Source organism: Vulpes vulpes, chromosome 12 (assembly GCF_048418805.1).
Source record: "Vulpes vulpes isolate BD-2025 chromosome 12, VulVul3, whole genome shotgun sequence".
Lineage (NCBI taxonomy): Eukaryota > Metazoa > Chordata > Mammalia > Carnivora > Canidae > Vulpes > Vulpes vulpes.
Window position 1 is genome coordinate 175,473 of NC_132791.1, and position 120,290 is coordinate 295,762.

The 120,290-nt window shown below is 56.7% G+C and overlaps 2 protein-coding genes across 11 annotated transcripts; one reads left to right on the forward strand and one right to left on the reverse strand.

Moving 5' to 3' along the window:
- The first annotated feature begins 8,377 nt into the window (after positions 1-8,377).
- On the forward strand, positions 8,378-34,333 carry STOM (stomatin). The gene is made up of 7 exons (XM_072727474.1): positions 8,378-8,554; positions 20,305-20,408; positions 21,481-21,553; positions 22,547-22,629; positions 26,320-26,523; positions 27,792-27,926; positions 32,349-34,333. The coding sequence occupies exons 1-7, from the start codon at positions 8,494-8,496 to the stop codon at positions 32,541-32,543; spliced, it is 855 nt and encodes a 284-aa protein (XP_072583575.1). The 5' UTR covers positions 8,378-8,493; the 3' UTR covers positions 32,544-34,333.
- A 2,308-nt stretch (positions 34,334-36,641) lies between these two features.
- GSN (gelsolin) lies at positions 36,642-90,267 on the reverse strand. 10 transcript variants are annotated; one of them, XM_072727481.1, is made up of 19 exons: positions 89,931-90,267; positions 89,340-89,481; positions 66,717-66,792; positions 54,942-55,146; positions 54,522-54,676; positions 49,572-49,733; positions 48,664-48,813; positions 47,759-47,848; positions 45,046-45,178; positions 44,274-44,362; positions 43,965-44,180; positions 42,526-42,659; positions 40,234-40,324; positions 39,176-39,346; positions 38,498-38,672; positions 37,793-37,917; positions 37,633-37,710; positions 37,213-37,273; positions 36,642-36,918 (listed from the first exon to the last, which is right to left on the reverse strand). In XM_072727481.1, exons 4-19 carry the CDS (start codon positions 55,135-55,137, stop codon positions 36,749-36,751), a joined length of 2,196 nt encoding a protein of 731 aa, XP_072583582.1. In that variant the 5' UTR covers positions 55,138-55,146; positions 66,717-66,792; positions 89,340-89,481; positions 89,931-90,267; the 3' UTR covers positions 36,642-36,748. The 10 variants fall into 10 exon arrangements, with proteins under 10 accessions (XP_072583582.1, XP_072583578.1, XP_072583577.1 ...); XM_072727477.1 differs by lacking the exons at positions 89,340-89,481; positions 89,931-90,267 and adding exons at positions 56,166-56,225; positions 76,194-76,279; XM_072727476.1 differs by lacking the exons at positions 89,340-89,481; positions 89,931-90,267 and adding exons at positions 56,166-56,234; positions 76,194-76,279.
- Between the last annotated feature and the right edge of the window lie 30,023 nt (positions 90,268-120,290).

The following is a 120,290-nucleotide window of genomic DNA, read 5'->3' on the forward strand; positions in this document are numbered from 1 at the left end:
TGCCCCCCTCAGTGCCCGTCACCCATTCCCCCCCACCCCCTCCCTCCTCCCCTTCCACCACCCCTAGTTCCTTTCCCAGAGTTAGGAGTCTTCATGTTCTGTCTCCCTCTCTGATATTTCCCACACATTTCTTCTCCCTTCCCTTCTATTCCCTTTCACTATTATTTATATTCCCCAAATGAATGAGAACATACAATGTTTGTCCTTCGATTGACTTATTTCACTCAGCATAATCCCCTCCAGTTCCATCCACGTCGAAGCAAATATTGGGTATTTGTCGTTTCTAATGGCTGAGTAATATCCCATTGTATACATAGACCACATCTTCTTTATCCATCATCTTTCGATGGACATCGAGGCTCCTTCCACAGTTTGGCTATTGTGGACATTGCTGCTAGAAACATCGGGGTGCAGGTGTCCTGGCGTTTCATTCCATCTGTATCTTTGGGGTAAATCCCCAGCAGTGCAATTGCTGGGTCGTAGGGCAGGTCTAATTTTAACTCTTTGAGGAGCCTCCACACAGTTTTCCAGAGTGGCTGCACCAGGTCACATTCCCACCAACAGTGCAGGAGGGCTCCCTTTTCTCCGCATCCTCTCCAGCATTTGTGGTTTCCTGCCTTGTTAATTTTCCCCATTCTCACTGGTATGAGGTGGGATCTCATTGTGTCCAGTACAGACTAAAGGAAACCTTACATTTAGACCATTTTAATTTTTCAGGGGATGTAAATTATATCAGGAATAAAATGTTGATTTATCTTTACTTGAATTTCTGTGTTTACCATAAAAAGAAAAGTCACCAGGCACTGCTTAGAAAAAGACTTGAAGAAATGGAGAGATGCATCGCATCTGCGATGAGAAAACTGGCCGTGCGATCACTGTGGTTCTCCTAGCCAATTAGTATCTCTGAATTTCTGAGTCACCTGCCATCATCTCTATACATCACCTACAGAGTCCAGACATCACGTTCTCTTTGGAGTTTCCTTTGCCTAAAAAAGACCCTTTCTTTGACATTTTCTGTTCTTGGTAAGATACAGCACCTTTCCTCAGATCACACCAGACCAAGGGGAAAGTCGGATCGCCGTAAGTCTCTGACACAGATTCTTGCCTCCGCGTGCACCTGAACAGCTCTGGGTGCCCCAGTGACTGCTTCATGGATGCTCTACAGAAAAATCCACTTGTTACCCATTAGCTGGAATCATTTCACTCCTCCTGCTGATGAATAAAACAGTGGACAGGCCGCCATGCCCACTGATGGCGCTACAGCTATTGGGACCCACCCACAGGTCCCAGCGCTGAGGGACCTGCCAGTGTCTGTGCCATGGCTCCTATCCTTTACACTTCCAAAGCCTTGTCACTAATGCTGCTGACTCCTCTCTGTTTTCAGGGACAGCCACCATAATTTCTGCACCATTTTTCTCGGCAGCTACCGTATTTTATCATTCTGAGTCGGACAGCGGGGCTGTAGAACTATACGCCTAGGCCTCTGCTATACTCAAACCGTCTGTCTACCACACCACTAGCTGACTGTCCTTAAATCAAATATAGGCTCCTGAAAAGTCTTCTTTATTTTAAAGAATTATGCATTTGCTCTGCCTTTTAGGAAGAAATTCATCTTCAGTTGATAAAGAAAAGCTCTTCCTTATTGAAGAGTGCTACATAATGATAATAAACATAGTGGGGATAATAAAATCAGAAAATCACTGTTTGGCAACCCCTGCCCCCCCCCAGTAAAATAATTGATTCAGGCAACAATTACCAGGGGATATTAAAAAAAATAGCAAATAAAACAAATATGGCAAAATCCTAGCATGTAGTGAATTAAGTAGCAGGTAAATTCTTTCAACTTTCCATACAATTGAAATTTTTTCAGTAAAAAGTTGGGGCAGGGGTAAAATCTCCCCTGATTTACAGTGAAGTGAGTCTCTTCCAGAGGAATTGGTATTCCCTTATGTACAAAACCCTGGAGTCAGCTAGGCATGCCCAAGATATACGGATTTCTGCGGAGAACACAGTTTAAGCCTGAGCTGAGAACCTTGCGAGACTGACTCATAATTTTTGCCGATGCCTTCCTTTTCCCCATCCTTTCAGTTCTGCTTTAGAATTGTTCTCCCCTCCCATCTGTTTTAAGAGCAAACCTTGAAAACAAATATGAATTTACAACTACATTGTCAAAACAGGGAGCAAGCCAGAACCATCCGGGAAGCTTTCTTAAAATACACGCATCCAGAGCCTAACCCTTTGATATTTCAATTCACTAGTTCTTGGGTGGGGCCTGGAAATATGATTTTTTTTAAAAGATTTTATTTATGGGACGTCTAGGTGGCTCCGCAGGTGATTGTCTGCCTTTGGCCCAGGGGTGATCCCGGGTCCTGGGATCGAGTCCCACATCGGGCTCCCTGCATGGAGCCTGCTTCTCCCTCTGCCTATGTCGTCTCTCTCGGGGTCTGTCATGAATAAGTAAATAAAATCTTTAAAAAATATATATATATATATATACACACACACACACATCAGGCTCTCTGCTCAGTGGGGAGCCTACTTCATCGACTGAGCCACCCAGGTGCCCTGTAGGAATATAGAATCTGTTAGACCTTGAGCAAGTGATTAAGCCATCTCAGTTTTCCCATGGATAAAAATAAATAGTAACTAGTGGTGATGGTAAATGATGGTAATGATATCACTTGAATTATTGAAAATAATGTCATTAAATAGACCTCTCCTTCACCATGAATCCTACATCATCCAACATCATCTCTCTTTATTCTCTTTTAAAACTTTGCCAAAACAGTAGAATATGGGCTGGATGGAGCCACATTTCAAGTAGAATAATCTTTCTGAACCCAAAACTTTCCTTTTAGTAGTCATTAAAAATAAATCATGCCTAGAAAAATAATTGGCTCAGAATTATAGGTTCCCCCAGACATATTTTGCAGGGAAACATAATGGTTTTGAGTATCTCAGAGATGTGGATACGAGAAAACAGGCAAGACAAAGATTTGGATCATCTAGTCATATGTGATATTAAGGGTTGAAATACGTCCCATATTCCTATGTGGAGGTCCTAACCTCCAGAACCTTACAATGTGAAGAGCCTTTTTTTTTTTTTTTTTTTTTGAGACAGGGTCTTTAAGGAGGTAATTAAGGTAACATGACATCATTATGGTGGACCCTAATCCAATATAACTGGTGTCCTTGTAAGAAGGGGAAATGTGGACACAGATGCAGACAGAGAGAAGACAATGTGAAAACACAGGAAGAAGACGGCCACCCAGAAGCCAAGGAGCAAGGCCCGCACAGAGTCTTCCTTCAGGCTCCTTAGAAGAAGCCAACTCGGCTGACTCTGGATCTTGGACTTCTTGCCTCTAGAACTAAGAAAAATAAACTCCCGTTATTTACGCCATCCAGCCCGTGGTACCTTGCCGTATAAGCCCTAGCAAGCTAACACATGTAGAAGGGAATACTGGAATCTAAGCTCCACAAGTCTTTTTTTGTTGTTGTTGATTGATGTATCCCAACTGCCTAGAGCAACGCCTGGCACATAACAGGTGCGCAACAAATATTTGTTCAGTGAACTTCTTAATAAATAAAGCAGATTAATAAAATCCTTCCTATAGATGCTCTATTAAATACCATCAGTGTTTCAGTAATGCTTTTTATTCTCAGAAGACCTGAGAACCCGGACTCCCAGTGCTCTAACGCTGTGGTTTAAATGGTCGGTTGCCACACCCAAGTATACAAAATCCTCTGGTGAAACTCTTGGTATGACTCAATTCCAGGAGTAATTTCTTAAAGACAAGAGCTAATAAGATAAAAATGCTGCTGTAATACAATAAATCTGAATCAGTCGACATTGAGAAACAGATCAGACTTGTTAGTCCCATCCTGGGGAAAATATCACAAACAGATGTAACCTGCTCATATTTGCTGTTCCCTCAAAAGTATATGACTAGCTGATTTCACTAAAGACACTGAGAACAGCCTGGATTCACAAATTAAAGGAAAAAAAAATAAGGATCCTCCTGTTGTTCTTATTAAAGCATGTCTTGTGTGGACACAGGAAAAAGACAGATTAAATTTCCTCTGACTTATTCAATTACAGGGCTTCGTGGTGCATGTATGTCTTTAAACCAAATCTATGTCTCACTCTTACCACTATCACCATCAATCAATACTTAATTTCGTTCCCTGAATATGATAGGAAAATAGCAGCAAAATAAAACATAAAAGAAATATGGAATCTATATTCTGATTCTAACTTATTTGCAAACATCATTTATTAACAGCCAGAACAAAAAATTCACCAATTGTAATAGTTATTGATGTAAAGAACAAATTAAAAGAAAAAAATTTAATTTCCTTACAACTTACAGCCCATTGACCGGTCCTTGAGACTCATAGAGTGACCTTCCTCTAGAAACTCAATTGCTTCCATGTTTATACTCTGCTAAGGACAAAAGGCAATTTTAGCTGAATATTATCCCAAACTCTAGGATCCTGTAAGTCTACTTTAATATTTAAAAATTCCTTTGGAAACTTGCTTTATCTCTACTCACCCAAGCTATATGTTAGCAATCATCATCCAAGCAGATGGCCCATGACTGAAGGGTTTCATGACTAAAGTTTTACTAGACAGTAATAAATGACTTTTTCCTAACAATAGCTAGTGCCCTTCGAGGCCCAGAAACCTTGCTTCCAAAATTCCTTAGAGATTTACACTATCCCCGACCCATTCCCAAATTGAAAGTATATAATCAATCACCCATCACAACCCTAGTGCAGCTCTTTCTGCCCATGGGTATTGTTCCCATGCTTTAACAAAACCATCTTTTTGCACCAAAGATGTCTGAAGAATTCTTTCTTGGCCATTCTTTCTTTTTTACTCCAAACCCAAACATTTCCACATCAGTTCTGGTAGAGGCGATAAGATTGTAAGTAATTCTTTCCTTGAATTATTTGTAATTTTATGTAAGTCTTCATTTTTAAAACAGGTTTCAAAAACCTTTCTAACTTCTAATCATCACTGGAAGAAAATCTAGGATTAGAAACTCGCCTAAAGGAAGAGGATGATATGCTAATATTTATTTTTAAACTGAATTTAATTCATTTGATGTGGACAACAAAGGTAGGACAAAAATTATGAAATTTCCTTACTACTTACAGCCCACTGGCAAGTCCTTGAAACACTCAGAGTGACCTTCCTGTAGGAACTCAGCTGCCTCAACGTTACTACTTTGCTAAGGGCAAAAGGCAATCTTAGGCTAACCCCCAGCATCCTGTAAGTCTACTTCAACACATAGAAATTCCTCTGGAAGCTTCCTTTATTGTACCTGCCAAGACACGTGTTGGCAATCATCCTCTAAGCATTTGACACACTGATAGACATTTGAAGAGTCTCCCGACTTTTTACAAAACAGTAATAAATGACGTCTTCCTAACAATAGGCAGCCCCCTCAGGATCCTGGAAAGCTTGTTTCCAAAATACCTTGGGAGGCGGACACCATCCCTAACCCCCTCCCAACCTGACAGTATATACTGGGCCACTCCTTAGGACCCCAGCGTAGCTCTTTCTGCTCACAGGTCCAGTCTCCCTGCTTTAATATAATCATCTTTTTGCACCAAAGACATCTCAGGAATTCTTTCTTGGCTGTCAGCTTAGAACCCTAACATCTTCCCTAATCATATTTATACAGAATACGCGTGAAAAGGCCAGAATATACCAGTTTCCATGGGCAGGCAAAATTCAGCATCTTAAAATCAAAATCTGGAAACATCCATCCTGAAAGTAACTTAAAGATCAAGTCAAAGCTTGTTGTTAGTTTTGGGCCTGGATTTAGCTCCTGGACTGATGCAATCTGAAACCAGAGCCAACGAGTGTTTACCAAAGTCTTTGTCCCAAAGGGAGAGAAGCCTCTTGTAAGTCTCCCGGAGTGATGCTGTTGGGATTGCTTTGAGACCTGGGCAAAGGTGGCGAGCAGGAGCACAAACATCAAAATCACTTTGAAACATTTTTCCTTTCCAGCAGAATGAAAGCCAAGTAGTTTTTCATGATATGCAATTTGCAATCAAGCCCTCCTCTACTGAAGGATTTAATTAGCTGCTGGTGCATTTGCTCCTTTTTCCTGGGAACCACAGCATAAACAGGAAGCACATGCCTCTGGGGCTCATTGGTTGCAGAACGGAAAAAATGAAGCTGTGGATTTTCTCAAGGATGATTTAGAGAGGAAAGATCATTAAACTACTGGACTCCCCCCCCCCCCTTATCTTCTCCACGAGGCTTATAAACCAAATGAGCGCACAGCTGTGCTCCACAGGCAGGAAAACAGTTCTTGGCCCGCACTGACAGTCAGCTAGGCCGGGCGTCGGGCGTTAGCACATGGGGCGTTAGCACGTCAGGCGTTAGCGCACCGCGTTAGTGCATCGGGGGTTAGCGCACCAGGTTAGCGCATTGGGCGTTAGCGCACCGGGAGTTAGCGCACCAGGTTAGTGCATCGGGCGTTAGCGCACCAGGTTAGTGCAACGGGCGTTAGCGCACCGGGAGTTAGCGCACCGGGAGTTAGCGCACCAGGTTAGTGCATCGGGCGTTAGCGCACCAGGCGTTAGCGCACCAGGTTAGTGCAACAGGCGTTAGCGCACCAGGCGTTAGCGCACCAGGTTAGTGCAACGGGCGTTAGCGCACCGGGAGTTAGCGCACCAGGTTAGTGCATCGGGCGTTAGCGCACCAGGCGTTAGCGCACCAGGCGTTAGCGCACCAGGTTAGTGCAACGGGCGTTAGCGCACCAGGCGTTAGCGCACCAGGTTAGTGCAACGGGCGTTAGCGCACCAGGCGTTAGCGCACCAGGCGTTAGCGCACCAGGCGTTAGTGCACCAGGTTAGCGCATCCGGCGTTAGCGCACCAGGTTAGCGCCCCGGGCGTTAGCGCCCCCGTCTGCCGCCGAGCAGGGCAGTCACGCCCCAAGCCCTGTGGAACTGCGCGCTCCTTTCCGTGCTCAGCCCCAGGCTCGTCGCTGAAATCAGAGCGCCCACGCTCTCACGCTAACCACTCGGCACAAGCGCTGGGTATTCAACGAGCAAACACCGAAGCGCATTAAAAAGAAGAAAAATGTTCTCCTCACAGGCGAATCTCTGCGACGGTGACGAGGAACTGGCCGCCTCGCCTGCAGTGGAGGCCGCGCCCCCTGCACGGAGGCTGGTGGGTGGGGGACAGGGCCTTCCCGGCACACTCCCTGCGGCTTCCGGAGCCCACGACACTCGCAACCTGGTGCCTTCGACGGGAGCCTTCTCGCCACACCCACACCCCTGCCCGGGCGGCCCCACGGGAGCCGGAGGCCAGGACGCGCTGCGGGGCCGGAGCCGGGGCTCCCCTCCGCCCTCTGCCTCCCCCCACCCCCGCCCTCTGCCTCCCCCCCCCCCGCCCCAGGCTCACACCTGCCCTCCCCGCGGGGGCCTCCCGGTGCCCCTACTGACGTGCCCGGCCCGCGGGGAGGGTCCTGGGGGGGCCCTAGAGGGGGTCCTGGGGGGGTCCTCGGGGAGGGTCTTGGAGGGTCCTGGGGGGAGGGTCCTGGGGAGTGTCCTTGGGGGGGCCCTAGAGGGGGTCCTGGGGGAGGGTCCTGGGGGGAGGGTCCTCTGGGAGGGTCCTGGGGGGGTCCTCGGGGAGGGCCTTGGGGGGAGGGTTCCGGGGGGAGGGTCCTTGGGGGGCCCTAGAGGGGGTCCTGGGGGGGTCCTCGGGGGGACCCTGGGGGGGTACTGGGGGGTGCTCGGGGGAGGGTCCTGGGAGAGGGTCCGGGGTGGGGTAAGGTCCTGGGGCGGATCCGGCCAGTCCGCCCGCCGCTGTCTCGCCCTGTCCCCGGCGGGCGCGTCGAGGTGCCCCCAGGGGTCGCGGGGCGGGGGCGAGACGGCGGCGGGCGGACTGGCCGGATCCGCCCCCCGAAGACCCCGCCCCGAGGACCGGGAGGCGCGGGGCGGACGCACCGCCCTCTCGGGGATTCTCCCGCTGCGGCTCCACCGCGTCGCGCCCCTTCCTCCCCCCGCGCCCCCCGCGCCCCCGGCCCGCAGCCATGCGCTCGCCGCCTGCTCGCCCCCGCCCCGCCCCGCGCCCCCCTACCCCCTACCCCCCGCGCCCTCCCGCGCCCGCACATTCCCCTCCGACACTCGCCCCCCGGCTCGCTCCCAGGGTCCTCAGGCTCCGCCCCCGCCCCCCGCCGCCCTCCCCGCCCTTCCGGCGCCGCCCCGGGGCCCCGCCCAGCCTGGGGCCGCGCCCCCTCAGGCCCCGCCCCCGGCACGCGGGCCCCGCCCACCCCACCGCCGCTCTGGAGGGACGGGCGGGGGCGGGGCCTGAGGGGGCGGGGCCTCCTCCGTCCTGGGCGCCTATTGGCCGGGCCGCGCGGGGGGCGGGGCCGCAGCCTGGGTCTGGGCCCCGGGTCTCCGCCGAGCATTCCTCGCGGCAGCGGCTCTTGCTTCGGGCCGGGGCGGGAGAGCGGCGCCTGCGGCTCGGACATGGCTGAGAAGCGGCACCCGGGGGACGTCGAGGCCCGGCGGCTCCCCGACTCCTTCAAGGGTGAGCCCCGCGCCGCCGCCGCCGCCCCCGCCCCCACCCATCCCCCCGCGGATCCCAGGCTCGTCGCCGCTCCTTGGAGCTCCGGGGACGCGGAGGAGCGGGGAGGGGGGCGGGGGCGCTCCGAGGGGCGCGGGGGGGACCGACGCCCTGGCGGCCGCTCGTTGCTCCCGCGGGGCCGGCGCCGTTATCCCGGGGCTCGCGTGCGGCCGGAGATGCTTCGGGGCCGCGGCCCTCCCCGCCCCACCCCTCCTGCACCGGCGCCCCCTGAGACCCCCATCTCCGGGACTGAGAACCCCCCGCCCCACCCCTGCAGGCCGCACGTCCCGGGCAGGGCTGGCCCCTGAGGCTTTGCCCCCAGCCCTCCCCGCCCCACCCCTCCTGCACCCGCGCCCCCCCAGACCCCCATCTCCGGGACTGAGAACCCCCCAGCCCCACCCCTGCCGGCCGCACGTCCCGGGCAGGGCTGGCCTCGCGCGCAGCAGCCTGTGTTCGTGGGAGAAGAGAGGCTCTTTCAGGCAAGCTCCACGTCCCCCTCATCCTGTCCTCCCTCCACTCCCTTGTCCTAGGGACCTGCCTCCGGGCTTTTGTTTCTCACTAGGAATTCTTTGAAGTGCTCCCTCCCTACTGGGGCCTTCCCTGGCCTGAAGGCAGAAACCTTGAGTGGCTCAGGAGCGGGACCCTTGAGAGGGCTACCCCCTGAACCTCCGTGGCTACCTCCGTGGGGGGGGGGGGGGTCGGGTTCCAATGGGGAGGTGAGAAGCCTCCCAGGGGTGCTGCTTCCCGCCCAGGGGCTCCGAGCGATCCAAAGGAGTTCTGTCCAAGGATGCAATTTCAGACTGGATGACCTTTTAGAGGGGCTGGGGAGCATTTCCAGGGCCCCACAGAGAACACTGTATTGGACTTAACTATTCTGATTAGTTGTAAAGCCAGCCTCTAATAGAAGTCCCATTTCCTTTGCCCAGCCGTCCTTCCCAGGAGCATCAAAAGAATTAGCCCTCAAAATTATCCCTGCTAAGCACATTGGAGAGTAAACAAAGTTCCCAAGTCAGTAGTGAATCAGGAAGGACAGATTTGAAGAAATTGCTACTCCCAAGAGGTTGACGTACTTCAGCATCACACAGTTTATAAGTAATGGAGCCGTATTTTATTTTATTTTTTAAGATTTTATTTATTTATTCATGAGAGACAGAGAGAGAGAGAGAAAGGGGCTGAGACAGGCAGAGGCAGAAGCAGGCTCCACGCAGGGAGGCCCACGTGGGACTCCATCCCGGGTCTCCAGGGTCACGCCCCAGGCTGAAGGGAGACACTAAACTGCTGGGCCACCCGGGCGTCCCTGGAGCCGTATTTTAAATCTGCCTTTGACTGACTGTAAAACTTGTCCACCTCTGTCATAGTTGGTTCTTAGCCTAGACAGGAAGGTGCGTGAGCTACTTCCCTCTGTGCCCTGACCTGGCAGGAGACTAGGACCTTGAGGACAGTATTGGCAGTTTGGTGAAAGCAGTGGGAAATCTGTTTGCAGAAGTTTGTTGGGAATACACATGATCTATTATTTATACTTAATATCCCTTTAGTTGTTTTTTCATGGTCACAGACCAGTTGTCACTTCTAAGTTCTTTTTCTTGGTTCTATGATTAATTTTTTAGACAGTTTTTTTTTCAGAATCTAATGAAAACTATGTGCTCCTCAGAAAATTAAACATACAAATCTTTGCTTAGTCTAGGTCACTTTTTTTTTTTTAAATATCAATCTTTGAGATGCAACACTAGTAGGAAAGCCATTACTAGAATTTATTAAATAGAATTTATTGAGTGCTTGCCCTGGGTCAAACACAGCCTAAGTGCTTTACAAACATTATCTAATTGCAGCCCTGTAGCAGCTCCACAAGGAAAACATTATCCACCATTTTACAGCAAGGGGACTGGGTCTCAGTAGAAAAATCACACGTGTGTGTGCTCCAGAGCTGGGTTTCAAACCTGGGCTATGTGATTTTCCACGTTCCCTATCTTAGAGCTACCTCCAAACAAGGAACCTATCAGACATGGATGGTGAGAGACAACAGAGAAAGCCCGAAGGAACCTAGCTTCTATCCAGACCTCTTGAATAAGGCGGCTTCTGCAGGAAACAGTGGAATATAAAAGCCCAAACTGTCTTTTTATGATTTTGCTGACAATTAGTCTCAGGAATGTAAATATGACCAAACCAAGGGCAAGACTACTTTTTCTTAAAGCCAGTACATTCCCTTTGTAATGAAATGATGGAGGTGGATTGCAAAGAAATGTATTATAATTAAGAGACACGTCAACAGAATATATCCCTTTGGGAGAATGCCTGAAAATAAGCAGAATCAAGGGACTGATTTGTTTATTACAGTTGTTACAGCTGATCGGACTGGGGAGAACTTTGTAACTTCTTTAATAATTAATCTGAGTCAAACCATCAATGGTCATAAATTAACTCAAACCAGTGACCAAGTCTAGTGAAGCTGGCGTGTGTGTGTGTGTACGCACTTGAGTATATATACTTGATTAAGTAGGTTCCTTGTTATGTGTGTTTTTATTACAGATAGACTAATTGGGTTAATATTATCTTGATAAAGGAATTACAGTTGTCACAATAATACATTTTGAAGTGTGGAAAGGAAAAAAGTTAGAGGTTACAGTCTATTGAGAAAAGGAAGTATGTGCCAATTCTCCTTCCTCCACTCTTTTTGAATCTTTATTCTCTGCGACTGGTGAAGAAACTTAAACCCCAGGCATTTAGCCTGACATTTCGGTAGATGCAAGCAATCAAGTTATCTGTTGTAAAGTCTCAGACAATAAAAATTACACCAACTTTGTTCAGTTGTGAGCGCACTAATGGTAAGATGGTACCGTGTAGTGAAATGAGAGTGGAATTCACAATTCAAGGATCTGAACTGAGCTCCCCGTTCCACCCCCTACTACCTGGGTCACTTTGGGCACGTCTCCGCCTTCCGCGTCCATGTCCCCGTCACCGTCGTGGGGGTCCTCTTACTGCCATAACTGCCTCCCAAGGCTTCAAGAATCAGAGAAAATTTATGTGAATGTACTTTTGAAACATTAAAATGTCAACTATTAAGAAATTTGTGAATGGGGAAAACAAAGAATGAAGTTAACAGTGACTGTTCAGAAAACCTAGTAATTCTGCAGGGAATTTAAATTTATGGACAAAACAGTTGTATGCAAGACAGTCCAAGAAGGTTTAGAACTTTTTTGTCCTGCTCAAATGTAGTCTGTTTCTCCTCCAGAGATGGAGTCCCCAGGCAGGTTGTTAGTCTTGATATTTTCTCTGCGGTGTTTAGGTCCCAGAGGGCAAGTCACTTTACTAAAAAGTTTATGCCTGTAAATTGTATCAATATGATCTTTAGGCTGTGATAAAAAAAAAAAACAACAGCTACTATTTTTTGAATGCTTCCTGAGGGCTTTTGTATGAGAGAAGTATTGTTCTTTTCTCTCATTTTACTCCTGAGAAATGTTAGTGGTAGAGTTGGAATCAGATCCCGGAACCCTGAGCTCTTAGCCACCGCCTAGCTTCTTAACCTCAATTAAAAACTGAGCGTCTTACGATCTATTTTTCATATGCTTCTGTCGGCGCCCACCTCCACCTTTTTTTAAAGTAAGCTCTATGCCTAGTGTGGAGCTTGAATCCATGACTCCGAGATCAAGAGTTGCATGTTTTACTGACCAAGCCAGCCAGGCGCCCCCGATTTTTAGTTAAAATGATGTTGCCCTCCAAAGACTTTAATGAGAAAAACCTAATTATAGATATTTAAGATGTCCAAATAAACGAGCGGGGGGGGGGGGGGGGGAACAATGGAAGAAGTAGGAGGGTTTTGTTCTCAATATATTTCAGGTCTAATCTAAATTTAATTAATATAATTTTTTTAAATTTATTTATTTATGATAGTCACAGAGAGAGAGAGAGGCAGAGACACAGGCAGAGGGAGAAGCAGGCTCCATGCACCGGGAGCCCAATGTGGGATTCGATTCCGGGTCTCCAGGATCGCACCCTGGGCCAAAGGCAGGCGCTAAACCGCTGCGCCACCCAGGGATCCCCAATTTAATTAATATAATTACATGAAATTGCTTTTCTCCAGTTTTTCAGACTATAACTGTTTCTATCTTTCCATCATGGGCGATACTCCGTCCATACATATTCATTCTGACCGCTGCTTTGGGACAGGATGATTCTAAAGTGTATTCAACAATTATTTACTTGGCAGATGTTTTTTGAGTACCTGTTATGCTCTAGCCGTCTACAGTATTCGCTCTTCACACTTACCCTCTGAGGAGCAACTCCTGTTAGTCCTATTTTTAAGTGAGTAGCCTAAAGCACAGAAGGTTAAGATATTTTCTCAAGATCATACAGATAATAAGTGGCAGAGCCAGCTTTGAAGTCATGATGCTACATTGTTTTAAGAAGACCAAAACCTATGGGGTAGATGGACCTTGAATAAGGTAATTACAAGAATGATAAATATGTTTTTAGAGAGGGAAGGTGTTTTAGGCAATTAGGAGAGGGGGACCTATTTAAGACTCAGGGAGTTTAAATTTAAAATTACTCATGACACCCTCACCCCTTTTTCCTCCTGCTTTGTGGCTAAAACAGTTGAGTGAAGGAGAGCTACAGAAAGTTCCCCAAGATGCTTAGGAAACAAAATAATAACACTTATTTAATTTCCTTGCTCTTTTTGAGCTAGGCAAAGGACTCCCTTTGTTTCAACTTGTATTGGAAATCTTTCTTAAAAGGGTTTGTCCCTTCCCTTTTTCTAGTATCTCATGGCAAACACATTTTATGATTCAGACCCCATAATGCTTGACCAAGGTTGTTTCTTTTGATCCAATATTTGAGCCCTCAATGTATGTTTATTATACGGAGGAAAAGGTACCGTCCCCAGCCATGGCTCTTAACGTGATACCTTCTGGCCTGCAGCCACTCCAGCCCAGAGAATTTCTTCCCTAGAGGTTTAAGGGCAAGAGCATTCGAAAAACTATAACCCACGCCTAGTTAAAATAATCATTTAAAAGATGGGTTATAGTGTGTGCTTGTCTGCTTTGAAAGCCTCTGCCCCAATGAACTGCAAGTTGTGATCTTCAATAACCAACATTTTTTTCAACATACATTTATTGAGCTCCTACTGTGTGCTGAGCTCTGCCCCTCTCACTCCACCTGGTATCATTTCTCTCTGAAGTGTGCTACTGCATTTTTGTTTCTCTCTTGACATTTTTTCTCCATTTCTTTTTTTTTAAGATTCTATTTATTTATTTATTTATTTTTTTAAAAGGCAACTTTATTTATTTATTTATTTATTTATTTATTTATTTATTTATTTATTTTATGATAGTCACAGAGAGGGAGAGAGAGAGGCAGAGACACAGGCAGAGGGAGAAGCAGGCTCCATGCAGGGAGCCTGACGTGGGATTCGATCCCGGGTCTCCAGGATCACGCCCTGGGCCAAAGGCAGGCGCCAAACCACTGCGCCACCCAGGGATCCCCAAGATTCTATTTATTTATTCCTGAGAGACCCAGATAGAGAGATAGAGACACAGGCAGAGGGAGAAGCAGGCTCCTTGGGGGGAGCCCGATGTGGGACTCGATCCCAGGACCCCAGGATCATGCCCTGAGCTGAAGGCAGACGCTCAACCACTGAGCCACCCTGGCTGCCCCTCCATTTATTTCTTTTCTTTTCTTTTCTTCTCTTTTCTTTTCTTTTCTTTTCTTTTCTTTTCTTTCTTTTCTTTTCTTTTTCTTTTCTTTTTCTCTTCTTTTATTGTTTCTTTCCATCCTTTGTCTCGCTTTTAAAATTCCAATCATTTGAAAAACTCATAGTAAAGTTTTGATTTATTGGAATAGGTCATTATTAATGAAATACGTCTTCCATCCTTTTGCCTGTTTCCACCTTCAATGTTTACTCAATCAGGTCTTTTAAAGCTCTGTTTCACTAAAGAGAGAAACTGAGGATCTGAAAACTGTAGCCTTACTTGAAACACTGAAACCTCAACTGTATTCTATAACTCAATAAAGCCCTCCTCAAACAGGTTAATGTATGGGGGGAAAAAAAGAGATAGCTGGGTGCAGGGATGAGGCAAAGGGCCTGTGGACCAGATCTGGCTTACCGCCTGTTTTTCTATGGCCCAGAAGCCACAAATAGTTTTTATATTTATAAGGTTTTGGGTTTTTTTTTTTCAAAATACAATATTTTGTTATGCATGAAATTCAGATGTCAGTATCCATAAGTTTTGCTGGGACCCAGCCGCCCACCCGTGTGTGTACAGTCTGTGGCTGCTTCTGCAATACAACAGCAGTTGCAACAGACTCTATGGCCTACACAGCTAAAATTTTTTCTGACCCTTTACAGGAAAAATGTGGAAATCCTGAAACGGAATCTCTGAGGAAGGGTAGTAGTGACCCAAAAGAACATTTATATCCTTAATATTTATACCGTCCAGAAAAATTCAACCATTGCCAAGGCTTTTTATTTCACCCTACTGTTGCCCCGTAAGCAGGGCTGTTAGGACCATACTGTTAGAATGTTTTTGAGACCAAATTCCTAGGCCTCTTATCTCTCCCCACCAAACAGCAGTGTTCTTGGCAATGCACGAAAATATGAAGTGCTTCACTTGCATTCTGGGAAAGGAGAAGGAAAAGACTGTCCTTAAATGTTGCTATTCAGGTATTGCAATAATCTTGGGCTCATCTTTTTTCTTTTTATGTGTAATATGCACACGACTCTGAGTTAGACGTTGTGTAAGACCTTTCTGGCCTTTCCCTGAAGAGGAAATCTAATCTTTTGAACTTTGGAATAAAATCTCAATGATAAATGGAATTTATTATTGCACATGATTTCCAGTAGTGCCAAGTTCAGTAGACTTTTTAGTTAATCAGCTGATACTGTATCAGTAACGACATGTAGTGCTCTGAAATTATGCCTGTTATCCTCTTGAAAAGATTATTTTATTGCGTTTTTGGATCCCAACCCAACAAAAATTACTGTACAACTTTTTTTTTTCATTTCTTTCATGATTTTGTCTGTTTTCTTCTGTCTCATCTCAGAAAGTCTTTTGCTTTATTACTTTGGGACTCAAGAGGGATATTTCATACCTACTTTGCAGATTTTTTGTGAATATTAGGAAGAAGTTATATAAGGAATCCGCTTGTGATAGACGTTCAATAAACGGTTATTATTAATAATATTAAAAGACACCTCCAGAATGAGAGAAATTTAAGAATTGTACAATTTCACCTTTTCAGCAAAATTAGTTTACACAATAAAGATGCATGGAAATTTTGCTAAGCATATATGCAATACAGCAGAGTTTCTATTTCAGAAAACTCGACACAACCTAAATGTTCATTAGGTTCATGGAACAATGAAATATTATTCAACTTTTAATAGTAAAGAATATGTACAGACCTGAAAAGATGTTCACAATATAGGGGGGAAAGCAGATTTAAAATTATTATGTATATCATTATTTCATTTAAAAAATAAAAGCAGGATAGGAAAGGTTTAAAGGACATGTAGCAAGGCAGAAAATAATTGCCTTCTAGAGATAATGAAAGCATAGATAATTTTTCTTTTTTAATTTATTTAGCTGTAATGTCTAATTTTCATAGGGACGATATTTTGCTTTTTTTTTTCTCTCTTAAAATAAGAGAAAAAAGCAATGTCTTTTAAAATTTATATCAGTTCCCTGGAGATAAGTCTAATTTGAATATTCGGTTAAACAGTGTTGATATATAAACGGCCATTTTCAAAACCTTGCTTTTGGTTAGTTAAAAATTTAATGCAATTTTCAGAAGAGTTGGTGGTAGAAAACAAAACAAAACATGGACAAGTCGTATTTACAAGCAAGTATCATAGGATCACTAAGCTTTAGGAGTGTTCCCACCCAGCAAAGTGCCAAGATTATCAACCAGAATATCTCAGGAATGCTGATTGCTCAGTATTTGTCCTTCACCTCATAGAGCTGGTAGGGAGGATTCAATCTTCAAGGTAATGACCGAGAAACGAAGGAAATGAATTTCGTGAGATTTGGGGGAGTAACTGGGAATTTCTCTCTGGCCTGTTAGTGGTAGATGACTCAGTGTCCTAAGCGTAAGCCTCACCTCTCTGCGGAATGTGCTTTGTACACCTTTATGAGCTATAACCAGGTGAGGAAGCACTTCAAGGGCCTAGAAGTGGAGAGAATTACATGGAATGGTGCCATCCCCAGTGTATACATTGATTATTTCTAGTGGAACATTTGAGAAGGGAAAGACGGAGCCCAGTTTTCAGGATATCCACCTCATTTCTTGTTGCTCTTCATTTGTAATCCCATGTATTCATTCGGGGCTTTCAAAAAACACCGCATCACCATGGGAACTGAGCACATGCACACATGTGCACACACACAGGAAACAATACCGGCTGGGATAGGAGAAGAGTAAGGAACATCGCTGCCCTCAGAGAGCGTATAGTCTGATGCGTTCAGGACACAGCTATGTGCGTTGCCTGGAGGTAGGGGGCTGGGGGCAGGACTTCAGAAAGTGCCAGGTGCTGTCAGGGAAGTATCTGGCCGCTCTGCGCCTTGTTTGGAACCCATTTCACTTTGGAAGCCTAGACCTGAGCCTGGCCACCAGCCTTGAGACTATTTTTGCTAAAAATAGGCACAGCTGGAATTAAGAGGCCTTCCTCTGCAGGAACATCAGATTTCATTCTCAGAACGCCTACCATGCTTTCCCAGTTTGGATACTGTCATGAGAAAATGCTCCAAAAATGAAAACTTCTTTCATGAGGATTTTTTAATTCAGAGGCAAAGGACTGAAGAAATAAATTGACTTAGAATGTGGGCTCATAGGATGACCTATGTTTGAATCTCCGGTCCTCCTCCGTTATGTGGTCTTGGGAAAGCTTCCTTGCTTCACTTAACCTCATTTGTAAAATAGAATTAAAAATACTTGGGGCAGGGACCCCAAATGGGTGGCTCAGTTGGTTAGGTGTCTGCTTTTGGCTGAGGTCATAACCTTGGGGTCCTGGATCGAGTCCCGCAGCAGGCTCTCAGCTCAGGGGGGAGCCTACTTCTCCCTCTCCTTCTGTAGCTCGCCCTGCTTGTGTTTTTTTTCTCTCTCAAATAAAATCTTTAAAAAAAAACAAACAATACTTCACAAGACTTTGCAAAGAGTAAGAGAGATATACACCTAAAGCAGTTGGATAACAAACCATCTACAAGTGGCTGCTGTGATGTCATCAGTCGCGATGATGCCTGGTGGAGCCTTCTGCACAAGCAGCATGGTGGCCTTGCTTAGTGTATCCTCTTGGTAAATATGTCAATGACCCCACAGCTCCAGGAGATCAACTTAGAGCACTTTTTTTAAAAAAAGAGATTTTATTTATTTATTCATGAGAGAGAGAGGTAGAGAGACCCAGGCAGAGGGAGAAGCAGGCTCCATGCAGGGAGGCCGATGTGGGACTCGATCCCGGGACTCCAGGGGTCTGCTCTGGGCCGAAGGCAGCGCTAAACCGCTGAGCCCCCCGGGCTGCCCACTTAGAGCACTTTTATTCAAGTGTGTGTACAACGTTTACCTCGCACGATGACACAGGATCAGAAACCACAGTCATTTGTAGCATTTCTGGTCTTTGTCCTGTAGTTTCTGAGCACTTGACCTGGATGCCAGCTTGTGTTCCCTTTGCTCCCATGCTCTCAGCCTGAATTCTGCTCATTTCTTGGCATGCCGTGGATTCCAGGGCCCGCCTCCCTGCCATCTTTGCCTTTCCGAGCCATAACAACTGCCCAGCCTACCTCCTCCCCTCTTGCAGTCTCCCTCTCATTATTAAAACAGCTCCTAGAAATATTCCAGAAGCTTTATTGGTTGGTAAGAAAAGTGATCGTATCCCTTGGCCTTTTCAGCGCCTCTGCCCTCCACAGAGAGGAAAAACAAACCAAAAATGAGGAAGACCCTGGATGCAAAAGGTGGAAAATGCAACCCAGGAAATGATGGTTTCCCAGGATGGGAAAGGCAGTCCCTGGCCACCTGCTCACCACCTGAGAGCAAGTCCAGACGCTGCTCCCAGAGACTCTCTTAGGAAAGGAAATTGGTAGAATTTCTGGCCCTTGAGAAGAGGTTTGAGGTTGAATCAATACATACATTAAAAACAAAGGGAAAAGGCAAGACCATGAAGAAAAAAGTTGTATGGGACAGGAAAAATGAATTTGACATCCCTGCACAGCTTAGCTTGGAGTCCATTTGCATATTCATGAGATGTAAATTTGATGGTGACCTAACCAAAATTATGTAATTAGAAGGATGGATATATTTATGGGGTGGGGGCGAAGCTAAATCCGCTTCCATAGCAGAAAGTAAGTTATGTTCAAAATGGAGAAGGCAACAAGTAGCAGCAGCAGCGTGTTTCTTCATGCAAGTATAGCTGATAAAACATTAAAACACACCAAGCACAGGTGCAGGGCGCCTGGGTGGCTCAGTCGGTTAAGCAGCTGCCTTGGGCTCAGGTCATGATCCCGGGGTCCTGGGATCGAGTCCGAGGTCGGGCTCCCTGCTCGGCGGGGAGTCTGCTTCTCCCTCTGCCCTCCCTTTTGCTTTCTCCTTCTCAGATCTTTAAACACACACACGCACACACGCACATGGGCATAGCAAGCAAGGCAAAAAAGGGAGGTGCGAGTAATGGGAGAAAAATAGGTCACAGATCTTATTCATAAAAATGTGTGTGGTTTGGAAGAATATTCATCACCTCTGGATTGAATAATTTCCCCCTCTTTATAACTTTTCTGAATTTCTCGCATCAGGAAGGTGTTCCCTTCCTAAAAAGACAAAGAGCTATGTCATGTTGCAGGAAAGGAAGCAGCTAGGAAAGGGAGAGGAGAACTAGGTACGAAGATGATTAGGACGCCTTGTTCACGATTGTGAGAAATCCGAGACAATGTGTCTAATCATCAGGAAAAGGATAATAAACTGGTGCACGTGCCCAGGTAAACAGGCCAGTCATCTTTAGCTAAGCCGCGCTCTCAGTGGAAATGCTCTCGGCCTCCCTTCCCCACCCTTTGGCGGCCTTCCCTGACAGGTCTGTCGCCCAGAAGCCCCTGACACCCACCGCCGTCACCTACCTGCCCTGCCCCCCGTCCCGCTGTCCCCGCTGTGAGTGACCCCTACTCCGTCTTTTCAAAATGCTCTGAACAGGTCTACCTGTACGTTTGCCACCTAATAGGATAATTACCTGTCCCGCCCGCTGACCTTTATCCTTCCTTCCAGCCGGGACTGCGTCTACTTCTATTACTTCAGTGCAGAGCACAAGGCATAGTAAACATTAGGTGCCTAATAAATGTTTGCCAGATAAAAATAATGGGGACGGGGTGCCCAGGTGGCTCTGGGTGAAGCATCTGCCCTCGGCTCAGGTCATGATCTCGGGGTCCCGGGACCCAGCCCCGCATCGACCTCTGCTGGGTGGGGGTGGGGGGTCTGCTTCTCCCTCTGCCCTCCGCCTGCTGTGCCAGCTCGCTCGCTCACTCACTCTCATAAATAAACTATTTTTTAAAAAGTCCTGGGGGAAATCTTTGTCCTGTTAAGTAGGTTAGAAAAAGTAGCACCTGCACTTCAGGTTTATCTCAAGAATTAGGTGGGAAAATCCACGTAAAACAGCTAGTAGGATGCCAAGCACAGGGGCGTCCGTGACAGAGGATGGGGGGACGGCAGGACTGCGAACGGGGACAGGAGCTGTGTATCTTCTGTTTCCACAGATAGCCCCAGTACAGGCCTTGGACCTTGTGGCTGGATTTTGGTGGCTGTGTCGTTCCTGTTCACGGTCATAACCTTCCCAGTGTCAGTATGGATGTGCATAAAGGTAAAGAATAGTCGCTTGCATCTGCGAGTTAGGTCGGCCGCTAACCTCACAAACCCACGTAGCGCGTGTGGAAAAGAGACCTCCTGGCCTGTGATGCTTTCTCCTTCATCTCTCCCTTGGAAAATTCACTCTAGTCGCCTGCAGTGGTGGAATTCTAGGACTTCCTTTCAGCCACTCTCCAGGCAGTCCTCCTGGGTTAAAGCAAGGGTCACCGTCTGGAATCTGAGGCCAGGCCTGTGGGGTGGCCCTGTGCAGAGTCAGGACGCAGAGGTTTGCGACCGGCTCCATTGTTCACCATGTGACCTTTGCCATGTTTCCTCCCTGTAAAATGGGAGGAAGTAACAACACCCACTTTATGGGGCCGTTGTGAGGATTAAATGATCTCTCTAATCATACTTATCCCGATGCCTGGCATATGGTTAAGTGCCCCCCCCCTTGCTGGTTATTTTCTCCATAAAGTTATTAATACTTTGATAAATGACTATTATTTACATATTCCTCACATATGCTGCCAAGAATATTCAGATCCGTTTATTATTACTATTATTTAAGGAATCAGGAAGCAAAACTATATAGAAAATTTAGTTGTTCCATTTTGGAGTTTTTTTCTGTATTAACAACACATGAGTAACTGAATGTTAGCAGCTGAGGAGTAAAGTTAGGGATTTGCTCCTCTGTACTACCCTATACTTCCACAAGTTTTATACAGTGAAGAGCAATTGCTTTTATAATCAATTTTAAAAACTAGTAAATACATACTATGTTTGGTAATTAAACATTGGACATGTTATTGGTACATACTGTCTAGATTTTACTTTATTTTTTTTTCACGTTTTTTGTGTTTAAGTGATCCCTGTGCCTAGCATGGGGCTTGAACTCACAACCCCGAGATCAAGAGTCGTGTGGCCTAAAAGATGGAGGCAGCTGGGTGCCCTGATACTGTTTGGATCTTAGAGAAAAAAAAAGTAGAGGAATATAACCCGTTTAGAGCAAAATATATGTTTAAGAAGCCATAGATGTATGTGAATATGTGTACTCTTCGTGTTATGTTATTATTTGTGTTTTAATCTAGATCATAAAGGAATATGAAAGAGCCATCATCTTTAGACTGGGTCGCATTTTACAAGGAGGAGCCAAAGGACCTGGTCAGTACTAGGATTCTGGGTGCTTGGCCTGGGGACCGGATTCTTCGTCTAGTTGATGCGAATTCCCTTATGAGGGTCCCTTATCTGTTGACTTAGAAAAGACTAACAATAGCGGTGGTGCGGGCCAGGGCCAGCCGTGCCGCAGTCACCCTTTCCTTCCCGTGGCTCCCCTCCCCTTCCCAGCCAGCTGATAAGATTATTTTAGGCCAAGAATAGCTGCAGCCCTGGAAGTCTGAGCATGAGAATGCTACTCGCGGAAGGCTTTCTAGATTTGGTTCTTTCTGCCTTATATTTGGCAAATGTCCCTTAAGCGCCTGCTGTATTCCAGGCTCTGGAAATCCAAGGGAGCCTAGAGTAGCGCTCCTGCCCTCAGGGATCTTGCCGTCTAGTGGATACCAACAGGGCGCGGTTGCATCCCACGGGACAGGTACTATGATCGAGTAATTGCAAGTAGCTGTGGACGCCAGGGACAAGGGCCAGACCCCAACTAGTAGGATGAGACCAGGCTTTGGAGGTGTCCCCTTGGCTGAATCTTGAGGCATGGAGCGGTGTTCCCCGCAGAAGGGGCGCCTCGTGCAGGGCGGGTCCCTCGTCCAGGGACCTGCAGCCAGCCCAGCCCAGCGAGAGCGTGGAGCTCGAGGAGGGGCGCCGGGGCAGGCCACGCAGGACCTCGAGCCACGGTCGGGCTCATAGTTCAGAAAAGGCTCCTGTGCTTGTGGCCGAGAACAGGCGCCCTGGGAGGGACGCCGGAGGACGTAGGACGACTTGGGAAGGATCGCACTGGCCCAGGTGACCAGACGGCCAGGGGCGGCGGGGCAAGGAAGCGTCCCGGCACACCCCCCCCCCCCCCCGGCGGCCGCAGGTTGGGGGAGAGTAACGGCGAGGGCAGCGAGGCCAACGGGCTCCTTTCAGCTGGTCACGTCGATTCTGGGGGAGTGGACGGGTGCCGGGGTGCCGCTGTCTCTCCATAATGCCCGTGTTTCTTCGTCGCAGGCTTGTTTTTTATTCTCCCGTGCACCGACAGCTTCATCAAGGTGGACATGAGAACGATTTCATTTGACATCCCTCCTCAGGAGGTAAGGCGGTCTTGGCAGACCAGACAGGTCAGCGTCGTGCGTGAGAGGAGCTGGCGGAGAGAGGAGCGGGGCGCGGTGCTGCGCGCAGGCTCGGAGCTGTGTGCGGTCAGTCACTGTTTTCTAGCTCTGGGACTTGAAGCAAGTTCCTTAACCTCTCTCTGCCTCAGTTTCCTCATCTGCAAAATAGAGGTTTTATGTATATATTTTAAATATTTTATTTATTTATTTGAGAGAGACAAAGCACAGAGGAGGGGAGGGAGGGAGAAGCAGGCTCCCTGCTGAGCAGGAGCTGGAGGCGGGACTTGATCCCAGGACCCCGGGATCATGACCCGAGCCAAAGGTAGATACTTAACCAACTGAGCCACCCAGACGCCCCTAAAATAGAGGTTGTAATAGCAGGACCTGCTTCATGAGGTTCTGGTGAGGACTGCCTGAGACATCAGGTGGCCAGTGCCTAGAACAGGGGCTGATAAATCTTAAGTGACACGTAAGTGCTTATGATTATCAGGTGTAGCGTAATGTTACCCTAAGTGTGACGTCGGCATGATCATATTTGTCGTCATTTTTGCGGCCACATTTCTCTACGATGGGTTTCTGATAGGAAATCTAGCTCCATATAATACTCTTCTTCGGGTTCTTGATTTTATTCTAGATGAACTGGTTAGAAGCCAAAGACTTGGGAGCTTCTCATTTGGCACTTTAGATAAAGCATATAATGTTTTATAATCATAATTAGTCCGTGCTCTTAATAATGCAGTTGGAACTCACAGCAAGGGACCCCTGGGGGTTCAGCAGGTGGGCGTCTGCCTTGGGCCCAGGGCGTGACCCCAGGGTCCTGGGATCGAGTCCCACGTTGGGCTCCCTGCATGGAGCCTGCCCCTCCCTCCGCCTGTGTCTCGGCCTCTCTCTCTGGGTCTCTCATGAATAAAAAAATAAAATCTTTAAAAACAAAACAAAACAAAACAAAACAAAGCTCACAGTAGGATCCCTGATCCCTGAGAAGCTTTGGCTGCCGTGGGGCACAGGGAAGGCACCAGGCCCCGTGGCCACAGTGGCAGAGCCGGGCCCCGCGTTGGGCTCCATACTAACCGCGGTCCGTGTTTGCTCCTCGTGGCTCGCGCTGGAGCCACAGCCCTGCTGGGCCGCGTGTCCAGGGCCATCATGACCATTGCAGATGGGAAGCCTGACGACAGGGGGACGGGAGGGACGGGAGAGGTCTGTCAAGTGTGTGTTGGCCAAGGGCTAGCTCTTGTCCCCGGATCCAGGAGCGGCGCGGGCACGTCCCTGCAGGCCCAGGGCTGGTGGGTGGCCGTCGCACCCTATGACACGCACAGACGCGGGACGCCGGGGATGGCTCTCCCACGAGAACAAAGCTAAGCTGGCCCATGTTCTCTGCGTGTCTTCCCGTGTTTCGGAGATGACGGCCTCCGAGGAGCCCCGCAGGGGGGCTGGGGACCCTGGCGCCCTCCCCTGTCGCCGCCTTCCCACGGCTCCCTTGTCCCCTGAGCCGAGCGGGGCAGGCAGGCCTTTTCCCGATGCCCCGTGAACTTTATGAAGGGAGAGAAACGCTCCGCCCACCATAGACGGGCAGGGAGGCCACAGCTTTGGAAAGCTCTGGCTGTGACGGTCCCAGGGCGAGAAATTGTTTACAAATGATACACATTTTCTAAAAAAAAAAGATACACATTTTCTTATCACATCCTGGGAAATAATGAATTTTCACACAAGATGGTAACACAGTAGAAGTATTTTTTAAATATCAGAAAAAAAGACAAGTGCTGCCCTGCCGGGCGGGCACAGCAGCCGTGCAGCCCCGCTGCCCTCCCCGCTGCCCTCCCCGCTGCCCTCCCCGCTGCCGACCCCGCTGCCGTCCCCGCTGCCCTCCCTGCTGCCGACCCCGCTGCCCTCCCCGCTGCCCTCCCCGCTGCCCTCTCCGCTGCCGACCCCGCTGCCCTCCCCGCTGCCGTCCCCGCTGCCCTCCCCGCTGCCCAACCCGCTGCCCTCCCCGCTGCCGACCCCGCTGCCCTCCCCGCTGCCCTCCCCGCTGCCCTCCCCGCTGCCGACCCCGCTGCCGTCCCCGCTGCCCTCCCCGCTGCCGTCCCCGCTGCCGTCCCCGCTGCCGTCCCCGCTGCCGTCCCCGCTGCCCTCCCTGCTGCCCTCCCCGCTGCCCTCCCCGCTGCCCTCCCCGCTGCCGTCCCCACTGCCGTCCCCACCGTCCCCACAGCTCTGCGCCTCACAGGAGCCGCGGCATCCACAGGACCTTCGCCGTCACAGCAGCTCGCGTAGGCTTGGCCGCTGTCGTTAGCCTCGTCTCACGATGAGGGCCCCCGGGCAAGCACTCTGAGAGCCCCTCCGCGATCACCAGGGGAGGAGGTTCGTGGGACAGCTCAGGTTCCTGACCCTCCCTGCACGCTCTGCATCAATCCCTGCGTCCCTAGGTCGCCTCTCAGTTGGTCTCGTCTCACTGCAGGCGGTCTCGCCAGGACAGAAGGCCCTCCGGACGCGCAGGGCAGAGGGGCAGGTGGCGGTGGGCAGCGCGGCACACGGGACAGTGCACAGGGCAGAGCGTCAAGCCTGCTCCTTAGGGAAGCTCCCCGGGGGAGACGCCCCTGCAGCGGGGCGTGTGGGGCACAGACCCGGGGACACTGGGGAAAGCGCGGGACGGGACCGTGGTGGGAGCTTGTGGGCCCTACACCTGGTCCCGCATGGAGCATGGCCTTGGCCCGGCTGGTGCCCCGTGAGCCACACTGCCCGCTGCCCTGGGCCGGGTACGAGAGGCACGGACGCGCTCGTCCCCGAAGCGTTCTTACGCAGCGCGCTGTAAAACACACTTTTTCCCCGATGGCACCCTATAACCGCGTCCCCGTCCACTCTCCGTTCCACTTTGCTGGGCCCCTTAGGCAGAGTCCGCCCCCCGAGGCTCGGCTGCGTGCCACGCCGTCCTCCCTGCCTTGGATACTCGCGCCCCCCTCAACATTGCTTCTTCCTTCGGGCGTAGCTCAGGTGTCCCCCTGCCACCCACTGCTGTCCCTCCTTTGTCCATAAAGGCTCCCTTGATGCCCCACCCCCTGCCTGCTGCTGAATGGTGTCTCAATGTTTGTTGAATGATTGAATTACCAGCATCGATGAACAAGTGAATGGGCCTTGTTAAAATTCTAAAGGCATCGTTAGCTTTCTGAGTCCATTTGGGCTGCTGTAGCCAAATTCCGTACGCGGGGTGGGTCACAAATAACTAAAATTTACAGCTCCCGGTCCTGGAGGCTGGAATCCAAGGTCACATGCCAGCGGGCTCAGCGGCTGTGGGGGGCCTGCGTCCTGGGTCATAGAGGACCCGGGATCAAGCCTCATGAGCCAGTCACATCCCAAAGGCCCCACCTCCTCACGCCGTCACATTAGGGGTCAGGTTTCCGCCTCTGAATTTCGAGAGAACACAACATTCAGCCAGTGGCACTTACTAAAGAAAATCAGCCGCTGTTTTAAGATGTTCTGCAGAAGAACATTCCTTACAGTTCGATCAGAGGAGGATTTGGGGCACTGGGGCGGCTCAGTCGGTTGGGCGTCCTGGGACGGAGTCCTGCCTCGGCCTCCCCGCGCCTCCTCCTGTCTCATGAATAAATAAATAAAATATTTAAAAAAAAATTAAAGAAGGGGCTGGTTGGCAGACGTAGCATCGCGTTCTTTCCGCCGCAGATCCTCACCAAGGATTCGGTGACCATTAGCGTGGACGGCGTGGTCTACTACCGCGTGCAGAACGCGACCCTGGCCGTGGCCAACATCACCAATGCCGACTCCGCGACCCGTCTCTTGGCACAGACGACTCTGAGGAACGTCCTGGGCACCAAGAACCTTTCTCAGATCCTCTCGGACAGAGAAGAAATCGCACACAACATGCAGGTGAGCCCCGCCCCCCCGCCCCCGGGCTGTCAGTCGCAGGAAATTCAAGACGAAGCCCAAGGGTTAGTGATTGTTTGACGACTTTTGACAAATGCCAGTTGAGGGCTCGCAGGCCAGGCTCTTCTCTTCGCAGGGAGGTTTTCTCAAACTTGATGGAAGGGAATATTTTCTGCGCAAACAGCTCGTGGGTTAACAGCTCGGCTGCATGCATGATTTTTTTTTTTTTTTAATTCCCCTTCAGTGTGGTTTTTTTTTTTCCCCAGAATTAGTACTGATTTTTGTCTTTAGCACGATAGTTCCAGGGTCGTCCCGTAGGACAAGACCGTGCGGGTGTGGTTAACGCTGTATTCTCCGCACAAGGCCCAGGACTTCCCTTGCCACTCGTCTGCTTACCGGTCTTTTTTGAGTAATAGATCATGAATCAAGCCTGACTTGTCCCAAAAAGATAAAGTACGAAAATCCAAGGTCTTTGTTATTTGTGTAAATGTCATCGTGTGAAATCTATCACCTGGTGCCCGCAACGACCACGGAACGGAAGCTGCAGTTTTGTTCCTCCCACCGTAGAGGAACGCGGTTGAGCGGGAGGAAGTAGGACAGTAGGACGGGGACGCAGGGCCCTGGGGGCCGGTGGCGGGCGGCCCGCTGTTCTGGTCGCGGACCTCGGGATGCGGCCGTGCCGTCCACTCGTGATGCGCTGCACGGTTAAGGAGTTGCAGGAGACGTGAAAACAAGCCATCACGGTCCGGCCCTTTTAGGAAATAAAAGTTGGCCGACCCCTGCTTGAGCTCGTAGCAGTAGAGTCAGGATCAGCTTCCCGACCGCCACCCGCCCTCCTGCGGCCTTGCTTCCCGCAGAGGACGCCTACCCGCTGCCCCTCTGCACCCCCCGCCCCCCTGGCCCCTCTGCCCCCCTCTGCCCCCCTCTGCCCCCCTCCGCCCCCTCCACTCCCCTCTGCCCCCCTCTACTTCCCTCTGCCCCCCTCTGCCCCCCTCTCCCCCCCCCGTCCCCCTCCGCCCCCTCCACCCCTTCCACTCCCCTCTACTCCCCTCTGCCCCCCTCCGCCCCCCTCTGCCCCCCTCTGCCCCCTCCACCCCTTCCACTCCCCTCTGCCCCCCTCTACTCCCCTCTACCCCTCTCCGCCCCCCTCTGCCCCCCTCTGCCCCCCTCTGCCCCCCTCTGTCCCAGCGCCCCGCCCCGCCCCAGCCCGGGACCCACCCGGCCGCCGGTGCGCTCGGCCCCGCATCATCACCGGCCTTGTCTCCTACCAGTGCACCCTGGACGACGCCACTGACGACTGGGGAATCAAGGTGGAGCGCGTGGAGATCAAGGACGTGAAGCTGCCCGTGCAGCTGCAGAGAGCCATGGCCGCGGAGGCAGAGGCGTCCCGGGAGGCCCGCGCCAAGGTAGGCTCGCTCGCCTTTCCCTTTCTTTCCTTTCTTCCTTCTTTTCTTTTGTTCTTTGCCCTTTCTTTCTTTCTCTCTGTAGTGTTTCTTATTGAGTTTTCTTTTTAATTGCAAAACAGTGAAAGGTTGTTACAAAAGTGGAAGTAGCCCTGGCGCGTTGGGCCAGGCTAACAGCCTCCAGGTAGCTTCGAGCCGCCTCCCCCTGGGGCCGCCCCGTGACCCTGCGAGGTGGGCTCGTCTGACCGAGGGGCAGGGCGGCCGCTGCGGTTACCCAAGTGGGTGCGCCCACGGCTCCTGTCGCCCCACGACTTCCTGGGAGCGCAGCGTGCGGCAGAGCAGCCCACCCGTCTGCGGCTCGGGGCCCCATATTTTGCGTTCCCAGGCCCCTGCCAAGCACAAACTAACAGTTCTGACTTCAGAGCCACTGGGCGATCCCATCAGTGTGCTTACCATTCACTCTTCCCCCCTTTTTAAAAAAGATTTTATTTATTTATTCATGAGAGACACACACAGAGAGAGAGGCAGAGACCCAGGCAGAGGGAGAAGCAGGCTCCATGCCGGGAGCCCGATGCGGGACTCGATCCCGGGTCTCCAGGATCGCACCCTGGGCCAAAGGCAGTGTTAAGCCCTGAGCCACCAGGGCTGCCCTGATTTTTCTTTTTTTTAAGTGATCTCTACACCCAGTGGGTGGCTTGAACATCACAACCCCACCATCAAGAGTCACACGCTCTACTGACCCAGCCAGCCACGTGTCCCGCCTTCCCTATTTTTGTCTCCTCTTTCTCTTTTCTCAGGATCTTCTTCCTTCTTACTGTTCCCTCTTCCTTTCTGTCCTCATAACTTTTTTTCTTCCCTCTCCTCTTTCTCTGATGTCTACTTTTTCCCCTCTTTCTTGTCATTACCACCTCTGGAGCCCGCATGGGTGCATGCCCCCAGTGAGAGGTATCGAGGAAATATCGATCAACCTAACCCAGGAAAGAGGCTCTCTGGAGCTACGGGGATATCTCACCAAACCCAAGGTTGGGAAGTAATGTTGTCTCCCCACAACGGTCGGGGGCCACAGTGCCGTCCAGCCCGAAGGAAACTAACCATTCCGTTTCCTGGGCCCCACCTCACTGCTGACAGCTTGAGGGCGGAGGGCCTGACTCCAGTTCAGCAGGCCTTCCCCGTGGAACACTAACCGGGACCAACCAGCCTTGATCCCACATTCGCAGTGGGGAGATTTTCTTTAGCAAACGTTTGGTTAAAAGGTCAAAGTCAGGGCAGCCCTGGTGACTCAGTGGTTTAGCGCCTCCCTTCAGCCCAGGGCATGACCCTGGGGTCCCAGGATCGAGTCCTGCGATGGGCTCCCTGCACGGAGCCTGCTTCTCCCTCTGCCTGTGTCTCTGCCTCTCTCTCTCTCTCTCTCTCTCTCTGGGTCTCTTATAAGTGAATAAATAAAATCTTTAAAAAAAAAAGTCAAAGTCAGATATTAATAAGGTCCCACAGCTCCTTGCTTGTGAATAGGTGGAGGAAGAGGGTCAGTTCTCAGAGGAGGAGTTGCTGTGGGCTTGGCTGATCTACCGAGATGCAAGGAGCAAACCAGTCTGTTGTTCTGCTGGAAAATAGTAGTAGCCAGAGAGGACTGAGGCAGAACCGGGCCCTCTAGGAGGATGCCCTTTAAGCCACGGGGTGGGCACTGTAATTTCTTAGCCAGCACTGAATAGAATAGTAGCTCATTCGACACACTATACCCAGAATCTTCTACCAGCCAGAATGGTTAGGTTTTCCTAATGTGATAATTGAGCTCCTGAGGACAACGTGGTGATCCCGCAGAGCCCTCGGGTGCTCTCTCTCAAAGTCATCACGTTTCGAAGACCAAGGGGGATTTTTGGTGACGCTAAATATCCCCGACTCTAATCTAGTTAGTATTTGGAAGGTCGGGAATTGCTTTTCCCTACAACGTAGCGTTAACCTCCAGCGCCATCGCTAAGCCGTGTTGACTAGAACTTAGGATACACAGATGACCTCGAATGTCAGAGCCCAAGTGGTCCTCAGAGACTATCCTCTGAAGGTGACAAATAACCTGGCCCAGATGCTGCCCCCCCAGCCTCCTATTCCCCTGCCAGTAATTAACTGCACCATTGTTTTCCACTGAGCTTAGACTTGACCTCAGAAACCTTCTGCTGTGTTCCAGGTAACAAGCCTCAACTGCTTGGAATGGCCCTAAAAATAAAACTTGTTTGCCATCCCCCTGTTCAGATGAAAAATTGAAGCCCAGAAAACTTATGTGATTTCCTCAAGGTCACACAGTTGATTATTGGTGGTAGAAACTAAAATTCCCCTCTGCTCCTCACTATCCCTTCTGGGCTCTGTGATAGACTCAGCCTCCGTGCAAGTGTCCGCACCAGCTAGGAAAGAGAATTTCTTACAACAGCGGGAAGACGTAGAGGAAGCCTGTTGGAATGTTGAATTATTGCGCCTCCATTTGGATGAGACCGTAGGGACCTTCTAGAATAGTCTTGTGGACCTGGGCAGTGACTACGGCAAACGGGATCCCTGGGTAAGTCAGCAGTTTAGCGTCTGCCTTCAGCCCAGGGCGTGACCCCGGGGTCCTGGGATCGAGTCCTGCGACGGGCTCCCTGCGTGGAGCCTGCTTCTCCCTCTGCCTGGGTCTCTGCCTCTTTCTCTCTCTGTGTGTGTCTCTCATGAATAAATAAATAAATAAATAAAATCTTAAAAAAAAAAAAAGAAAGAAAGATTAGGGCAAACACATAGAATCACAAGGAGTCTCTCTCCTCTGTAAAATACGGTAAGTAACCCTGCACCGACCATAAGGCCATCTGCTCAAAATCCTGTGTTCAGGTTCTCGTGGAAAATAGGGAGTCTGTTTCTTCAACATACGAGCTGTGAAGGAAAAGGGTAGGAGAGCCTGTGGATTAAGAGACTTCAGAGAGAAATTCCTCAAGCTAATTAGCCATCGGGGAGATGCAGAGTCAGATCGCAAGCAGATGCCGCGATAGGCGTCCACCAGAATGGCTTCAAAAAAAAAAAAAAAAGGAGGAGAAAGATAAGTACCGAGTGTGGGTGAGAGAGGAACTGTGCTCTGTGCTCATATTCTGCTGGTGAGACCGTAAGTTTGGTGCCTCCGCTTTGGCAAAGCGCCTGGCAGTGTGTGCACTCGTGTGTTTACCAAAAGGCCCCACTGGAAGGCTCACAGCAGTACCGTGTATCGCCCCAAACTGGAAACTGCCTACGTGTCCCAGGTGGTTGCAAGGATAAAATATGCTTTATTCACGTGAAGGAAAAACCATACAAGGAAGAGAATGAACGTACGAGTCCTCGCAGACGTGCTTTGGGGGAAAGGAGCCAGGCACAGAGGAGGGCGGCGCCCGCCGCAAGCTGGGCAGTGTGTTAGCTGGGCCTCTTGTTCAAGTTTTTAGACCAGCTCTTATGCCCTTGAGATGCAATCCCTTTCACACTTACATCCTCCCTCATTTCCTTTCTTAAAACTCTCAGAAGAGCGCCCGGCACGGGCTTTCGGGTTCGTATTCCCAGGCCTGGTCACCTATTGATTGAGAGGGTGGAGGACAGACGTGCGGAGCCCCATTGTCCACGCTCCTCGGCCGGTCCGCCCGGGCTCCCCAAGGACCAACAGACCAACCCCACGTACCTGAAAACGCTTGGCTCTCCAGGGATGGTCTGTCGGTCCGAGGGGTTGATCAACACGGGTTTGCTGGGCAGACGCCCCACACCCCACAAGCAGCTCGCTTTCCCTCCGTGGCCTGGGCTTGCCCCGCAGGTGCTGCCTCCACATGTGCCTGCCTTCTGGGTCTGGCCTCCCGGCCGAGAGACCAAGGGATGGATGGGAGGAGAGGAGATAGCCTTGCAGCTGGTCCGTGTCCAGACCAGGGGGAAGAAACCTCCAGACCATGTCCTTATTGGACATGAGATGACATGGAAGAAGCCAGAGCCGGTGCTCTCGGGGCAGGAGCTTGTTTCTGCTCGCGGTACGCACGTGCCTGCCCTGGAGCAGTTACCGGAGTCACGTCGAGCGCACCTGGCACCCGCCCCGCCTCACGCACCTCGGTGGGACGTGTTGGTTATCTTGAGAAATTACGGTTTTTGTCCTCTAAACCGAGGGCCTCTCTCAGTCATACCACGTCCCCTCCCCCCATCTCAACCCCTGCACCGTATTTCAAATTGTCCCTCCGCCCAGTCCCCTGCGGCGTGTGAGAAGGGCCACAGTGCAGGAGGACGGAGGCCTTGATCTCCGGCAAGTCAGGTGCAGGAGGAAGGACGTGCGGAGACTGGGCACCTGGAAGGGATTTCCTTAACGCTGCCTTGGTCGCTCCTGGAACGTTTCGTGTCCATACCCGTGTGACGTCTGTCGCGCGACAGCCACCTTCTAGAGCTTGACCACTCCTGTGTCCTGTTCCGTAGGTCATTGCAGCCGAGGGAGAAATGAACGCATCCAGGGCCCTGAAGGAAGCCTCCATGGTCATCACCGAGTCCCCTGCGGCCCTTCAGCTGCGGTACCTGCAGACCCTGACCACCATCGCCGCGGAGAAGAACTCCACCATCGTCTTCCCCCTGCCCATTGACATGCTGCAAGGCATTGTGGGGGCGAAGAAGTGAGCCCCAGAGGCCAACAGAGATGCGCCCTTCCCGGCCAGGGTAGGGCGGGGACCAAGTTAGCCCTTAAGCCTTACGGAGAGTAGGGCGAGCCCTTGACTATCCTTCCTCTTTCCTTTTCCGTGTGTTGACTGCAAGGTTCTTAGAATGTGTAGCGACCCTAGCAACAAAGATTGTAAGCTTGTAAACACTGAGGAGGGGCCGGGAGGGGACTGGCGACCTCTGGAAGGTAATGTCTTACTCCTTAAAATATTTAAAAGCCCATATATTTAGATCATTATGTAATAGGGTCAGTGCCCCTTCCTCGACCTTCACTGGGCCTCCCGCACCCCTAGCTGCAGCCAGGCCAGAGGCAAGAAGACCGTGACAAGCACCACTCGACGCCCAGGCCAGACCAGTGCTTCGCAGAAAGCAGTGACCAGCCTCTCTGGGCCACACGTGCCTTACTTGCGGGGAATCTTAAGGAAACCTTCCCGCCTCCCGCTTACTTTCTAAACCCAGGCCGTGTTTTAAAAGCATCCTCTCTCGAGAGTAGGCATTTCCTTCCCTGTCCCTGTCCACACTGGACAAAATCAGTGTCAAGATCAGTGAAAAAGATCATCTTCACCCTTGAAACAGTCTTAAACCCACCGTCAAAAAGATCATATCCTGTAGGAATAATAGGTTTCTTCTCTTTCCATTTTTGAAACTTCTCTGAGCCTCTCTAGGACCAAATGATTCCCCTGTGGTCTTTGAAACCAGCTACATACTTGTCACAAAAGTGCTTTTTTCCTCACTTTTGCCTATTTTCATATATCTGGTTCTAGGTGGTTTTTGAGCTTTTTAAACGAAACCCGCAAGTTCTATAAACACCTGTTTATATACCCATTTGAATAGCTTAAGGACTAATACTTTCTAAGGACACGTCTTCAGAAAGCCGTTCTATTTTCCTCGACTGCATGCTGTTAACTGTCGCACGCTGTGAAATACTTTGCTTGCCCGCCCCGTTCATCGAATACTCTAAGGAATTCACGATATATTGGGCATATTAACAGCCAATGAGCTTGGGAGGACACCATCAGACCTAGGATATATATAGGGATCTAGGGCGTCTTCTCTATTTGCGGGGTTATCTTCTGTCACCTGTGTCCGTGCTGAAAGAGGAAGTGGCCAGCCCCCCGTGAACCATAGTTGTTTCTTTAATGTCATTAAGAAGCACCTTCAGTTTTGCAAATGCCCGTGAATCTGAGCAACCTGGCGTTTTCCTGTTGGGTCTGAAAACCTGGCTGGTGGAGGCTCTGGATTCAGCTAGAGAAGCCTTAGGAAGGGCAGCTTCCGCACCCGGCCACCCTTCACATCTGTCCTCAGCCCCGGACTGCGGGCGTCCCTTCCCCGCTCCCCCATTTCCAAGCTTAATTTAGGAAACCCTGAGCCACATACCCGGCTTCGCAGCTGAGTTTATTAGGTGTACAGGATGCATTTTGCCTTGGAACCCGAGTTACTCATTTTAAACAATGATCTTCTCTGTTTTTTTGGTGGCGACCAGCGAGGACCAGGAAACAACCCCACATCCTGGCTAAAAATCTCTTCTCAGCTTAGAGGAGTAACAGTGCTTTCTGCTTCTTGGGTTTCCCTGTTTCCAGATACCAAACAGTCTTCACCCCTCTGCCTTGTGGCTTCATAGCCCAATAGGGTGGGATTAAGTTGCTTAAGAGGGAGGAAGCATAAGGGGCTGAGGGGAGCATCGGTGCAAGATCCCTTTCCACGTGGCCTCTCTGCAATGCTGTACGTAATAAAGTGTGCACTTTTACTCATTTTCCTCGGTGAGTCTGTTTCTGCCTGCATTTGGTGTCCGGGTTTCACTTTTCAGAAGGGGCATGAGAGCCCCTCCCGTCCTGGGCTGGCCACGTCGGCTTCTTCGTGTGCTCTCCGCGGGCCAAGAAAGAAGAGGTTACATTCGTCATCTGTCCTCTCTCGTCCAGGCTCCACGGTGCACCTGCACACACATCTTCCCTGGGGAGTGGGACCCACGGACACCCCGAACCCTTCGCCGGGTTAATTTCCTTTAGTCCTCACCGTCTGTCACCCAGTGGTCTGTTGCATCCCCAAGGCTTTGCATGCTGCCTGGCCCCAAGTCCCCAGCAGACACCTGCTGACCAGCCCAAGGTCCGACACAGGATGCAGAGGCCAGCCTCCATGCGCCAGTCACGGCGCTTCACGATGACTCACACGTTGCAGATGACAAAATGCAATTTAATTAAAAAAAAAATTTTTTTTTGAGATTTTATTTATTTATTCATGAGAGACACACAGAGAGGCAGAGATCCAGGCAGAGGGAGGAGCAGGCTCCCTCCAGGGAGCCCGACGTGGGACTCGATCCCAGGACCCCGGGGTCACGCCCTGGGCTGAAGGCAGATGCTCAACCACTGAGCCCCCCGGACGCCCCTGAGGGCAAAAATTGTAGGAAGAGAAACTATGTGGTTGATGTGGTCTTGTTCTCAATTCATTATTTTGCCTTTGAGAGCAAAAGTCCACGCAAATCAGCGGCCCCAGGCAACTTCCTTTTTCCGAGAGCACCGTGCAAGCGTTAAGGCCGCAGCCGCCATGAACTGCAGGTGCCCAGGAGCGACTCTGAGGTAGAGGAACCGCATCCAGGGGCAGGTCCCCCCACAAGTTTCCAGGGTGTGAGCCGCTTGTCTAGCTAGGCCTTCACCTGCCTCAGGGAAGACCCTGGAAGCTCCGAGCTGTAAATGCTGCTCTTGTTTGCATTTGTCCAAGTTGATCCTGACCATGAAAGTGACCCTTGGGGTCACTTGGGGTTACCTTGGGGTAAGTGAGGCAGGTCCAAACCCTTTAGCACGGTGGCTGAGGTGCCCCTGGGCCCTGCCCGCCTCCCGGATGCCAGGACACCTCCTCTGGCCGGGCGGCTGTTGCCTGCCCCTGAGCACATTCTGCCTCCTCGTTACTCTCTCTGTACTTGGGGCATGTTCCGCCCCAGAGGGGGGGCCCCCCCATGTCTCACCTGGAGAGTTCCTTCTCTGCTCCCCTTGTCACCTCCTCGATGAAGCAGGCTCTCCAGAGGCCGGGCCCCTGGGGCACCTGTGCTCCCCGGCAGCTCTGGCAATGGCAGTGTAAACACCCCCCCCCCCCCCCCGCTGCTACCATACGAACCTCCACGCGGGCTTCCGCAGTCCCAGAACGGGGTCTCCCTCTGTAGCCGGTGGGGATGGGGAGGGCAGTGGCCGGAACAGGGTGGGTGGGGAGATGGGGAGGAGAGACCAGAGGATCAATGCGAGGGAGAGGCCTGCCCCGGAGCAGCTCCTCACTCCGGTCGGAAACAACCACAGGGAAAAGGGTTAGAAGCAGCTCATGGAAAAGTCCAAGAGGGACTTGGTGACACCCTGAGCACGAACAGGGCCCCCGGGGACAGGTGAGGCCCGACCAAGTCTCCACTCCCGCAATCGGGTGTCGGCACGCGGTGTGCACAGCGCTCTCGTTCGCGGGGGCCGGACGGTGGAAACAACGTCCGAGAGCCCACGAGGGACGGACGCCACGTGGCGCGTGCACACACGCAGCACAGGTCAGCCACAGGAGGAGCAAAAGTGCGACATTTGCTACAACATACATGAATCCTGAGAACATCAGGCTACGTGGAATAAGCCAGGCACAGAGGACAAATATTGGGTGAAAAGGCACATTGGTGGAGACAACATCAAATAAAGGTTCGAGAAGCAGACGGGAGGGAGGGACACGGGGTCACGCCTGCGGGCGCAGGTGCGGTGATGACCCCGCAGGCGGATCTCACGCCACCCAAGGCTGCTTGCGAAGGGTCAAGACGAGGATTACCTGTAGTTTACCACAATCAAAACTAGCCAAAATGGGACCACACGATTACAAACGTCTTTCTCCTGGGGGAGGAGGGTTTGCGGTGTTTTCTCTAGCTCGAGCCCCGGGCTCACGGCTGCGGCACCTCTCCAGCGGGCGCGGCCTCGGGCAAGCTCTCTGCACCTTCCACCTCCTCCCGGCGCGGGATCCACGCACGTGTGTGGAGCTCGGCACCCGCGCGAGGCCCCCCGGGCGCCCCCAGAACCACCACCGGACGCAGGAAGCACCAAGGGCCCACACGCTTCAAAAGCTTTTATTGACTTCAATTCTCCAAAAGCACAGGTACTTGGGACAATGTGGCGAGGAGCCCGACGTTTCGCGCGGCAGGTCCCCGACGGGGCCCCTCAGGCCGCCAGTTCGGCCACGGCCCTCTCCAAGGGGTCCACAGACCAGTAGCTGTCATCCCAGCCGAGGAACCAGCCCACGAAGGAGGGCGGCTCGAAGCCCTGCTTCACGACGGTGATGGGGGTGCGCCGGTCGCGGTTCGCGGGGTCCGTCTCGATGTAACGCTTGGCTGCGGTGCACACGCGCGGGGACACGAAGCCCCGAGGCCGTCAGCGCCCGCCCGGCGCCGGCGGGCACCCACCCAAGCCCGGCCGCCCGCCCACCCGCGAAGGTTCACCCCCCGCCTCCCCACGTCCATCGGCCTCCCCGTCCGGCTCCTCCCTGCCCGGCGCTGCCAGAGGCCCAGCTCCAGGGCTCCCCCCCCCCAACGACCAAGCAGAGGTTCTGTGGCTCAGGCCGTGACCCCCAAGGCTGGGCCGCTTCCACTGCGGGACCCAGAGCCACAGGTGCACGTGCTGCTCACCGGAGCTCAGCGCCTCGGTCTTCTCCTCCTCCTGGGAGTCCTTTCCCACCCAGACGAAGACCTGCAGCGGGACGGGAAGGGAGACGGGCGTGAGGCCCCGGCGACCTGGTGGGCAGTGACGCGGGCACGCAGAGCGCTAACACCCAGGGGGGCTCGCACGTAGGACGGGGCGGGAACCTGGTCACCTGCTCCACACCCACACCGTGCTGTGCAGTTCACGGGGTGATCGTGTCTACATCACATTTTACTGAATTCAGAGAAGCGAGAGCATCACTCCCTTTGGAGAGGGGGAGGCGGGGGGAGGCGGGGGGAGGCGGAGGCCCCTCACAGCAGCACCCAGACCTTCCAGGAACTTGGCTCTTTTAAGTCCTTCCAGCAGCAGATCTTAGCGCTGGAACTGAGCACCCCGGCCTCACCCACCTGGTCCCAGGTGTCCAGGAGCATGACGTCATCGGTGGCCAGGTCCTCCTGCATGAGCTCGCCCGGAACCTCCTCGATCTGGGAAGGCGCAGAAGGCGTTCACAAGGGCGCACCGGCCGGGGGGGGGTGTCCCTGTGCCCCGAGGGGGCGGGGGGCTCACCACGAAGCGTCCGATCTTGTTGGAGCAGGCGAAGAGGCGCGGAGGGTGGGCGTCCATCTTCCTGTCCTTCAGCCTCGGGGACGTGCGGTAGGCGGCCTTCCCGCCCAGGGCCTCCCAGAAGCCGTCTGCGGGGAGCCGCAGCATTGCCGCCCGACCCGACGCCCCAGCACCCAGGCCCCACGGAAGCCCTCCCGGACCCTCCCGCGGCTCTCGGGCCCCCTCGTCCTCAGCGACAGGGACGGGGGCCGGCCTGCGGTTCCCCAGGCGGCCGGGGCGCTGCGGGACGGGGTAGGCATCCCTGCTCCCGGGGCCTCAGGGAGGCTGGCGGGGCCCCCGGCACCACGCAGCTCGGGGCGGGGGCGCAAACCCGCCTGACCGCACCCCAGCCTACGCGCGGCCCGGAGGACCCGATACAGCGAGACGCTCGGTCCTCCTCAGGGGCTCCGGGACCCCGGGCAGCGCCCCCAAGCTCCCAGAGCGTCTGCTGCGCATCGTGGGAGGGGGCGGGCTCGGGGGGGGGGGGGCCACAGGGGCAGGAGAGGCTCGTGCTGCCTGCTGGGACCGGAGCAGGCCTGTGGCCCCTCACCGACCACGGCCCCCTCTGAATCCCACACCCAGGAGGGGCACGGGAGGGGCGAGCACACGGCCCACACCCCGCGCCCCCGGCACAGACAAGGGGGCCCACGCGCTGCACCTGGCTCCCACCTGGCTCGCTGCCTTCCGCCACCTGCACAGGCTGGGCCCGCAGCACCCGGAGCAGCTCCTGGGCCCCCGACTTCTCTGCCTCGCTGGCCCCCGCGCCCACCCACAGGTAGGCCGCCGACGGAGTTTTCAGGACAAAAGCATCGTTGGAGTTGAGTGCGCCTGCCTTGGGCATTATCTGGGGAGGGAGAGCTCGGTTCGTCACTGCCCAGGAGACCCGCAGCGGGACCAGCTCCCAGGTGGACGCCTGGTGAGCTCCCGTCCATCGCTGCCATGAGCCCTCGCGCTGTGGCCCCACAAGGTGACCACGAATCTGGGCTTCGTTAACGGAAGCTGAGTGCCCCGCACGACGGAGGGGATAGTCCCGTTCCTCCGGGCTGCTCAGGCCATCCCGCAGGGTTATGTTCCGTCTGCACGACCCGCGTGGAAGGGGTGGTGGCCACGTGCGATGTAATTGAGTGTCCTGCCTGTTAGATAGCGAGCTTCCCATTGCGGGAGGTATGCAAGGGGCCCCAGGCATCCTTGAGACTAGAGGGAGACTGGGGCTTGCGGGGCCGGGGAAGGGGCTGAAGCTGCTTCCTGACCCTGAAGCTGACCCCGCTCCTGTGCCGGGGATGGGCCCGTCCGTCACCTACGGGAGGTTCAGGCAGCGACCCCTCCGGGCGCCCGGCCCGGCCTTACCTCGACGGCTCTGGTGGCTCCAGAGCTGCTGGCCCGGACCTGGAAGAGGCGGGTGCTGGCGGGGGCCGTCTGCCCGCCGTCGCGGGACGTGCCGCCCTTGTAGACGATCATAGGTTTCCCGCCAAACAGGCTCATGAGGTGGGCGGGCTCCTTGCCTTGGACCACGCGGCTCTGGCGGGGACACGGGGGGGGGGGGGGGGGATGTTGGTCCTGGGGGCAGGCGCCACGGCCTGGCCCCAGACGGACCATCGTGCCCGCGCCTGCACGCGGCGTGGACCCCCAGCACCCGGGAGCCGGGCGGGTGCCCTGGGAAAGCGGGGCCAGCACCCCGGCCGCTCCCCCTCTGCAAGGACCCGCCTGCTGACCCTGAGTCCCGTCCAGGAACCAAGCGAACCCATGTTTGCAAATATTCCCTTAAATAGAAACACACGGACTGTTCAGGGACATTCCTCCAGAATGGTGACGTCAGCCTGGGGCACGGACTCCGGCCGAGTGCTGGGAATAGAGCCTCCCGGACGCGGAGAGGCCGCCCGTGCGCAGCCGTAGACCCCTCCAGGTCAAGGTCCCCGCAGCGGCTCCCGGGGCCCCGGCCCCTCTGAGCCCCTCTCCAGGCTGCCCTCACACCCCGGTCCCTCGTCCCACTGCTCAGCGCCCCCTCCCGCCTCGGGGCCTTTGCACGAACTCTTCCCTCCGCCTGGTGCGTGCCCGCCCGGCTCCCACCGTCCCGTTAGGTCGCAGCAGAAAAGCCCTTCGCAAGCAGGTCCTCATCTAACCCAGTCCCCCCGGGACCACCCGCTGTCTCGTGTCCTCGCACTTGACACGCACGCGTAGGCGCCTACTCTGGGCCAGGCGTGGCTCCAAATGCTTTGCGCCATGAGCACACGTGTGTCTGCCCCAACGTCTGCTGAACATCTTCCCCCTCCCCAGACTGTCCACCACGTGAGCTCAGGGCCGGGCCCGTGGGAGCTCGAGGCCCGGGCGCAGGGACAGTCAGGTGGAGGAGTGCCCGGACGGACGAGGGGCAGGCTGCGGCCCGGGGGGCACCGGGCTGGCCTCACCTGCACGGGGGACCCTCCGAGCTCCTCATCCAGCTGGGCGGTCAGGATGGCGGACGCAGCGACCTCATCCTGCGTGGACTGGGCGCCCTGCCTGCAGGAGGAAGCGACACTCGGCACCCAGGTCCGCGCAGAACCCCGAGGGGACCGTGGCGGCCGGGGCTTCCGCACGGGGGACATGCAAGCAGAGACGGGTGCGGGGGACAGACTCAGGACCTGGCCTCCCGGGAAGTCCTGGGCAGTGCACCCGAGGAGCCACGGTGGCTGCCCCGGGATGGGACACGTGCAGGGGCCTCTTCTGTTGGGGCCAAATGTCCCGTCACCGACGCAGGTTATCCACGGAAGCAAACAAAATCTGGCGCATCAGCGAGCCTGACGCATCTACTGTTCTTAAAAAACACCTTCTTCTGAATTTCATACTATGTGTATCTACTACCGAGTCAAAAACAAAAACAGGGAACTTTTTAAAACTGTTTTTAGGGACTCGTGGGGGCCTCAGGGGGCTGAGCGTCTGCCCTCAGCTCAGGGCGTGACCCCGGGGTCCCGGGATCGAGTTCCGCGTCGGGCTCCCTGCATGGAGCCTGCCTCTCCCTCTGCCTGTGTCTCTGCCTCTCTCTCTCTCTCTCATGAATAAATAAATAAAATCTTAAAAAAAAAAAAAGCCCGAGGTTGCCAAATGGAGAGACATCCTACAAAATAACCGACTGGCAGTCCTCCAAGGCACCGAGGTTGTAGAAGAGACTGGGGAGCCCCACGGGTGAGGACGCGGGGATTCGTCACTAAGGCGACGTGCTAAGGGGCAGGTAGGCTCCCAGGTTAGACCCTAGGCCAGAAAAGGATGTGAGCGGGGCAAGTGGTGAAACCGCAGCGGGGTCTGCGGATTGGCCAAAGGCAGCGCGTCCAGGGTCAAGTTCCTGCCTGGGGGGCTGTTCTCCGCTTGGGGAAGATGAGCACAGACTGGGACGTGGGTCACGGGTGGAAACCGTCGTTTCTGCAACTTCTCAGGAAGCCTTGGGTCATTTCAAAACCAATAGCTTCAGGGGCAAGAAATCCAGGCATCATTCAGAAGTTCTGGGATCGTATCGAGAAATAGGAGCTCGAAAGCCCCGGCGGCACTTTGATAGGGAGGAGCGGACAAGCAGCCGCCGCAGTCACAGGGAGGCCGCCTTGGGAGCAAGGGCGCCACGGGGCCCGGCCACGGACACGGGGCGACCCGGCAAGCCCGCTTCTGGGAACGCGCCCCACAGACGTTTCTTGTGCGTTCAAACTGGTATTTGCCTAAAGGTCACCGATCACAGCGACGCTCGACGCTCGTGGGAGCAGCAGCCTGGAGCGAACCCAAGAAGGCCCCAGAGGGCATCTGTTCACGGTGGCAGCGCGGCTCGCGGTTATGGGGCCGAAGAAGAAAAAGAACGAGGAAGCCGCCCGGGCCTGGCGTAGGCGGAGCCGCAGGGAGCACGAGCTGCACAACAGGCCCAGGGGCCGCCTCCGAGGGCAGGCGCGGGCGGGGCCCTGGGCCATGTTCATAAAAGTGACAGAAGCCGTGACTCGCAGGGGCGTGGGGTGGGGGGCGGGCAGGGGCGGATGGGACGAGACGCCTCAACAGACGCCCTTCTTTTCTTGTGTTTAAGGCCTTATTTACTCATCCGTGGGAGACAGAGAGGCCGACACGGGCCGAGGGAGACGCAGGCTCCGGGCAGGCGCCCGCGGCCCACGGCTGCTGCTCCGTCCGGATTCCGGAGCCGGGAGCGCCCGGTCCACGTTGATGGAATCAGGATAATGGTTAATTGGAAAACACGCGGCGGGACGAGGCCTGCACGCACAGCGCTCAGCGTGGGGCCCGGCGGGACACGGTTTCTCCCCAGTCGCGCGGCTCTCGACATCGGACTGTTGAACTTCCGAAAGGTCGGTTAAAGGTTGTTTCAAGAAATACTACAAGTGGGGGCGCCTGGGGGGCTCCGTGGTGGGGCACCTGCCCTCGGCCAGGGCGTGACCCCGGGGTCCCGGGATCGAGTCCCGCCTCGGGCTCCTGCGGGGAGCCTGCTTCTCCCTCGGCCTGGGTCCCTGCCTCTCTGGGTCTCACGAATAAATAACATCTTTTAGAAAAGAAACAGCACAGAGGTGCTGCCCTGCGGATAGGAGCCCCGCAGGGTGCAGCCGCCGCAGCCCCCAGCCCCCTGCAGCTCCCCCGGGCCCCTGCAGCCCCCGCAGCCTCCCCAAAGCCCCCAACGTCCTCAACGTCCCCTGCAGCCCCCCAGCCTCCCCCAGCCGGGGAAGGTGGGGCCGCGCCCTCACCAGGTGTAGATGATCTGGCCCTGGCGGCTGCCGTGCCGGTAGTTGTACAGGATGATGTAACTGTCGCCGCCGTAGAACTGCCCGTACGTGGAGGGGTCCACCGGCACTTTGCTGGAGCCTTCAATTCTCCAGATCTGCGGGGGCGGGGGGCAGGGCTCAGCGGGGCGCGGCACCCCCACCCCAAGGCAGCTGCGGGAAACCACAGGCCCAGCCTAGGACTCCGGCCCGGGCTCCTGCCGCAGCCCCCACGACCCCCTCCCGGCCCGCGCCCCGTGGGAGCGCTCAGCACACACCCAGGCCGCACAGACGGTGCCGTAGCGAGCGCGACGCAGGACCCAGCTCGGTGACAGCTGCACGGGGGCAGCCGCGCTCATCACCAGCATTGATGTCGGGCCCATTACTAATAATCGGGTTATCTGCATCACTGGCGAGTTCCCCAGCTTTACAGATCACCCTGAGCAGGGCCATCCCCGGGCCTCAGGGCCACCCGGCAAGACCCGGTCCTGGGTCACGAGGTCCTGGGGCGCCACCTGCTGGTGCTGCGGAGCCCTCCCCCCCCCAGGTCTCGGGGCCTTGAATTCTGGGTGAGTGGGATTGACCCCCTCTCCAGGTGAGGACACGGGGCTCAGAGAGGCACGGGGCTGCCCGAGCCCTTCCACCTGCCCTAACCCCAACATTTTCATCCTTCCCCCACTGACGAGGTGAATGCACGACGACAGTGACGACACCACGCACGAAGAATGAACACCTCGCGGTCTCTACCCCGTAGAAGGGAAACGGGGCTTTTGCGTGAGGCAGACTCTGCTTCATAAACACCTCGGAACGCCCTGCACCGCGACCTTCCTGGGGGCCGGGGGCCTTCTCGCCTCCCCCTGGGGTTGCTGCCTCTAATCCGTTTTCACGGCACGTTTTGAAAGCACAGAACGGAGCCTGTTGCATCTCTGCTTTCAAAGCCAGAAAAAGGAAAAACCCTCACTTGCACCCACTGGTTTACAGGATTGAGTCCCCGGCCTTGGACACAGCATTCAATGCCCTTCCTTGAGGACACGGTCACCCCTGGCTCTTGGGACGCTTCCCGGCCCGGAACACCCATCGCTGGCAGCAAACCTCTAGTCGACCCCTCAAGCCCAACCCAACGGTCCTCACCCCTGTGAAGACTCCCCGAACCACCCTGCCCCTTTGCCCTTTCTCTGCTCCCGTGACCTGGGCGCTGGGCTCCGATCATGCACACAATCCGAGCAGCTGCCCTGCTGGCAGCTGAGGTGACACGCTGGCCGGGGCCTGGAAACCGCAGGCGCCTGGGCACGTTGGCTGCAAAAATTACTTACAGCAAAAGAAGCCCGTCCCCCCAAACCGTGGCCGCCCGCCCCCCCAAACCGTGGCCACCCGCCCCCAGGCGGCAGGAGGCGGCGCAGCCCCGCACGCCAGCGGCCCCGCACCTGTTTCTGGCCTCGGCCATCGTCATCCATGCCGTGCTGCGCCGCCATGGCTGTGGACGTGTGCAGGGTGGCGGCGTCGAAGGGCACGCGCTCCACGCGGGCGATGTGGCTGGACAGGTAGCCGAGGCCTGGGCCGTCCGTCTGGTCGGGGTCCCGCCAGTTCTTGAAGAACTGCTTGAACAGCGGGGTCTCGCCGCCCTCGGGAAGCACGGACACCTGCGGGTGGGGGGGCAGGAGCCCTGAGGATGGGGCGCCGCCGGGCAGAGGTCCTGGACCCCCCACCCCCCGGTCCGCCCCGCCAAGACGCACCTGGGTGTGCTTGGGGTAGTCCATCTGGGTGATGAAGTTCGAGGCCGTGCTGAGGGCGGCCCTCCTCTCCTCCGTGTTGGCCTGCCTGCCTGCGGGGGGCACTGCGGTCACTGGGGGTGGCCCAGGCCTGGCTCGGGGCCCAGCTGGGGGTCCCCCGGGCTCGGGGCCACGCCGGACTCCATGTCATCCTCATGCTGACCCCTCGCACCGAGGGTCCCTAGGCCATCATCCCATCGACGAGGGGGAAACCAGGGTCTCAGAGGCGAGTGACTGGACCAGGGCCGTGCAGCAGGGGCGAGCGTGACCCGCGGACCCCACGCCCTGGGCCCCCTTCTCACCCTTGCAGTTTGCCCCAACCTCAACCACGAGAGCCCCCCTGTGCCTGCACGGTGCTTCCCAAACACAAACCAGATCACCTTTGGGAAAAGCCCCAACGTGCAGGAGCAAGTTAAAGGCTCTTAGAAGTCCTGCAGACAAGCCTGTTACACGCAGTGTTGCGTAAACGTATTTGACCACATTTTTTTACATGATGCCAATTAGCCCGAGAGAACAGGTGCTCGAATATGCTTGGGAAACTGGGTTTAGCCCAAATGGCAAACCTGAGGCCTGGACAGGGAGGCCAAGTGCCCAGATCGCAAAGCGAACCAAACGCAACGCCAGGGCTTCAGAACAAGACTCGGTTTCAGTTCAGGAGCCCGGCAGCCCCCCGAGGGTGCAGGAGCTCCCCCCAAGGTCCTGGGGCTGCTGGGAAACCCCTCCCCTGCCCCCCTACCTTTCCAGACGAAGATTTTTCCGTCTCTGCCATGGTCCAGGATGAAGCAGTCCTCTGACCTCAAGGCCCCCTGGGCGAAGGGGTTCTCATCAGCCACGAGGGAGACGGACATGGTTCCAGCGCCGTTGGAGACCTGAGGGGATGAGGGGCAGGGGGCGCAGGGCGTGAGTGCAGAGGCAGCTCCCCAAGCTGGTCGGCCCGCGGCCCCACCATCACCCCAACGGTAGGGGACGGCGGTAGGGCAACAGCCGGGGCACCCGCAGGCCCCTCTCCCCTTCCCTGCTTTGCCGTGACCACATCCATGACCCACGTGCGCGTGTAACGCAGGAACTGCCGCAGGAAGGCAAGGGGCGAGGGGCGCGGGCGCGCAGGTGCAGCCAGCTACCCCGGGCCGCGATTCAGGCTGAGAAACGGGGGACCCCGAGTAAAGCCGCTGAGGGCAGCATCGAACCGGCCCTCATTTCTTAGTTTCGACCAATGTCTGCCTGTGGCGAGAGGCTGAGGAGAAGCCGGCACGTGGGACCCCTGGGCTACTTTCGCCCGTGTTTTCTGTGACCCTTAAAATCATTCCAAAATGAAAACCGTTCACGAAATTACAAATTACACTTGTAATGCAAACCCTCGGCAAGAGCGAGCGCTGACAAGGCCCCGGGTACTCTGGGAGCCCCCGACACGGCCGACGCGGCGTCAGGGCGCAGGTAGCGGAGGTCCCCTCCTGGAGTCCCCCCCACCGTGCGCCAGGCCTGTTCTGAGCAATTTGTCCAATTTAATGACGTCTGTCATGGGAGAGCTCCTCTCCCCCTGCCCCAGCCCTGTCACTGCTCCATTACTACCTCCTTTTTTTTTTTTTTGCAAAAAAATTAGGGCACAGAGAGGTGTAGGTCACTGCATAGCCAGAAAGCCAGGCCTGGGATTCGAGGCCGGGCAATCGGGCTCCGGAACCGGTATTTCCAATCACCGACTTCCTAAATCAGGCTCCGACCCCAAAATCCACGTCTGGGAACTTGCTCGAAAGCCATCCTCAGCCCAAGTGCACGAAGACGGGCTGTTTGTGATCAGAAAAGGAGAACACAGCCTAACGCCCATCACCGTCAGCTCACGGGAGAGGCTACGACGGGGCCACTACCAAGGGCCGCCTACATCTCCTGTAGAAAGATATTCCCGGGGAAGCTGAGAGGGAAAAAGAAGGTCACAGAGAAGCTCGAACAATCTGGGTCCGTTTATATCAAACAGACGGAAAAGTGTGTCATCAGATACAGAAGGATGAAATCTGGATCTTCTTTCAGTGAAACGATAGCCGTGTAACCATGGTAACCCTTCAACCAGGAGCAGGAGGGGCCGTCTTTATAAATTGTGTTTTGTAAAAAAATAATAATAAAAAAATTTAAAAAATAATAATAATATAATAAAAATTGTGTCTTGTAAAAAAATTGTTTTGTAAAAAAATTGTGTTTTGTGAAATAATAATAATAAAATTTTAAAAATAATAAAAAATATTGTGTTTTGTAAAAAAATTGTGTTTTGTAAAAAAAAATTGTGTTTTGTAAAAAAAATTGTGTTTAAAAAAATTGTTTTGTAAAAAAAAATTGTGGGGATCCCTGGGTGGCGCAGCGGTTTAGCGCCTGCCTTTGGCCCAGGGCGTGATCCTGGAGACCCGGGATAGAGTCCCACGTCGGGCTCCCTGCATGGAGCCTGCTTCTCCCTCTACCTTGTCTCTGCTTCTCTCTCTCTCTCATTCTGTGACTATCATAAATAAATTAAAAAATTGTGTTTTGGGGCTTTTACAATGAAATCATTTCAAAAACAGCACTTGCTATCTTAACGAGTGAAACTGCGTTGACTCAATTTTTTTACGTTCTGGACTATTGCTCACTGTTTTTTTTAATGGGTGTACACTTCTTCATAATCGGGATAAAAATTAATGTGGTTCTTCATCGGAGGTGATGAGAACCTGGACCCCATCTCGTTGTTATTTCACCACAAACAAGCCGAGGGCGCAACGTGAGCATCACGGGCTCGGCCTGCCTTTCACCCGGCGCTCAGCCACCAGCGCTCCTTAGCTCAAGCTCAGCCTGAGTTTTAAAAATCACAAGAAACAGGGGCGCCCGGGGGGCTCAGCGGGTGAGCATCTGCCTTGGGCCCAGGGCGTGACCCCGGGGTCCCGGGATCGAGTCCCGTCGGGCTCCCTGCACGGAGCCTGCTCCTCCCTCAGCCTGTGTCTCTGCCTCTCTCTCTGCATCTCTCACGAATAAATAATCTTTTTAAAAAATCACAGGAAATAAACTATAAATGAAGTAACTCCACACGCCCCCCCCCCCCCCCCGTTTCTGTAGCATTTCCCCAAGTACTTTCCTAAAACATTTTCCATCGGTTTTCTCTGTGGGCTCCTAGAAATCCTGCAAAGTGGGCCCCACTGTCCCGCTCCCCACTTTACAGATGAGGAAACTGAGACCCGGAGCGAGAATACGCGCTGCCCAAGCCGCACCGGTGAGCACGACGCACATGCTCACAGGTGGTCGAATTTCCTGACTCTTGGGCAGGAAAGGGACGGAAGCAGACGGGCGTCTGGTGGAGACGTGCAAACCGAGGCCCCGGCCCGAGGGTGGTGGCTCAGGGTGCTCAGGGTGCTCAGGGCCCCGGGCGGTGCACTGGGGGACCGGGTCCCCGCCCCCGTCCTGACCCCACACCAGGGACCGGAGCGGCCGCCACCCACCTTGTAGAGCTTGGCCAGCTTGCGGTTGGCCGCGTCCTCCTTGGCTGTGTCCTCCGAGCCCGCGGGCAGAGCCGGCTTGGGGCCCAGCACCTACGAGAGACGACGGGCGGCAGGACGGGTGGCCGTGAAGCCCGGGGAGCGCCTGGCTCCCGAGCGCCCCTCCCAGGGCCCCTCCAGCCCCGCAGGTCCCCTGCTCCGCTGCCTCCGGGACCCCCGCGGACACTACCCTTCCTCCCCGGCCTCTGGGACCAACACGTCCCAGCATCGCCGGGGGCCCAGCTCCCCCGTCCCCTCGGGCGGACTCTGCGGTGCACTCGGCTGAACGACTTGTGTGAGCAGCCGTGAGGAGGCCAAGTGAGCGTCTGCCCCGGGTCGCTGTGAAATTTTTCACGCCTCTGCTCCGGGCAAGCCCATGGCTCCAGCGCCTGCCCCTCCAGGCCCGGCTGGGGTCCCGCCCGCCCCCGGGGCGCCCTCTGCTCAACCCGACCCCCAGACAAGCAGGAGCCAAGGGCAGGCAGCGGAGCTCATGGCTCCTCCTCTCCCTGGTGAGCTCCGCCTCTACTGATATGTCCCCAAAGCACGACAGCTGGCAACGCCTCCCAGACCATCCAACCTTAGGATTGATCAGAAGAGGGGAGGGGACGTTGGGCCAGTTGCCCCTTCTGCCCTGGCTCCAGCGCCGGGTCCCTCTCCGCTCCCCGGGAGCACCGGGCCCCTCCAGCTGGAGGCTGGAGCTCACCAGGCCTGGGCCCAGCCCCCTCTGGGGACTCCGGGAGCCTCCGGGAAGCTCTGCCCCCCAGGAGCTCCAGCCTAGTGGGAGACGAAGTCCCCTCCCAGCTGCCTGACCAATGCGGACGACGCGGGGCCCTCCCCGCAGCCCGCAGCCCGCAGCCTGGACGCGGTACCTGCAGCATCGCCTCGGGCTCGGCGCCCTCCTCCGACACGTGCACCTGCGCGCGGCCGCTGCGCTCGTTGTCCCGGATGCCCTTGGACACCTGCGTGGCCTTCAGCTTCTCGTATCGGTTGCTGTTGGAGCCGCACCACTGGTAGATGTTCTGTGAGACGGGCCCGACGTCAGGCGGCGCGGCCAGGGGCGCGGTGGGGAGCCCCCCTGGGTCCGCCTGGACGGGCCGCGCACAGGACCGCCGGCTCCCGTGGTGGCCCGTGGTGGGGCCGTGCGCCTCGGCACCACCAGCCCTCGAGCGCTCAGGGCCCACCTGCCCCCGCCTCAAAGCGGAATCTCGTCCGCGCGGCCCTCAACCCAGAAGCACAGGCCAGCGGGGCCCAGCGGCCCAGATCGCCCGGCACACGAGCCAGGTGGGGGACCACGAGGACGTGCTGAGCGGCAGATCGCGGGAGCGGGACGCCGGCCAGAGTCCGCGGACGGAGACAACGATGCTGCGTGTGTGGTTCAGACACGGGGGCATCACGCGCGACACACGTGGGTGCAGGCCCTCGGACAGCACACCCAGGCCTCTGTGGGCAGGCGCGCTTCTGTGGCAAGAGCCAATGGCTCTCACACCTGCCCGCGTGTGTAAGCGAGAGACCGCGTGAACAGGCGCACAAGCCGGGCACGCAAACATGCGCTGGGACCCCACGCCAGGTGAAGCCCAGGTGCACGTGTGTGTGACGCCTGCGCCGACAGGGAGGAGGCTCCGACACGGCCCCTGCACCCCGGCCTCCGCGGCCGCGTCCGACAGGCACAGGGCACGTGCCCACAGGGGGCTGCTGTGCCCTGGCCGGCCCACATCTGTGCGCGGGTCCACACGGCGCGTCCACCTCCCGGGGCAGGCCCGGCCGGCCCAGGACTCACATTGCCCAGGTCCAGGATGAAGCAGTCGCCGTTGTTGAAGCTGTCCCAGGACACGGGCACCTCTGTGGCTCGGACCACGCGCCGCCCCTTGACCTGGAAGAGTCTCTGCACCACGACTTCATTGGGGACCACGTGCTTGAATCCCGACGCCACGCCTCCTTTCTGGTGGGGCAAGGACACAGGTCAGTGCAGCGCCGGGGGCCCGGGGGAGCGGGGGGCGGGGGGAGTGAAGAAAACCCTGGCCTGTGGGCGCGGCCTTCCAGCAGATTCCGTGCCCGTGGGTTCTACTTGCGTCCGCTGAGCCTCCCACTCCGCTAACGGCCCCGGGGCGTCCCCGAACCCAAGAGCTACAGATGCCCGTTTCTCAAAACCAGCAGGTGCCAGGGAGCTCTGAGGAGCTCTGTCCTCCGAGTTATGGTGCGGGGCGGGGCCCGCGATCCCAGAGGCTCCCTGAGCGTGACCGAGCCGCAGTGGCCGGCGCAGCCCCGGGAAGGCCCCACGGCCGCAGGCGCCGTGTCCACAGCGAGCAGCCTCCCAGCACGCCTGCCCGGGCGCTCCGTGAAGCCACCCTGTGTGTGCCCGGGTGCTCTGCAAGCCAGGTTGAGAGATGCGAATCCCAAGACCCCCGTCCTCCGGGGCCCCCAGGACACGGCCCAGCCCAGCCACCTTCCCCGCGGGTCCTGCCCGCCGGGCCTTCAGGGGCAGCCGTGGTGCTGGCCCAGCGCCGGGCGACCGGGGGAGGGGGTCAGTCTCTGGCCTCAGGCCTCCCCTCTCTGAAGTGGGGACAGAAATCCCTGCTCTGCCCCCGTCTGCGGCGGCCGGGTCCCGGGACAGGGGACGGCGGGCTGGCCTCCCCACTGCAGCCCCAGGCCCCGAGTGACTGCGACAGGCCCGGGACGACCACGTCCCTGCAGGGCCGGCACCTTACCCGTGGTGAGCCAAGGCCCAAGGATGCCAGTGACCATCCCGGCGGCTCCTTGCCCAGGGGGCCGAGGCCGGACGGCTCCAGGAGCGGGGACCGGTCGCCCCGTCCAGGCCCCTCACCGCGGCCTCACGTTGCAGAGCCCAGCGAAGCCAAGCGGGTCCGCGGCACAGAGGCCACGAGGTCAAGGGGCTGAGGGCGCGACCTTAAATCCCCCTCTTGCCACGTCTGCACACAGTAGGCGGCACGAAAGCACTGGTCCCAGTGAGGAAGGGGCCATGATCCCCCCGCACCCCCCATCTCCCAGCCCAGGAGGGCAGCGTCGGGAGGGGGTCCCACTCCCCCCATCTCCCAGCCCAGGAGGGCCCCCCCGCGCTCCGGCCAGTCGGGGTGGTGCTGCCATTGGAGCGCAGGAGGGACGGGGTCCGCGCCCGCACCCGCCAACCTGGGTCCCCAGAGGAGCTCACGTAGGCCCCGACGAGGCGCCGACCCAGGCCCGGCCCCGCACCGCCTGGGGCAGCAGCATTTCTCCCGCGGGGAGGGCAGCGCCCCACCGGCTCCACGAGCACCAGGCTCCGGGTGGCCGAGCCTCCACCCGCGTCACCCCTCCCGCGGGGGCGCTGCCCGGGCAGGACCACAGGGCTGCCACCTGGTGAGCCGTGCCCGGCAGGGCACCTGCCTGGACAGGCGGCCTGGTCCTAACAAGCCCCTAGGGTAGGGACTCCCATTACCCCACTTCACAGACTGGAAAACTAAGGTACAAAGAGGTGAAAGCCTGAGCCCAGGGTCCCGGCGAGGTGGTGGCCGAACCAGGGGCCCAGCCTTGCCCGTCGCCCCCAGGAACTCCCGAGTCTGAGGCCCTTCACCCGGCCAGAGGTAAGCAGACGGCGGATCCGAACAGCTTCTGCAGAAGGTGCTGGAAGGACAAACCAACCACTTCCACGAACTCCTCAGAGACGAGAAAATGGGACGTGGAGGAAGAAAGGCCTTGAACTCCTAACTCTGTCTTAAGACATTTCTAAACTATCTCGCTTGCTCAAGCGTGCCGTGTGTTATTTAAAAAGAGACATTTAAAAAATAAAAAAATAAATAAAAAAATAAAAAGAGACATTTTCTGTAAGAAAATGTAGGAAAAAATTGTAGATTTTTTTAAGTTATGTCACAAATCTCGGTTTCAACAAATTAATTCTCTGTGAATTTGTAAGGTAAGAGAATGCTTGATAGCTCATGATTGTGGACACAAACCTCCTGTTTAGTTAACTTGCCAGTCTAGGAAATGAGACTCGGGAACGCCAACAGGGAAAGAGCAAGCTCTCGGAAGACATTAGTGGGTCTCCAAAAATGCAGGAGGTGGAAATTTTCACTGTAATCCTTAGAATTGGCTGTTGCTTTCTATGGTCTTAATCGTTAGGTGGGCAGACCCTGGACTCACGTTATTTGAACAAAATTCAATAGGATAAATGGTCTTTTTTTTTTTTTTCAAGGATAAATGGTCTTAAAAGTCACTTTTCAAATTAAAGTGATGATATATAGGGCAGCCCGGGGGGCGCAGGGGTCTAGCGCCACCTTCAGCCCAGGGCACGAACCCGGGGTCCTGGAATCGAGTCCCGCGTCGGACTCCCTGTGTGGAGCCTGCTTCTCCCTCTGCCTGGGTCTCTGCCCCTCTCCGTGTCTCATAAATAAATAAATAAAATTTTCTTTTTTAAAAATAAAGAAAAAGAAAAGAAAAAAAGTTCTTTTTTCTTCTAAAAAATTAAAAAAATAATAAAACCTGTATTTCTCTAACGTTTGACACTTTACAAAAAGCTTGTATTACTCTTGGAGTCAAAGAAAAAAAAAGCTAGAAAGATTTACATTTTTAAAAATGTTGAACTGTTTGTAAAACAGAGAAAACTGCACTGGTCGGGGCCGGCGGCCTGCACGCCCTGAACTCCGGGTTCCTTATCTAAGCCTTGGGAGGGGGCTGGGAGGGGCCCGGGTGATGCCCCGGGTCAGGGGCTCCTCGGACTCAGCTCAGCCCAGATTCTGCTGGAACCAAGGGTTTCAACCAACCCAGCACGAGGGGTCTCCGGGTGCCGAGAGGCGGACGGGGAGCAGGAGGACAGACGGACAGACGCTGGCAAGCGCAGTACTTGGGGGATCTGGGGCTGGAGTGAGAGGGACCTGCCCCACGACAGCCCTTCCTGGGGCTCCGTCCCCTCCCGGGGCTCCGTCCGTCCCCTCCCGCCCTTCTCACACCCGAGCAGCCTCAGCCGAGGAGCAGGAACATGTCCTGCGTCACAAGCTCTGCTCCTCGGGGATCTATAATTGATGAGGGCGCCAGGCCGAGAACCCTGGGCCTGCCAAGTGCGGGGGCAGCTGGAAGCCTTGCAGAAGGCAGAACGGGGCTGGCTCTGGGCCCCCGTTTCCCCCAGGAGGAGCCTGGGCCGTTCGGGGCTGAAGTCCCAACGCAGGGTTGGGCTGGGAACCCACTCCGGGGAGCATTCCTCCGAGTGTGGTGCAAGAACATCCTGGGAACAGCACGCAGGGCAGAGGAGGCTTGCTACCCACGCGGATTCCTAGGCCCCGTCGGCACTGGGACCAGAGCCCGGGGAGGCCTGAGACACCCCGGGAGCCGGGCCGGGCCAGGCCCGCCCCACCCGACCCCATCACTTAGCAGCCGCGTAGCTGCTAACCTCTCCCGCGTCCACACAGTAAACAGGCACTGTTGTTACGGGGTCGATGAACACTCCGGAGCCCGAGGCCCCAAACCGCACAGCACTTGGGGGGGAGCGTTGGGTCCTGAACCTCCACCACCACCCCCCGCCGACTCCTCGTCAAGTGCTCTTTCCACTTCCAGCTCTAAAAGCTGCAAGCGCCTGGTCCCTCCACAGCTCTGGGGCCTGGGTCCCTCCCTCCCAGCTCTCGGGCTTCAGGTACAAGGCCTCATAGAGGGAGAGGGTGGCACCAGGCGGCTGGGCAGGAGCGGCTGTGGGGGGCACCGGGGGGCCCCAGTGCAACCAGCCCGGCCGCACCCCTGTATGGCCCACCTTTGCCTTCTCCATTGCCACCTCCGAGGGCTTTCCCATTATCTGATCCCGTGTGCCCCTGAGCAGACCCCACTCCACCCTGTCGCACAGAGGACCCCAAGGCCCCGGGCGGGACCATGACCCCCCTATGGCCACACGGCACAGCAACCGCACGGCCGGGGCCTCACCCCTCCTGAGAGGCCGGCCGGTGTAGTGGGAGGAACGCCGGGATGCCGGGAGCCGATTCCTGGCTCTGGGTGACTTGCTGTGTGACCCTGGGCCAGCTGCTTGACCTTGCTGTGCCTCAGTTTCCCTCCTTCCCTTCAAATGAGATTTTTGGACTCTGACGTTCAGGCCCATCTGACCGTCAGGGCTTGTGACCCCCTCCTTAGCCTACAGCCTTCCCTGAGCCCTGCCGGGGCCAAGCCCGGGGCAAGCGTCCACCAGCTACCCCTCCCCATGCTCTGCCTGGGCGCAGGGCAGACTCTCCTGTGACCGAGCGCAGAGGGAGGTGCTCCAGTGCCCAGGATGCTGGCTTCCCCACAGCCCGTTAGGGCAGGGCCTCCGGGGGCTCCTGGCTGGCTTTGCTCGGCCCCGCCGGGCTGCGGGGTGTGGGGGGGCTCCAGGTTGGCTGGGACTCCCCAGAGTCCAAGTTCAAGGGAGACTCTAATGACACGGTGAGGAATGTGGTCAAGGGTGCCCCTGCCCACACCGGCCTGGGTTGTTGGCAGGGCCGTGGGAACGGGACGGGCCGGGCCCTGGGGAAACCCGGGCTCAGTTTCCCCACCCCACCCCACCCCCCGCAGCCCACCCCTTGCTGCCGGGACAATCCTGAGGCTGGACGCACTGTCTTCTCTCCGTTTTGCGATAAGAAATCAGAAGCTCAGAGAGGGAGTGTGGTTTGCCCCAGGTCGTGCAGCGAGGAGGGTCCAGGATCCAAACCCAGGGCTGGGCCCCTCCAAAGCCGAGCTGCGGCCCCGAGTGAGCCCGGTGCGCCCGTGCCTGACGCCGGGGACCCACCTTGTACTTGAGGCCGGACTTGAAGTAGCCCAGGAAGGTGGCCGACTCGAAGCCCTGGACCTCACGGTGCTGCACGGCCCGGCCGTTCAGGTAGTCGTCCAGCTGCACCGTGAAGATGGCAGCTGCCCCGCTCTCGTCCTGGCTGCACTCCTTGCCTGCGGAGCGTCGGGACAGGTGAGCGCGGCTCCCGGGGGCCGCCCCCCGCGGACCAGGGCCCAGCCGGGGCTCCATGCTCCATGCAGATTGGGAGACAGAGACGCGGGGAGGGGGCAGGATGCGGGGTGACTGCGGATGAGGGGTCCCGGCTGAGCCCCAGGCGACCTGCCTCACCCTAACACCCCGGGTGGCGCCAGCACACGTCTCCTGCACGGAGCACCCGGGGGCCTCGCCCGGGGGACCCCGACCCCCCAGGGGCCTCACCCAGCCAGTAGTGGAGGTCGTACTGCAGGTTCCCGTTCCTCAACTGCACCGTCTTCAGGATGACGTAGGCGTCGCCGGTGAAGAAGTCCCCATAGAGGTTGGGGGGCACGGGCACCAGGTCGAACTTCTCCACGCGCCACACCTGCAGGCCCGGCTCCTTCCCCGCCTTGAGGAACTCGGGGTGCTCCACCACCATGCTGCTGGGCTGCAAGAGACGGCGGGGCCTGAGGGCCGGCGCCCGGAGCCGAGACCCCAGGGCGCGAGGGAGGGCGGTTTCCAGGCCCAGGAGGGCTCACTTGAGCCCCTGACGCGACGTCTCCGTGGGCGAGCGGGGCCGGCACGTGGGGCCGGGCGGGCGTAGGCCCCCAACCCTGCCCGTCAGCTCACAGGTGGTGGACGGATGAAGGCTCCACGTCACCACCCCCCCCAGTGCCAATCGGATGGGACAGCGGGGCGAGGGCATAGGAGGAACAGCCGCGAGCTCCAGGAGCGGGAGCTCTGCAACCCTGGGGAGACCCCTCACATGGCGAAGGCAGCTCGGGGGTCCCCGGGGCTTCAGGGGTCCCTTCCGGCCTCCGCAGCGGCTCTCAGAACCAGAGGGGTCCTCGGAGAGCTCAGGACCCAACCGCCCTCTGCCGATGGGGACGCGGGGGCCCACGCAGGAGGGGACTGGCCCGAGGGCACTCAGCCCGCTTGCTTTTGCTCTTTGGGAGGTTCCCCGCGTCCATCCACGCACGTCCCCGTCACACTCCCAAGACGGGCGAGCTGACCGAGCCCAAGTGGCCTCCTGCGCTGTCGCCTCCTCCCCCTGCCCGCCCCCCACATCCCGCCCCGAGTCTGTTTCTTGGAAAAGGTGGAGTGGCCGCAGGCAGGAGGCGAGGAGGCGGCAGGGGAGGGGGAGGCAGGCATGCGGCGAGGTGGGGCGGAGCGGACGGTTAGCCCCGGGGCGGGGGGCAGGCTCGGCCTCTGGGGAGGGGAAGCGGGCAGAGGAGGAGAGAGAGCCGGGCGGGCGGGCGCTCGGGAGGGAGAGGAATGACCGTCAGGCCCACGAGCGCACGGCGGGGCCGCGCCAGGGGCAGTCGACACGAGAGGGCGACAGCAGAGGGAGGGGCAGCGGGCAGCGGGCAGCGGGCAGCGACCCCGGGCGGCGGGGGCCGGGCAGGCGGGGCGCCTGGGGGAGAGGCCAGGCCCCGAGGCCCCACGGCCGCAGCCCGAGATACTTACAAAGCAACAAAACAGTTTTTCCATCCTACACCTGATTTACTCCCCTTTCCTAGCGCGTATCTGCAAGAACTTACAATAGAGAGTTACTCCGGCGCCCCCCGGCCCGCACTCACCCGCGCCTGGGGCACCCGCCCCGGGGCCGCCCCCCGCGACGCGGTGGCCGCGCGAACGGTGGGAACGGTGGGCGGCGGGGCGCACAGCGCCAGGAGCAGGGCGCACAGCAGCGGGGGCAGCGGGGGCGCCGGGCGGTGCGGGGCCATGGTCGCCGACTGGGGACGACGACGCCCGCCGCGCCCTATAAAGCCCGGGCGCCGGGACCGCCCCTCTGGGAGGGTGGGAGGGGAGGAGACGGGAGGGGACGGGAGGGGACGGGCTGGGGCGGACCTCCCGCGGCGCCCAGTGCCCACCGCTGCTGCCCTCAAGCCCTCTGGCCCCGGAGCAGCCTACAGGATCCGCCCCCCTCAGCTGAGGCTTCGGGGCTCCCCTCTCGCCCTGAACACGGAGCTGGCCCCTGTAGTGGGCGCTGCTGGCTCTGGGTTTGCTTGTTCTTCGGGTTCCTTCGGGGCTGCATGTCTTTTTCCAGCCCCAGGTCTCATCTATCGGCTCCCCAGGGGTACAGAAGGTCTCAGGTCTCTCCGCACCCCTGGGCCCCCTCCGACTCCGCCGCCCACTGTCCCACTAGAGGCACCGGCCACCGCCATCGTGTTGGGACAAGTACACTCCGGCTCCCGGAGGCCTTTCCCCGTCCACCCCCGCCCTGCTCCACCCTCGCTGTCTCCCAGTTGTCTCCCCGGCCCATCTCCCAACAGCCTAGTGCAACGACCAACCCGATGCACAGTGGGGAGCTGGGGACCTGGGGCCGCCCCCGCCTCCGCTGCGGGTGAAAGGCCTTTAGGCCTCAGCCTCCCCGGGCACCGTCCACCGCGCGGCAGTCGCTGCCGAGGACTAAATCGGTGTCGACGCAAAGGGCCTGGCCTGGTCCCCGGGGTCCCTGCCCCAGGGGACGTTCTAGCCCGAGAGCCCGGGGCTCAGTGCTGGAAACCCCAGAGCAGAGCCCCAGCCACCCGGAAGCCACAGCCTGCACGGGGCAGAGACTGTCGTCACGGGGAGGGGACAGTGGGGCCTCGGCCGCTGCCTACCTGGAAGAGGAGGCAGGCCCTCAAGGTAGCAGGGGGATTCGGGTGCTGAAGACCCATAGGTAAGAAGGAGGAGGCCCGAGGGCTCGGCCCGCCGCCGCCACTGACTCCCGACGCATCCCCCACGTCCGTCGCCACGAGCCCGTGTGCCGGGCAGCGCGGGCTGTGCAGCCCCACCCAGAGCCCACAGGGCCCCCACCTGTAAACGGGGGCCCTCGGATTCAGACGGTCCAGGCCCCGGCCTCCGGGGGAGGACGGGGCGGGCGTCCGAGGCCGAGTCTCCCTTCAGCCCCCGGGAACCAGGCAGGACGGTCCCCACAGCCCAGACGGGCGGCCGACCCAGGGACCCTCCGTCGCCGGCTCGGGCTGCTCAGGGCCACTCAGCCGGAGGAGGCCTGGCTCAGGCTCCCATCCAAGGGGTCCCGCGGGGCCTCCGGCCGGGGCAGGGGCCACGGTGACGTTTCCAGGTGGGGGGATGATGCAGTCCCTAGACCGGAGAAGCCCAGGCCAAGCCTGGCGGCCAGGAGCCCAGGAGCTCGGGAGAACACGTCACCGCGAGTGTCCAGGACAAGGGCAGGTCCCCGGGAGCCCCAGGCCGTGGGCACCAAGCAGGAGGCAGACCTGGGCGGCCGTTCCCGGGGCCTCCACGGGCACCCAGGGCCGGGCCCGGTCTCTGACGTGCGAGGCAGGCTGGCCACGTGCCGGGCGGGCTTGTGTCCTAGTCCCCGTCCCGGGACTCAGACACCCGCCTGCACCCCTGCTCCCACCCACGTACCTGCCAGCGAGGGCCCTGCACACCCGCGCCCCGCAGCAGGGACCCCCCCCACCCAGCGCCGTGGCTCTCCCAAGGCTGGTCCTCGGGTCTCCAGGGCTCCCCCCACCCTCCGCCCCCGGACACGGTGCGAGGCCTTGCCGCCGGGGCGACACCCCCTGTCCTCCCCTGTTGTCCTCGGTGCCGCGGGCAGCCGGCCACTCCCGGGAAGCCTCTCCGCAGCTTGCTTGCTCCCTGGCTCGTCTGCGCTCCGGGTCCCCCTGGGAGCACCCGCCCTCCAGCCCTGGATTTTGCAAATTGGAACAATAGGCAGTAAACAGAGAAGCAGGTTATGAAACCCAGTGAAACCGGACAGGGCCCCGCCGCGGGTGGAGACGCTGCACCTGCAAGAACACGTGCTTCAGAACCTGGGAACCCCGGCTCCTGTGATCAGAGCCTCAGTTTCCTCATCTATAAAGTGGGGGAGGGACAGTAGCTCACAGAGAAGCCAGGAGGCCCAGAGGCCCAACACACGGCGGGAGCCCCGCCAACGTCCACGCACGTCCCCGACCTGCCCGCATCTCCACAGAGGCCTGGCTCGGCGCGTCCACACCCCGCAGCAGCGGGGCCAAGCCGGAGGGCGGTTACAGACCTCCCTGAGACCCCTGGGCTGGGCCAGCCATCTGCAACGGGGACGACGGGGCCCAGTTAACGGACGGGGGGCCCCGAGGGGAGACGGCTGGCGGGGCCCACGCAGGGGAGGGCTGGCCAGCCGCACAGTTCGCGTCCATCCTCTGCAGACGGCGCCCAAGCCGGGACTGTCGTGTCTCAGTCACAGATAACGGGTACCTGGCGGGCGCACCTGGAGCCGGGCCTCGGCTCCGATCAGAGCGGAGACAGCACAGGGCTCCCGGAAGAGCGGCTGGGCCCCCGCCTTGGCCGCGTGCGCCCCGGGTGTGGACAGCTGCTGGGGACTCGGCCAGGAGGGCTGGGCGGACGCCGCGTCCAAGAGGCCAAGCATCCCTGGGGCTGAAGCCACTGGCCCTGTTCCTGCTTCCGGAGGTAGCCCCACCTAGAGCCGAGAGCCAGGCCCGGACGTTGAGGGCCCCCACCCCACCCCCGACCCCATGCCCCCGAAGCAGCCAGATTTCACCAGATTTGGCACCTTCCTGCCGGGTGTCTTCCCCGGGGGCGGGGAGCTGGCCCTCGGAGGCTTGGCAGGCCTGCGGCTGGGGCTGGGCTGTAAACGGCGGCGAGAGCTGAATCCCAGCCCCTGCGGCCCTCCAGCCCCCCGCAGCCCCCAGCACCCCTGCAGCACCCTCCAGCCCCCCCCAACAAAGACACAGGCTCAAACACAGATGAGCAGCAGGACAGAGGCCCAACTGGGCACTGTCGCCATGGGACCAGCAGACGCCCGGACCCAGTCCCCACCTGCAAGCACCTGCGGAGGCAGGACCCGCGATGCCTGAGCCAGAGCTACAGGAGCAGGAGCTGCGGGGGGCAGCTCTCCCCTCTGCAGGGGAAAGGCTTTCCAAGAAGGGGAAAAGCACCGGGCATGGCTGTGGCCCACGCTCCTGCCGGACCCGGCTTCACACCCCGGACCTAGCACTTCCCAGCTGCGCGCCTTGGAGCCTCACTTCAGTCATAGTTGCTGGGGGTTGGTTAAGTATCTGAGACTGAAGCTCCTTGCGGATGAAACTGGGGTAGGAATACCTTCCTGAAGGCTGGCGGGGGGACCGAAGGAGACCATAAATGCGGAGGGTCCAGGACCACGCCTGGCATAAAATAAACGTCCAGAGATGCCACTTTCCTTGCCGGCATCTGGAGAGGTAATGAGCTGCCCTGCGGGGAGCCAGACGGGACTCAGGGGACGAGTGAGCCACCCCAGCTCCAAGGACCCTGGGGTGCTCGGATCCTGAGACAAACAGCAAAGGCGAATAACGTCTGTGCATTTGGCCAAGGCCCTTCCTGCCTGCCTGGGGGTCGAGTTCAACCTCCACCAGGACCTACCAGGCACCTTAGTCGCTCCGCAGACCAGCAGTCGTAGTGCTGGGAACGAGGACGACAGGACCCCAGGGGTAGTGACAGGTCCCCCCTGCTGCAGTGAGGCCCTTCTCTGTGCCTGAGGCTTGCACGGCCCAGTACGGCCAGGACCCCTGAGCTGGGCTCCGGCATGAAGCACGAGCCCGTCCACCTGGGTGTCAGTCTGCATCCTGCAGCCAGAACCCTCGAGAAACACGACGGGGGCAGGTGTGGGGCAGAGCAGGGACGGCGGGGCCCAGGAGCAGGGCCAAGCCCCACGACTCAGGATGCCAAGGATGACAACTGGGTGAGGGACGCATGACCGTCCCTCACGGGGAACACGAGGCAACGTCCAGGGTGAGTGTGAGCAGAGCCCAAACCCCTCCTGCAAGGGGACGTGGGCAAGCGGCTCTTCTGCAATACTTCCGTTTCCTCCTCTACGAGGTGGGACGATGACGGCCACCCGGCCGGGCGTCTGGGGGACATGCACCAGGCGGGCACGCAGCAGGCGCTCGATACCCACCGCAACCAAACACAGACTCTCAGCATGTATCCCAGCTCCGCACGCACAGCTCAGGGCTCCCGTATCTCCCCTCGACCTCGACCTCGACCTCGACCTCGACGCCCCTGCATGCGGAGCAGAGGGGGCTGGGGGCTCCAGCCAAGGCCCAGAGACCCAGGATGGTTGCTGGTGCCAGGGATGGGGAGGGGTCTCAGGAGGGGGCCTCCCGCTAGCACCCAAACAGCCTGCTTGGCCTGCAGCCCATCTGCGAGTCTCCCGACACCCTGCCCTCCTCTGCTCTGCTCCCACTGCAGACGACAGGCGCTCGGGGTCTCCGTCCGGTCACTTAGCACCTGGAGACCTGGGGAAGGCGACCCGTCCTCTCTGAGCCCGTGTCCTGGGGCAGAGAGGGGCCAGGGGATCTCACAGGCTTGGCCAAACCTGGGATCAGTAGGGACGCCCGGGGGCTCAGCGGTTGGCGCCTGCCTTGGGCTCAGGGCATGACCCCGGGGTCCCGGGATCAAGTCCTGCATCGGGCTCCCCGCAGGGAGGCTGCTTCTCCCTCTGCCTGCGTCTCTGCCTCTGTCTCTGTGTCGCTCATGAATAAGTAAACATCTTTTAAAAACAAAATCAAAGATTAAATAATATTTGTTATTGTTACTAATCCTTTCAATTTTAATAGTTTATTTTTTCTTAAGTCCCATCCCCTCTTAAACATAAGCAGAGGTATAACAGTGGAATGTTTTTGTTCCTTTCTCAGCTCAGAAAATAATCACAACCAGCTGGAAGAGTGAACCAAGATCCCGGACACAAGCCCCAGTGCCTGGCCCACGGCTGGACCCCAGGCCGTCTGCCTTTTCCGCCCCCGCGTGCTCCCCGCGGCCCTGCCCAGCCCTCCCCCCCCCCCCCCCCCCCGCCCGGTGGCCGGCGTCCTCCTGCAGGGCCCGGGCCTCTGGGGGCTTCGAAGCGGCCCCCCCGCCCAGGACAGCTTACGGAGGCCAGGCCCAGGCGCTCAGCCCGCTCACCCCTGCTCCACTCACTCCCCCCGCAGCCCATCACCCCTGCAGCCCTGCCCTGCCGGCCGCCCACCCTGCGCAGTCGAGTTCCCCACAGACGGTGCATCATGGCTCGCCCCAGACCCTCCCACAACCTCAGGGCAGGCTAGGCCCGGCCTGCAGGGCCCCCCACGCTTCTTCAGCTCGTCCCGGGCCGCCCCAACAAGCCCGTGCGACACCCCTGGACCACCTGGCCTCGCCTCTGCGCCTCAGTTTCCCCCCTCCAGATGAGCGGGCTCCAGCCTCGGCTCCGCCTCTGCGTCTGCGAGACCCCAGCCACGCCTTCCCCAGCCTCAGTGTCCCCGGCAGGCTGTTGGGACTCGCGTGCAGACCAGGGGGGAGCAGGCGGGGAGCCCCAGGAGCCCCAGGGCTCAGGACATGCTGGCCCCGAGCCGCCGCAGCTGGCGTCTCTCTGCTTCTAGGCCCCACGGCGGTGCCAGCTCCGTCCCCCAGCCCGGAATGCAGATCAGATGTGCTGGCAGCAGCAGCAGGGTGGGGGGGTGCAGAGGGCCTGGGGGAGGAGCGCATGGGAGGGGGTCGGGGAGCAGGAGGGAGGGCGGCTCAGACGAGAATCCTCCGGCTCTGGCCCAGCCCAGGCGGGTCGGCCTCTGGGGCCTGGCCGGCTTCCCGAGCCTCGGCCCAGGCCCTGACCCCCGTCCCCCCTGGGGGCCCCCTCGGCCAGGACACGCCCACTCGCTTGCTGCAGCCGGGCCTTTGTGGGCCTTTGTGAGTGGAGCTGTGCTGAAGCCCCAGGCACCAGGCACCACACGGAAACGGTCTCTCGAGTCAGGGGCCTGTCCCGCTGCTGGGTCTCCAGCCCTATAACCTGGAGCCACGTCCCAGCATCATGTACACCCTGCTGTCTGCGCCCCACATGGGGCCTGGGCTCCCCATACCCTGCCCTGCATGTGGCCTGCGTCCTGGGGCTCCCGGCCTGGGGCTCGTGTCCTGGGGCTCACATCCTGGGGCTCATGTCCTGAGGTCTGCATCCTGGAGCTCCCATCCTGGAGCTTGTGTCCTGGGGCCTGCATCCTAGGCTCCCATCCTGGGGCTCATGTCCTGGGGCTCGCATCCTGGGGCTTGCATCCTGGGACTCTGGTTCTGGGGCCTGCATCTTGGGGTTCCCAATCTGGAGTTCCCGTCCTGGGGCTCCCGTCCTGGGGCCTGCGTCCTGGGACTCACGTCCTGGGGCTTGCATCCTGGGGCTCCTGTCCCCTGGGGTTCATGTCCTAGGGCTCATGTCCTGGGGCTCACATCCTGGGGCTCGCATCCTGGGGCTCATGTCCTGGGGCTTGAGTCCTGGGGCTCCTGTCCTGGGGCTCTGGTTCTGGGGCCTGCATCCTGGGGCTCCCAATCTGGAGTTCCCGTCCTGGGGCTCCTGTCCTGGGGCTCGTGTCCTGGAGTTCCCGACCTGGGTCTCCCGACTTGGGGCTCCCGTCCCAAGATCCTTACATTATGTTCCACGTACATGTCACATCTGCGGTTAGATACCTTATGTCGCACTTGCCCGTCCCCTCAAAGTGTGGGCCCCAAACTTCATGCTATGAGGTCCGGGACCAGGGCCCCTGCCTCCGTGACGTGTTCCGATCTGTGATTAAGGCAGGTTCCCAGCTGTTCCCCACGTAGCCCGAGAGGAGTCATCTGCGTTCTGGGCGCCTCGGGAGCTTTGGCCCTGGACAGCAATGCCGTGGCGGCTCAGCTAAGGGGGGCTGCGTGGCCTCAGAGCGGATGAGGGGTTCAACGCTTCGCCCGGTGCAGGCAGAGTTACCACGACGTGTGTGGACTGCGCTCGTGCCAGGCGCCCCCGTCTGCCCCTCGTCCTGCGCAGCGTGGCCGGGCTCCCCAGGCCTGCGCCACGCGGCGGGAAGCAGGAAGCTGCCAGGACCCGCTCTCCCCTGGCCCGTGGAGGGGAAACCCCGGGCTCGGGGGGCGATGACCTGTGGGAGGCCTCCCCCTCTCGGGAGGGGACGGCAGGCAGGTGGGGGCTGGGAGCGCGGGGCCGCCTGAGGGGCCGTCCCCCGGCAGGCCTAGCCCTCAAGCAGCAGGACAAGCCAGGCCCAGGCGGGCCCCCTCCCGTCCGCTCCCCCGCCGCCCGCCTCCTCCTGGGCCTCGCCGCCCGTGACTCAGGCTGAGTCATTCTGTGACACCACAGAGGAAACTTCTTAGGAAAAACAACAGCAAACAAAGCGTCCCCTGATGCGGGGAACAGGATAGGCCCAGGAGGTAAGACAGGGAGGGGACAGGAGCAGGCTGCAGGTGGAGGCCGCTGGCCGGGGTGGGGCCCTGGGGAGGGCACGCGGCTGCTCTGCACCTCAGTTTCCCCCAGAGGACGCCCCCCAGGCCGCAGAAAGGCTGAGGATGGGCCACGGCGCGCAGTGGGGGTCTCCAGGCCTCGTCCCGTCGGCAGCGCTGCCCCAAGCGCGGTGGCCAGCGTGTGCCCATTCCACGGGCGGGGCCACCGAGGCCGGAGCAGCCACGGGGGGAAGGGGGGATGCCTGAGCGGAGCCGGGAGGGAAGAGCAAGGCCCAGGCTCCGAGCCGTGACCCGCGTGTGGAGGGGGCCAGGAGTCCCCGTCCCCGTCCCCGACCCCGACACCAACCCACAGGGGCAACGGGATGGGCCGGCGGCTGCCCTGGAGCCCGTCTCCCAGAGACCCTCGCCAGGCAACCCGGGTCAGGCACCCGCGGGCAGGGCAGCCGTCGCACGGGCACTTGCGCCCCCGACACGGCACCGTGAGGCCCCAAACTCCCTCAGGAGACTGTGGCTCCTGCGCTGACCCGTGGGGCGCTGCATGGGAGGGGGCCCTGGCCCTTGGACTCTGCCGGGCGCCTCTGTCCCCTCCCTGCCGCCTGTCCTCTGGGACCAGCGGCCGCCTAGGCCTGGGCCCACCCCCCTCAATGTCCTGGGCCTTCCGGCCGGGTCCTCCAGGAGCGTGTGGGGAGCCCCTCTCCCCAGGACGCCCTTCCCTGTTACCTCCCCGCTCAACCTGGAGCTTTTAATTCTCAGGATTACAAAGCAGAAGTGCAAGAGGGGCCCTGAACAGGTCCAGTCCTGCCGCTGTCTCTCTCTGGGCCCCGGAGTCCTCGCCATGGGGCTGATGGGAGGATTGCACACGTGCGGCCGCAGAGGACCCCCCACGGGAGGTCGCGGCACGGACAGGCTGCTGCCCATCGACGGGAATAAGCACAGCGGAGCCGTCAGCCCACGCCAGCACCGGCTCAAGCCGCTCCCTCCCCGCGGTTAACCCTCCACAACCCTTCTTCGCCCCCATTTTCACAGATGGGTAAACTGAGGCTGAGGCATTAAGGGGCGTGACCAGCAAGGCAGGGCCAGAGGGATGCTTCGGGCTCAGACCCCGTGGCCCCTGGAGCCCAGGAGGCCCCACACGTGCTGCTGCAGGGAAGCGGTGCCCACGGCTCAGGGGGGCCACCCAGGGGGACACCATCCAGCCGGGGACCCAGCCGGGCCGAGGGCGGACGGGAGAGTGTCCTCCTCTGCGCAGGCGGGTAGCAGTCTACGGTGTCCACCGGCCACGTGCCGTCCCCTCCGCCTCCCACATGCTCTCAAACCCCTTTGTGCAAATCACTCCTCCACTCCAAACCCGTCCAGGTCCCCCCTGGCGCCCGGGGCCGACGCCCAGCCCTGGGGCCTGCCCCCCCCAGCTCGCTCCTCAGCCCCCGCTCACCACCCTAAGCAGTGGCTCCCGTGGCCTCACCCACGACGCCCCTGCCTGAACCCCAGCGCCCTCCGCCAGCCCCACGAGGACGTGAGCAGGGACGCCCTCCTGGCTCCTGGGCCTCGGCCACGTCCCGCCTGGAGCCTCAAGGACTCCACACTGTGGCAGAGCCGGGATCACAGCCTCCGGACCTGGGGACAGGACAGGCTCCTCCCAGGGGCTCCCCTGCTCCAGGGCTCGGGCTCTGGGACCTTCCCCATCTGCAGCCTCATCCACGCTGCTCCCTCCGCCCAGGGGCCACGAGCCCCGTGTGCTCCCCTAACCCTGGCCCCGGGGTCTCAGCTGGGGAAGGCGGGGTCTGGCTTCTGGAGACCCAGCACGAGGGGCGGGGAGTCCTGCGCTCGGCCCACTGCGGCACCAGCCTCCCCACGAGCCCGCGACTCACCAAATGAGCAAAGGAACAAACGAAGCTACCTGCGGGGCTCAAGGCCGGACAGTGGCGAGAACCCCGTGAACCGGGCCCTGCGATCAGAGGAGGGGCGACGCACGGAGCGGCTGACAGGGGAAGGGGCCGGGGACTGCGGGGTGGCCTCGCAGGCTGCAGCCCAGCCGGCTTTCAGGGGGGCTCTCGCGGAGCCCGTCCTCCCCTCCAGGGCTCAGCTGCCCGCCCTTCTGACGCAGGACCTCCAGGGTGAGGTCACCAGCAGCTGAGGGGGGGGGGTCCCAGCAACACACATTTGTCGTTAGACATGCACCTGGCCCCGGCCCGGGATGCTGGGTCTCCCCCTGGAAGCGGCCCCTTCCGCTTCGCCGCTCCACGCTCCTGAGCATCTACAGGCTCATCCAGTCCTCATGATGACCCCATTAGAGGAAGGGGCGGGGAGGAGACCCTGACGCCCACTGCATAGGCACCCCTGACACCCACCCTGGGCCATGAAGCGGGTCTTGCGCTTCCAGCCCTGACGGCGGCACCCGCACCCTGCACCCCTGCACGGAGCCCCCACGAGGGTTGCCCGGGACTGATCGTCAGGCGAGTGTGACTCATGCAGCTGCCCCGTGACTCTCAGGCTCGCAGGGCGGGGACTCCTCCCCTGGTCAACAAGCCCGGAGACGTCCTTGCACCTCCAGGATCCACCTCTCGCGGAAGAGCCAACAGAGGCATCGAGAGGGAAAGAGGTTCAGCAGCCACAGCAGGCGGGGGGTGGGGGGGGGGCACCCAGGATCCCCTGCCCGGCTCCCTGGCCAGGGAGGACACAGAGCAAAGAGGCCACGGGCAGGGACACCGAGCTTCGCGCGGGGCGGGGGGGGGCGGGGGGGAACTGCGGGGACTCCCTCTGAATCCGCCTCCCCGTGCCCGGCGACCCCGGGCACCCGGACTGGTTCAGGACTGGGGCGTCCGCTGCACCTACCTGCAGGGCTGCGGGGGGCAGGGCTGCTCGGAGAGGCGCTGGGACGGGCGGGCTCGCGCTGGGTCAGCAGCACCACCTGTAACAACGGCCAAGAATCTCAGGGTCAGGCGCTCAAGGTCATCCGCCCCAATCCCCAGGTGGGGCATCGGGCTCCAGGTCCCGGGTCCTGGGGTCCAAGCAGGCTGCCTGCTTCCCCTGCCCCCTCTGCCCCTGCTCACTCTCTCGATCTCTCTCGCTGTCAAATAAATAAATATATATATATCCTTAAAAATCCCCCTTGGTGCTCGCACTCGCGCCTGCACCCCCCACCGCGGTCCCAGGGCCTCAACTTGCCGCCTCGGGCAATGGGCGCTCGCTCCCTGCGGGGGGCTAGGTTCGCCCCTCGGGTCCCGCCTCCACCTGCGCACGTCCCCCAGCACGGGCCTGTCGCCCTGCTTGCCCGCAGCTCCTTAGGCAGGAAGACGGTGCCTTGGGCCCCCCAGGTCTTCCACAAGCCGTATCCCCGCTGTCCTCCAGCCCAGACTGGGCGTCAGTTCCCCCCTCGCCCCCTCATCAGCTCCGGATGAACCCTCCCCTACAGACCTGACGTCCGTCACTGAGGCGAGCTCCGTCCCGGGCAGGGCAAGCAGAGCTCTCACCTCCATCATTCCAAGCCTCATGCCTCTACTCATCCCGCCCAGGATCCCACCGTGTGTAAGGCAACCGCAGCGCGAGTCTGAATCCAGCTCACGGTCAACGTCAGAGCTGCGGTCAGGATTCCGGGATGGGACCAAAAGACCCTGTCGCTTAACCACCTGCAGAAGGTGGTCGGGTCGCTCCCCCCTGTCTCGGGCGCGTCCTCTGAGAGCCGGATGCGGGGCGTCGAGAGGGCGACACGAGCCACGCCCAGGGCACCAGCCAGGGTGCACGTTCGCTCTGGTTATGAACTGGGTCCGAGCCTTTTCCCAGAAAACACGCTCTTTTCACGCTGTGCTTGGGCAGCCCGGGGACGAGGGCTGGTGGCGCGCGTGGCGTCCCCACTCGTGCCCCAGCCGAGCGCCCCTCTCCACGGGCGGTGAGCTCCCCCGCCTCCAGGGACAGCTGGCCCGGCCGCCAGCCCAGGGCCCCTGTCACCCACCCTGGGGGCTCCGGCCCCAAGCAGCTTCTCCCAGCCCCAGAGGGTCCAGCAGCCCGCGCGGCCCCAGCGGCCCGGTCCCCCCCGGTCCCCCCGGTCCCCCCAGTCCGCACACAGACGGGCCCCGCCCCGCGGATGGCCAGCAGCCCCACGTTGCCATCGCTAGTTGGGGAGTGGCCCGGGGCGGACCAGGGGCCCCGGGGGGATGTGCGGCTCGCCCGCCGGCACTGCTGTCCGCGCCACTGGGCCTTCCCCACAGACACCCGCCTGGCACGTCCCGCTCCCCGGGACAGCAGTGCAGAGCTGGGCTCGTCGTGACCCTCCACTGCTCACTGCGCAGGGACAGGCCAGCCTCCTCTTCCTCGCTGCCTCTCCCGGGCGCAGTGTGCTCCTTCCCCAGTGCTCGCCATCCCAGCACCAGCTCCCTGCTTGGCCCCTGCCCGCCGTCGCTCAGCCCCCAACACCCCTGGCCCTGTCCCACCCTCACGGTCCTGCTCAGACGCACCCTCTGGAGCCCACATCCGGGTCCAGGTACCGCCGCCTGCCACGTGGGTGACCCCGGAGCCCCCATCTGCTAAGTGGTCCTGTTCACCCCCTTCCCCGGTGCAAGCCCAGACACATCCCTCCCCTGCTCACGCTCTGCCACGTTCTCGGAGAGCCCCGTGGTTAAGGTCCAAGACCCTCAGCAGACTTCTCCGTGTCCTCCGTGGTCTTGGGTGCGGGTCCCTGGCGCTTCAGCGCCCCCAGGTCCTGTCGCCCACCCACACACCTCCAAGCTCCAGCCCCCGGAGCTGCCCCCTCAGCCTGCAGGGAATCTTGGCCCAGTCCCCTCTGTTCTAGAACTCTCTCCCTTCCCCAGTCTTCATTTCTCCTCCTCATGACCAAGCCCTGTTTCCTCCAGGAAGTTTGCTCCAAGCTCCCCTCCCGTGAGGGTGAGCTCCTCGGGGCTCCCAAGGGCCTTCCCCGTCACCCCGCATTGCGTCGGCCTCCCGGTGAGCCTCCCCCATTGGACTAACATCTGCTCCCAGGGATCCCGGTGCCTCGCCAGGGCTGGGACCTTGCTGCTCAAGAGCCACTGAACGGAGAAGCCAGGGAGTCACACGCGTGCACAGGTGCACGTACACCTGCGTGCACAGGTGCGCACACAGACTTGCAGCACAGGCTCCCAGGGACGCCTGCGGGCGCAGCTGCTGCCGCCCACGGGCAAAAAACAGCATTACAGGCTTCCAGGCTGCGCACCAGGAGCCCCAGCTGCAAACTGGGCTGGGCTTAGAATTAACTGCCCCCGATTCCAAACTGCTGTGTCCTCCATCCTGGGCCTTCAGGCTGCAGCAACTTAAAAACAGAGTCTGGGGATCCCTGGGTGGCGCAGCGGTTTGGCGCCTGCCTTTGGCCCAGGGCGCCATCCTGGAGACCCGGGATCGAATCCCACGTCGGGCTCCCGGTGTATGGAGCCTGCTTCTCCCTCTGCCTGAGTCTCTGCCTCTCTCTCTCTCTCTCTCTCTCTGTGTGTGTGACTATCATAAATAAATTTAAAAAAATTTTTAAAAAAGAGTCTGTTTAAAAAAAAAAAAAAAACAGAGTCTGCAGACCACTGACCCTGGCGCACGGCCCGCACGCTCCGGAGGGAGCCCCGAAGACAGGGTTCCTTCCCGCACTCACCAGCCGGGGCTGGGCCGCTGGCGCCTGTGGACCAAATTACATCCTGTTAGAGCCGCCCTCCCGCCGACGGGCTGGCCTCTGGGCAGAGAGCTGGCTGCTGCTGCTGCTGCTGACCTTGCGCAAGTCCCCAGGAACCCCTGTGTAGGTGCCCGGGGCGGGGCTGAAGCCACAGGCGCTTTCCTCCAGGAAGACTGTTGCCAGCACGTTGGGAGGACTTTCCGATTTGGGGGGGGGGACATGAAACCTGTCCAGCGATCCCGGGAGGGCTCACGTGGCCGCCCCAGCAGCAGTGGTGGCTTCCTGGGCACCCACCGGCAGTAAACTCCTCATGCCTCCTCCTCATGGCACTGCCAGGCAGACATCACTGTTCCCACTCTGTGAAGCAAGGACCAAACGCAGAGGGGAGAAGCAATGTGCTCAGCAACACACAACCGAGGAGTCGGCACGGTCCCCCCGAGTCAGGCTGCCTCCCCCCATCCTGGCCCCGCTGGGCCTCACGCAGCGAGCCTAGGTCTCTTGCAGAGAGAAAAACTCAAAGCTGCGGTTCCTCTGGATCAGGGGTCTGCAGAATTTTACTGTAAAGGGTGAGCTAGTAAATACGTCAGGCTTTGCAGGCCCCGTACCTCGTCTCATGCATATTCCTCCTTCTTTGCTTTTCGATTTGGGTTTTTGCTTGGTTGGTGTTGGGTTTTTTGTTTTGTTTTGTTTTGTTTTCTTGGCCTTTTAACAATGTAAAGACCATTTTTGGCTCAGAGGCATAAAAAACTGGCTGAGGCCTCCTGAGGTCTCCTACGGAGAGGAGAGAAGAATGTCCACAATCTTAAGTATAAAAACTTGTGGTGGGAACGTTTGAGGCGAATGCGAGGTCCTTTAGCTGCTTCTCCGGCTTCAGACGCCTTCCTGCCGAGTCGCTCTCTAAAGAAGGGCCCGACCTCGCTCTGCAATTAGGCAGCAAAATATTTCAAGGGCTGTTCAGATTCCAGAAACTCGCAGCTGCGGACTAACAGTCTGACTCTGGGTAGGAAACAGGGGGAGGCAAATACGACGGGTGGAGAGAGCCTCTAGGGTAAGACCTTAAGACAGGAGGCCCCAGTCTGGACCCTTCGCAAGGGACTTAGAATCGTGCTCTGCAGAGTGTGGTCCCTGGGCCGGCAACTTCGGCGTCACCTGGGACTCTCACTAGAAATGCAGAGCCTCAGGCCCCACCCCAGACCTACTGACCCCAGAATCTGCATTTTCACAAAATCCCCAGGTGATTCATGTTCACGAGAAGTTTGAGATCTGCTGGAACATCGCTCCTGTCCAGCCGCGGTATCGCTGAGCAGCGAGAGGGTTTAAAGACCTCTTTCTTGACGTCGCAGAGTTACGGGGCCTCAAAAAGCTCCCCGTTTGACCAAGACCCGCCACTGGACCCTGAAATCCAACCTTCAACTGGTGGAAAAGTAGAAGCAGGGGAACCAGGGAAGGTGCCGTTTCCCATTTCATAGTTGGGGGAAACCAGAGAGGGAAACGGCTTTCCCGAGACAACGCCGCCAAGGAAAGCTGGAGTCGGACCCTGGGCAAGTTGCTTCATCTTCCCAGGCCTTGGTTTTACCAACTGCACTCGTTTTGGGTTTAGATGAGAACTTCTGACATCTCCCAAGAGCTGGAGTAGCAACCAGAGGACTCGCCTGTGCTTGCGGACATGCGCTGTCTCCGGCCGCATATCCCAGGTCGTGAAGTGAGGGGTGGGGCCGGGCGATTCCAGGGTCTGGGTGTAAAAGCTGGAATCTGGAAAAAGGCCGGCGGGAGAGGAGCCCTCGGGGGATGGTCACGCCCGGCACGTAGGCGGAGCAGTGCCCTGGGTTAAGCTCAAGGTCTTGTGGCAAGTCCTGAGCAGGGACCAGACATGACAACAGGCTTCCCCCGGCTTCTTCGGCGGGGCCCACAGATGTTATCCCTCCTGATGCCCAACTCTGCGCTTGTATTTGCTGAACAAATGAATGAAGTACGAGGTCCTGGGAGACGGGCCCTGAGCCTCCCAATGAGGCGCGAGAACTTTGACAACCAGCATCCTCCGTTCCACCCGCAAGGCTGCGAGGGCCTTCAACACGGTACTGGGTACGGGGCGGCAAGCTGGCAAAGTGCAGCCAGAGCCGTGAGACCCGACGCGTGGAGCCAGTAACTCCATTTCTTCGGCCCTCTTTTAGGAAATAACGAGAGAAGCCTAATTTATACACCAGGCTGTGCATCGCAGGATGTTTATACGCAGCCTAAATGCCTAATGAGGGGGAGTGGCGAACCAAGGCCTATCCCCACTTGGCTACGACAGAGGGATGGGAAAGCAGGTTGGCATATAGCGTGTTCATAAAAAAAAGAAAAAAGACTTGTTTTTTACAAATAAAATGCATTATTTCATTTCTTTAACCCCCCAGACTACTGAAATGCAAGATTTTAAATAGAAATAGACGTTATCTACTTAGAGACTCCTCAAACTCTTCTAAAAATTAAATTTACAGTCTTTAATAACATGAGAAAATATTTATGTCATAACATCAAAAACAGGGCAGCCCCAGTGGCTCAGCGGTTTAGTGCTGCCTTCAGCCCAGGGCATGATCCTGGAGTCCCAGGATCGAGTCCCACATCGGGCTCCTTGCATGGAGCCTGCTTCTCCCTCTGCCTGTGTCTCTGCCTCTCTGTCTCTCTGTGCGTGTCTCTCATGAATAAATAAATAAAATCTTAAAAAAAATAACGTCAAAAAAAAGTCAGAATAGAAAAATTATAAATGTGGTATGACCACAATTACACAGGGGTAAAAAAAAAATGTGCTTGAAATATCAGGAAGGAAATGCCCCCAAATGTTAGCAGCGATTATCTCACATTGGCATAATTATGGACAGTTTTAATTTTTTTTTTATTTTCTAGACGTCCTTTATCATAAGGATTCGTTATATTTAGAAAAGGAAGGAGGAAAAAACAAAACCTGGGAAGAAGGGAGGAGAAGCACTTTCCCAGGGGTGTGCCACCCGTACCACTTCGCCACTCCCCAAAAGTCAACCCGGTAGTTCCCGAGGCCCCTGAGGACCCGGCCTCCGCCTTGGAAAGGAGAAGGCGGCCCGGCCCCACCCTGCAGGCCCACAGACACCGTCCGGCTTTTGCTTGACAAATGAGCCAGACCCAGGTGAGATCCTTGTGGAGGCCGGAGGTAACCACGCTATTGTTCAATCAGTTTTGCAAGATAAGTGACGCCACCGCCACCGCCACCTCCACCGGTGTGACCCCTTCATCCGGGTTCCCTGGGACACTAGGGCTGGCCCCTGTTCCGGAGCCCCCGGGAGAGCGGGTTTCAGGGATGCTGTGAGCCCGCAGCCTGAGCACTGAGCGCAGGGGCACAGGGGGTGCAACGGGCAGGCCGGGCCGCAGGGGGCCTAGGAAGGAACAGAAGCGTCACTCGGGCCCTGGGAGCTCGCGGCTCCAGGCGTCACCTGCCTCATCCACAAACTGGGGCCCCTCAGGACATCCTCAGGCCTCTTGCGAGGCTCCAAAGGCGAACGAGCCCATCTGTCTAGGCCGAGCCTCCGTTCCCATCCGTATATGGAGCCCACAGCTCCTGCGTGGCGCGGCCGCGGGCCGGGGAGCGCACGGGCAGGCATGCTCCCTGCCGTGATTCTCGCTGCTTCTAGAACACGGAAGAAGGCACATCAAGGAGCCAAAGGCCCCGGCTTCCTCTGCAGCAGGGGGCAAACAATTCGGGCCGCAGAGAGCCGAGCGGGCACAGAGGCTGCTGCCGTGCAGGTCACCCGTAAGGACGGCCGTGGGCTCAGCCTGAGGTCACGCCGTGTCCAGGCGCCCAGCCCTTGGGCTCCGAGGCCAGCGGAGCCGGAAAGCCCGGCGCTCCTGCCCAGGCCTCTAGTGCACGGTGACGCCGCGGCCCAGAGCAGGACGCCCGCGTCACCCAGTACCGTGTCCGTGGCCAAACCGAGCCCCGAGCCTTGCCCACCACGCCCACCGCTCCTCAAACTGCTGCTGTGGCCGTGGGGCAGGGCAGGGGCGGGGATGGCGAGGCCCGGGTTGGGGTGGGACCCAGGCCTGCGTCCCTAAGCCTCCGTCCCTAAGCACACAAACCACATCAGGCTGAAATAGGACACACGCCCACTCAGCCGACAGGGAGGGCCTAGCCGGGCTCTCCCCCTGCCCTCCCCTCCCCCGGTAGTGAGGACAGAGGCCCCGGCTGGGACCCCACGTCACTGAGCCACTGAGCGACCCAGCGCAGGGCATCCAGTGCCCCTGTGGCCCCGGATCCCCTGGAGCAGGGAAGTCAGGGCTCGTACAAGGCCTCCTGCTACAGGGCCGGCGCCCTCCACACGGAGCACACGGAAAACCCCACAGTCGTGGGGCCTCAGGGCCTCAGGGGCCCGCGGGGCCCGCGCCATCCCCTGGCTGTCCCCTTGCCAGTGGAAGCCACCCGTGGTTCAGACTCGGGTGCCTGGATCCGGTCTGTGGAGGGGAAGGGGGGCGCCTACCTCGGCGACACGGTGAGGAGTCAAGGGGACATCAGCGTGCCCCGGTTGTACGTGTGCTAAAGGGCGGCTTTGGGAATTATGGTCCTGGCAACAGCAGCACCCGGTTAACGGACAGGAACCGGAGGCCCCGGGCCCACTTCCGAAGCCACTCAGCAGAGCTAAGGCTGAGCGCGCACCCAGCGGACCCAGAGGCCGTGGTCAGACTGTAGCTGCTGGAAAGGCCAGAGATCGTGGGCTCAGCAAGGGAGGGCAGACCACGCGGAGGTCACCTCAGTGATCCGCCCCCACCGGTGTGCAGCCCGACGGGGGCTCGAACTCACAACCCGAGGGCAAGGCCTGCGCTGAGACCAACACCCGGTGCTCACCGGCCGAGCCCCCAGGCGCCCCTGCCTGGCAGCTGGTCGGGAAGGACGCACACCCCACAGCAGGGCAAGGGCCTCAGGCCTGGGGCGTCGGAGCAGCACCCAGCACCCAGCACCCAGCACCCAGCATTCGCTCCGACTGCTAACGTGCTCCCTCCGGGGAAAGGGGAGGGCCCGCAGCCTTGGGCTTCATGTTACACCCTTCTCCACGTCTGAAGCCTCGAACGTTTTTTTTTTCCACTTTAAATATAACAAGAAAGAAAAAAAGCCAACACCGCAAACCTCAGAGGCACTCTGCAGCCTTACCCAGTTGCTACGGGCCTGTGCTCTGCTTTTAGAAGTTTATAGCAGGTTCTAGGCCTCTGGGTGCTTCTAGAATCTGCAACTCGGATCCCTCCTGGGGGTGCTGCTCCGCCTCAGGCCCGCACTGTGGCTTGGACCATGCAGCACCCTCCTGAGAGGCCCCTGCCTCCGTCTGCCCTTCGAATGCATCCCCTAAATGCATCCCCTCCATCAGCCACCCGACTCGTGAGTCTTTATCGTTGTTCTCAAAACCTTCCTCAGCTCCTCACTGCCTTCAGGATAAAGTCCAAACCCCTAGTTTACAATCTTCATTTACAGTTTCAACTCCCACAACTGCACCCATTGCTGCTCCAGCCACAGACTGCTCAAGAAACCCCGGTACCTTTGCACAAACTGTCCCTGTGTCTCAGAATGTGTTTTCCTCCGGCTGCTTTAGCTCCTGGGAACCTATCGCTCATTTCTGAGGCCCGGGGGGCCCAGACAGACTCAGTCACCCCTTTACAGGGTGAAATTACTCTCACGGTTGAATGATTATGTCAATCTCTATGGATGGGAAGTATCTTGAGGATGGGACCGAGTTTTGTCCTCCTCAGGGCTTTTGGGCCCTCACCAGGCAAGGCACAGAACACAGGCCCAGGGAAGGGTTGAACTGAATGGAGGAAGGAGGGAAGGAAGGAAATACCTAGTGAGGCAAACCCTAGGGCACCCCCTGCTCCCCTCCCCTCCCCTCCCCTCCCTGCCCCAACCGGGAGCTGCCACTTTCCTAGGTGCTTTCCTAGGTTCCTGCTAGTCCATAATAAAAGAGACTATGGAAAATTCTGGAGTAAAGTTTCCTTCCCTGATTCACACACAAACTTTCTTTGCTGCTGTGTAGCTCCCGGCGCCACCGCAAGCTCCGGGCTGTCTACATTCCCCGCATTTATGAACAGGCCCCAGGAAGGACGGGGTCGGGAGCTGGGTGCCCCGCCCCACCCCTCCTCGGCTCCAAGCCCGCCCCAGCACCCCCGGGAAGCACCACCCCGCACCCCAGGTGTGTGGGGGCGAAGGGGGGCGGATGCGGGAAAGACGGAAAAGCCCCGCAGGTGGGGGCTCAGGTGGGGGCTCAGGTGGGGGCTCAGGTGGGGGCTCGGCCGGGCTGCCCAGGACCGCCCTGACCCCGGGGCTCCTCGGCCGGTGCTTGGGGCCGCGGCCGGCTCTGCGGGAGGGAGGGGCTCGGCGCCCAGAGGCCCGGGGACCCTGCTCGGTGCTCGGTGCTCGGTGCTCGGTGCTCGGTGCTGCGGGGCGGGGGGCTGGGGTCACGGCCACGCGGGGGAGCGGGGGGGGGGGCAGCGGCGGCGGGTCCGGGTCCGAGCATCGCGCCTGGGGCCGGTCGGGGCGGCCGGGGACCCCGCTCCCTCCCTCCCTCCCTCCCTCCGCCGCGGGGCCGGCGCCAGCTCCCGAGCCCGCACCCGGGGCGCCCCCGCCCCGCCCCGCCCCCGCCGACCCCGCGGCCCCGGAGCCCCCGCACGTCCGCCCCCGCCCGCCCCTCCCCTACCTGCGGCCGCGCTGGCGACGGGGCTGCGGGGTCCGGCGGCGCGGACGGTTCCGGGCGGGCGGGGGCTCCCGGGGGCGGGGCGGGGCGGGGAGGGGAGGGCGGGGCGGGGGGGAGGAGGAGGGCGGGGCGGAGCGGGGGGGGGGGGGAGGAGGGCGGGGCGGGGCGGGGAGGAGGAGGGCGGGGCGGGGCGGGGAGGGGATGAGGAGGGCGGGGAGGGGGGAGGAGAGCGGGGCGGGGAGGAGGGCGGGGAGGGGAGGGACCCGGGGAGCGCGGGGGGGGGGGGGGAGGGGCGGGGAGGGGGGAGGGGGGAGGGGGGAGGAGAGCGGGGCGGGGCGGGGGGTGGGGGGGGGGCCCAGCCCAGGGAGCCCAGGAGGGAGACCCCCTGGACGAAGGGAGGGAGACGGTGTCCCGCCCCATCAGAAGGGGAGAAGAGGTGCCGAGCGCCCCCTGTCCTGTGTCACCCCGAGGTCCTGCAGTGCACACGCCCTGCCGGGAGCTCCTCACCAGCAGCGCAGCTCTGGGCCGCGGCCACGCAGTGTCCTGACCCCCCCCCCCCCCCGTGGGTCTCCGATGCCCCGGGCCCCGGGAAGGCTCTGCACCCGCAGGCGCTGCGGACTCTCCACCAACGGAGCAGTCACCAGTGTGACGCCGATACTGTCTTAGGTGATTGAGAAAATCCACCTTATCAAAATAGACGAGCACACGGTCGCTTTTAAACAAAGTAGGGTTTTCTTCATCTCAGCAGTATCTCGGGTGCATCTGAGAAACAGCCCGAGCAATGGCACCAATGGCACCAGGCGGGACAGTGGCCCAGCAGCCCGGCAGCCTGGCCTCCTGCAGTCGCTGGGACTCACCCAGCAGGCCACTGGACCACATCACTCCAGCCTGGACCAGATCACTCCCGCCCGGACCAGATCACTCCTGCCCGGACCAGATCACTCTCACCTGGACCAGATCACTCCTGCCCGGACCAGAGCACTCTTGCCTGGACCAGATTACTCCAGCCTGGACCAGATCACTCCAGCCCGGACCAGATCACTTCCGTCTGGACCAGATCACTCCAGCCTGGACCAGATCACTCCCACCTGGACCAGATCACTCCCACCTGGCTGCGGGGCTCCCGGGAATCTCCCCTCACTAGGATGCACCAGGTCAGATCACCAGTTCTGGGGACCAGAGTGGACCGACCAAGAACACATACTCACTTCCTGGGGTTTGTCCCACCAAGCAGCAGCCCCAGAGCCACAGCACCTGGGAGACCCCAGCTCCCTCCTCCCCCACCCCCCTCGCCCCTTCTGTGTCTCTAGTAGTTACAGTCATGCTGTGACCTGCGCTTCCTATGTGCGAGGGCCACCCGTCCTCACCTGGCCACCCACGTGCCCCCGGGTGGGTATTACCAGGGACAGTTCTCAGGCGAGGAGGCCCGCGCAGAAAGGGTTCCCGCTACTCCCACATTCACACGAGTAGCAACATTTGCACCTGAGCCCTCGGCCTCTCAGCTTTGCCCGATGCCCCACGTCACCCACTGGCCCCTTTCCTGGCGTGGGAAACTTGCCTCAGCTGCCCTCGCCCTAGGGAGGGAAGCAGGGCGCCCGCCCGGAGAGACGCTCCCGCCCTCCACCTGCCATGCTCTGCTTTCTTCCCCAGACACTGCTGTGGCCCCCGTGGGGCGGGTGGGGAGAAAGCAGACACACACTATTCACTGCTCGGCTCTGAGCTCTTTGGTTATAAAACTGGGCGCCCACGTGGCCCGGACCTGCCCAGCACGTCATTTTCAATGCCAACAGCTTCTCGAATCTGGCAGAGAGGGGGGAACCTCTGAATCTGCGCCTCCGTGGAACTGGAGGGTACCGGACTGAGGTGGAGGAGGTGTTAGAGGGCATCTGGCCCAAGCCCTCGCTGTAGACCTGGGGAGACTGAGGCCAGCGGAGCACAGCTTCGCGCACAGAGCCCTGTGCCGGCCCCACTTGGTACTGGAGAAGCACGTGCGCGTGGGCTGCCACCAGAAATGAGGGAAAATGATGAGGATGACGACGACGACCATAAGCAGGTACTTGTACTGGAGGGCCGAGCAACTTCTAGTGCCAGGGTAGATCTTGGCCTGGCCGGCTAGTCAGGGAGGGCCCAGGTGGCCTCGCGTGGGTGCTAACAAGTCCCCTGTGCCTTGGTGTCTTATTGTCATCTTTCCAGACTCCTGTTTGTACCCCCCTCCCCGCTGGCTCTGGGCATTCGTAAGGCGTTTCTGCTCTGGATCCTCACCTTCAGAGTGGATGTCCTCTGTCCTGGAGCACATGGATCCCCTCTCAAGGAAGGACTTTGATGGATCCTTTTGCCAGAAGACCACCTCCCCACCACCTCCCCCAGGAGTGAGGCCACACCCAGATAATTTGGGGGTGTTGCTTCCCTTTGTGAGCATGCCTCTTCCCACTCACAGGAGTGGGGCCTCACGTGGCACCTGTGTTGGTACCATAACCCCCACCCCACCCCCAAAACAGTTGATAGTATCAGGGATGGACACCGAAACCAAGCAGAATTTGGAAATAAAGTTTGGGACATGATGACCATGGTTAATTCACTGGGCCTGTGAGGACTGGCTGCCTGTGAAGGCTAAGACCACCATCTGGAGGTGACCACCTTCCACAGAGAACGCCCGTGGGACCTTCCTTAAATGGGGTGACGGATGTGGGCAAATGAGTGCTGAGAAACAGAGAGCAGGACGGACTGGCCAGGGAAGAACTCGAGGTGCCCTAGGGCTCTAGGATGCAGCCCTTCCTGAAGCTCGAGCTGGGAAAAGAAGCTATCAGGGCGAGCGTCTAGGGAGCCTGGAGTCCCCTACAGCGGGTTCCCAGAGCAGAGCGCAAGTCAGGACGTGTGCGAGGATGCGCTGACGCGGGGCTCTTGGGGACCCTGCACACCCCTCGGAGCCCTCGGGGCAGGGGTGCAGCCGCCCCGGGGGAGGTGGGGAGCCCAGAGGCGGGCCTGAGCACCGGGGTGACTCCATCTCCTGCCTCGAAATGGGACAAGCGTGTCTGCTTCCCGCCAGACAGCCCTTCCCCGGGGGCTGGGTGACCGTCCGTGGCCCCCGGCTGACCTCGGTCGGACGCCTACCCCTCACCCAGTGACTGTGGCCAGAGAGGGTCATATTGCACACACCTGGCTGCTCCCACGTAACCTGTAGCTGGAGAGCAGGGGGAGGGAGGGGAGGGAGGTGGAGGGAGTGGGGAGGCAGGGGAGGCAGTGCCACACGGCCACAGGAAGGCCGAGACAGGTGAGGACAGCGTCCTCTTCTGCTCCAGGCACAGAGGAGCAAAGGTGTGGAGGCTGGAGGAGGACAAGCCCGGAGGAGGGAGGAGGGAGGAGTCTGGCCCAGCAGGGGGGGGCCCAGGGCTGCTTCTGCGCCCCCCCTCCCCCCCCGGAGCTGCCTGTCCGCGGCTGGCCCAGTGTCGATAAAAACTAAAAATTATAACTCCCGGGCGAGCGGTGCTTACTGGTCCCCTTACTCTGCCAGTCAGTGAAGCCTTAGAAGCACCTCCGGGCGGGGCGTGACCTCGATGTCCCGAATACACGAACAGGCTCAGAAAACATATGCAACCTGCCTGCGTTTCCACAGCTGGGGGAGAAGAACTGGAATCTGAGCCCAGATGCGTCCCCCGATGCCCAGGTTCCTCCTGGAGCCCGAATGAAGAGAGTTGGGGGGCGGGGGGCCTCTCCTTCAGGATCAGGAGTCGTTTAATTGCATCCTGACATGTGAGGGGCCTATACCGGCGCTTCCGGCGGTGCTTTGTGGCCACCCCCATCTATTCATATGGAAGGTATTCGGGGTTAACGGTAGCTCTATTTTAGGAAAGGTTATAAACTGCTGTGGCTTAGAAATAAGAGGTAATTCATAAAACCCCTTGCACACGCACTTGCACACGCACACAGGCACCAAAAACAAAGTCTTTGAGGCAGTGCTATTCTCGCATTCTCTGATGTACCCACAGAAGTTCACGGCCTGTGTTTTTTCCTTACTTATTATTTACTCACTGCTTTTCTGAGCACTAGTTACGTGCCAAGCCCTCCACTCAGGGCCAAGGGCAGAGGGATGGATCAGCCGTAGGCCGCAGGCCTGTGGCCCGGGGAACAGACCCTGCCAGTGGGCTGAGAGAGGAACTAAGATAAAGGAGCTCGGGTGGGTGGGAAGGAGGCCGGGGACTCGGATGGGCGCCAAGAAGACCGCAGCCAGGGCGGCAGGCCAGGCCTCGGAGGACACCTCCCGGCCCCCAGCCTCTGCGTCTGCTAACTGTGCCCACCTCCGAGAGCTGTGGGAAAAGGAAATGAGCTGACCCGTGTCCACCGTTGGCTGCGTGGAACGGGCTCTGCGAACATTGCTGGCATCCCTCGGGGGGCCCGGGCCGGGCCGTGGGGGCGTGTAGGAGGAGTGAGCAGGTGCCAGGGCATGTGCCGCCAGGGCACACGCGCCGAGTTCCAGAACGGGGGACCAGGCAGCAGCAGGACAGCACCTGCTGGGCTGCACCGCCTGGACATGGCAGAGCTGGGACAGACAGCTGGACGTCAGTGCGGAGCCAGGCTCCAGGGCGCCGGGTCGGGAGCATGCAGGGGACCGACACTGTTGGCAGCCTCTTCCCCGCGAGGGGCCAGGCCCCGCTGGCCCCATGCCCGCTGCCCGGACCAGCAGAAGAGCCGCCTTTGTTCTACATGAATCGGCCCAGCTGTTCCTGGACGGCGGCCGCCCCCCTGGGCTCAGCGGAGCAGAAGGCGTTCAGGGCTGTCCCCGCAGGTCACCGCGGGGACAGGTCACACAGACTCGTATTATCACAACACGCAGCAATGGGCTTGCTCTTTTTCTTTCTGAATCTTGTGCTGCGTCGTGGGCCCAAGTTGTGGTGGAAACACAATCAGGCCGCAAAGCAGCACCTTCTTTGGGACGTGGAGAAACTTAGAGAAAAAACAAAGACCTGCAATGAAGGTCTAAGAGGTGGGTCTGGGCGCTGCCCTTCCCTCCTCCCCATTGCAGCGTCTCCCCTCTCCCCGCACCCCTCCCCTCTGCCCCCCCACCCCCACCCCCCTTCTCCTTCCTCACCCCCTCACTGCACCATAGCAGCCTTTTGCTGGAGCCCGAGTAGCTCTGCCTAGGGGACTGGGCCACCTGAGGCCACCCCCTGTCCTGCCTCCTTCTCGCAGAATCATCCAGGACAAGTCACTCACTCCTCTGGGCCTCCATTGTCCCATCTGCAACCACCCCCGGGAGGGGCTACACCGGCAAAACCTAGGGGCTCTTCAGCCCCAGCTCCTGCCACGCTGGGCCCAGGGGAGCCCGGCCCTGTCCTTCCAGGGTCAACTCCCTCTCCCTGTCTTATCTCCCAGGGCAGGACATTTCACTTCTTTGTTTTTCAAATCAAACCCACAGACTTGAGAAACCTGGTGTCTGACCAGCAAGGAGCCCCCCCCCCCAGGGGCTGTCTCTCCAGGGTTCCCCAGCGCCAGGGAGGGGGTGGGGGCACCCCCCACCCCCCCACCCCCGACAGACAACCTGCACAGCCGGTCCCTGGCCTCTGTGAGTGTCTGGCCCCGGGTTCCCCCACAGCCGCCCTGCGAGGTCCCGGCCTGCCAGGGGCTCCGGAGCGCAGGGTGGCCCCCGGATGCCTGCGGACCCGCCATGCTTGGAGGGAGCCCAAAGTGCCCTCTTACGTGCCTCCAGATGCCCTCCACGTGCCCCGCAAGGGTGAGGGAGCAGCCTTTAGGCAGTTAAAGTTGGATTACCCCAAGAGGACTTTTAAGTTCCTCTTTCTCTAGAAATGAAGAAAGAAAAGCGGTTAAATCTTCAGCAAGCAGCATCCGACGCGTCTTACACGCGTACAACGTAATCACAGCATAACATGCAACCGGTTTGGCGTTGCGGACCCACGAGAAGCGACGGGGATCCTACGTGCCTAGGGCCATGGCTCGGAGGGCTTTCCCTTTTACCCCCGCCCAGACACACGGCCAGCTGCTCCCGCCTGGCATGGTGGCCCCGGGGTGTGGCCTTGCCCTGTCTCTCCAGCCTCGTCTCATCCTCTCTGCCACCTGTCGCCGAGGCACCTGCCGACCTCCCAGGGAGCGGATCCTACTGTCACCTTGGCTCCTCCGAGTCCTTGCACCCCAGTTCTCTCCTTGGGATTGCCCGTCGCTGCATTCCCCCCCGTTGAACTCTTCCCTACATTTGCAGACTCTGTTTGGGGGGAACCCTTGGCAAGGCCTTCCCTGACTGCTCGGGTGCGTTGCATTAGCTGCCCCTCCCTGCTCCCACAGTTCCCCGTGAATGTGTCCCTCACTGCCCAGAAGATCTGGCCTGTTATTCTTCATCCCAGAATGCTGCTTAATCCCCTTAGAAATGATGGTTCAGGGATTTTTTTTTTAATTTTTTAAAGAAAGATTTTATTTATTCATTCATGAGAGAAAGAGAGGCAGAGACACAGGTGGAGGGAGAAGCAGGCTCCGTGCAGGGAGCCCGACGCAGGACTCGATCCCGGGTCTCCAGGATCAGGCCCTGGGCCAAAGGCGGCCGCTGCACCCCGGAGGCCCCGGGCTGCCCAGTAACGGTAATTTTTAAGGGTTTTCTTCCTGGTTGCTCCCCGGCCCCACGACCCAGCCAGAGCGCCGCGGGGGCAGGACCGCATAGCTCCCGTCGCGGCCGTGACAGCGCCCGGCGGCCGAGCACACCTCCTGGACGCAGAGAAGCGGCTCTGGAGTTTCTGGAATCACCGCTGCTCGTTCATGTTTCTCTGCCTGCGAAGTCTTCCTGGGCCGGGACAAGTGTCACGGGCCACTTGCTGCTCCCGCCCAGAGCAGAAGCTGGCACAGTGGGTGCAGGATAGGTCAGGGAGCAGGGACTGAGGGAATGGGTGAGTGAGTGAAATGAGTTAAAAAAAAAAAAAAACCTAACGGGAAGGCAGGATGAACGAATGAGCAAGTAAAGGAATTCCACGTGAGGTGTCTGCAACCACCAGCCAGAGCTGTTACAGTCCCTGGAACAATCCTGGGCCCCTCCCGAACGGCGCCCGGCGCCCCTGGAAAGCTACCAGCGTGGAGGGCGCGGCTCGCCTTTAAGGAACAATCACCGCGGAAATCCAATGACGCCGCGGCCCGAGTGAGCCGCAGGACATGGATATCAATTTACGTTAATTAGCGAGGCCGCGATACCCTCTGAAAACCTCTGCTTCCTTAACCTCCTGGATTTGTATCAAGTATCACCCCTTGGGTTTTCCAAGTTTCATAGTTAAAACAAAAATGTCATTCCCCGTGACAACACTGGTGCGTGTGCAGGGAACGGCTCCCCGCGCCGCCGGTCCGAACCCAGCCGGGCGCCGCGCCATCCGGTCAGCATCAGGGACCCCCAGGCTAGGGTCCAGGTGCCAGCAAGCGGCGGCCCCCAGGCCGCAAAGGTTCTCACCGGCCGCGGCTCGGGGTGGATGACCCGCTGGGACGCTCCCGGAATTCAGGAAAATGCTGGACTCACTAGGTCAGGGGCTGCAGGTAAAGGCCCGCACGGAGCAGGTGCCGGGTGGCCACGCCCTCGGGAAGCACTAAGCCCTCAGCACCCCTGGAAGCAGCAGACTGAAGCACCCCACCCCGGGGCAGGGATTTGCAGGGAGGCTTTCTCATCCTGCTCCATCAATTATTAACTCAGTCCCCACCCTCCTCCCCGTTCAGGGGTTCATGGCCTGGGCCTTCTGGTTTCCGGCCCCCACTTGAATTTCTGGGCAGGGGGGTAGGGGGCGTGGGGGGTGGGGGGTGGGGGCCGGAGTCTCCTCACTACATCACTGGATGCTCCTGTTCCCTGGGCAGCCCCAAGGCATTTAGGAATCCTGTGTCGGACACAAGGGTCAAAGAACAAATATTAGAACAGAAGGTGCTCCCAGAACCTTTATCACTAAGGAAATTACAAAGGTTTTCAGGTCTCTCTGGTCAGGAGCCGGGGAGAAAGACCAAAATGTGTATTAGTCATCATATCCCGAGATCCCAGTGTTTGCTCCGTAATAGATTTAGATGTTCACGGTATTAAAAATACAGTAACTACTGAAAATGTCTTCAATATAGTCTTTAGTTTGGGGGCGCCTGGGGGGCTCAGTCGCTTAAGGGCCCGGCTCTTGGTTTCAGCTCAGGCGTGGGCTGCGCTCAGCACGTCTCTGCTTGCCGCTCCCCTCCCCTCCCCATGCGCACGCACACGCTCCTTTTTCTAAAATAAGTAAATAAAAACTTTAAAAATATATAGTCTTGGGCAGCCCGGGTGGCTCAGCGGTTTAGCGCCGCCTTCGGCCCAGGGCGTGACCCCGGGGTACCGGGAGCGAGTCCCACGTCGGGCTCCTGCATGGAGCCTGCTGCTCCCTCTGCCTGTGTCTCTGCCTCTCTCTCTCTCTCTCTCTCTCTGTGTCTCATGAATAAATAAATAAAATCTTTAAAAAAATATATATACAGTCTTTAATTTTAATAAAGTAGCTGTATTTCCCCAACTTTCCTAAAGTCAGAACACAGCAACCCATATAGGACTGACAACAACCAGAAGCAAACCCAGGACGTCCTACAATTTTCTGGATGGAAAAGTCAACACACCCACACCCGTTTCTATTTTTGCACGGCTGCGGTCACCACATCTAAACCAGCATGTGGGCAGCGGGGGCTCAGTGGTTAGCGCCACCTTCAGCCCAGGGCGTGACCCCGGGGTCCTGGGATCAAGTCCCAGGTCCCTGCACGGAGCCTGCTTCTCCCTCTGCCTGGGTCTCGGCCTCCCTCTCTCTGTCTCTGTGCGTGTGTGTTTCTCATGAATAAATAAATAAAATACTGTTTAATAATGATAATAGATAAACCATCACATGTGCAGCTCCCCCCCCCGTTATATTAATTAGCACACGTTTTTCCCTGCCGTGATAGATTTTCTGTATTTCCTCCAAAAAAGGATCATACAACTTCCTCAGCCTCACGTGCGAGCAGCCGTAACCGCTTCCTCCCAGCGACACCTGCGGGGCTGTGGGGGGCAGCGGGGTCCCCGGCAGGTCAGGGGACACTCTGGAGCCACGGGCCCTCGCGGACCCCTGCCGCTCCCTGGCCGTGCGCCTGTGGTGGGCTTCTGGTCTCCGCGGAGCCTCCGTATTCTCAGCTGTAAGTGGGAGACGACAGCGCCCCACGCAGGGGTCGGCGTATGGGATAACGGGGCCTCACCGCCGCGCGTGACGGGCAGTCGCTGCTGGCTGCTGGTACCCGGCGGCGAGCGTGACCTCCACTCTGCTTCTCCGCAGCACTCGTCCGCATGGACCCGACCCCCGCATGGCCTTCCGGTCTCCGCTCTCAGGGCTGACGCTGCAGAGCGCGCCCTCAGGTGTCCCCGAACACCTCTTAGGAGTAAATGCCAGGAAGACAGGGCCACACAGGCCTTTCCCCCTGCCCGGCGAGCTCCTGCTTCGGTACCGGCCCCACCTCCACGAAGCCTCCTCGGGCCACGGAGTGACGCTCCCTCGCCCACGGTGCCCGGGACCCAGCACCCCGCTCCCGGGGACCCCGAGGGCCTCTCCGTCCCACCCAACTTGCACGCGGCCCAGAGGATCCCTAGGAACCCGTGTGGAGCGCCCTGTAGGACGCGGAGCCTCTTCACGGCCGGCGAGAGAGCGAGCTGGGACGAGCCCAGGACGGGCACCTGGAGCGGTTACCACTCTCCGTGAGCCAGTGACCCCACCTCCAGGGATTTCCGTTAACAGGCGCGCCCCCAAAGTGTGCAAATGGCACACGTACAGGTTTTGAGGGCAGCGCCGCCCGAGTAGCACAGAACTGGAAGGCAGCTCCACGCCCATCCACCGAGGCTTCTTTACGTAGGTCACGTAACGTGCATTCACTGGAAATCCTCCCCAAGCCGTGGCTCAGTCTCTATGTGAAAAAAAACACGGCACCAATGAACATGTGTGGGAAGCCCCGGGTGTATGAAGAATAACAGGGAGGAGAAAGGACGGACACATGTGTTCGCTTGCCCTTGTACCGAACACTTCGTGAGCGGACGTAGGGGTCAGGGGTCCCCCCTGGGTCCCCCCGGGGCAAGTCCTGCTGGCTGGAAGGTGGCGCACACGGGCTTCTCTGTGTGCACCCTTGTTGCCTTGGAATCTTAAACCACATGAATGCGTCATTTATCCAAACTAAGAACGATAGCAAGGAAACCTGGGGCCCGAGCCACAGAAGTCTGTGTGTCCTTGTCACCGAGGGGCCAGAAGCAGCCGCCCCGCAGGAGGCTGCTCCCGCACGAAGGACGGCAGTCGGCGGGGCCTGCTGGACGTGCGTGAGGCCAGAGCCCAGCCGAGGGGGGGCCGGGGGTCAGGGCCGGTGGCCAAGAGAAGATTTCATAAGCAAGGACCCCGCAGTTGGGGACACCGGCCATTAGGGGTGAGAACAGGAACAAGAGCAAGAGGGGTGGCCCCGGGATTGGGGGGGGGCTTGGGCCCAGGGGTCTGGCCAGGCGTGCGCACAGGACGGCTCAGACCCGGGAGCAGACGGCGCGGCCGACCCCCTTCTCTGTCTGCAAGGGTCTCCCCTCGCTCCTGGTGCCGCTTCTGCGTGGAGTCCCCCTAACCCTCGGAACAGGGGAGCCTTGGCTCCTTCTTTTTTGGTCTGTTGTTGCTTTTGGTCATTGTGATGGGGGCAGGCTCTGGATTCAACAGGTCCCCTGGGCTTCTGTCAGAGAAGCAGGGGACGGGCAGGGAGAGAGAAGGAAGGACTGTGGGGCGGGAGGGGGAGAGGCTTTTCCCAAAATGAGGAGGGGGAGGAGGTGGGAGGAGGGAGAGGAGGTGGGAGGAGGTGGGAGGATGGGAGGAGGTGGGAGGATGGGAGGAGGTGGGAGGATGGGAGGAGGGGATGAGAGTGGCGGTGGGGGGGAGCAATGGGGAGTCTGTGGCCACTGCCCCCGCTGGCCCGGGAGCTGGTCGGGCCCAATGACCAGAAAGGAGGGAGACGCGAAGCTCACGGAGGCTGCGGAGCAGGAGGAGCAGCGGCTTCGGGCCGAGGCTTAGCACCCAGCAGCCGGGCGGGAGCAGGGCGTTGCAGCTGCTCAGCTACAACCCAGGCACGACCGCCTGCCGCCCCACGGCCAGCCCTGCACCATCCCCCCAACGCCCCATCAGGGGACTCCCGGCCGCCCGGCCAGTGGAGATGTGCAGGTGCTGCAGCTGACACGCAGACACGGGCCCCCAGATGCTGCAGCTGACACGCGGGCGTCCCCCCGGCACAGTCTGCGAGCAGAGGCTTGGGCGAGAGCCTGGCCTGGGCGCCGGACGGACGGGCCAGGGCGGCCACACCACCGGGTGGAAGGGCGGCAGGGGAGCGGCACTGGACCGGATGAGCTCACCCCCTCCGAGATGGGACGGGGACCCCAGGGCGACTCCGGCGGGTCCCCTGATCTGCTCGCCTGCGGAGCCTCGAGGGCTGCTGGCCACCCCAGGTGAAGCCCTGATCCTCCATCCCAGGGCACCCGTGGGGGTGACCTCACGGCGCAGCAGCACAGCAGCCCCCCAGGCCTGATGGCCTCTCATGAAGGGGGCTGCGACTTGCTGGTGGCAGTCCCCCGAGCACGCGCTGCACACAGTCGCTCACACACACACATGCACAGCGCAGGGACAGGCCACTCATTGGGACCTGCGGGCCCCCGGTCACCACGGCGGGCGGCGAGGCCACGGCTTGCCTGCTTCATAGTCGCCCACAACTGACTCGTCTTTTCTCAGGTGTGATTGTCCACGAGCGAGCGGGGGGGGGGGAGGCAGAGACGGGCAGGGGCAGTGCCAGCCCCCGCGGCCTTCACCGGGCCCTGCGCCCCCACGGCCTCCACTTACGCCCCGGATGACTGTGGCCACGAGGCTCCAAGGGCCCGAGGGCCGAGGCGTGGGAAGGGGTGACCAGCAACCAGCCGTGCAGCCTCCGCCCACCAGGACGGACGGTCCCAGGACCCCTGCAGCTCCATTTCCTGCCACCCTGTTCCTCGCCGGCCCACACCCCACTTCTTCCCAGCCCCACTCAATGCTGCCGTCCGTCCCCAAGCCCAGGAACACCGTTCACCCCTCTGGGCCCTGCCTGTCCCTTAGCACTTAGGCTTGGGGACTGAGTCCCCGCTGCCCACAGGGCCCGGCCGGCCCGGGCGCCAGCAGGTGTGGGTTGAATGTGAGCTTTGCCTTTAGAACGTTCCAGACAATAACTGCCTCTCTCCGTGCCCACCCCGCGCCCCCAGTGGGCTGTGAGCTCTGCTTGCTGCAAACTAACCCCAATTTACCTCCGTTCCCCCGAGACCTGCCCACACTGGGGAAGTGTTCACGGAACGCTTTGGGGAGGACTGACCGGTCTGCCCTGTACTAGGTTTTGAATAATGAATTTTTTAAAAAATCACAAATAGATGCTTATAAATGAGCACAGGCTCGGCGGACACGGTCCTTCAATTAGAGAGAGTTGACTCGAAAACACCAACACCAGGGCGCTGGGAGGCTCGGCCGCGGAGCACCCGACCGCCGGTTTCAGCTCAGGCCGTGGCCTCCGGGTGTGGGATCGAGCCCCAGGCCGGGCCCTGCGCTCAGTGTGCAGATTGTTTTCCCTCCGTCCGGTTCCCTCTCCGCCCCTCCCTGTGACGTCTCTTTCTCTAAAATAAATGAAGTCTTTACAAAAATGGAAAACAAACAATGGGGATGAGCAAAGGGAGGCATGTAGACAGTTACACAAGCACAACGGCGGCTCCAGGAGGTCCGGTCACTGTAGCAGCGTCTGCAGACCAAGGTCCCAAAGTCCCTCTGGGGACAGTGACACCGCTGGGGCTAGCTGAACAGAGGGGACCCGGGAGGGACCACGCTGGCCTCGGGTTCAGGTGAACCCAGGACCAGGTGCTGGGTGAGGCCCGCGTCTCTGCTTCCCTTTGACCTTAGACCTCATTATTCTCACTCCCTAAAATCCACCTTTTTCTCCTAAGAAAACAGCCGCTGGGCCATCAACCAGTCTCTAGCCACCTCGTTGCCCCCCTGTCCAGACGCGACGGGCTTTGCCCCAACCTCAAGATCCCAGGAAGGACCCTGATTGGCCCAGTTGACCCCGTGCCCGCGGGCCTGGCGGGTCCCTGCGGGGGGGGTCCCCAGCACTCCGGGGTCCGCTGCTCACCTTGACGGTCTTGGTGGAGCGACCGGGCGCCAGAGAAGAGGGAAGAACGAGGCGCTGTTGCCCGGCGAAAGGCAGGACGAGGGCAAAGCGTTCTGGGCCCAGAGAGGCCACGCGGAGGACGGAGGACGCGGTCCGCAGGGAACTAGCGGGAAGGACGCGTCATGGGGAAGGAACTAAATGGCAGGAGCCGCTGACAGCTGCTGCCTCCGCCCCTGGCCCCGCTGCCTCAGGTCCTGTCGTCTTTCCGTCAGCTTCTTGACTGTTCTCCGCACGTCCAGGCTGACCTCACCCTGAGCAGCCGCCGGACCAGAGCGGCCAGGGATCGCTCTTTCCATGACAGTTACCCCCTTGCTCAGGCACTTTTGGGGGCCCCACCGCCTTCCAGGCCTCCCAGTACAGCCTCCCAGGCCCTCCTCGGCTGGCACCAGCTCGCCGCTCCCGTCCCCAGACCCCGGGCGTCCTCCCCACCCTCCTCACCACTACTCGGGGCATTTGGATCTTCTCAGGCCCCTACTCCCTCTGCTCCCTCTGCTCCCTCCGCCCAGGGGGCCCTTCCCGGCTCCATTACTTCCTCCTGGTGATGCCACTTACCCTTCAAGGTCCACTTAAGTGTCTTCCCTCCCTCTGTGATGACTCCACTCTGTGTCTATGTTTAGCCCTGGAGACATCTGTCTCCTCCACTCTGTTCTTTCAAAGCACTAACCACGTCTCATTTATCTTCCGAGCCCCAGTTCCAAGCCTAGGGCCTGAGTCACTGTAGGAATCAACACAAGCTCATGGAAGGATGTAAGGAGAGAGGGAGGGAGAAGAGGAGGGGAGGAAGGGGAGGGAAGGGGAAGGGGAAGGGAGGAAGAAGGGGGGAGGAAGGAGAGAAGGATGAAGGAAGGATTGAGCAAAGACCAAGGGCCTTGTTTTCTTCTCATTTATCATCAGCTTGGACAGCTCGTGGCACCTCTCTGAGACTCCACTTCCTTTATAAAATAACACCTTCCTGCCCCACTCATTGGCTTATCGGAGATCAAATAAAGAATGTGGAAGCACTTTATTTATTTCCATGCAAACGTTCATTATTATTAATCGGCCGTTGCATAGCATTCATGCTCCTAGCTACCTGACGACTGCGGCCCGGGTGCGCCACCTTTGTTGGTCAGGGTCCCCGGGAGGGGCAGGAGTGGGGTGCAGTGGGATAGATTTGGTTTATCAGCGACTCATTGCCAGAATCTTGTCAACCAAGTGGTGCTGACGTCGTGGTTCACTAGGCCCACAAGGCAACCAGCGAGTTCGTTTAATAACATGATTCTTTCCCACTTATTAAATCTTGGGTCTGGGCAGCCCCAGTGGCTCAGCGGTTTAGCGCCGCCTGCAGCCCAGGGCGTGATCCTGGAGACCCTGGATCTAGTCCCGCATTGGGCTCCCTGCATGGAGCCTGCTTCTCCCTCTGCCTGTGTCTCTGCCTCTCTCTCTCTCTCTCTCTCTGTGTGTGTCTATCATAAATAAATAAATAAGTCTTAAAAAAAAAAAAAAGCTGCATGGCTGGAGGCTCCAGCTGTCACGCTGCCATTGTCTAGAGCACCAGGTGGGCCCTGGGTAGGCCGGCGGTGTGGTGGGAAACAGAACTCACTGAGACCAATGTCGGACGGTGCTGGGAGCGAACGGGTACTTGCCCCCACAGGGTCATGGCCTGAGCGCCTCGGGCCTGGCCGGTTCCTCACTCCTTGGGGAGGATACTGACCCCCGAACCTGAGCGAGTCTCTGTGATGACCCAGGAGCAGAAGAGAGCGGAGCCGCCTCACCTGTGTCCTTGTCCCACGCTTGTCTTCTGCACTTGCTCACTTGCTTTAGGTCAACCAGAGTAAAGCCCGTCCAAGTCATCACGCTCACCCATGTCTGCACCCCCTGGAAGCTTCGCGATCGGGCCCGACTCTACATGCCTTCCGTCCGTCTGCCCAGTTGCTTCCCGCCCCGCATCTCGGGGAATTGTCCTTCCCACTCTCTCCATTCATGTGAACACCCCAGAGACCAGCGGATCGGCCATTTTGCACACACCTTGGACCCTGGCCGTGACTGACCTAGAATTGGGCCCTTCTTCTTGGGTAGGACAACCTCAGCTTCTGGACCAGTCAATCTTTTCCTCCAGAATTTTTGGAACAGGGTCCAGGTGGGACAAATCAGCCTCTTTCCGGGTGTGCAAAACCAGACGCTCTGAACGTACATGTGTTCTATGACGTTGCCTGGAAAACGAAGAACGCTGGTCTGCACCAAGATAGGGCGGTGAGAGTCGAGACGGAGAAAGAAAGAGTGCTGCCAGACTGTACACTCTGAGCTAAGTTCCTCATGCAGCTCGGTGGCATTTCTATACTAGAATGCCATGCGTTTGCCCTGAACGCCCAAAATAAATCTCCAAATCTTGCCTAAGGTAAGCCACAGTTTCTATTAGTTGCAAACAAGGAAGTCTCACATATATCCATTGAGAAACTCCAATTTCGATATTTTTATCCACCAAAACTACCTAATTTTCTCACTAACTAGCTTTATAATTAGCCAGTTTAACAAATTTGAATTTATGCAAATGAAGTATCTATCAATTTGGATCCTCTCATTTCAGGCTTACGTGCTCATGATCACAAGGTGGCTGCAGCAGCTCCAAGCATCACATCCTTACATAATATCCACACCCTTTTTCGTATACCTTTTTTTAAAAACACTATTTTTGAAAAAAAAATTTAAATCGTAAAAATAAAGAGAGTAGTACAATGACGACAGCCTACGCATCACCCAGCTCCTACAGCTATCACCACATGGTCACCCCGAATCATCCACACATTCGCATGTATCTTGAGGCAAGTCCTAGACATTGCATTATTTCTTCTGTAAATATTTCAGAATATATCCCTAAAAGATAGACATTCTTGCAAAAGTAATCTCCGCATTATCATGTTCACAGCTGAAAATATTGACAATCAATACCTAGGGCCATCAAATCTGCAAAACAGTCCCTTTCCTGAGTGTCTTAAAAATGTGTGATTTTTGTTAATTTGTATTCTTTTTAGTGGTCACAGCAAGGAAATACATATTATTTTCTAAAGATAAAAGGTGTAAATATTCGGCCTGATAGTTCTAATTCCAAAGGAGAACTATGGCAAGCGTCACCGATCCTAATCTGTATCACCATGCCGAATACCTCAGTTCTCAAAGACACCGACGTACCACTTATTTTTAATCCCGTAACACGTATGTTTTTGTGTCTTTGGATACATCCCTTCAGGGATACTGAGGCCAATGATGGTGATTTAAAGTCACTCAAAGTCGTTTTATGTGGTTATGTCATCCACTGAATGCACAAGGAGGATCATTTTTATTTCATTTTACTTTTGATGTCTAAGGATTTTTTAAATTCAATTTTGTTGTAATCATGTAAAAATACTTATATGGCCCCAAAGTTAAACCTACAAAATAAGGCATATTTTTTATTGTTTTTTTTTTAAGATTTTATTTATTTATTCATGACAGACCCAGAGAGAGAGAGACGACATAGGCAGAGGGAGAAGCAGGCTCCACGCAGGGAGCCCGATGTAGGACTCGATCCTGGGACCCCGGGGTCACGCCCTGGGCGGGAGGCAGACGCTGCACCGCTGAGCCCCCCAGGCGTCCCAAGGCATATTTTTAAAAGTCTAGACTCCACTTTACCCTTTCCCATCTAGTCACTCTCTGCTATAGTAATGCTGTATTAAATTTTCATCACTTCTTTTATTTGTCGTTAAATGATTACATACTCTATACATTATTTTGTTACATTTCCCTTTTTACTTAAAAATATATCCCGGACATCACACTGTAGTCATTGAGAATTTTCTTATTCCTTGGTACAGCTCCATAACACTCCACTTGGGGGTTGTACCGTAGTTCATTCATTCATTTAGTCTTCTTTTCTTTCTTTGTTTAAAAAAGATTTTTAGAAATTCTTAAGTAATCTGAAGAATATTCGCTCAAACCCTGAGATCGAGAGTCACAGGCTCCTCCAGCGGAGCCTCCAGTGGTTGAGCCCCTCAATCACTCTTCTGCTGATGAGCATCTGGATTGCTCCCAGTCTCTTGCAATCACAAACGGAGCTGCACGGATAGCCTCGTGCGAACACCTTTTCATATTTTTGCCAGGGCGCCCCCCTGATGGATTTGTCGAAGCGGAGTTGCTAGGTCACTGCCCACCTGTCAGAATGACTAAAATTAAGAGAGAAAAAAAATGCAATACTGAATGCTGATGAGGATGTGGGGCAACTTTCATCCGTGACTAATGGGAGTACAGAATGGTCCGGCCACTTGGAAGCCAGTTTGGCCGTCCCTTGGGAAGTTCACTGCACATTTGCAACGTGACCCAGCAAGTCCTTTCTCACGTATTTGCTCAAGTGAGATGAAAACGTATATTCACACAAAACCTAGCGGTACCTGAGCGTTTGTGGAGGCTTTATCCATAACTGCCAACGACTGGAAACACCTCAAGCGTCTTTCGCCTGGTGGGTACAGGGAGACGTCTCCAGAATCAGATGCCACCAGCAAGAAGAGGAACACACTCCCTAAGCGCCCCGTCGATGAATTTCAAATGCAGTATTTTAGGAAAAAGGAGCCAGATTTAAAAAGCTACCAAGTGGGATCCCTGGGTGGCGCAGCGGTTTGGCGCCTGCCTTTGGCCCAGGGCGCGATCCTGGAGACCCGGGATCAAATCCCACGTCGGGCTCCCGGTGCATGGAGCCTGCTTCTCCCTCTGCCTGTGTCTCTGCCTCTCTCTCTCTCTCTCTGTGACTGTCATAAATAAATAAAAATTTAAAAAAAAAAAAAAAAGCTACCAAGTCCATGATTCCGTTTACAGGATATTCTCTAAAAGGTGACACCAGAGGGACAGACTGATCAGGGCCTGCGGGGGCTGTGGGGGGGGGGCGTCGGCCTGGCCGCCGGGGCACCCAACAGGGATTCCTCAGGGCCTCTGGGGCAGCAGGGTCTCCAGGGGAGCAGGGCCCCGAATCACCCTGGTCAGCCCCGGGCCGCTTCTGCCCCAGAGGGCTTTAAGAGGGTAATTTGCGTTGTTTTAAGTCACCACGTTGGTGGTGATTCGTTTCCATGGCAGCTGAAGAGGAAAACCCCGTCCACAGGGCTGGTACTGCAGCCGCACCAAGGGCCTGGGGCCGCCTCAGGAATGAGGGGAGCTCTCCCAGAAGCCCGGAGCACCCGACCCCTGACAGCTCATGGCCACCATCGTGTCACACGGTCATTCCTAAACCAGTTCCTGGCGAGCATCGCCCTTCCCCCATGCCTTACCCTGAGGCTGCAGCCGGCTCTCCTGAGCCACACAGTTGCCCAGTTCGGACCCATCCGGGTCCCGCCCCCAGGGAAGGCGAGGGCCATGGCTTTCTGCTGGCCACCAGGGTACCGACGTCAAAAAGTACTTTCACAAGGGACACCTGCCTGGCTCATCCAGTGGAGACTGGGACCCTTGATCCCAGACTGGTGAAATCTTAATTTTCTTTTCTTTTCTTTTTTTTTTTTTTTTGCAGAGAAAGAAAACTCCTCCATTCAATATACATTTTACAACAATTTGTTTTTTTAAAAAAGATTTTATTTATTTATTTGAGAAGGAGAGAGAGGGAGAAGGAGAGGGAGAGGGAGAGGGAGCGTGCTCACACACGGGGGAGGGGCTGGGGAGAGAGAGAGGATCTGGAGCAGATTCCATGCGGAGCTCCAACCTGAGCAGAAACCAAGCGTCAGGCGCTTAACCAACTGAGCCACCAGCCGCCCCCCATTTTACAAGAATTTAAAAATCTAGCTGGAGAGGCCATCAACTGCCCCCGCTGCCCTGGCCCAACCAGGGCCTTGTGCTGTCGGGCACCAGGGCTGTGCTCTCCTCCCCTCCTTTTCTCCGAGGAGGCAGGGCCACGCTGAACTCTGGCTGTGAGTCACCAGGGTTATATAAGGCCCTGTGAACACAGCCTGTCTTCCAGGAAAATGTCCCACTTGCGATACTCACTCAAGTCCTATTAAGGGAATCTTCTGTTCTCTTCCTGTTTCAGCCTCTCTCTGACTTGAGAGCTGCAGATGCCCTTAGAGGTAATAATAGTAATAATAGTAACTACGACACCTACCAGTGAGTAAGCATTTATTATGTTTCAGGGACTTAATATTTATTTTCATATTTAATAAGACATTATGGTCCCCATCTGACGGATTCTGAGAGCCAGGAGAAGAGGGGTGCGTCGTCCAAGGTCAACGCACCAGGGTTCACACTGAGATCTGTAACGACGCCAAAGTCTTTTCTCTCAAACCTCACAAAGTCCAAAACCGCCCATTCTACAGAAGGGGAGAGGACACTCGGCTGGAGGAGTGCAGAGGAGGGGGCACACCGTGCTCAGTTCATGTGACCCAGGGGTGCCCGAGCAGGTCTGCTCCCCCGGCTCAAGCGGCGCCCGCGAGCTCTCCTGGCCCGTCCAAGGGATCAGCATTTACAAATCATCATGTGCCTCAGTTTAGTAAGAGAAAAGGTGTTTTTTGTTTGTTTGATTTTTTCAAAATGAGAGCACTTGATTGTCACATTTATCCAACATCATTGGGGGAGTAAAAAATAAAAAATCACAGTTACAACATGAAGAGCGTCTTACAGGTTATAAAACACTTTCAAATACTTTGTCCGCGTGATCCTCGCTCCGGGGCTCTGAGGGAGGGACCATGATTATCCCACTTCACAGAAGAGGAAACTAAGACCCCCCCAAAGGTTGAGTTTCTCACCTAAAGTCTCACAGATCATTAGGGGCAGAGCCAGAATCAAAATTCGGGGCTGGTTCCTTGGAAGGGAGCTCGTCGGCAGCGAGGGCCTGACATTCTCCTGTGAATTTTAGTCTCTCATTGTCAAGTTTAAAAAACTTAATTAAATTTTTGATTGGCTGAGATGGTTTTTCTTTTTTTTTTAGCTGAGATTTTTACACCACATAAGTCAACGTGGTGAGAAATGACATCTTTAAAAATCTCAGGTCTAAAAATAAAATAAAATAAAATAAAAATAAAAATCTCAGGTCTTCCCATCCTTCACTTTTTATGCCTCCATGTAGACGCTAATGTTGTTTTTGTTTTGTTTTGTGTTCTTTCCTTACAGAGACCCTTTGCACTTTTGGTGAGTTTTTCCTTTACAAACTGCCTTGGTAGCTGATTTGAATGACATTTCAGTTCTGTTACGCTTTTTTTTTTTTCTAATTGATTTTTATTACGTGCTTTTTGTTTCCGTTTAGTAACTCGATACTTGGTTGGATGTTCTTGTTTCTTAGAGCTTTTCTTGATCTTCAGTTCTGAGGATAGAATTATTCCATCTGAGAATTATCTAAAAACAAAAAAACAAAAAAACCCAAACCTGTTCTCCTGATTCCACCACAAGCGCTCCTTTTACCACGTGACACTGCATTTTTCCACCGCTCTGCATTTTCCAGATGACTAAATCGCTCCCTTAAGTGCCAAAATACTTAGAAATACAACTGCCTGAGCTGAAAAATCTTTCTCAAATGACTTACAATGTGTAGCAATCAGCTGTGGGTTTGCCTGTACAACACATCCTTCCCCTCGTTTCCTTAGGGGCTGCACCCCTCTTTCTCTTGGGGAACTGCCCCTCCCACTATCCATGAGGTCCTGGCAAGGCCGTCCAGCGCTTGATCCGATTCACACACCCCTAAAGAGGCCCTGGTTCCGTCACAGGCTGACCCAACAGACTCTTCCCAGAGTTGGCTTCTTGAGAGAAGGGACAGCTGCCCCGAAGATCAGTGGGGCAGGGTCACTGAGAAGGCAGGCCCTACGGAGACGTCTGGCGGTTCCTCCCTGGAGCTGCCCAGATTTCTAGCCTTCTCAAAGCCCGTTCGTTCAAGTTCTCCTGTGGTTCCAGGAACTACCCAATACCCTTCAAATACATTCTCTTTGTTTGCTTAGGTTTGCTTCTGTGAGAAATGATGCCGACCCCGGTGCCCAAGAATTGGCTGCAATGAAGTCATCCTGTTGTGGTTGAGCTATGTCCCCTCCTACACCCACTGCCCCCCGAAAGATATGTTCGAGTCCTAACCCTAATGTTTTCGAATGTGACCTTATTTGGAGTAAGGTCTCTACAGGGGTAATCAAGTTAACTTCATAGGGTCGGCCCTAACCCAATAAGCCTGGTGTCCCTAAAAAGAGAAGACTAGGACAGAGAGCAGGCACATATAAAAGTAAGACGATGTGGAGACACACAGGGAGAAGGCCGTGTCAGGAGAGAGCATCGGAGACAAGAAAACTCCTGGAACTGACCAGAAGCTAAGAAGGAGACATAAAGGGTCTTTCCTGGCACCTTACAGGGATCGTGGCCCTGACAACAGGGGTCACTGCAGAATTCTGGCCCCCAGGGTGTGGGACTATACATTTCTCAAGTTTGTGGTTCTTTACCCTGCCAGGCCTAGAAAAGTAGTGCTGACTCTCAGGGAAAGAGGGCCCGTTTTGAATGATGTATGGCAGATCGCTGGCTGTTTACCAAAACCCTCCTCCCCTTTTCCACCCACGAGTAGCCTTGCAGCCAGACACGGGATCATCTTCGCCAGCTTCCCTTGTGGTCAGGGTGGCCATGTACCTGACTTCTCCCGGTGGATGTAAGTGACAGTGATGTGTGCCACTGCTGGGTCTGAGTTCTAAGATACCCAGCAGGACTCCTCCACTCCTCTTTTTTAATTTAATTTTATTATTTTATTTTATTTTATTTTATATTATTATTTATTTATTTATTTATTTATTTATTTATTTATTTAAGAGAGAGAGAGAATGAGCAGGAGCAGACTGGGAGGGAATGGGAGGGGGAAAGAATCTCAAGCAGACTCTGCTGAGCATGGAGCCTGACCTGGTCTCCATCTCACAACCTGAGTGAAACCAAGAGTTGGATGTTTAACCAAATGAGCCCCCTGGTGCCCCAAGGCTCCTCCACTCTTGCCTCCTTTTTTTTTTTTTTTAATTTTTTTTTTCATTTATTTGACAGAGAGAGTACACACACGCCAGGAGAGGGGCAGAGGGAGAGGGAGAAGCAGGGAGCCCAATGCGGGGCTGGATCCCAGGACCTTGAGATCACGACCTGAGCTGAAGGCAGATGCTTAACCGACTGAGCCCCCCAGGTGCCCCCACTTGTCTCCTTTCTCACCAGATGCAAAGGCTTCATCCGTGCAGAAGAAAACCCTGCTAATGCCGTGGAAGAAGGTGTTGCAAAGGAGGAAAACTCTCAGTTGCCCTGGACCACTCATTTCAGGGGCAAGAGGCCACTCTAGTTTGTCTTTTTAATAGGAGCTTAGCTTTGCCTCTACTGAATCCCTGGTTTTTGAGCTGAGATGAGATGCAAGGCAGTGGGAATCCGGATCTTATTCCAGACTGGGAGCTAGTAGTAGCTCAGGGAACAGTGACCAAGAAAATAATCTCTTTTGGTCTCTTGGACTTTTTTTTTTTTTAAGTAGGCAAGTCCATTTACATAAAATATCCAGATTTTTTTTTTTTCTCTTGGGACTTTTTCAAGCCGAAGCCAAACTCTCAACAATCTAAAAGGGAGATGAAAGATAGTGAAACCCGCAGAGCGGCTGCTTCCCAAGGCATTCAGTTATCTCCGACCCAGACAACGACGAGCTCAAGTCTCGAGATCTGCCACAAGGCACAGACTGACATTCAGGGCTTTCCTGTGGCCAAGTAAGGAATCGATCATCGAGGCCATGGGCTTGAGATGGCTGGGAGCCAAACTCGGATTCAAGGAGTGGCGGGATGGCAATGTTGGTTGACCACGTGATCTCACCAGATTTCTTTTACGAGAAGATGCAGTTACCTGGAGGTCTCAGAGGACCTGGAGAATCTGAACTCACTGTCTTCCCTACGTCCCTCCTCTCCTGGGGAAGGAAGCCAGCATTTTCCCTCATGCCCGACGTCTGCCTGTTGCTCAGCCAGTAGCACGTGAATTGTTCTCACAGGAATATTTTACATTTATTTTTTATTTGGATTTGCTTTCCTGGTACTTTTTGCCTCTGCCAGCACTAGAGCCCATGGGCTTACAGAAAGCTTTTCACCCAGTCATGGTATGACACTGCCTCTTATTAAGGAATTCACTTCACAGCAAAAGTGGGGATGGCCTAAAGCCCACAGGATTCACTGGCTGCCTCATGGATCCTGCCCATGACAGGACAGTCGGCCTTAAACAACAGCAGGATGGCTCAGCATCACTGGGAGACAGCCGCTTGCTCTCCTGTGGAAGCGATCCGTGCTCTGAGTCAGTGTTGCACTGTGATGCTGTTTCCCTGTGTCTCTCTCTTCCCAGGACCCAGAGGTGGGGAGGTCTTGTTAATGGTGTCACAGTCGCCTTTCCTATCTAATACAGTAGAATTGGTACCTGGCTTCATGACCACCCAGAGTTAAGACATCTGCCGGCCTTCTTGATCATTTCCCTCCCCACTTTCCAGCTCTCAGTTGAATTGACTAGAAGTCTGCAACCCACTGAAATTACTGGGCTTGGGTTTTTGGGTCTCCTTTTCTTAGAAATGGTGTCCTAAATAACTACATCAAAATAAAAAGCTTCTGCACCGTGAAGGAAACAATCAACAAAACTAAAAGACAACCTACAGAATGAGAGAAGATGTTTGCAAATGGTATGTCCAATAAAGGAGTAGTATCCAAGATATATAAAGAACTTTACAACTCAACATCAAAAAACAAATAACCCAATGAACAAATGGGAAGAAGACATGAACAGACATTTCTCCAAAGAAGACACAGATGGTCAACAGACACATGAAAAGATGCTCAACATCGCTCATCATCAGGGAAATGCAAATTAAAGCCACAATGAGATACCACCCCACATCTGTCAGAATGGCTAAGATCAAAAACATGAGAAATAGGGGCAGCCCGTGTGGCTCAGCGGTTTAGCGCCGCCTTCAGTCCAGGGCCTGATCCTGGAGACCCAGGATCGAGACCCAGGATCGAGACCCAGGATCGAGTCCCACGTTGGGCTCCCTGCATGGAGCCTGCTTCTCCCTCTGCCTGTGTCTCTGCCTCTCTCTCTCTGTGTGTGTGTGTGTGTGTGTGTCTCTCATGAATAAATAAATAAAATCTTAAAAAAAAAAAAAAAACAAACATGAGAAATAAGTAGTTGGTGAGGATGTGGAGAGAAGGGACTCTTGCATTGTCCATGCGAGTGCAAGCTGGTGCAGCCGCTCTGGGGAAATGGATGGAGTTTCCTCAAAAAATTAAACATAGAACTGCCCTGTGATCCAGTAAGCGTACCATGAATACCCAAAGAATACAAAAACATTAATTCAGAAGGATATATGTACCCCGTGTTTATTGCAGCATCACTCACAACAGCCAAACGATGGGAGCAGCCCAAGCGTCCAGCAAGAGACGAATAGAAGGTGTGCTGCGTATATCTGTATATATTACTCTGCCTTAAAGAAATAATGAAATCTTGCCATTTGCAACAACATGGATGGAGCTACAGAGTATAATACTACGTCAGTCAAAGACAAACACCATGACTTTACTCAAGTGTGGAATTTAAGAAACAAAGGGGAAAACGGTGAGAGAGACAAAGAAACAGACCCTTAACTTAGAAAACAAACTGACGTCACCAGAGGGAGGTGGGGGATGGGCGAAGTAGGTGAAGGATGAAGAGGACCCTATCACGATGAGCACTGAGTAATGCGGAGAACTGTTGAGTCGCGATATTGCACATCTGAAACTCATATAACACAGTAGGTTTGCTACATTGCAATTAAAATAAAAAAAAAACAATAAACTTTTGCAAAATAATAAAAATAAAATTTAAAAAAACAGAAAAGAAACAGCGTCTTAGATAAGCTACAGTCTCAGAGAGCTTTTCTTATCAGTGTTCTCCGTGGAGGTATTTGCTGCAGGGCTGGCTTGGATCTCTGTTGCCTCCACCCAGCTATTGTCTGAAGTGTAGGCGTCCAAGGTAGATAGCGTCACACTAAGACTCTCACAAATCATCTCGTGGATAGAAAAAAAGAGAAAAAAAAAAATACCCAAAGTTTCCTGCTCTCCTCCCAATGACGTTTTCCACGGAAGGAATGTTACTATGTGCTGATCACACTCTTACCTTTCTGGGGTCCTGCAGCTTTGCAGAACATGGTCCTATTTAGCTCTCACTTGCCCTTCTACATGCTGGGACCCAAAGGGAAGAGGACAGGCCTGAAGGGCGGGGAGAGCTGGATGGAATTTCTGCTTTGCTGCTCAGTGGCTCTGACTGCCCCTCAAACATGTCCAAGGACGGGTACAGCAACGTTCACCCTTTGCTTTTAACGTTGGGATTGTGGTTACGCGTAGTAGGTGCTCATGAAATGTGGTGAGCGGTGCTGTGAGGTTGGGAGGGACTGTGAACCCTGATTCACAGGTGAGGAAATGAGATTCATCTAGGTGTGCGAGAGCGGTCCAAGGTCATAGGCCTGGAGCAGGATCTTCAGAATCCAAATCCAACTCCACTGCTTTTTTCTGTCACCTAATCCACCAAATAGCAGAATTTTCTGAGATTTTAATAATAATAACAGCAGCATCGCCGGGGAAGCCAGCTCTCATTTACTGAACACGTGTCAGACACTAGACTAAGCAGGTTATAGGAACGAACCCATTTTACAGGCGGAAGAGCCTGGGATTCAGCAAGGGGAAGTTATTTGCCCAAAGACAAACACAAGAGCAGAATCTGAGTTTTAAAGGAAAACTCGGTTCTCCCTGATTGCAAAACCTATGTTCTTATCCCCCGACTTATAACTTCCTCAATAAATAAAATGGCCTTGGGATACGTTGCTAAGCGTCTAAGCTCAAAGGTATAACGCAAATGTTTTCATCTTCTTAGGCAAGCCAGGCTCAGCCGGCTTTGGGAACATCCACGTGTCCTGATAAGGTCTCTCCTGTTCTGTAGGAACCGCTGGCCTATCAGGGTCACGCTTCCCTAGGACTTTAGGACTCAGAGTCCTGAGCTTGATTAGGATCTCACACGTCCTGTGGTCCTGTGAGGCGGCGAGCCACTTCCTCTCTCTGGGCCTCCTTTTTCTCCTATTTAAAATAGGGGAAAAGTAAACCTAGAATATTTTGTTGTGCCAGAAAGCAAAGTGCTAAAAGCTCCTGGAGACCCGTCGAAGCGCCACCCAGGAGCTGGCTCGAAGCATTCCCACGGGTCAAATCGGGGACAATTTGAACATCAAAATGAATAATGGTGATAAAGGATTGCTCTACGTTAAATAAACATGTAATCCGAGGGTGTATAAGGCTACCCTGATCAAAAAAAAAGAGGAAAGAAGAAAGAAGCTCTCGTCATGTGCTTGGAGAGTGCTCTACTCTATAGAAGACGGTCAGCTAATAAATGTGAAAGAAATTAGAAAATCATCACTTTGCAATCACCACAGTACTAGATCATTTGTGGATCTGAAAGCCATTGGTGAAAAATTGTTGGGGAATGGAATATTCACATAGTCTTAAAGTATCTCCCTGGAAATCACTTATTAATCACAAAAGAAGGGCCACCTGGGGGCTCAGCAGTTGAGTGTCCACCTTCGGCCCAGGGCATGACCCTGGGGTGGGGGGGTCCCGGGATCGAGTCCCGCTTCGGATTCCCTGCAGGGAGCCTGCTTCTCCCTCAACCTGGGTCTCTGCCTCTCTCTGGGTCTCTCATGAATAAATAAATAAAATCTTTTTAAAAATTACAAAAGAGGGGGATCCTGGGTGGCTCAGCAGTTTAGCACCTGCCTTTGGTCCAGGGCGTGATCCTGGAGACCCGGGGTCGAGTCCCACATCGGGCTCCCTGCATGGAGCCTGCTTCTCCCTCTGCCTGTGTCTCTGCCTCTCTCTGGGTCTCTCATGAATAAATAAATAAAATATTTTTAAAAATTACAAAAGAAAAAAATGTACCTTTATTGTGAAGACCATCTGGTGCACACAACTTGAACCAAGTTCTGTAAGAGAAACGCAGCTCTGTCCCGTGTGTCCCCTTTCTGACTCACACAGAACACTTCACTTCTGGCACCAGATGTGTGTGGGGTTTTCACACCAGAAATTCTGTGTACCACCAGTAGGGTATCCTACATTTTTTTTTTTAAGATTATTTATTTATTTATTCATGAGAGAGCGAGAGACGTGGGACTTGATCCCAGGTCTCCAGGGCCAGGCCCCGGGCTGAAGGCAGCACTAAACTGCCGAGCCACCCAGGGATCCCGGGTATCCTACAGTTTAACTCGATTCTAACACTATCTCTCTGGAGCATTAGATCCCACAGGCTGGGGCTCAGTCCCACAAGACCGCTTCCGCCCTATTTCGGACGCCCCTCGCAGGTAGAAGGTTACGTCTGTCCAGGTTGGCCACAAACTGGAGGTCCCCACCACCCCATCCTCCGTTTTGGTCAACTTGCTAGCGCGCTGGAAGACCTGGAGGAAACATTTGTGCTGATGGGTTTACGGGAGGCTGTGATGAAGGGTACAGATGGGCAACCAGGCGGAGACAGAGGCTGAGCCCTGGAAGGCCCTGGGCACAGGCGCACCTGTCACTGGGTGCGGGGTGCGGCGTCCTCCATGTGTGGAGGTGCTCCCCAACCTGGGAGCCCGCCGAGCCCCGCACTCCGGGGGTTTAGGGGGGCTCCCTTATGCAGGCACCATCGATCATCAACTTCCCCGTCAGCCCCTCTGTCTCCTCGAGAGGATGAGAGGCCGGGCTGGAAGCGCCACACTCCTGACCGTGGCATCGTCTTCAGATGACCAGCCCTCGTCCAAGAGCCACCCGGGGCCCCACCTGAAGGGGCATCCCTGGAACAAAAGACACTGCTGTCACCCCGGAAATCACGAGAGTTTCAGGAGCTGAGTGTCAGGCCCCGGGGGTGAAGGACCAGATGCTGGATCCTCGAGGTCCTGCCACTTAGGAGCTCACAAAGGGGCAGAGATCTATGTCCCATTATCTCATCCAAGTGACCGACTTCAGCATCAGCCACACTGACACTTATCTTCTGAGGTGCTGGTGCTAGAAAAACACGGCATCACCTGAATAACACTTTTGCCCAAAGATGTAAAACCTGATCGAACAATGGAGAGACACTAGAGAAGCCCAAATCGGGGGATGTTTTATAAAACAACTGTCCTAGACTCCAAAACTGCCAGTGACATGAAAGACACACACACACACACACACACACACAAAGTGGGGAAAACTGTTCCAGGTGAATGGAGACCAACGAGACGTGACGATTGTAAATGCGTTTCGTGCTTCTGAAAGAAAACTAAAAAGCTATATGATCAGCTCCTGACCATGCCATCAGGAGAAATTCAAACACGCGCTATCTTCGGGCATTATTTTATCAACCTTATATCTGTTGGGTGTGACAATGACATTGTAAGTGTGTAGAGAAGGATTTTTGTTCTTAGGAGACGTGCGCTTGGGATTTCAGGGTGAAGCGTTTTCACAACAGCAGCTTAAATGGTTAAGGGAATGAGGGTGTGTGCGTGTGCCTGTACCTGCCTGCACACAGAGAAAGAGCAATGATGGCAAAGTTAGTGCACCTGTGTGAAGGGCGTGTGGGTGTTTACTGCTCAGTTCTTCCAACTTTTCTGTTTATTTGAATTTCTTAAAATATAAAGCTGATGGAAAAGTGGAGACAAAATAATAACAATCTCTAAAAAACAATTTAATGAGATAACCTTAGGCATGCTTCCGGCACACAGTGGGTGCCCAATGAAACACAGCTAGTGGGGCCCCCGGGGGGCTCGGGGTGGAGCGTCTGCCTTCGGCTCAGGCCATGACCCTGGAGTCCCGGATCGAGTCCCGCATCAGGCTCCCTGCAGGGAGCCCGCTTCTCCCTCTGCCTGTGTCTCTGCCTCTCACTGTGTGTCTCTCGTGAATAAATAAATAAAGTCTTTAAAAAAAACCCGGTAGGTGGTATTGGGGGTTAATAGGACCTAAGCTGAAATGACACAACCTGCAAGGCATCCCTTCTTAGGCCTTCAGCAAACGTGCGCTGGGCAGCGGCTCACAGGTGCGAGGGCTGTGCTAGGAGCTGGGGACGGAGGGAAGACAAAGACACCTTCTCTTCCGAAGAGGAGCTACCTGTAGGACGGCGAGGAGGACACGAGGGCGGTGACTACAGGGACAGATGTCAGTGTGGCCTGGCGGCGGCCGGGAATAGCAGGTGCCCTGGGTCTCCGGGCCCATCCACCCGACGGCCAGCGGCGCTGTGCTCCTGGCCAGAGGGCACCCGGGCCCACCTGGGGGGGACTGGGGCTGGCAGATGACACCCCGGGCCCTCAAGCCTCGCCCCCTTGCTCGGCCTCGCAGCCTCGGGGCACCCTCTGCCCTTCAGACCCCCTGGAGGCCCTTCCTGGACGCTCCCCAGGCTCCTGCCGCACCTGGGCCCCACGTGTCCGCAGTCCTGCCTCGGCCAGGGGGGAACGATTCTGTTTTGTGAAATTACCTGTTGCGTGTCCAGCGTGGTCCTTAGACTCCAAACTCCAAGAGGACAGAGCCTGCTTCTCCCATGGCCAGCCCACACGGGGGTGACATACACGCTGTTGACCGAGCCACCGGCCGAATGAACGACTGAATGAAGAGTCCAGCGAATCTCCGTGGGTTCTCGGAGACGGGAGGGAAAGGAAACACGCATCTAAACTGGTCTTGGCGGGATCCCTGGGTGGCGCAGCGGTTTGGCGCCTGCCTTTGGCCCAGGGCGTGATCCTGGAGACCCAGGATCGAATCCCGCATCGGGCTCCCGGTGCATGGAGCCTGCTTCTCCCTCTGCCTGTGTCTCTGCCTCTCTCTCTCTCTCTGTGACTATCATAAATAAATAATAATAAAAAAAAATTAAAAAAAAAAAATAAACTGGTCTTGGCAGCGCAGGCTCGGCGGGAGCCCAGCGGCGCCCCACTGACCCCTCGCAGACCCCTGCGACGTGGGCATCACTCTCCGCCTTCTACGAATGGGGAGCCGAGGGTCACGTCCTGCCAAGCGACCCGCGATCGCCAGGCTTGCCTCGGACGCAGTTCCACAGGCTTTGGCCGCGTGGCTGGAAGCCAGAAGGACCACGACAGCCCGATGACCAGACCCCTGAGGACAACGCCTCTGCGCCACCTTCGCGTCACCTCCTTCAGCCTTCGAACGGGCCCGGCGGCTGGTGAGCGCCCGGGGGTGTCCGACGGGGCTCTTTGGATCATCTAAGAAAGTGGGACCCCGGGTAAATTCTCCTTTTGTTTAGTTATTTATTCATTTATTTATTTGAGAGAGAGTAAGTGAGAGACAGCAGAGCGGGGCGGAGGGAGGGGAAGCAGACGCCCCGCTGAGCAGGGACCCCGTGCGGGACTCGATCCCGGGACCCAGGGCCGCCCAACCGCTGAGCCCCCCAGGCCACCCCGTCCCCGTCCCCCTTTCTCTTTCAAACTCATTTGCGGTGGTTTGTTGTTGGTTTTGCCGGGTAGATGTTTTAAAGCATTTAGCGGTCAAGTCTGTCAAAACTTTTTCTATGATTTGTTTTATAAACCATAGAACTAAAAAAGGAATCAATCATAGAACTAATTTACTTACATTTTTCTTATAGTCTGCTTATTTATTGATTTTACCATTTATTTATTTATTTATTTGACAGAGAGAGCGCGAGCACAGGGAGCGCAGAGGGGGAGCAAGAACAGCAAGAACAAGAAGCAGGCTCCCTGCTGAGCAGAGACGGGGGGGGGGGGGGGGGGGGGGGGGGGGGGGGGGGGCCTCCATCCCAGGACCCGGGACAGTTCAGTGTTTGTTTCATTGGTTACAAGGTAGGAAACCAGTTTTCTTTTTTTTTTAAGATTTTATTTATTTATTCATGAGAGACCCAGAGAGAGAGGCAGAGACACAGGCAGAGGGAGAAGCAGGCTCCATGCAGGGAGCCGGATGTGGGACTCGATCCCAGGACCCCAGGGTCACGGCCTGGGCTGAAGGTGGGCGTTCAACCGCCGAGCCACCCGGGCTGCCCCAGTTTTCTTTTTCTCGAATGGCCTAGCTAACGATATCATCTCCATTGATTGATTAATCCAAAGGGCTTACTCCTGACAGGGCCCCACCATCCCCACCCATATTCAGCTGCAAGCAACACCGGCTCCTAAGAAAGGCTTCACTGACTCCTGAGGACGTCAGAAAGCCCCGAGGAGCACCCAGGTCCGCCCCCGAGGAGCACCCAGGTCCGCCCCTGACCCACAGGGGCCTCGGACAGGTCCTCACTGGGCACCTGGCTCTGAGTTCCAGGCTCTCTGATGGGGGCAAAGAGAGGGTCCAGAGTGATCTCCGCCACGGATAACTGCCCGTCTACAAGAGTCCTGAAGAAGTCTTGCCTTAAAAAAAAAGTAAATTAAAATAACACCAAGAAACGTTTTTTTTTTCTTTCTTACATCTATGCGACAGGCGAATACTGAAAAGATTGATGTACTTGCTCACTGTTGGCAAAGATGTAGGGAAATAAGCTCTCCTAAGCTGGCTGCTAATGGGAGTGTAAATTGATTCCACTTTTTGGAGGGCAATTTGGCCACATTTATCAAATGTAAAATGCACATATTCTTGAACCCAGCTATTCCACTTGGAGGAATTCTCAAAAGTAGAGAAGGAGATAAAGATGTTCACTGAAGTGTTCATCATTGACAAAAAACCCCCGGAAACAACCCAAATGTCCATCAATCAAAAGTCAGATAAATGGCGAGATGATATAGAAATAGTTAGGGGTGTTAAAAAAAAAGCAAAGCCGTGTGCCCAGAATAGAGTCAGTCATGCCAGGCCATGTCACCAGCTGGGGCTTAGTACCCACCCGGTGCAGTCTGACCCCCCCAGCCACAGTCCTGACTGGTCCCCGGGAATCTTGTGGTCGGCACCAGCAAGGTGGTCGGACGCGTGGGCCCTCATGCCCCCGAGGAAATGAGGTAACCCACCTAACAAGGCCCTTTGTCCCCAAAGGAAGTTGGCCTCACCCCAAATAATCTTTTCTTCTGTTCATGATTTCCTAGCCCTGCCCTAAAAACCTTTCCCTTGGGGATCCCTGGGGGGCTCAGCAGTTGAGCATCTGCCTTCAGCCCAGGGCGTCACCCTGGGATCCCGGGACTGAGTCCTGCATTGGGCTCCTGCGTGGAGCCTGCTTCTCCCTCTGCCTGTGTCTCTGCCTCTCTCTCTCTCTCTCTCTCTGTGTCTCATGAATAAATAAATAAATAAATAAATAAATAAATAAATAAATAAATAAAATCTTAAAAAAAACCCTTTCCCTTTCTGTAGCCCTTCGGGGCTCCCCCGGATGCTGGATGGGATGTTGCCTGACTCACGAGCCGATTCATAAAGCTAATTAGATCTTCAAAATGTACTTGGTCGAACTCCTAGTTCTCAACAGGGCTGTGAATTCTGGCCCCCCCTTCCCGGCGGTGTGACACTGTGCGAACTGCCTCGCCCCCTGTATCTCAGTTTTCTCATCCGTACAGACGGAGCGACCACAGACTCTCCTCACGGTCTTGTCGTGAGGGTTACATGAGATAAGACTCATAAAGCGCCTACAACCGTGTGTGGCACGTAGTGAGCACCCCCAAATACGAGCTATTATACCCATAACGTATGTTTGGGTGAAAATTTTGAAGGATTGCAGAGCATCCGTTCAGTGATTCGGGGCGGGGTGCTATCCGTGGGGGTCACCGGACTCTGCGGGGGACTGTTTCCGAACCCTGTTAAGTCACGGAGAAGTGATGTGATACAAGGTGTCCTTGTCCACGGAAATACAAGTTGATCTTGTCCTGTAAATATGCAATTTAGGAGATGACTCCAAACACCACTTTATTGCCCTAAAGATAAAAACCAACTTTACATCTAATAGCAAATTTATATGTAGATCTAGACCTAGACGTATCTGATTCTCCTTTGAACTGGTTTTAGTTTATTTCTGGTTCTTTCATTAATTATTGAGTTAAATACAATCTTTGATAAGTGTTTGTTTTATATTTGTATGAGAGTCACAATATTGCCGTTAAAAAATTATAACAGTATTTCTAGTCTGATCCTCTCCTCATTATAAGGATACACGCCTTTATATTTTTAGAGAAAGCCTACAAGGATGAACACAAAAATGTTTGTGAAGAATATCTTGGGGGCGCCTGGCTCGACTGGCCCGTGGAGCGCACCACTCTTGATCTCAGGGTTGTGTGTTTGAGCCCCACGTTGGATTACTTAAAAATAAAACCTTGACAGAAAAAGAGAATATCATGGGCAGCGGTAGGTAAATAATGTTTCAGTTGACTTTGAGCCTCTTCTTCATACATTTCTTTTTTTTTTTCTTTTTTTCTTTTTTTTCTTTTTTTATTTTTTCTTCATACATTTCTATACTGTCCCAACGTCTTCAAGCTGAATATCTATTTTATGGCATGTTAAAAAGAAAACAAAACCATTCTCCTTTTAAAAAGACAAAACATGGGGTGCCCAGTGGATCAGCAGTTTAGCGTCTGCCTTCAGCCCAGGGCGTGACCCCCAGGTCCTGGGATCGAGTCCTGCATCGGGCTCCCTGCGAGGAGCCTGCTTCTCCCTCTGCCTGTGTCTCTGCCTCTCCCTCTGGGTCTCTCGTGAATAAGTAAAATCTTACAAAAATAATAAAATAAAAGGACAAAACAGAAAATCCTCCTGCTGGAATGATTCGGGATGGGAGGAGAGTTATGAGAGGTCAAGTGTGAGTGGCTTCCTCACCCTGTAGGGCTTTGCGGTCGGTAAGGAAACTCTTGGGAAGCAGAGAGGCCAGTGCAATTCCCAGCAGACCCGTTTTCTTGAGATAGGACCTCGGATCCAGGGCGCTCTGGAGAGGCAATGTGTCAAGGTCTGCCCCGTGCTGGGTGGAGGGTGGTCGGGCCGGAGGTCGGGGCCTCGGTGCCGGCTCCTTGAGCTTCTTTGATCGTGAGCTGGTCAATTAATTGAGCCTCAAGCCACAGCGACAGCGATCAGCCCTGGGAGGGACGCTGCTTCCCTCCTACCACTGATGGGAAAACCAGCCCGGGGAGAGGAGGGGAGCAGCAAGGCCTTGGAGCAAGTGAGGGATGGTTCCAGCACTGGGCCTCCCGCATCCCGAGGCGCGGCCCCACGAGCTTCTCCTCTACCCTGGGCCTCGGGTGCCAGCCCACGAAGACCAGCCCACGAGAACTGGGGGTAGCACTGCCCCACCTGGGGCCAGGCGGGGGGAGCCAGGCTACTCGGAGGACACCTGCAGGCCTTCAGTGATGAACCGCCATCGAAGAGCCACCTGCCGCACTTTTTTTGTTTGAAGGGGAACAGCGTTAGGAGACTTTTGTTACGGGAAGAGAGATGGAGATCCCCGTTGAAATGGAGCCTTTGGGATAACAAGGCAGCGCAAAGAAAAGCCTGGGCCCCCGTGGGTCTGGAGTATTGTGACGCCAACGGTTCCCTCGGGGCTGGAGCTGGCCCCGCTCTCCCTCCCTGGGGGGCAGGGGCGGCCGGCCAGGCAGTGGGTCTGGCGTCCAGTCCTAAGTTCCTCTTTATTATGAGCGGTGTTCCCCAGCCTGGAGGCCCCAGGTTGCACAATTTTGCCATTTCGATGAGCTACCTACACTGTATACTTACTATTTTTCTGTAAGTCTACTCATTTTTAATGACAAGGACATTTCTACGGCTTTGGCAATGGGGAATTAACATCATTTCAATAAAAATAAATACAAGGAAAACGGAACAGTGTGATTGAGCCCAAGCTGGGCGCTGCTGCCCACTGCCTCCCCGGTAGAGAGGGGGACGGCGCCCGTCGAGAGCTTCTGGAGGATGTTGCATGCGACGTGAGGCTTTCCTGAAAGTAATCAGAAAATAGATGAACTATCTCACAATGTGCTTCCGTTATTTTTTTTTCCAACTAATTTATTAATTTGAGAGAGAGTGGATGCCCGTGCGCGCAAGCGGAGGCCGGGGACAGGGACAGGGAAGCCAGTGCGGACTCCCTGCGGCCCGTGTGCGCCCCCCCCCCCCCACCTCCCCGAGCTCACGGAGCTTCAGCTTAAGGCCTTCGTGTGCAACCGCCTTCGCCAAAGTCTGGCAAACGCTGTGGGCAGGGCCCCGCCGTCCGCCCAGCGCAGCACCCCCCCCCCCACCCCACCCCCCGGCAAAGTTCCTCCACCCAGCAGCCTGCGTCTTAGGCAAAGAAGAACAGAGGGAACCGCGGCGGAAACAGCCGCAGAACAGCCGCCTGGCCGCAGGAAAGAGCCACCGAGGCTGGTCTGGTGGAGATGGAAGTGCTCTCTGGATTCTCAGAAACGTCAAGGAAGTAAAACTGGGGGACGCCGGGGGGGGGGGGGGGGCTCAGTGGTGCAGCATCTGTCTTGGGCTCCAGGAGTGACCCGGGGTCCTGGGATCGAGTCCCACCTCGGGCTCCCCGCAGGGAGCCTGCTTCTCCCTCTGCCTGTGCCTCTGCCTCTCTCTGGGTCGCTCCTGAATAAATAAATAAAATATTTTTAAAAAGAAAAGAAAAGAAATAGATCCAGTGGCAGTGTTGACAATCAGGTGGAGTGAGGTAGGGAAACGGGACCGTAGCTTCACCTGTATCGTCTGAGGTTGTAGTACTAGTAATGATGATGATACACTTCTATATTATTTGGGTTATTAAACATTTACTTTAAATGACAGTCACGGGCTGAATTGCTTCCCAGTCCCAATTCAGATGCTGAACGTCCTAACCTCAGCACCCTAGAATAGGGCTGTGTTTGGAGATCAGGTCTGGAGGACGTTATTAAGGTAATGAGGTCATCAGGAAGGACTCTAATCCAACATGACTAGTGTCCTTACAGGCAGAGGACATTTGGGACAGAGACACACAGGGGGCACACGTGAAGGCGGGCGTCTATGAGCCTAGGAGAGAGGCCTCAGAAGAAGCCGACCCCCTGACACCTTGATCTCGGACTTCCGGCCTCCAGAATTGTGAGAAAACAAATTTCTGCTGTGCAAGCCGCCCAGTCTGTGATATTCGTCACGGGCAGCTGTTCATGACAAAAATATTCAGTGACACTTGTTGAGGATGGTAAGGCAGGCTTTATTCTGGGCGATGGTGTTCGGTGCAGGGCCTGCGATGGGATTTTACAGGGGGGCAGAGACGGGCTCAGCACCAAGCACAGCATGGGCTGGTGGGAATCTGTAGGGGCAAGAGGTACGGGGTCAGGGGATGGAAAAGCACTGAGAGGAAGCATCAGGCGTGGAGAGTCCTGGCTACGCTGACCTAATGGGATTTTGACTGAAGACAGGCCCGGTATTCGGACATCGCTTGACGGATGGTGGAGGATGAGGACGCTGATCAGACAGTGAGGGTCATCAGGCATCAGACTTGGGGCCTCCTGCTAAAATGACCCAGCAGGGTTCTTGCTAAGACTGGATTTTATATGGAAATGCACAGACGGGTCTAGGAGAAGGTTCAGGGGCTGAAGTTTGCTCAAGCCAAGAACTTTTGTCACAAGGACCAAGGTAACTACCAGACTTCGGGAGCTCCTAGCCCCGCGGAGAGGCCGCTAACCCTGTAAGCTCCGCTGCCGCATCAGGAAACTGGAAGACGTGCTACAAATGCAGAAGCAGGGACCGCAGAACCCCCGTGGGAGGACCCTCCTGGGTCTGCCGCTTTCAGAAGGGAAGTGGCTTTTAAGTGGGGCCCTGAACGAGGAGCAGCAGAGAGAACTGGGGCGGGTTGTTGGGGTGGGGAGTGGGAAAGACGGGGCCTGCTCCTGGAGGAGCCATGTAGGCAGGAAGAGAAGGTCTGCTCTGGGTCAGCTTAAAACAGGGGAGTCACACAGTTCATGAGACCAAGGGCTGGAAAGCGATAGCCCAAGCGCCTTTCAGGTCCACAGAAATGTTTTGTTTGACTCATTTTTTTAAAATTAACTATTCTAATAGTTAACAAATAATAAAAATTAATTTGAATAATTTAATAACTTAATAGGTTTTGAGTTCATATATTTATAATAACCAATATTACATTAATTTTATACGAGCGGATGAAATAAGATCCCTTATAATTATGTCAGTATGTCTCTATGTAAATTACGCATATTAAGAAGTTGCAAGACCTCATAAAACATCAGAGTTTTTGAAAAGCTTTTAATAAGTGTTGTGGGTTGAGCTGTGTTCCCACACAAGGAAGGCTGAAGTCCTAGCCTGGGGTACCTGCGAATTTGACCTTATTTGGAAACAGTCTTTGCAGATGCTACTAAGACGAGGTCATGCTCTGCCGCCAAGTGGCCCTTAATCCAACAGGAACCGTGACCTTATAAGAAGAGAAAGAAAAGGGACACGGAGAGCCCGGAGGGAGAACAGCATGTGGCTGATGATGGGCCAGAGAGTGGAAGGTGCGGCTCCCAGCCAAGGAGCAGCCAGGAAGGCTCAACCCACTGTCAGAGGGTGCGGCCCGTCAACATCTTGATTTCGGGTTTCTAATGCCCAGAACCGTGGGCGAACACATTCCTGTGGGTTTAGACTCCTCGGTTTGTGGCACTTTGTTAGGGCAGCTGTAGGAACATCTGCGGAAGCGTGTGCCCTCCTGGCAGGGGTTGGCTGGATCCCCTCGGTGCCATCACTCCCTCCTCCGCAGGTGCAGACCCTGCAGCAAGTTTAGGGCACAGATGGGGTCCCCCCAGTGCGCGGCAATGGCGGGGTGTAGAAAAGCTCTGCTCTTAGACATGGTCACCCTCTACCTCACGGGGGGCGTGCAGTGGCAGTCCCCACCAGGCTCCGTGTGTTATACGTCATTGCCACGAGTCAGGACCTCGGCGGAGGGCTTTTCCCTTTCTTTAAGGTCTCATTTATTTGGGAATGAGAGTGAGCGAGCGCCAGACAGGGCGCGACCGAGTGGGGGGCAGAGGGAGGGGAGAGGCAGGCTCCCCGCTGCACAGGCCCCGACCCCCACCAGCTGAAGGACCTCGGGGCCCTGCTGGGGGCCTGCTGGGCTGGATCACATAAGCCAAGCCGCCCACACCTCAGGACCCCCCCACCCGCAGGGGAGAACCGCGACCTGGGAAGCCTCCAGGCCACGTCGAGAGCCATCATCGCGTGGGGCCTGCGTGGCCCGGGCCGAGCCATCCTCCTGACCCCCTCCAACGGGCCTGTGACCCACGCCCAAGACGGCTGTCCCCCCTGCGAGGGGAGTGGGCACCATGGCCCCGCGACCACCCGGTGCGTCTGGCTGCGGCCATGGCCCGGGCTCCCCAGAGGCGCACACTCGGGGCTCCATTCGCCGACTTGCCTTCATTTGTTCACCACGAATGCTCTGAAGGTTTACGCGTATTTGCAGGGGCAGGTGGGCACAGCAGAGGGAGCACGGGCTCACGTGCCCAGAGACCCGGGTTCTGGTCTAGGCTGAGCCTCAGTTTCCCCCTCTGTGAAACGTGGGGATTCTGCTGGCCCATCTTGAGGCCTCCCTTCTTGCACCAGGAGCCTGTGTTTCTGTGGCTCCCCAGCCTCGGGGAGGAGTTCGCAGTCACCAGTGCCACTGCCAAGGCCTCAGCAAATGATGGAGCAGGATCTTAACCGGAGCTGCAAGACTGCAGGACACCCCCACTTCCTCGAGTTCAGAAAGGAGGAGGGACTAGAGCAGAGCCCGGCACAAACCGCTGCAAACCCGACCCTGTGAGCAACACGAGGGGGCCCTCGAGGCCCGGAGTGGCTGGAGCTGGCCTGGCGTGAGCCTGTTACTCCCTCTGCTGGAGCGCGTCTGAAACGCTCAGTCGGTGGCCTCCTCCCGACACCCGCGTAGACTAGGAATCCTAGGAATCGGGAGGCAGGACGCGGTTGTCCCAAGAGATGTGACAGCCGGTGACCGGTGACCGGCTGTTGTCCTAAAGCAAAGGTGGCTCGAAGGCGGCGTCCCAACGTGCAGCCCGCCGCCCTGTTCGTTCACGGATGAGGCAGGTTGTTTGTTGTTTCTGTGTTTACACCCGGTACCCACCTGTGTCAGGTGCAAACGGAATCCAGCAGAAACGGTACCTTCCGTCCTCGGCGCCGGGTGACGCAGGCCAGACACTGACCCTGTAAAGGCAGAAGCAGATGGAGGCGGGATTTCCTCGGCCACACTCCCCCTGCTTTGCCTCCGCTCCGATGTCTCCGTGCGAAGAGTCTCCGGCACGGGGAAGGACGGGAGATGAACACCGTTAAGCAGAACAATTCATTAAAGTGACGTCATCTGCTCTCAAACTCGAGTCATAGACCCTGTGCCTGGGCCCCTAGCGTGACCAGGCCGTCACCTGCGCTGGGGACCCGCAGGAAGGGGCTGCCCCGTCGCCCCAGAAGCCAGAGGCAGCGCCCCACGTCCGCAGGGGCCGCCCCCACCAGCGTCCGACACGCAGGCCACCCCTCAGGGTGGGTCACGGTGCCCAGGGATTTTTGGGGCGTTTCTAACCTTCCCAACAGCCCAGCAAGCCGGGGACCCCCACACCCACCTTACAGCGTGGCCGCGGAGGCTCGGGGCTGAGGAAGCTCGCCCACCCGGGCCCCTGAGCTCACGGGCGCCGTGGGATCCCCGTCTCAGGGACGCACCAGGAGCCCAGGTGTGGCTTCGGGCCGCGTCCCCACCGCCGGCTCATGAGCTAAGTGGCGGATCCCTGTGCTTCTCTTCTGCACGCGGAGGCTCGGCTGCGAGGGTGTCGGGGGCCCTCGTCCGAGCAAACAGGAAGGGGGCCCCGAAGGGCTCCCGTGGGTGAGGGGGCCGAGTCCAAGTGCGAGCCCCGGTCACTGAAGAGTGGGTCCCGGTGGTGAACGCCCTGCCAACGGGAAGGCGTCGCCCCTGCGAGGGGCCGCACGGCTCTCAGTGGGGGACGCAGAACTTCGAGCCTCCCACTCCCTCATCCGCAGACTTGGAGGTCCGACACACAGGGCGCCCACAAAGGCCCCAAACCACCGGCTGCACGTGAGGAGGGGGCTGGCAGGGGTGGAGCCCAGCCGCCGGGACCTCAGAGTATGACAAGGGGCCTTAAATACAGGTGGGCTCCCTCCCGTCTCCACCCCGTCCCCAGACGTGTGTGGGGTGGTGCAGCGGGTACAGGAGAGGGAAGGCCTGCCAGGCTGCCCGGGACCCAGTTCCCTCTGGCCCAGGAGCCTGCAGAGCCCGTCCTCCCCTCCTTCCTCTCCCCCGGTTGTCCTTATTATGGGCAGAAACCCTCCCCTCGGCTGAGCGCCCTGCCAGCAGGGACAGTTGTGCTGCTGCTGTTCCCCTTCTTTCCCGGGTTATATGGAGCAGCGGCGGGAGCAGTACTGGCCCTGGAGGTAGCACCGGCCCTCGGGGGGCTGGGGGCGCACCCGCCACCGGCTCACCTCGTGGTCTCTGCACCACGATTTCCTCATTCTGGAGGCAGGGAAATGAGGAATTAGAGACTCTCTGGAACTCATCCGAGGACACGCGACGCCTTGGCCAGGGTCCTTCGGCACCTGCCGGCTGTGAGATGCTGAGATGCTCCCCGCGGCGTCTGGGCCTCGCTGTGCGCACGGCGGATGGTACAGGGGCCTCCTTCCTCCAGCAGGACTTTCGGCGGGGAAGGGTTCGTTGTAAGCCTCCCTCTTGCTTTCTCCATTCCTGGGTAGATGAGGAACTGCTCACCTGGTAAATTTGTGCTCACCTGGGCATTGTTCTCCTTCCTACTGGGAGGAAGCTGCCCCTGGGTCTCCGCTCCCCTTAGCGGCCCTGTTCTGGGGTTCACGGTCAGAGGTGCACTTCAGCCACCAGCCCTGAATGCTGCTTCTCCAACCTGGTCTAGTGTCACAGGTAGGACGTTGCTTCCCGATTTGGGGGACGGGCGCAACACTCTGGCACCTGCTTCACGTCTATGGGGCAGAGATGAAGGAAGGCTAGAAGGATCGGGCATTTGTGGAAGGCTTCCCATATTCCAGATCCTGAGCCTGATACTTTCAGTTACACTTTCTCAGAAGATCTAAACAACGATTGCGTTGGGATATACTTGTTATTCCATTAGGTAGTTGAGGCTCAGAGAAGTTAAGGACTATGACTAAGATCCCATAACCAATAAAATGTTTGCTAGAAATGGAGCTGAAGTCACGGAGCCTCTCAAAACCAGTCTTTCATCGAAGGTGTTCGACTCCCTGCCTCCCTCGCTCGCTCGCTCACCAGGTGCGCAATGAAGTCTCACCCCCGTGGAGACAACCCTCCACGGTTGGGCTTCCGCACAGCCTGTGACTACAGGCACTGACCGTCGTTTGCCCCACACTATTTTTTCGACTTTTCAACTATGTTTGTTTAGCAAACAGCCCTCGATGATACAGTTTCCCTCCAGAGCAAAGGACAGAAATGCTCACTCTCCGCCATGAAGGATCTGGTTTCCCTAAGCGCGGAGTTCCTTTACTGTGACACACTGTGTGTCCCCACAGCCAAGGACGGATGCAAAAGTGCTGATGTTCAGGCTGCACGCAGTGTTGTGGGCAATACGGTCCTTTGTCTCTGACCCAGGGGTTTCACGTCTTCTGCTTCCATCCAGGGAACTGCGTTAGGCCCCAAAGCAAAAACAAAAACTAAAAAAAACAACAGCAAAAGGAAACCGTGTTAGGCCACATTTTTAGCTTGCAACTGGGGTAAAATCCCAGTTCTTGACAGCACCTGCCAAATTCGAGCCATGGTGACAGTCACCACCAGTCCGATACCCTTGTGTCACATCGCACGTGCTTTTAACTTACATTATTTCAACGAAACGTAAAGGTCAGCGAAGCAATAAAGAAAATTTAAAATACCAGTCTGTCTCTGATAAAAGAGGTAAATCTGCTATTTTTTAGTAGAGCTCACAGTATGGTCACTTAGCCACAGAGAGTGTGAGTCTGAAGTTCAAAGATGCAGGTTTTCTCCGGTAACCCGGCCTCCCGCTCTAAACCACCCGCCTCTTCAGGTGGTCAGCCAGAGCCATGGCTATCAGATCTGACGCTAGAGGAAAACTAAGAGGGTAAGTCAGTCTCTAGTGCGGAGCTTTCCTGGGAAATTTTAAGCATACTTTTCACCTTATGTAATTTCGTTGTTGTTGTTGACTCTAGAAGTCACGCCCTAATAAGCTGTGATGTCCGAGGATTATATTTTGGGGCGACTGGCATAAGGTGGATGGGTATGTTGGAGGGGGAGCTATTTTAATGGTCACAACATTTCCTATACCATTGAGTAGAACACATACTTATATTTATGCATCATTTTCTTTTTTTCTACTATGAATTTGCATCTAATCCTTTCTCCTATCCAGAAACTAACGAGTCTTATGTACTCGATTTTTACCTCTCTGTCAATCTGCTAAATTCCGAAGTTTATCAATTGATATTGATTGATGTAGTATTTCTTTTTATTATTTGCTTGTTTTTACTTAACTGAATTATGTATCACTAGAGAGTAACCAACTACACTTAAAAATACATTAAATTCTGGGGCCCCTGGGTGGCTCAGTGGTTGACTGTCTGCCTCCAGCTCAGGGGTGACCCCGGGTCCTGGAATCAAGTCCCACATTGGGCTCCCTGCCGGGAGCCTGCTTCTCCCCCTGCCTGTGTCTCTGCCTCTTTCTGTGTGTCTCTCATGAATAAATAAATTTTAAAAATCTTAAAAAAATACATTAGGTTCTCTAATTAGGTAGCACACGTACACAGTAATAAAATTCAGAGTATAAATTGTGTTGGTTTTGCTGTATCTTCAATATTACCCAGGAGTTGGAATACCAATATTTTAATATCTGGCTATGGTATAGTGGCAGCTCCAAAACCACTAGACGAAAAAGGGTAAGTGGAGGGGCGGGGGACCTATTATCCAAGATATGACTATGAACAAAAATCCTAAAATAAATGAGCAAAATTAACCAATAAAATTAAGCCTTTAAGACCAACAAGGAGATGAACTAATTTGGTTTAAGTAAACACAATAGATAGATCTGAAAATAACTTTAGATTTTTAGGTTTTGGGAAAAAAAAGAATGGAAAACATCTATTTTTACAAAAGAAATTATGAAAATATAAATAGGTTGAGATGAAACAAGAACGAGTAGACACGACAAAGCACCAGTGCCCGGAGTGCCCCCACTCATCTCCCCAGGAACGGCTGAGCCCTCATACTTCTCTCTTCCAGCTGACTGCCAGCCCGTGTCATCTATGCCTCACCCCGGGAGGACGACCTTGTGGCTGCCCTCCAATCTGGGACTGAGGAGTCCAGGTGTGAGTGGGTTGGTGGGGCAGGTTCAATCCCTCCCCATCCGAAGCCCCTGCCATGTGGTCTCGCTCTCGTGTTTTCCTTTGCCAAGGGTACAATGGGGCAGAGCATATCGGTTAAGTCCAATGGCCAAACGGGTACCTGGGGGGCTGCCAGCCTCCGCTTCCTATAGGCACGCCCAAGCTCCACTGGTGATCCCTTGGAGCCCCCGTCCCTCGCCCCTAGGAAGGGATACCACCCCCCACAGAGGGAGAGGGAGGGATGAGCCTCTTTCCAGAGCATTGTTCTTTCCTAAAACCTGACTTCCCTCTCAACTCTCCATTTTTCCCACTGATGAGGGGTGATGATTTGTCTGTGGGGAGAGAGGGTGGGAATGGAGAAGAGGAGGGGAGTAGCAGGGTGGAGGTAGGGGTTGGCAGGAGGGCTGGCTTCCCGAACAATGGCTCCTCAAATGTCCTCCTGGGAGAGAGCTAGTTCCAACCACCGGCAGTGGGCTCCTTATGGACGTTTCGGTTTTCAGAGCTGGGCTTCAGCAGCAGTTTCAGGACAACAGGAAAAACCCCTCTCGATGTCCATTTACACACATATACATATTCATGCCCCTTTCATAGTTGAACAAGTCTTGGCAGACTGTTTGCTTTTCTCCCTCGTTTTTTTTTTTTCACTTGAAGTATTTCTTAGAGGCTGTTCCATGTCAGGACACACACGTGCGCTTCAGTCTTTCATTGCTGCACACCCTCCACGGTGTGGGTAGGTTAAAATGTATTA

What these genes read in the sequence shown, in the direction of transcription:
- STOM (XM_072727474.1), top strand. Translation starts at nt 8,494, where the DNA reads ATGGCTGAGAAGCGGCACCCGGGGGACGTCGAGGCCCGGCGGCTCCCC. An exon ending in CAGTATGGATGTGCATAAAG is followed by an intron (nt 20,409 to 21,480) that starts GTAAAGAATAGT and finishes GTTTTAATCTAG; the next exon opens with ATCATAAAGGAATATGAAAG. An exon ending in TTGACATCCCTCCTCAGGAG is followed by an intron (nt 22,630 to 26,319) that starts GTAAGGCGGTCT and finishes TTTCCGCCGCAG; the next exon opens with ATCCTCACCAAGGATTCGGT.
- GSN (XM_072727475.1), bottom strand. Translation starts at nt 56,425, where the DNA reads ATGGCCCCGCACCGCCCGGCGCCCCCGCTGCCCCCGCTGCTGTGCGCC. An exon ending in AAAAATCTTCGTCTGGAAAG is followed by an intron (nt 44,363 to 45,045) that starts GTAGGGGGGCAG and finishes TGCCCCCCGCAG; the next exon opens with GCAGGCAGGCCAACACGGAG. An exon ending in GGCGGAAGGCAGCGAGCCAG is followed by an intron (nt 37,918 to 38,497) that starts GTGGGAGCCAGG and finishes GGCTCCCCGCAG; the next exon opens with ACGGCTTCTGGGAGGCCCTG.